The following is a 121,896-nucleotide window of genomic DNA, read 5'->3' as shown; positions in this document are numbered from 1 at the left end:
TGGAGGGATAGATCATGGGCTGTGGGCTGGGGCTGAAGAGGAGGAGGAAGGTGGGGGTAAAAAAGTGGGAACAAGTGGCCCTTCCTGGCCCTCTGCCAGGGCCAGGGGGTTGGATAACAACAGCAGGGACCACCCACTGACCACCTGCCGAGTGCTGGGCATTCTGTGCCCGGAACGCCCGAGGAGGCAGGCATCATTTCCCCATTTGCATGCGGAATGCCAGGCTCAGAGCGGTTAACTTGTACACAGGCTGGAAAGCAATGAAGCGGAGGTTCAGACTTTGCCTGCCCGACCCCGAGGCTCAGATGTTTACTATGCAGCGCGTGTATCCTGAGAGTCTAGCTGGTCTGAAAACTGTCTAGCCAGCCATCGTCAGGGTTAAAGACCCCCTGAGCCCGCACATCTCAAACCACAATGTGCACACGATTCACCTGGCGACCGGCAGGTCTGGGGTAGGGCGGGGACATGCACTTCTAACAGACTCCCGGGACCTGATGCTGATGGTCACGGCCCGCAGGCACGGGATCTGGCCCAGCGCTGAGCCACCTCTGCAGACAGAGGCATGGCCCCCACGCAGTCTGGTAGGGTGTGCAAGGGAGATGGTTAACTGCACCCTGAGTGGGACCAGGAGGGCCTCAGCCCCCTCCCAGGAGCCCTCCACCCTCGCTCTCCACACCCACCAGTTACACTCAGCGGTGACGCCTCCTGGAGAAAACTCCTGAAGCCGGCGACTAGGCCTCCAGGTTGGAGGCCCGCAGTGGGCAGTGGGGTGCTGACTCAGTGCAACCCACTGGAGCTCAGAAGGCTCCCCGGAGGACCTGGAGCCTCCTGGTTTTAGCCAAGAGCTGGTCCAAGGCCTCGGGGGACCTGGTTCCATCCAGTCCAGCTCTCCAAGCCCGCATCAGTTCGTGGGGGTCCCAGGCGGACGCGGACGCAGCTCGGGCTCTGTGCGATTGATGCTGAAGAAGTTGACTGCCGTAGTGGCCCTGGCAGGCGGGGGGGCATCCCGGGCGGCCTCGCCAGGCAGCAGCAGCTGGGCCGCGAGCCGCGGGCCAGAGAAGCCCCCAGAGCCCGAGTCGGAGTCCGAGTCTGGCGGCAGGGGAAGGGGCAGCACGTGCTGCAGGCTTAGGCCGGGCCGTGGGCCGCTGTGCGAGGTCCGCACGGAGGGCGAGGCGAGGCCCGGCTGGTGCTCCCGGGGGCTGCGGGGACACGGCAGGAGCCTGCCCAGGGCCCGCTTGAAGTCCCGCATGAAGAGTGGGTAGATGATGGGGTTCATGGTGCTATTGCAGTAGCCCAGCCACGTGAGGACGTCGAAGAGCCCCGGGGAGATGCAGTCGCACACGGCCTGGAGGAGTGGCGGGGGGACATCCTGGAGCCGGGACGCAGAGTACCCCTCCCTCCCTCCCTCCCTCCCCATCTCGGGGGATTCGGGGCCTCCCCAGCAGGGCGGGGACTCACCCACCCCCAGCGGTGGCATTACCTGGACTATGTTGGCCACAAAGAAAGGCAGCCAGGTCACAAGGAACATGCCCAGCAGGACGCCCAGGGTCAGGCTGGCCTTCAAGGCCTTCCTGCTATGCTTGCTGGCTGGACGCCTGCTGCCAGCTGACTCCACCCCGGGGCCTGGGGTCCTGGGCACCTGCAGAGAGGAAGGCCAGGTGATCTGGTCTGAGCCTATTCCTGGCCCAGACTGAGCCTTAATCCTAATTCTAGACCGAGCCCTTAATACACTGAGCCGTGACCCTTGAATGGGCTCCAGTTGTAGTCCTAGGCTGGGCTCTGACCCCGACTCCAGGCTGAACCTTGACCTTGGCTTCAGATTGAGCTCTTCAGCAATAAACTAAGCTCTGCTCATGGCCCTGACCCCTGATACCTACCATAGATTGAGCCCTACATACCCACAGTCCAAAACTGACCCTCTGCCCTGGACCAGACTGAGCCTTGATCCCAGAAATAGACTGAGCCCTTGTCCTGGCCCTGCACCAAGGCCTGAGCCTGACTTGGCATGCACAAGGGGCTCTAGGAAGTGCGGCGAGGCTTCCTAGGGGCCCATGATCGTGGGTGTGGGCGGTGTCACGTGTTGCCCTTTGCAGGGAGCGGGGTCTTCCGAGCTGCCGGGTTTGTGTCTGGGTGCAGCGTTGTCCTGCAGTGACCTTGGGCACCTCAGGAATTAGCTGCAGTCGAACAGTGCTTGACGAGCGAGGACAGCTGCTGTCCGAGGCTTGACAGTCTCTGTGCCTGTGAATTGATTCTCTTCATGTTTTGGAGTGACAGTTTTGCACCACTGTTTTCATGACCCACAAAATAAAGTTTATTTTGAAACATGTGCCCCAAACAAATGAGTGCAATTAAATATCTTATAAATCACTAGGAATGGGAGTGGGGGAAAAGGCATGAGGGGCCCAAATGTGACTTTTATAGGCTGGAGACCAGGCGTCCCAAAACATTAAAAGGCTCTCTGTACCAGATGACCCGCTAGCCCAGCGGTTCTCTTAACTTTTTCAACTTTGTGAGCCCACTGAAATTCGAATGAAATCTACACAACTCACTCTCCAGAAAACAAAAAGCTTGTAAATGTTTACAAACACACAACACACACACTTATATACACACACAGAAGAAAAAATTTGCCACATAGCCAGAGAATTCAGAGACCACTGTGAAGTCCATCCCTGAAACCTCCAGGAATCCACAAAAGCTGCAACGTGAAGCCCTCCTCTAAACCATGTGTTGTAATCAACTTGGATTTTCATATATCCGCTTTACACAAAGTGAAACCCACCTATGTTGACAGCTGATGTAAATACTGGGATGAGCATAATTCACTGGACTATGAAAGGATATGTGTGCTGCCTGGGAATACACCTGGGCTTTAAAGGCCAGAGACTTCCCCCCCAACACTTCCTAAACTGTGTGAGAGCCCCGCTTAGCTCTTGAGTCAACCAGAGACAGGTTGGGTACGGGAGGATGAAAGTCAGGAGGAGGCAGGAAGAAAGGAGCCAGGTTCCCAGGCAACCTTCGCAGATGGAAAGGGGGCGGAGGAGGCAAAGCCAATATGCGTGAGCCCCGGGGTGCATTAGAGCCACCCCCCCACCCCACCCCACCCCCCCACCCCCCCCACGGGCAGGAACTCCCCCTCCCAGCCTTGTTCTCACGCCCTCTCAGGCGACCCAGGCTTGGTTCCTGTCCATGGTGCTGAAGCCCCAGCTGCACCCTGTCCTATAGGCTCTGCATTGGCGGTGGGCAGGAGAGGGGAGACAGGTACCCTCTAACTCCCGCTTTTCGATGTATTTGTCCAGGTGAAACCTGGTTAGGCAAATACAAGGCTCACACAGGGGAGCCTAAAAGAGGCCCTTGATTCTTCCCGCCTTCTTGGCGGGGCACAGAGGCGAGAGCTGGGCTTTTAAAACAAGTGATCTGGCTTCAAATCGTGCCTCTACCACTCACTCAGTGATCTTGAGAGAATCAGTTTCCACATTTGTCAAGTGGGAGAAAACGCTCAGCTTACGGAGTTGCCGTGAGGCTGCGGATAATACACATATGCCCTGTGCTGGACACGGAGTTAATGCAAGCACACGGCAGCCCTGATGTTGCTCAGTGGTGTGTGGATGAGGCTGGGGAAGTTTGTAGCACCCTTGGGAGCCTTGTCCTTCCACCAAGAGCTCAGGCTTTCCAAAGCAGCGTGGATCTCAGGACAAATGCTCTGACTCAGTACGCGGCAGCCTGGGAGAAAAGAGGGTCTGCCCTTCTCGCCCCTTCTCATCTCTTCTCCAGCATGGACTCTCTGTGGCTTCTGTGGCCCCACCTGGTCAGCCTGGAGGGAGACACACCTGCTTCCCCAAAAGAATCTCCTAAGAGCTGCTCTGACTTTAAATTGCTGCCGTCAATGGGGACAGACACAAGGGGAGGAGGGAGACACCATCTCCCGCGGGCCCCAGCCACACAGTAGCCCCTCACCCCTGGGAGCCTGGTGCGGAGACGAGAGACAGCCATGGTCTTGCCAGGGCTCTTGGGCACTGGGGAACCAAGGCACTCTGGAAGATAAGACAGGGGTCGTCATCAGCGGAGGGCAACCCAGAGGGGTCAACCATGATCTGAGAGTCCCTCTCCAGTCTTCCTGGGAAGAAACCTTCATTTTTCTGCCTCTTCTTCTCCCCCAAAGAATTGACTCAAGAAAACAGGCAAGAGGGAAGAAATTGAGGCTCAGAGAGAGTAGGGGACCTTCCCAAGGTCACACTGTGCTCAAACCAAAGCACCACAGACCCCTACATTGTTATCCCCACTTACTGAGTGCTTACAATGCATCTGCACCTGATATGCATTCTGTCACTCGGTCTTTCTGGGAGGAAGGTATAACCTTCATCTTGCCCATGAGGCTCAGAGAGACAAAATAACTAGCCAGGAGTCACACAGCAGACAAGAGTTGAGTCAGGGAACTCTTTAACAAGAGTTAAAGTCACCTCCGGCTCCAGACGCTGAGCCTTTTCCACTTTACCACGCTGCTTCCATTCTGGAGAGGATGACGGCCCCAAGCGAAACCCCACCACTCTCACCGAGAGGCCCTCATGGAACAGAAGCCAAGGGCCACCACCAGCCCACATGCTGGGGTCTGGGTGATGCCACCCTTCCCACTTCTCTCTGCCCTAAAGCCACCTCATGATCGCTCGTGGCAGGTCCTGTCGTCTGCATGCCCCTTGTATCAGAACACGTCTGTGGCATCTGCCACCGTCAGAGGGCAGCCATCGGCGGACAGTTTGGCAGCACCCTTCCAGGAGGGAAGTCTGCTTGCGGGTTCCGATGTCCATAAACTCCTGTCACTGTCTGTTCACTCAGCACAAAGATGTACACCCCAGCTCCATTCATGACAGAAAAGAACTGGAAACAGCTCACAAGTCCATCAGAGGAGAGTGGTTAAATAATCCCTGGTTTAGAATGCTATAGTGAAAGTCGCTCAGTCGTGTCTGACTCTCTGTGACCCCATGGACTGTACACAGTCCATGGAATTCTCCAGGCCAGAATACTGGAGTGGGTAGCCCTTCCCTTCTCCAGGGGATCCTCCCAACCCAGGGATGGAACCCAGGTCTCCCACATTGCAGGCGGACTCTTTACCAGCAGAGCCACCAGGGAAGCCCTAGAATATTAACAGATGTTTAAAAGGATAAATACATTCCCACTATAAGATACTATACAGATGTTTAAAAGAATGAATCAATCACACACAGAAAGATCTGCATGACACATGATCAAGTGCTAACAACAAGTTGCAAAACAAGAGAGACAGCATGAAGGGGAAAAAAAAGAGAGAGAGAGAGAGAGCATGATCACCTCTGCTTAAAAAAGACACAAAGCGAGGCACTAAGTTTCTTTAAGCAAAAAAATCCACAAACATAAACACACAACTTAAACACACAAACATAAACAAATCCACAACATACAAATACACAACATAAATCCACAAACATAAACACACCCCCAAACATAAACACACAAACATAAACAAATCCACAAGCACAGAGAAAGAACTGGAGAGACCTGGAGAGACAGGAGTGGGAGGTGACTGGATGAGGTCAGTGGGTCTTTTACTTTACCGCTACTGATGAATTTTCATTTTAAGGTGTACTGACAGATCCCCTCGTGTAATCTCCAACCTGTATGACCATCTAACCACACGTGTGCTCAGTCACCCTGTTTGTGTCCAGCTCTTTGAGACCCCACGGAGTGTAGCCCACCAGGCTCCTGTCCATGGGATTTTCCAGGCAAGAATACTGGAGCAGATTGCAATTTTCTACTCCAGGGGATCTTCCTGACCCAGAGTTCCAACCCGCATCTCTTGCATCTCCTGCATCGGCAAGCGGAATCTTTATCACCGCGCCCCTGGGAAGCCCAGCCATCTAATCACCGTGTGAGGGTGATGAGACAGGCCTTGGGGCCAGACTGCCCAGTTCAAACTGTGGCTGTTAGTAACTGAGCACCCCTGAGCAGCGCCCTTCACCTCTCCGGGCCTCAGCTTTCTCGTCTGTAAAGCGGCCGTTCTCATGACAGCCACCTCGCAGGACTGTAGTAAGGATTAGAAAAGATAATAGAAAGTTACCTGAACAGTGCCTGGTACATAGTAAGTACTGTATGAGTTAGTTACTAAGTGATCGTGGTCGGTGTTTATTGTTATTTGTATTCACCTCAGCTCCTTGATAATGGTGATGAGGCTGCTAATGGCAGCCATGGCTATTATTCCCCCTAGGAAGACTCAAAGGGGTGAACTTCCCAGCACCCTGCATTTTACCATCAAGAAGAAAGGACAGAGTTAATATTTGTCAAACAACAAGAAACTACTATGCACCAGGTATATATATATCATCTCACTGATGCTTCAAACAGCCTCAGATGATAAACAGCATTACTTCTGGGATAGAGGGAGGCGAGCAACTCACCCAGAGTCGTCCAGCTGAAGTGAGAAAGAGGCAGGGTTTGAACCTGGGCCCAGACAGATGGACAAGCCCCGCACCCCGTCCCGGCTGCAGCAGGCTGCCTCGTTCTGAGCGGCGGCCCAGCCTGTCACGCTCAGCTCTGCTCCTGCTCACCCCCTCCTCCCCCTCTGAGATATTTCTGGGATCACAGCCTCCTCTCAGGAGGAGGAGGCAGAGATGGAAGGGAAGACGGATCGCTGGGACAGAATGATGCATAGCTGGGTGATGGAGGGTGAAGAAAGCTGGGGGAGGAGGACTAGGAGGAGAAACGGGGGGAGGGAAGGAAGAGGAAGATACGGGGGTGCAGAGGAGGCGGGGAGACTGAGCCGAGGGGGAGAGGGAAGGGGGACGGTGGGGCAGAGAGGAAGGTGGTGGGGAGAGCGTATGACGCAGAGACGCACGAATCCTGGCAGAGAGAAAGGGTGCAGGACACAGGGACGCCCAGCCGGGCCGCCTGCTGCTCCCCAGGAGGCTGAGCGCCCACAGCGGCCCCTCTGGAACCCCCCAAGGCTGAGCACCATCACCACAGGGGCGCCCACCTTTCACACACACACACACACACGCGTGCGTGCACACACTTGCCCAGGCTGCATCTCACGGGCACCATCACCACCTCTCACGCCCTGCTCTGCACCCCCAGCCCACAGCCCCCGCCTGACCTCTAAGCAGGACTCCTCTCTCACAGCCCATGGGACTGGGAGGACCTGGCTGAAACTGCTGAGCCAACCAGTGGCTTTCTAAAAGCTCATTCGCATCAACAGGCAGATAGAGGCAGAGAAAGCCTCCAGCCAGCTCAGCAACCACGTCTGAAACTCCCAAAGAGCCAGGACTTCAGGGACTGGGAGCCAGCCCCCTCCCTCTGCAGGGAAGCGAGAGACTGGATCAAGGAAGCAGCCAAGGGTTCAGTGGGGCCGGGAAGGGGAGGAAGGGGGCCTAACAGCCCCCCCCCCCCAAGTTCTGTTCCTTCTCATCAGTTCCGCTGGGTCCAGACAATGAAAACGCCTCCACCCCAGGCCAGATGCGTCACCTCAGATGACGAAAGACAGTCACAACCCAGGAGGCCAGAGTAAGGCGGCCTCCCAGAAGCCAAGTCCCCAAACACAGGCAGTTCTCCAGGCAGTATGGAAACTAGCCGGCAGAAAGCTTGCTTAGCATCTGGGTGGTTTGGGAAGCAAGCTGAGTGACTTTAAGCTAGGTACTTGCTGGATGGTGGAGTCTGACACTTCCTTATTCAAACCAAGAGAAAAGGCATTCCAGAAAGCGGGAGATATTCACACAGACACATGTCAGGCTTGAGAGGCCGAGAGTCATTCTGCCTCAGAGGCTGTGCATGTGTGTGCTAAGTCACTCAGTTGTGTCCGACTCTTTGTGACCCCATGCACTGTAGCCCGCCAGACGCCTCTGTCCTTGGGATTCTCCAGGCAAGAATTCTGGAGGGGGTTTCCATGCCCTCTTCCAGGGGATCTTCCCAACCCAGGGATCTTATGTCTCCTGCACTGGCAAGGAGATTCTTTACCGCTAGCACTGCCTGGGAAGCCCAGAGGCTAAAGGACCCGTGACGATGCCTCTCAGCCTTTGGTTTTGTGACTTCCTTGATTTTGCAAACATACCCACAGGGAGTGATAGATTTTTGATGTTTACTAGAAGAGACACCCTTCTTATAAGCTCCAGAACCCTCATCGTGATAGGGTGTCGTGACTACCATCTCTCTTTCCAACTAGAACATAGATTCCAAGAGGGCAGGACCTTCTCAGACCCACTCATGCCTGCACTCGCAGCCTAGGACAGCTCCTGCACAACAGAGGTCCTCAACGGAGCTCCCTGGCGGTCCCGTGGCTAAGACCCTGTGATCACAATGTAGGGGGCCCAGGTTCCATCCCTGGCCGGGGAATTATACCCCACATGCCGCAATGAAGACTGAAGATCCCATATGCTGCAACTAAGGCCCAGGGCTTCCCTGGTGGCTGAGCTGGTAAAGAATCCGCCTGCAATGTGGGAGACCTGGGTTCGACCCCTGGGTTGGGAAGATTCCCTGGAGAAGGGACAGGCTACCCACTCCAGTATTCTGGGCTGGAGAATTCCACGGGCAGTCCATGGGTTTGCAAAGAGTCAGACACGACTAAGCGACTTTCGCTTTAAATAAAGAAAAAGAAAAGTACTCAGCACAGCACTGAGGAAGTGAATGAATGAATGTACTAAAAAGTGCAGGGTCCATCAGCTATGAGAACTGCTTCTAAAAGGGGAAAAGAAGGGAGAAACCTGAGCTGGGGTTAAATCCTGGGCTCTGTGAAGCGCTGTGTCCATTTACTTCCTTTCATCACTGAGCAATGAACACTCACGACCCTCCTTTAGATGCTGAGAACACAGCAGTCAAGACAGGTCCTCACCCTCACAGAACGTACCGTCTAGTAGGAGGAAGCAAACATGCCAACAATAAATGGAAAGCGTGCAATGTGTCAGGTGGTGCTATTTTCTGCTGAGAACAACTTAGGGAATGAGGGCTGGAGGGGATCTGTGCAAGTGTCATCTTGTTACTAACCAAGCGGCTAGTAAGACAGCCAAGCAGAGGCCAGAGGAAAGGGACGGAAGTTAGGGGGAGATCTGTGTGGTGACGTGAGGTTCTCCAGGCAGAGGCAACAGCAGGTGCAAAGGTCCTGAGGCAGGAGTGTCCTTGGTGCTCAAGGAACAACAAGGAGCCCAGTGCGGCTGAAACAGAAAGAGTGAGGGGATGGTGGAGGAAAGGAGACCAGACGAGGGGCAAGGACTCTCACGACAGGGCCTGCACTTCTCTTTTTTTGGCTGCACCTCATGTCTTGTGGGATCTTAATTCCCTGACCAGGGATCAAACTCGGGCTCATGCTGCGTCCTAGCCACTGGCCGCCAGGGAACTCCCAGGGATCACCATGGCTGCAGTGTGAGATCAAAAGGAAGCAAGAATGGGCTCTGGAAGCCGGAGGAAGGTCAGTGCCATAGCCTGGGCATCAGATGAAGGGCTCAGCCATTGGAGTGGGGGCAGCCACTGACACGGGAGAAGCGGTCAGGCCCTACGTGTGTTTTGAACACAGAAAGCACACAGGGTGTGCAGCGAGAGGGAAAGAGAGGCGTCAGGCTGCCGCCAAGGTTCCTGGCCTGAGCAATGCACATCAAGGAGTCGATACAAGGAAGTCAAGTTAAGGACTACGTCCGGAGCCTGGAAAAAAAAAAATCCCCAATTCTGCTGGGGGCGAAGTAAGTGAGTGGTCCAGGCTGGAAGTCATCAGCGTATATGTGGTACTTCCAGTCACGGGATGAGACGAGCTCACTAAGGAAGTGAACGTGGGAAAAAGCAAGGAGGTCTGAGGAGGACAGAGGCTGGGGAGTGCCTCAGATGGCGGCAGAGCAGGAGGACCCATCAGAGGAGACCGAGGGGGAGAGCCAGTGGAGCGGTCACCCAGGGCGGTGACCGGGGAGCCGGGTTTTAAGGGCACGTCACCGCCGGCTCGGCAGCGCAAGGCTCAGACCCAGGCTCTGCGCTTGAACCTCCCAGACCAGATGTGCAACCGTGGGCAAGTCGCCTCCCCTCATCGACCCCCAGCCCTCCAGTTGTCAAACAGCAACGGGGGTTACCGGCCCCTTTGGGCATCCGGGGATTCGCTTAGCTCACTGCCCGGCACATTGTGGGTGCTCAAAGGCTGGACACCTGCCCAGGTGCTAAGGCCACAGTCTCAGGTTCAATCCTGGTGCCAGGGGACTACCCCAGTAGCTCAGGGGTAAAGAATCCGCCTGCCAACGCAGGAGACATGGGTTCGATCCCTGACCCGGGAAGATCCCACACGCCATGGAGCAACTAACCCCGTGAGCCACAAGGAGAGAAAAGCTCACACAGCAACAAAGACCCAGCACAGCCAAAAATAAATAAATAAAAGTATTATTTTTTAAACCCAAGTGCCAGCTGGTTAGCTTCACAGAAAGAAAGTCTGTGTGTCAGAGGCACTGCTGTAACCAAGAATCTAGACCTCTCCACTCCAACCCCACCGAGACCAGCCAGCTCCACCTCCTCAGTCATTAGGGCAGAGTGGGACGGGCAGATGACCCTGGATGGTGGGTGAACACCCGACAAAATAACTGAGTCACAGAGTAAGAACAGGGGCCTTTAGAGCGCCCTCCCAGTCCTCTGGTTCTGTCCAGAGAAAGGCTCATGCTGGTGCTGCTGCATCTTTAACGTCCCTCCAGCGTCTAACAAGGAGAAAGCAGGCCTTGGGCTCAGCGTCTCCAGCCATCCAAGCTGGACTTCAGCAACACTGCTGGGGCTGCTGCAGCCTCACTGAAGTTGCGGTTCTGACCCCCTTCTATTTCTGGCAAGGATACTGATGTTTCCGTTAGTGAAAGAGATAAGAAGTTTTCTTTCTAAATAAATTCATGGAAGTAAAAAGATGAGATGACTCCAAGAAAATGCTAAGTACATATGGCTGCAGAGACTCACAGACTGTGTGAGGCTGGGTGGCAGGATAGCAAGGCAGATGCCACGAGGCAGTTCCCAAAAGCCTGAAGTCTGGGAAATGCTGCTTTACAAGAACCCAGGGAGAGGGTGTGGATAGCCCATGGCAGCCATCCTGAAGCTTGAGAACCAAGTCAGGGTCACAGCCACCTGCAGAGACTGGAGAAGGTTCTCTAGTGAGTATAGATCAGTGGAGAGAGCGGGCTGCAGCCAAGGTCTCCTGTCCACCCAGGACGCCATCATCCTAGCTGATGGGCCTCACTGCAGGGGAGACATGGATGAGCCACTTGGGGGCTGCCAGCCAGGATGTCAGCCTCTCAGCCCCGTCTACCCAGTAAGCACCACTCAAGGGACCTCCCACCCTGAGACACCTCCCACACCTGAGGCCACACCTGGAGGACACTAGAGAGCCCAGCTGGGACCTTCTTGGGGGTCTGTGGTCTAGTTCTCTGGGGCTCAGGCCTGGGCAGTCTGAATGCCCATCCCTGGGCAGCAGGGTGCCAGGACTCAGGTGCTGCGGAACCTGCTCCACTCTAGACGCTGCAGGGCCTGCAGCTAAGAGCACCCACCCCATTCACAAGGAGTCAGGGGACACCTACCAGGTGCAGTGGAGATGGAAACCCACCCAGGTAAGCCCAGCCCCTGTGGGAGCTTACACGCCGGTGAGGGAGCAGACAATGAACAAACCAAGAAATTAACTGGGGGTTGAGATGGAGGTAGCAGACGGCGGGGAGGTCTGCAGACAGGTGGTCAGGGTGGGCCTCTGGGAAGGAGTAACCTGTGAACTAAAGAGTCAGGAAAGGACAGCCCCAGAGGAAGAACATTCCAGAGGGCACAGCCAGTGCAAAGACCTGGGCACACAGCCTGGCACCTTCCAGCAGCGTCAGAAGGACACAGGGCTGGTGCAGAGAAGCAGGAAGTGGGTAAGGGAGGAGGTGCAGCTGGAGAGGCCGGCAGGACCGGGTCCCAGGCCAGATCCTGGCCCGGGTCTCCTCTCCATCTTAAGAGCCATGGAAGCCGCTGAAGGGTTTGGAGCAAAGAAGTGAGGGGATCGCCCTTTTGTTTCTCTTTGTGCAGAAAATGGATAGGAGTGGGTTGGGGGTGGAGGTAGCGGGAGGCAGCGGGAGGCAGCGGGAGACGATCAAAGGCTCCCAGGTAAGGGACTTCCCTGGTGGTCCGGTGGTTAAGAATCCCTCTTCCAATGCAGAGGACACAGGTTCAGTCCCTGGTTGGGGAAAGAAGAGTTCATGTACTGTGGGGCAGCTTCCTGGGCACCTCATTGAAGACCCAGCACAGGAAGAAAAGAAAAAGGCTCCAAAGGAAGAAGCAATAGTGGCTTGGATCAGGATATCAGGAAGGTGTCCTTGGAGATGACCCAGGTATAGAGGGGCTTGTGAATGAATCCCCTGAGCACGAGAGAGAAATTATTCCTAAGTTTCTGGGCCACGATGCCATGATGGTGCCATTGGCCGTGATGGGGAAGATGGGTGAGGAGCAAGTGGAGAGAGCTGGGACCCCCTGAATGCCCTGTTGCACATGTTACCCTTGGGAAACCTGCCCACATCCTGGAGGGTCCTGTGGACGGTTGGGCATTGAGTCTGGAGTTCAGAAGGAAGATGGGCGCTGGGAATGACCACTTGAAAGTGCCAGCAATTGTATACTGAGCCGTGGATGCCCAGTGGGCACCCAACGACTGCTCATTCCTCTCCGTCCCCCACGCCCGGGTCTCCCTGCGAGCCCCCGCCTCCATACCTGCAGCGTCTCCAAGGCCTGGCCGGCAGTACCAGTGGTGAGAGAGGCCACCTGGACGGCCTGCTTGCGGGCGGCCAGCAAGATCCTGCTGTAGGTGAAGCAGATGGCGCCCGAGGGCAGGAAGAAGGTGAGGCCCGACGCCACGAGGACGAAGGGCAGGCTGGCCAGCAAGCGGCACTGACCCGGCGCGGGTGCCCGCGCGCGGCCCGGCTCGTGCCAGCCCAGCAGCAGGGGCAGGAAGGAGGCGAGCGCGGCCAGGCTCCAGGCGCCGAGGACCAGCGCCAGGGCGCGCGCCGGCGTCATGCGCAGCTTGTAGCGCAGCGGCGAGAGGATGAGCAGGTAGCGGTCCAGGCTGATCAGGCAGAGGTTAAGGATGGAGGCGCTGCAGCACATCACGTCGAAGGCGGCCCAGAGCAGGCAGAGGCGCCGCGCCAGCACCCAGCGGCCGTACAGCACGTTCAGCATGGCGGGCGGCATCACCACCAGCCCCACCATCAGGTCCGACGTGAAGAGCGACACCAGGAAGAAGTTGGAGGTGTTGCGCAGCGCGGGCTGCGCGCAGATGAGCGCGATGAGCAGCGAGTTGGCCGCCGCCGTCAGCGCGATGACCACACACAGCGCGGCGGCCACCCAGCCGCTGCCCCCGGGTGCCCACGGCGGCCCCGATCCCCAGTCCGGGGTGCTGTGGTTGGCGGGGACTTGCTCTGGGACCATGGGGGCGGAGGGCGAGGACGTGAGGCCCCAGGGGGGTCGGGTCGGGTGGGCGTGGAGGCTGGCTGGTGGGAAGGCGGGGAAGGTGGGGATGGGGGGGGGGGCGCCTCTGGGTCAGGGTCAGCACCCCGAGGGGGATGGAGAGGGGGTCTGGGGGCGTCCTCGGGTGTGATGTAGAAACACCTGGAGCGAACACCTGGGTAGGGAGTTTGGGAGGGGGCACCTGAGGAGCGGAGTCCTCCAGCAGGAGCGAGAGGCAAGTCAGGAGGACGGGAAGGGGGACTCGGGGCGTTTGGCCGGGTGGGCGCAGAGCTCCTGGAAGGGGCGGGCGGTGAGATGGGTCGAGGGCAGGGCCCTGGGTAGGTGAGAGCCCAGGGCCACTGGGCGCTCTCCAGGCCGGGGCAAGCCCCTCTCGGCGAGTGGACACAGAGGTGCCAAGGAGCACCCGAGGTGCTGGGGGTCGCAGGCTGGGGGCCCCACGGGCCAGAGCCAAGCCCCTGGAGGGGGAGGGCAGGTCTCGGACCCAGCGCAGAGGCACCCCGGGCTCTGGCAGACGCGGTCCCCGCGGCGAGCTGGAGGATGCCGGCCGGGAGAGAAGGACCCCCTCCCCACCCGGCCGCGGGTCTCCGGCCCCGCTCCCGCCCGGGCTCGGTACCTGGAGCGCTGCTCCGCCGCCGGCGACTGCGGCAGGAGCCGCGGGCCCGGGAGAGGCAGCGGCGGCCGCGGGCCGGGCCGGCGCCCAGGGACCCGGGAGACGCCGCGAGGGCCCGGCGCGCGGAGGCGCGGTGGCTGCTTCCAGGAGCGCGCGGTCCCCGCGCCGCGGAGCCTGCGTCCCGCCCCGCGGTGGGCGGGCAGAGCCGAGCCCTGGCCCCGCAGGCGGGCGGGGTCCCCAGCACCCCTGGGCCTGCGGAGAGATGATCTGAGAGCCCGGCCGTACCAGGTCGCCTCCCAGCTCTAGCGGCCTCTACCCCCACGCCTGCCCCTCCCCACTCACACTTGGCGCAGGAGGAACTCGGAGAAGGGGGCTGTGGGCCATCTTCATCCAGGACTGCTTCCAATAGGGGGCTGCCCACCCGCTACCAGGGCGAGCCGGTTGGGAGACATTGGGTAGATCGCTTGACATATATGTTCATATATGTTACACATATGTTGTTGTTGTTGTTTAGTCGCTAAGTCCTGTCCTGACTCTTGCAACCCCATGGACTCTATCCTACGATTTCCTAGGCAAGAATACTGGAGTGGGTTGTCATTTCCTTCTCCAAGGGGTCTTCCCCACCCAGGGGTGGAAGCTGCATCTCCTGCATTGATAGGCAAATTCTTTACAGCTGAGCGACCTGGGGAGCCCTATATAACATATTATTTGTTGCGCTTCCTTCAAACCTTTAAATAGATGGCAACCTCCTCCTGGAAGTCCTTCCCAGCAGAAACCATCCTGTCCCCCAACAGCACCAGGCATACTAAGGATGAGGGATCAAGCTGTGGGCACTCTCACTCTACCAAGGAGTGGGAGCCGGGGACCCCCAGGCCCCGAGGGGTGGAGGCACTGCGGGTAGACAGGCCTGGCACACCTTGTCTAAGGCTGCTGTGTGTATCCTTGCCTCCTCCTCTGCCCCTCGCAACCCGAACTAAGAGTCTCTACTGGACATGTTACAGGTTAACATCATGGAATCAACAAACATTGATAACGAGCACCTACTAGGTGTCAGACACTGTTCTGTCCAATTGGGACACTACAGAAACCAAAGCAAAGATCCAACTTCATAGTGTTTACTAAGCAAAAAAAAACATTTAAAGTGGTCATAGGGTGATAACGAGGGTGATAATCGTGTGCGTGGTCAGTCGTGTCCGACTCTTTGTGACCCTAGGGACGGTAGCCTGCTAGGCTCCTCTGTCCATGGGATTCTCCAGGGAAGAATATTGGACTGGGTTGCCATTTCCTCCTCCAGGGGATCTTCTGAACGCAGACTGAACACACGTCTCCTGCATCTCCCACATTATAAGCTGGATTCTTTACCACTGAGCCACCTGGGAAACCCAGAATGATCATCGCTATAGAAAAAAAGGAAATGGGGACGAATGTAAAGAAAATCTCAGGTGGCTGGGGTCTTTTTCCTTCCACGGAAACAGGAAAATAAGGCCTCCTGCTATGTTCCAGGGCCTTTATTATTCCAACCCACACAACAATGCTGAGAGGTAACTGTTAAACTGGGCTAGGAGAGGCCAAAGGCCTCTCTCAAGGTCACCAGCCGCAAGAGATCAAGTAGAACTGAAACTCAGCTCTGCCCAACACCCAGAGAAACTTCAAGACCCTGCATACCCTGTCCTGGGTTGCTGTGGGGCACCCAGAGTCCCATCCCTGCCCACAGCCGGGTCTATGGAGCAAGGAAAGGCTTGCCTTCCCTCCCAACATCACCTGCACCATCACGACACTTTCTGTCCTGCCTCAGGGAACAGGATACGAAGCTCTGGGCAGAGAGCCAGAAAGAGCAGACTTGGAATCCCAGCTCCGCTGCTAACCAGCCCTGTGGACTCCATCTCCTTGGGCCACTGTTTGCTCCTCGGCAGTAACTAGCAGAACAACACAGCACCCACCTCTCGGGGTTGCTGGTACCATCAGCAAGCCTTATGGTGCTGTGTCAGTGATAGCCGCTAGCCTCAGTGTTCCCATCTGTAAAATGGGAATGCATGCAGCTCTGCAGTAACTCTTCAGCCCAGGGATTTTTTTAATTTTTTATTTTATATTGGAATATAGCCAGTTGACAAGGTTGTGATAGTTTCTCATGGACAGCAAAGGGACTCGGGGGCATGCACACACATGTATCCATTCTCCCCCTAACTCCCATCCAGGCTGCCACATAACACTGAGCGGAGCTCCCCAGCCCAGGGACTCCCGACTGAGCAACGGCGAAGCTGAGAGGCGCTGTGTGGGACACACTTCGGGGCCCAGTGTTGCTGGCATCCTTCAGTCACTCAGTCCTGTCTGACTGTGGCCCAATGGGCTGCATCACGGCAGGCTTCTCCGTCCTCCACTGTCTCCAAGAGTTTGTCTGTGATGCTTCCTGGGTTCACAATCCCGAGTCTGTTACTTGCTCTGTGACCTTGGCCAAGCTTTTTCATGTCTCTGCAGCTATGAAACTGGGGTAGTGGACATACGCCTGGGTTGAGCCTTGAAACCATGTGGTATGGAGAATGTGCTTGGTCCATTTTAGCTTTGTGAAAATTAAAAGTATAGAGTGAAGACTTCCCTGGTGGTCCAGTGGTTAGGAATCTGCCTGCCAGTGTAGGGGACACGGGTTCCATCCCTGGTCCAGGAGGGTTCCACATGCGGGGCAAGTAAGCCCGTCCCCACAACTACTGAGCCAGTGACTACTGAGCCCACATGCCAACTGCTGAAGCCCGCGAACTCTAAAAGCCGTGCTCCGCGGCAAGAGAGGCCACCGCAGTGAGAAGCCTGTTCTCTGCAACAAAGAGGAGCCCCAGGCTGCCACAGAGAGAAAGGCCACGGGCAGCAATGAAGACCCAATGCCGCCAAAACTGAGTCAAGTAAATACTTTTTAAGATGTTTAAGTATTTAGTGACATTGAATATTATTCCCTATGCTTTTCCTTCCCAGGTGGCACTAGTGGTGAAGACCCTGCCTGCCAGTGGAGGAGACATAGAGCCTCCGGTTCGATCCCTGGGTGGGGAAGACCCCCTGGAGGAGGAAATGGCAACCCACTCCAGTACTCTTGCCTGGAGAATCCCATGGACAGAGGAGCCTGGCGGGCTACAGTCTGTTGGATTTTGCAGAGTCAGACACAACTGTAGCGATTTAGCATGCAGGCACCCTCTGCTTTATCTCTTTCAGTTTGATTCCTTTATGTAAAAAAAAAAAATTAGGGGAAAAAGAGAGGGATGGACTCGAAGTTTGGGTTTGGTAGATGCAAACTATAACATTTAGGATGGATAAGCAACCAGGTCCTAATGTATAGCACAGGGAACTATCTTCAATATTCTGTAATGCCATAAAGGAAAATATTTTTTAAAAAAGAATATGTATGTGTATAAACTGAGCCACTTTGCTGTACAGAAGAGGTTGGCACAACATTGTAAGTCAACTATACTTCCTTTAAAAAATAAAATATTTTTTAAATCTAGGGAATTCCCTGGCGGTCCAGTGGTTAGAACTTGAGATTTCACTTCTCGGGCTGAGTTCCATCCCTGGTTGAGATGGAAAATTCCAGCAAGTCTCACGGTGTGGCTGGAAAAAAAAATACTATGAAAACGTGACCAAAAATGTTAGCATTTGTTTGTTCTGGATGATAGGATCACAGATGCTTGTTCCGTTGTAAACGGTCCTTTGCTGTAATAAAAAAATTAAAAAAAAAAAAAAAATTCTTCAAGACTGAGCCTGGGTACTGGCGCCACCTTGTGGCCACAGGTATTATCTAGAATTTAGGACCTTTACAAAGTTTGTGCACCTAAATTTGTCGTTTAGGTCATGGAGTAACACAGTCTTAGACATCCTTTGGGGCTTCCCTGGTGGCTCAGAGGTTAAAGTGTCTGCCTGCAATGCAGGAGACCTGGGTTCAGTCCCTAGGTGGGGAAGATCCCCTGGAGAAGGAAATGGCAACCCACTCCAGTACTCTTGCCTGGAGAATCCCATGGACGGAGGAGCCTGGTGGGCTGCGGTCCACGGGGTGGCAAAGAGTCGGACATGACTGAGCGACTTCACTTTCAGATGCCCTTAACATTTCAGGGTAGAGAGGGGCCTTTAAGGACGCTCAGTTTTTTCTTGATTACTTCTAGCCATGGGGTGCTCCCTCCCCCGAGAGAGAAAGCTTGTGCCACAATGGGACAGCTGAGTCTTAGGAAGTCTTCTATCCCAAGCCTCCATGCCTGTCAGCACACAGGGGACCACGAAGAACATTTCAGGACAGAGGTGGGGAACCCAGGGTTCAGGGGGGCTGGGAGGCCTGCTCAGAGCTGCGCTCACGGGAGCCATTAACCATCGGGTTAACTGAGGGTGGGGCGTTGTCTCTTTCGTTCACTGTTGTATCCTCAGCATAGATCGTTGTTGCTGTTGAATCGCTAAGTCGTGTCCGACTTTTTGTGACCCTGTGGACTGCAGCCCGCCAGGCTCCTCTGTCCATGGGATTTCCCAGGCAAGAATACTGGAGTGGGTTGCCATGGACAGTGCTGCCTTAGGGTTTGTCCCTTGTCGAGATTTTCAATTCCTCCACCTTTGCAGGGTTTGGGGGTGAATGGTGGTGGGGGGACCTGCAATTTTTCTTCTGGGTCCTCTTGGTGGTTCAGTTTGAGGTTGGCCAAGGGAAAAATCAGCGGGCAGTAATTCGCATCTCACTCCCATGGGCGAACAGGCACAACCAGCGCCGCGTCTCTGTCCTCTAAGTCTGGCTCTCTGGCTGGCTGCGCGCACGTCCCATCAGCAGCACGTCTCCCCTGCGGCCCCGCTTCCCTAGCCCTCCCCCATCCCCACCCAGTCCTGACCTCCATCACCTCCTGCTTGGACTCCTGCAGTTCCCAGCTGGTCACCAGCGCCAGCCCCCGCCCCGGCCGAACCTCATCCTCCCACGAGGCTGTTTTTCATCTCGCTGAAACCCGGTTCTGTGCCGACACCTCCACGGCTCTGACTGCAAAGAGCGAGAAGTCTGAACTCCCGCCGCTGCTCCAGGCCTGCCACCTGCACCACTCTCTGCCAGCAGGCAGAAAACACTCCCAGAGCAAAAAGGCGCTCTCTTCTCATTTGCAAAATGAAGATCCTCCATGGATGAGAAATGATACAGCTTCCCGGGTGGCGCTAGTGGTAAAGAACCTGCCTGCCAGTGCAGGAGACATAAGAACCACAGATTCGATCCCTGCGTTGGGAAGATCCCCTGGAGAAGGAAATGGCAAGCCACTCCAGTGTTCTTGCCTAGAGATTCCCATGGATGGCGGAGTCTGGTGGGCTACAGTCCATTGAGCCGCAAAGAGTCGGCCATGACTGAAGCAACTTAGCAGGCATCTACAAACTGCCTGGTGTGGTGGTTACAGCAATGCGTGTGAGGAAGAAAGGATCAGAGAGCTCTCCCGCCACTTGCCTGGCCTCAGTGGAGAGGCAGGGAGCCCCAACTTCCAGAGCTGGGGAAGCCACATGCAGGTAATGATACCAAATCCATAGGGTCATTTTGAGGGGAAAAGGACCCCAAGCATTGTCAAGCACCCAGTCCAGCACATAGTAGGTGATCAACAAACAGAAAGATTGAAGGTGGGAGGAGAGGGGGACAACAGAGGATAAGATGGCTGGATGGCATCACAGATTCGATGGACATGAGTTTGGGTAAACTCCGGGAGTTGGTGATGGACAGCGAGGCCTGGCGTTCTGCAGTCCACGGGGTCGCAGAGTTGGACACGACTGAGTGACTGAACTGAACTGAACCAATGGCAGTTCCTAAGATTATACTGAGAAAAGTGATTCAGCCAGACTGCCTGGGTTCAAGTCCTGTTGGAGACCTTTCTCAACCCCTAGGCAAGTTACTTAATTCCTCTGTACTTCTGATGCCTCTTCTATAAAATGAGGGCAGTAATTGCATCGCAAGCAAGTGGTGAGGGTGAAGTGAGTCAATTTACAAAAAGTACTTAGCAAAGCATCCCACTTTGCATATCAGTCTGTAACCACTGCTTTTGTCTGTTTCCCCTTCTCCTGAGGCCAAGCCAGGCTGGGGCGCCGGGAAGGGCTGAGGCTGGCTCACTCTGAGGGTAGGAGATGTCACAGGCCCAGGGGGTCAAAGGCCAAAGTCAGAAGCGGGTTCTCAAGGCCTACCCAAGGTACATGTGAGGCCAGCAACAGCCTCCACAGGAAGGAGGTGGGGAGCCAGGAGCCAGGAAGGGCTGCAGGGAAGTGGGGAACCCTAGGATGTGGGGGGGCTGCAGACCAAGCTCTGCCTTGGGGGTCCTCCCAGGGCTCGATGCGCGGCCTGAGGCCCTCCCCTCGGGGCACCCTGGGTCAGCACAGAACACGGGCGTTGAAAGAATTTATTCACGAGAAAACTCGGGGTCCCTCGGGGAGACAGTCTACTGGTTACAAGCTCCAGAAGCTCTTGTCGGGTCAGCCGTGAGGGCCGGGGCTCCCCCTGGCAGGGGGCTGGGGGGCCGGCAGGGGCCCTGGGGCAGAAGAGCGGATGCAGGCAGCTGTGGGTGCTGAGGGGGGCTCCTCCCTTCCCGCCTGCCAGCCCCCACCCCAGGACCCCCGCCACCCTGGGGCTAAAGTGCAGCTGGGAGGCGGGGGCGGGGCTGGCCGCTGGAGCACCTCGGGGGGCCCGGGGCCCCCCACCAGCCCTCGCACTTCCTCTCCTTCCTTTCTTGAGGCTCACCCCGAGTCCACGCCCCACCACGTCTGTCCTGGGAACCCTCTGGGTAAGGGAGACCCCTCCCCACCATCGGATGTGCAGAGAGAGTTCCCCAAGAGGGGGAGGCTGGCTCCATCAACTTTGAGGGGCCTGGAACAGGGATTGGGGCACTAAGATCTGGGTGGGAGGGAGGGGGGAGGGATGGGTGCTGTCTGACGGACGGGGTCATCCCCTCCCCCCGGCCCAGAAGGCTTCTCTACCCCTGCCTCCCGCCACCCCCAGGGAAGCCGAGGAAGCCAGCAAGCCTGGCTCCCCGCCCCAGGGCCAGGAGTCAGCGGGGGCCTGCCCAGGCCTGACTCCCAAGGACAGGAGGGCCACCTCAGTGCCACCAGGAGATGCTGCTCTGGGGGTGGGGTGGGGGGGTGGGCCTTGGCACAGTTTGGATGGCCTCGCCAACTCAGCAGCCTAGCCCGTGACCCCTCTCCCCGCCAACCAAGGGCACATATCTCAGAGGCGGTCAGGAAAAGAGCTCCCTCTGCCCCGAAAAAGAGCCCTGAAGATCTCCACCCCTGCCCCCCACTCTGGAATATATTAAATTGTGCAGCTTGGCCCCAGCCCCACCCCCTTCAGATCTCCATGGCAACCGGGAAGCGTTCCAAGTCCAAGTCTGAATCCAAGTCCGACCAGTGCCAAAGGTGGGGCTTCAGCCTCTCCCCCCAGCTCTTCCCCGGGAGGGCGAGACCCCCACATTCCACAGGGAGCGGGAGAGGAGGAAGACTCGGGGGACCTCAGTCCTCGGCCCCCTCTTCCTCGGCGTGGGGGGCCCCGGGGGGGTCCTCGGGCTCGGGGGCCTGCCCGCCGGGATGGGGGTGGGCGTGGGCGCCGGGCTGGGGGCCCTGCGTGTCCTCGGCCTGCACGTAGACGCTCAGCCCCTCGTGGCTGGGCTCCTTGCCGCACGCCTGGCAGCTGCAGTGCAGGATCTTCTCCACCAGCTTGTCCACCCGGGGCACCTCCTCGTGGCCAGGGCACTCCAAGGTCACCTGGGCAGGGCGGGCGGAAGAGGAGCGGCGTTTCCAAGGGCCTGGGCAGGCAGGGAGGCCCCAGGGGCGACCCGCATCACGGGACCAAGCATCACCCCAGAGGCCCCGGAAGCCTGAGCAGCACCCCCCAGGGCACCTGGGCACAGTTGACGGGAGGAGACAAGGGGGTGAGTCCCTGCAGGAGCCTGCTGGCCTGTCTCCCCACGTCCTGCCACCTTCCTCCCTAGCCCCAGGCAGCCAGGAGACCCCTCCTGGGGACCCGAATGGCCCGCCCCTGCCTGAAACCGGCCTCCAGGGCTCCCACTGCCTGACTCCTCACAGGCCTCCTGCCATAGACCCCCCAGCCTCGACCTTGCCCCCTTCCCGCCAGCTCCCTGCTGCCTCATCTGCCCAAGATTTTGCACATGCAGTTCCCTCTGCCTGGGAGGGCCTGGCCCACCCACCCCACTCCCCGCTGCCCCAGACTTTGCCCACTTAACTTCCCCTGAACCTCTGGGTCTAAGCCCAGACACTGCTTCCTGGATGCGCCCCTCCAGCCCCCCACCCCACCCTCACCGCACCTCCACGCGTGCGCTCGCACACACACACACAGCCCAAGGCTCGCCCCAGATGAGCCTGCTTAGCGTTCGTTAGCCACCATTCCTTTTTCCTTTCCTCGTCTCTCCCTCCTTCCTCCAAACACCTTCTCCATGCCAGCTCTGCAGACGTGCCAGCTCTGAAGGCCAGGCCTGGTTCTTTAAGGAACTCAGAGTCTAACGGAGGATGCAGACGTGAGAAGTAAAACTCTGTGTGTGTGAAAGATGCTCAAAGCGGGGGTACACAGTGCTTACGGGATCCGGAACGGGGCCTGAGAAAAGGCTCCCGGGCCAAGAACAGAGGAGCGACTGGAAGTTAACCAGGTGGGGGGAGGTGGGGAGAAAGGGATGCTGAACAGGGCGAAGGGCAGGCGCAAAGGCCCTGCGGTGATCGCCAGCCAAGTAGGTACAGGGGACCGAGAGGAGGCGGGTTGGTGTCAGGGGTCAAGCCGGTACAGAAGGTGGGCGAGCAGGATGACGCTCAGAAGCCTGCTGAGCCAGAGCACGGCTTGTGGCTGGGCCTCAAGGGGCACGGCGGAGACCTGGGTCTCATTCTGTAACAGCAGGACGCCCCCGAAAGGATTTCAACAAGTGACTGATGTACCCCCAGCGCCAGCCCCGAGCCCTGCCCCCGCGGGGCCCAGGCCCGGGGGAGCCCAGGCCGCGGCGGGCGGCACTCACAATCTCCCACATGGACTGGGCCGGCATGCAGGAGTCGCAGTGCACCAGGGACTCCGTGGACTGCGGGAAGGTGTTGGGGACGCTGTAGCTGAAGCACTGTCCCAGGCAGGCCCTGCGAGAGGAGAGACCGCTGTCCGTGCCGCTGCGGGCAGCCCGTCCCCTTCCTCCCCTCTGGGCCCCTGTGCGGACCCCGCCCAGCTGCCGCCCCCCCGGGGTCCCACCTGTTCTGGATGGACTTCGCTTCACAGCCGCTGTGGCCCACGATCTGGGTGATGTTCTTCGCCTCACACCAGGCGCTCTTATCTGGGAACAGGGCCAGCTTGTTGATGGGCGGAGGTGCAGCCAGCACCACGACGGGCAGGACAGCCCCCACCAGGACCCGCAGCATCGTGCCCGCGGCCTCTGGAGCCCTAGGACTGAGCACAGACCACAGGTGAGGCCGGCAGGGCCCGGGGGCTGGGCAGAGGGCGGGCACAGTGGCGTCACAGGTGTGCCCACCAACCCCTGACTCCCTGGGTTCAAGCCCTATCTCTACAGCTTCCCAGCCAAGCACGACCTTGGACAAGTTATTTCTCCTGTAGGAACCTCAGACCTGGGGCTGCTGGTACTAGGAGCACCAGATGGGTATCGTGGAGATTAAATAAGGTATTTCATGAAAAGCTCTGAGCAGAGAGACTAGCAGCTAATACACACTCCATGTGTGTTAGCTGTCTTTATAACTTATTTTGTAGCTTTGAAGTAAGTTACTTTTCAGTCATTTCAGTTCAATCCTGTCTCTTTGCAACCTCATGGACTGCAGCACATCAGACCTCATCCTATGTCGTCCCCTTCTCCTCCTGCCCTCAATCTTTCCCAGCATCAGGGTCTTTTCCAATGAATCAAATTTTCACATCAGGTGGCCAAAGTATTAGAGTTTCAGCTTCAGCATCAGTCCTTCCAATGAACACCCGAGACTGAGCTCCTTTAGGATGGACTGGCTGGACCTCCTTGCAGTCCATGGGACTCTCAGGAGTTACTTTTAACACTCATGTATTTATCTGGCTGCACTGGGTCTGAGTGGTGGCATGAAGGATCTTCAATCATTGCAGCAGCATGTGGGATCTAGTTCCCGACCGGGGACCAAACCCCGCCCACTGCATTAGGAGTGCAGAGGCCCAGCCACTGGGCCATCAGGGAAGTCCCAAGCAGATTACTGTTTATCTCGGGACCTCACTTTCTTCAACTAAAAAGGGGGGTGCTATAAAAGGGGCGGAGGTGATGCCCTGTGACAATGGACTGTGGCACGTCCTAAAGCCATTTCCAAGCACCCCGTTGAGTACTGAGCAGCCACTAGCCCCCTCCTCACTGCTCTGCTGAGGGTCCTCCAGGGCGACGTCTCCCGTCCCCGTGGCTGTCAGCACTCCGGCATCAGGAAAGCTAACCATCTCTGTGCCACTGTGAAATCTTGTGCCACTTCGGCTGGCTGAACGTCGGGTGGAAAAAAAAAAAAAAAAACCGACCCCGAACTAGACTGTATTTCTCTTCTGGATGCTCCAAGTCCAGAGTCGACACACACATCACTGTCTCCAGCTCCAATCTACCCCGAGTCAAATAAGAGACAATCCAAGCCACGGGCCTGACCCTGGAGCGAGGCACTGAGGCGATACTAGAATCTGCCAGCAGAGGGCGCTGCAGGGCAGCGTGTGTGTCCGAAGGGCGGGCTCAGAGAGGATTTTCCCAGCGTCCCCCAGCTTCATCCTCTGGGGGTTTCACCGACGCCCCCACTGCAAAAACTGTAGAGGAGGGAAGTTTCAGAGAGGTTCGGAAATGAGGGCAATGCTTACAAGGCGGCCCTCTGGGGGCAGGACACTGGGGAAAGGCACTGGACTGGGGATCAGGCATCCACATGGGCCGGGAGACCCTGGACACTCCAGCCTCAGGGTCCCCACCTATAAAATGAGTGAGGTGCCCTGGACTGCTGATTTTCAAACCTGGTAGACTCGTGGAGTGGAAGTTCTAGGGTGGGGTGCCTTTTTTTTTTTTTAACAAGCTTCCATGGTGGCTCTGATATGCAGGGCGGGCTTAAGAAGTGGTCTGGCTCAGTCAAACGGGTTCTGTGCCTCGGGGCAGTCCCCAGAGGGGCCTGGGTGGGGCTGAACTGGAAGCAAAGGCCAAGTACGGTCCCAACGGCCCCACGGATGCTAGTCAGGCTAGCCAAGGCCTGGACACCTCCTTCAGAACCACCCTGACCCTTGGCCCACTTTCTGCTGAAAGGGGCAGGTACTTGGTGAAAAGCTGGGAAGTGAGAAGTGCTCGGGGATCTTGCTGGCTCCTGCAGGCTGACCCGCTGGGCGGGCTCCGCGGGGCTTCCAGGGCGGGCCCGGGGGCTGGCCTGCAGGGCTGCGACCACCTCCACAGGGCTCCACTCCTCCCTCTAGAAGGTTCAGCTCAGATCCTGCCCCACCTCCCTGCATGCGGTCCCTGGAAGCAGAGACAAGTGTCATCTCACTGGATCCCAGAGCCCGGGGGATCCCTACTCCCAGCCCAGCGGGGAGGGGTGCAGCGGGCAGAGTGGTGGGAGGCGAGTCCAGACGGTCTGCCCCATCCCAGGGCAGTCTGCATCCTGACCCAGGCCCTCACCCACACATTTCCGGTCTCACTCCCAAGACCGACAGCTAAGCCCGTGTTTTCAGGACAGCCACAACCTAAGAAAAGAGAATGGACGTGTTCCTAACTGGCGACCTAATTTTCTGGCACCCTTAGCACCCAGGAGGCTCCGTCACCCCACCAACTCCCTTCCCATCCCCAGGCACTCAGGCGCTGAGTCAGGGTCTGAGCCCAGCGCTGGCGGAGGCCCACCTAAGAGGCTCCCTGGGGTGCCCCCGGCGAGACCTCCAAGAGTCCAGGGGCTTTTGTGCGATGCCTGACCCCTGCAGGGCACCTCACAAGGCCAGGTCAGGCGGGCAGGGAATGACGGTAGGCTCCCTTAGGACGGGAGTGAAGCCTGGGAGCAGAAGCCGTGAGGAGGTGAGCGCGGGGCTGGTTTGGGGCTGGGATGGGGAGATGCTGGAACTGGGGCCCGGGACCCCACTAAGGGACTGAGATGGGCATGAGGTTCACAACAAGGCTCAGCGGAGGTGGGATGACGATGCTTCAGGAGACCCGCCGCCCTGGAGGGTGAGGACTGGTCCCATGGGTCAAGTTGTAGCAGATGCCGAGGCGGAACGAGAGACGCTGAGGAAGAAGCCGCCTCCCTCAGCTCCGCATACCCCCTCCCCGTCTTGGGCACAGCTAAGGGCCAGCTGGGCCCACAATGGGGTGCTCCAACCCACTCCGCCAGGCCCGGCCTCTCCCCACGCCCCGGCCCGGCCACGCTCGGCCTCCCCCAGCCTCCCGGAGCCAGCAGCCCTGAGCTCCAGCAGAAGCCCGGCCCGGGAGCCTCCTAAGTTCCGGCCCCAGCCCCCCACCTAGGAGCCGCACGGGTCCAGCAGTACAGGTCGCCTCTCTGTGCCCAGCGACCTCGGCCCCACGACAGGAGCGGAGCCCTGTCCTTGAAAACCACGGCCAGGATGTGATGGGAGCAGCCCGCAGGCACCCAACTCAGGACGGTGCCCTGCCCCCGGGGCGTGACGAGGAGGCTGGGCTGGCATCAGAGCCAAACCTAGGAGCTGGGCCAGGAGACAGGGAGCCCACCCTCCCACCCAGCCCCCAAGAACCCCTGCTGCCCCCCACACTGGGGCCAGCTCTTCGCTAGCAGGTTTTATGTTTTGTTGGCTTGTATTTTGTTTTTCTAAGCAGCAGCTCAGTTGTTTGGCTGTGTTTTTTTTTGATACAACAGTCGGACCTTCCTTCCTGAGACTTGAGAACCTCCCCCGGGTCTCACACAAGTCATGGGTCGTCCAGAATGCCAGAGGGGCAAGGGGGTCCCCCCAAGCTGACCCCCGTGTTTTGCAGAGGGGTGGTCCCAGGGCCCCCAGCGGTCAGGCCGAGCAGTGTCCTTCCTCTAGACAATGCGGTTCCCTGCAGTGGGACACTGGTCTCCCAAGCACCGTCTGGGGGGCAGAGAGGGGGCTGAGGTTGGGGGCCCCCAGGGGTTCAGAGCCTGCAGGGGAGGTTGAGGGAGGTGGGTAATGAGCAAGCAGCTGTTCAGAGCAGCAGTCAGACAGCTGGAGTCGGGGGGGCCGGCAGAGAGTCTCAATTCTGGACTGAACTCAGGAGTATAGTTAGTTACCAGCACAGTAAGACCAGGAGGGTGTTGTGGGTATTAGCCCAGCACACCCCCTCTTTGCTTCCCCGTAGTTAGAGCTGCTCCTGACTGTGGGCCAGGCGCTGTTCTAGGGCTTACAGTGAGTGAAGTCACTCAGTCGTGTCCGACTCTTTGTGACCCCACGGACTGTAGCCTACCAGGCTCCACCATCCATGGAATTTTCCAGACAAGAGTACCGGAGTGGGTTACCATCTCCTTCTCCAGGGGATCTTCCCGACCCAGAGATTGAACCCAGGTCTCCCTCATTGCAGGCAGACGCTGAGCCACAAGGGAAGCCCTCTAAGGCTTATATATACATATATATATATAATATATATATATTCATTTATTCAGTTGTAGGAAACAGATACTGTATTCTCCCCATTTTACAGATGAAGAAACGGAGGCACCGGGAGGTTAAGACATTTGCTCAAGCTGACTGACACAACTAGTGTTGACTAAAGCCGAGGTCTGACACAGACAGCAGCAGGATAACCTCGGAAAGGCTCACAGAAGCGGAAGCCAAGGAACGATCCGGAACACGCAAGAGGCCAGGGCTCCCCACCCCGGCCCAGCAGCGGAGGCTGTGTCTCTTAGGCCGAGCAGCTCTCTGGGGTTCAGCCACAGCCAGGGCTGGAAGCTTGGGCGCCCCATAGGGCAGAGTTCAAATCCCACTCCGGACCCCCTGCAGACGGGCGTGTGGCCACGGTAGACCCCTGCTCCCTGGAGCTTCCAGCCTTCCTTGGAGCTGTCGGGGGGGCCACAGTGAGGGTATCCCCAGCCTAGCATGGGAACCTTCTTACCACCCCACCATCCACTCCCAGACCCAAGCCCTCAGGATCCCCAGAGGCCTCATGCCAACCCCTGATACATCCGAGGCTGCCAGCACCACAGGGAGATGTTCCCCGGGGGAGGCGAGGGGACACAGGCCAGCCCAGCAGCGGGGAAACTGAGGCACAGAGCAAGAAGTGACAGCCTGTGTCTCCCACTCGGGGACGAGGGCAGGGAAAAGACACGGGACACCTGCCCTGGAAGCTTCCTGGGCAAAGGCGGGGTGGGAGCAGTAAGGACGCCAGCTTCCGAGTCAGGCCTGCTGGTCCCCACACCCTGCAGAACCCGGCATCTTCCCCAAGATGCTTGCCAACAACTCAGGCACCTGGCCCAGCCCTGAGTATACCGACTCCACAGTCAGGACCCATGCACGTGAGCCCGGTCCCATGTGGAGCTGAGGCCCGGTCAGGTCAGGAGCCCCCCAGCTCCCCAGGGAAGGGTCAGGAGCCCCCCAGCTCCCCAGGGAAGGGTCCCCAGAACAGCACGGCTGACAGCAGCCACTCACCCCCCTGCCCGAGCCTAGAGCCTGCCATCAAACCTTAAATTCACCAGAGGGACTTAGGTTTCAAGGAAGACCCCTGGCCCGCCCCTTCCCGCTGTAGAGCACCCAGTGCAGAGCAGAGTCAGCGTCACAAAACAAGTGAACCATCACCCTCTCCGTTTCCTCTCCTGGGTAAATCTGAGTGTTCAGGGTCCTTAAGGGCAGGTAATCCAGCACAGTCTTGGTACAATGGTGCACTCACCCCCAGACACACACACACACACACACACACACACACACACAGGGGCAGCACAGGCTTCCTTAGCAGAAGGCCAGCCTGTCCGCAGCTCCCACGTCCACCTTCCCGAGCCTCCTCTGCAAACCTCTCCACTCAAGGCTGGCGGGTCCTCCCCGTGGGCTCAGGTGACACCTGGATTCGCACAGAGGGCAGTGGGGTTTGTGGGGACTTGTTTCCCAAATGGATCAAACCGGATGCCCCCAGTCTCTAGCCCTCCCCGTTTTCCTCCTCCCCCCGCCCCCCCAACATACACAAAGGCCAGGGTCTGGGTCTCCTCCATTCACAGCTGAGGCTGTGACAGACCCTGGTTCAAACCCTAGCTCACCCGCTTGAACCTTTTTATTTTTCTTCTGTTGGCCACTGTGCAGCTTGCGGGACCTCGGTTCCCCGAACTGGGACGGAACCCAGGCCCCTGGCTGTCAAAGCACCAAGCCCTAACCAATGGGCCGCCAGGGGATTCCCTCACCTGGACGTTTCTGTGTCTCAGTTTCCTCGTCTGCAGGATGGGGGCACCTCTCAGGGCAGCTGTGAGTTAAACTGCAGAGTGCGTGGAAATTTCGGGAGAGGGCGCCCGGCACAGGCGGTGCTCAGCAGATGTCCCGGGAGCACCCGCTTGGAGTCACTCAGGGCTACTCACCCTCTCTGAACCCTGCCCACGCCCTTCTGCCTCCACACCCCCCTCCCCTTCTGCCTCCCTCCCGCCAGATCCCCAGCGGGTCCCAGAGTATCTAAACCCAGGGCTGCGTCTGCCTTGAAGGAACTGAATTTAGGGGGAAAAACTCAGGCAAACGAGACGACGGCTGGGTGAGGGTTTTCTGCTTGCCAGGGTGGGCGCAGAGGGGAAGACCCCGCTCAGACGCTAATCCTTGGGCCCCTGGCTGAAAGGCCGGGGTCCCCGAGAGACCAGCAACTTAGTGAAAACAGGCGGGGCCCGGCGGCCAGGCCGCGCACGCTGCCGGTGCGGAGGGCGTGGCGTTCCCGGCCGCGGCCCTGGGCTGGGTGACCAGCAAGGGCGAGGCAACCACCTCAGGTCCTGGAAGGAGTGTCTGCCGGGACTTCCTCGAATGGGGCCACTGGGGGCGGGGGGCGGCAGCCTCAGACCCCCGGCCCCGATCTGCTCCGCAGGCCCTCTCTGGGGTCGGGGGACAGATTCGGGCCCAAGCTCATCCTCTGCCTTGCTGTGTGTGCCTGGGGGCAGGACAGGACCTCGGTTAGGGACCAGGCCACTGACCGCTGGTTTCACCTGCCCCAGCCTCCCATTTGGTCCCGTGAAATAGGAAGCAGGGCCTGGCAAAGCCTATCTTAGCAGATGGTCTCAAGAGAAGTCCAGCTCCAGCACGCTGCTTAGAGCCACTGTGACTCCATGACCCCTGTCAGCGCAGCGTGGCTTCCTTCCTACCGTCAGCGCTGGCAGAGCACATCTGAACCCCCGGGGGTGGGGGGGACACACGAAGGGCCAGGCCCAGGCCCAGAAGGCCGGCCTGCCTGCCTGCCTGGCCGGGTGGCTCCACCTCCCTGGCTACGCCCCCGCCCCAACCCAGACCACGGGCCCTCCTGCCCGCAGACCCTCCTGGCCACAAACTGTCTCCAAAACAAATCGATGCTAATGAGCGGCTGCAGGGCCCGCCTAGACAGACATCTGCTCGGCAGAAGTCCCAATGCTGCGGGTACCCACGTCCCTGCCCGCCCCACCGCCTGCGACCCCAGGGGCTGGGGGTGGGGAGAAGGCGCTAACTCACTTGGAAATTTCACTTTAAAGGATGAAGATAGCTCTGGGGGCAAACGCACATCTTCCCGGGCCCACCCTCCAGCACAGGCCCAGGAGAAGGAGGTCCAGTTTAGGGGATGCGGGGGGTCGAGGGGGGGGTCACCGATGCTCCAGCCTCGCCTTTTCTTTGGCCCCAACTAGGGGCAAACCACACCCAAGCAGCAGCCCCAGCATCTGGAGGAGTTTCAGGAGGCCGGTGGTTGCCACAGTAACAAAGGGTGAGGGGCTCCTTGTTGACAAATTGCTTCCCCACCCCCACCCCCACCCTCCCCCGGCCCGCAGCCCAGCCTTTGGCCTCCGGCCCTGACCTCTGTTTTCCTGGGGTTCCCGGAGTTACAGGCTGCTGTCCTCCAGCTGGGCGAGGACCTCGGAAACGCTGAAAATGTGCCCTTGTCCCCGGGTGCCGGCCACCCCCCCCGCCCCGCGCCCCGCGCCCCCGGCCACTCCGAGGCGGCCAGCTGCCCCCTCTGCTGCGTCTTGTAAAAGATCCGAACCGCCCCGCCCAGGCAGCGGGGCGGGCAGGTGGCCGGCAGCACGGCCCAGTTGTCCAGGCCGCCTCGCGGGGGTGGAACTCAAGGAAGCTGAGCCCCCGGAAAGGCCGACTCCCCTGCCCCTGACTAAGTTCCAGGGAGACGACCCCCCCCCCCCCTCCACCCAGCCCGGCCCCGGGGGGCAGGCGGAAGGCAGGGGGAGGCTTTCGCTCCTTTCCCCGGGTCTAGGGAACTGTTCCCGGACTCCGCTGGGGGGCCCCGGGCCTCCGATCCGGTGGGGAGACGCACAGACACCGGGAGACTGAGAGAGAGAGAGCCAGAGGCTCCCAGCGCGGGGCGGGCGGAGGGCGGAGGGCAAACAGAAAGGCAGGCACCAGCCCAGGGAAACGGGAAACGGGCAGGAGGGAGAAACAGAAAGAAAGCGGCAGACCCAGAGGACGAGGGGAAGGGAAATCGAGAGACGGAGACAGCCAGATGGGAAGACAGACGCCTGGAGACGGAAAGGAGGCAGCAACGTCCCGGAGAGAAGAGGCTCGCGGCGCGGCGAGGCCCCCGGGGCAGAGCCGGGGGAGACGCGCGGGCCCCGGCGGCCGAGCTCCCGGCGCTGCCCCGGCGCCCGCGCGGCCCGACCCGGCCCTCCACCCGCCGCCCTGCTTCCTCTCGGCCGCGCACCCCCTTGCTCGGCCGCGGATCTCCGACCGAGCGATGGAAAACCCGGGTGAGTCGTGGGGACCGGCTCGGGGCGGCCGGGGCGCTCCATGGCCACCCCGCGCCGCGCCCGCGTTCCCCCCGGCCCCGGCGTCTCAGAGCCGCCCGAGGCTCCCAGGGCTCCGCAGCGGCGCCTCCGCACGGTGCCCGGGGGCGCGCGACGCTACGCCCGCGGCCGAAGCCTCTGGAAGCCGGGCGCCCGCGCGCCGGCCCGGGCGGGACTTACCGCGCGCGGCGAAGGGGAGCGCGGCGCGCCCTCCGGTTCCTGCGGGGCTGTCTGCGGGCCGCGGCGGGTGGGCGCGGCGCCCCCGGGAGGCTCGGGGAGGCTGCCGGCAGGGCTGGCGGCGGCCCCGCGAGGCTCGGCTGGGCTGCGCTAGCGCCGTCTGCGGCCCCGGGCGGGCGCGCGGTGCGGGGGAGCTGCGAGCCGAGCGGCTCCGACGTCAGGGGTGTCTCCGCTCCAAATAGGGAGCGAGGGCGGGCGCCGCGGAGGGAGGGACGCGAGAAAGAAAGAGCGGGCGGGCGCCGGGGCCGCGCCCCTCCCGGCGCGCAGGAGGGGGCGCTTCGGCCGCCCGGCCCCGGCCCCCTCTCCCCCCTCCGCCCTCGAGCCCCGGGCCGGGGTCGGACAGGGTCCGACGGCGCGGAGGAGCTACCGGGGGGTGCCCCAGAGGCGGGGCCGAGAACCCGGCGCACCCCCCCCCCCCCCGATCGTTCCTTTAAAGCACCCTCCGCCGGATTTCTCCGCGCTCGGACTGCTCTCCGCCTCCCGTTCCCCGAGCCCGGGGCTACCGGGCCGCGCCGGGCCGCCGGGTGACAAAGATGGAGGGGCGCTCCTTTTTCTGGGAACTGGGCGCTGCTGCCTTGCTCCGAGGGCGTGGCGCCCCAGCCCCGCGAGCCGCGGGCCAAACCCGACCAGCTCCCGGCTCACGACCGAGGCCGGTCTGAGCTCTTTAGATTCCGGTGGCACCCGACCTCCGCCGGGCCTCGCCTCCGCTCTGGACACTTGGCTTACGCGTGCAGAGAAGGGTCTGAGAGTCCCGAGGAGGACCGTTCCGAGTGCCAGAAACTGGACTCGCTTCTCCGGCTCCGGGGATGAGCACAGCGCCCAGCGCAGGCGGCCGGCCTCAGCTCCTGGGGGAGGAGGGGTACCGGATGAATCAGGCTGCACTTGGGCACTCAGGCGCGTTTCGGTCGTGCCCTCTCTGTTAGGTTCGCCAATGAAGTGAAAAAAAAAAAATAGCTTTGTTGCTGAAAAGTAGTAGCTCAGGACACGGACCCACTTGCAGAACTTGGCGTTCTTTTGCAGTGGTTGGTGTTCGTGCGTTTCACCCTACCCCGGCTGCAAGCTCCCAGATGGAAGCCGCCCAGCTCATTCGATGTCACAGGTTGCTCAGCATTCTGGTGGCTTCTAGCGGGCTGCTGCTAACTCCATGGTGTAGGCTGGCCTGTCCGCCTCTCCAAACCCGGCAGTGTCTCTCCATGCCTCCAAGCTCTTGCTTATGCTGTTCCCTCTGCCTGGGCTTCCCTTCCCCTCCTTTCATCTCCTAGTAAAGACACTCTTCAAGCCCCAGATTGGAAAGCCTTCCCAAGACTCAAGGAGCATAAACCCCTCACTCCTCTAGTGTGATCCTGGAAGCACTGGATACACACCTCTGTTCCTGGTAATTTCCCTCTAGACCAGCTGAGTAGATCTTTTTCCTCTACTTGACCATGGGCTCCTTGAAGGCAGTGATCACCTCTGTTAGTGCACTTCCCCAGGGCTTGGCAAACAGGAGTACAATATATTTTGCTGAATTAAGGAACTGTTATCCCCCGTAAGTGTTCCCACGAGGATCACTGTAATAGCACTCATCACAGCTCAGGCATATTGAGCACCTTCCTATACTAAGTGCCTGGTCCCATTCTAAGCACTTTCCACCCGCACAATAAATCTATGAAATAAACAGTTGTCTCCACTTCATCAGTGAAAGAACCAAAACCAAGAGAGAGGCCAAGTCACTGGCTTACAGTCACTCGGTAACAGGAAGGCCAGTGACCATCTGTTGGAGGGACACGTCTCACAGGTTCTAGCCTGACTGCCTGGTACATAGTAGGCACTCAGGAAATGCTGGCCTTTGTGCCCAACACTTCCCCTCTCAATGTGGACCCCTGGTGGGGCTGGGACTGGACGTCTACACTTCGTAAGTCAAAGTGTTGGTCGCTTAGTCATGTCTGACTCTGTGACCCCATGGACTGTAGCCCGCCAGGCTCCCCTGTCCATGGATTTCTCCAGGCAAGAATACTGGAGTGGGTTGCCATTCCCTTCTCCAGGGGATCTTCCCGACCCAAGGATCGAACCTGGGTCTCCTGCATTGCAGGTAGACTCTTTACCATCTGAGCCACCAGGAAAGCACACTTTGTAAGAACCCACTGCAGGAAGCAAACTGGGAAGCCTCATGAGTTTGTCAAATCATACAGAGAGCCCTTGACAGTTCAGCCACCCAACCATCGAGTCAAGGACATGGGTTTGGGATTAGGTCACATCTGTCTGGTGAAGACTGGTAACTACAAGAAGGCTACCATGTGAACACAGAGTCTAGAAGGTGACTTGCTAATACTGTCAACAGCTATCACTACGTGCAGGCACTATGCTAAGCACCATGCTTGCTTTACTGTATGGAATCCTGACCACAATCCTACCATTATTCCCATTTTACAGATGAGAAAAATCAAGGCATCAAAAGCTTAGTTACAAAAAAGAAAGAAAGAAAGCCTAGTTACCCTCCCAAAATCACACCACTAGTGATGGACAAAGTCCAGACTTGAACCCAGACCCATTAAGACCCCAAAGCCCATGCTCCTCGGTCCACCGCCCCCTCCTGACTGCCTCGGGCACTGCTAGGACCCAGGGTGGTGGGCCCCAGTGGGAAAGGCAGAACCTGTCACGTCAGAGTCTCCAAGTGCGCAGAGATGCACCTGGTTGGCAGGCGCGCGCCAGTTGCCCCAACAGGCCTGGCTGGCACCGGGCACAGGCCTGCAGCCAGAGCCTGCTGGCCCCGGGCCAGCCTCTTGGGGCCGAGGCAATGCGGGGCCCAGCTCTGGGGTAGAGGGCTGAAAGCCTCTCTCCCCAGCTCATTAGCAGACATCTGGGCTCAGGAAAATGACCGACCTGGAATGTGACTGGGCCACGGGGAGCTGCTCCCCTCCCGGAGTCCCGGGAATGTGAGCTCCCTCCCGCAGGGCACAGGCTTGGGCCAGCTGTTTCCTCTAATCCCGTCAGCCTGGCCTCGACAGGGGTCCAAAGCTCTGCGCTCTCCCGGAGAGAGAGGGAGAGCAAGCCAGGGCCCTCCTTGCCAGGCTGGTCCGCTGACTCAGAAGGTGGGTACCGGGGCCCGGGAGAGCCATAGTCCCTCCGTCTCCTGCAAGATAAAGACCAAGGGTGTCTGCGTGTCCAAGTGTGTGGGTGGGAGAGGCTGTGGAGAAATCATCACGGAAGGTTCTGGAGGCTTCCTGCTTGGGTTTGCATCCTTGCTCCATCACCTAGCGACTCTGCAAGTTGTTTCCTGTCTGGGCCTCGATTTCCTTCCCTGCAACATGCAGCTGGCAACGGCGTGTCCTCTAGAGTCGTTGGGACTCACTGATTTATTAGCAAATACTTATGGTGCCGACTGTGTGCCAAAGAGGTACAGAGGTGTCAGGGCCACAACAACGGGCCAGACCAACAAGGTCCCAGGCCTCAGGAAGCTTCAGTTCTGCCACAGGGAGCCAGAGCAGGGATGCACACGCAGAAGAATGGGTTTCTCATCGTCCGAGTGTCACGGAGGAGCTGAGCAAGCCAGGGCGAGGGCTGAGCCTCAGAAGACACGGCAAAGAGGCGACGTTTGAGGTAGATGATGATGAGAAGGAGCCGGGACTCAAGGAGATAAATGGATGCAAAGTACTCGGCACGGTTCCTGGAAAATAGCACACGCCCCAGAAAATGAAAGCTATTTTAGGGAGGTTTGTGCAGGGAGTCAGAGTCCCTGGATCAAATCCAGGCTGCAGCGCCAAGCGTTCTCTCACCTCACCCACGGAATGCGTGCCCTGAGCCTCAGTTTCCTCATCTGCAAAACAGGAGTTTTAACAGTGCCCAGGCGCACGCTAACAGGGAGAGTTCGCTGAGGGACGTGTACGTGGAGCCCAGAGCCTGGCCCCAGCTGGCCCATAGGAAGGGAAGGCTGCTAGAGTCCCATTATCCCTTCCCACAGACGCAGAGGATGTGCCGAGTTTCCCTGGGCGAGTCGGCAAGCAGATCTGAGAGCAGAATCAGGTCGCCTGACTCCGGGTTCACCCCCAAGGCTGGCTCTGGCCTGCTCCTCCTCATCCCTGGGGGTTCGGGAGGACTCCGGGCCCCGCCGTGGGCTCACAGAAAGCGGAAGGAGGTGATGAAGTGACGCCCTCTGGGGTCTGCCCTGCGGAAGGCTGTTGTGGGAGGTGTGGACACCGCCCCGGATGAGCGCAGAAATGAGGGGAGCTGGGCGCCGTGGGAGGATGTCAGACGCCCTTTGTAGGTAAGGCGGGAAACTGAAACTCAACGAGAGGGACCGAGGGCTAAGAAGGGGGAGACGAGAAAAGAGGAGGGTCAGAGAGGAGACCCCAGTTCTGTAAAGCGGACATGTGAACTCACGTCGGTCTGACTCCAGGGAAGCTCCCGTTTCCACTGCAGTGGTGGTCACGGCTGTTTGCTCGTCTCGAGTAATGAGGACACTGATGCCTCCAGGAGTGTGGCCTACATGCCAGCACTGGGGTGTCGGGGGGGGACCCCCAGCCTCTTAACTTTGCTCCTTGTTTGCTTCCTCCCCCATCAGACCCCCAGGTTCCCTCAGCTGGGGTTCCCGGACCCCCGGGGAACAGCACCCCCCCACCTCCACCTGCCAGCCCCAGAGCTGGGCTCTCCAGAAAGGGCCTCGTGCCTGGGATCCTCCGCCCTGCCACGTGGTCACCCGGGCTGCGGTGCTGGGCAGTGTGAGGCAAGTCCCTTCTTTTATAAAGTTCCTTCTCCATTCTTCCATTTCTCAGCTCCCAGCTGCCCACACATATACACAGAGAGTAGGAGAAGAAACTTTCTCTCTCCTCAAGAGTTGGTCCTTCTGTGAGTATTTAACATCCCACAGAACAGTTGTTTGGTTTCTTTTTCTCCCTCAAGGTTTTTGTGCTCCAGATAAATTCATTGAAGAATCCTCCTGCTTAGGAACATGGATATTGGAGAAAAAGAAGGCACGGAAGAACATCATGTGGGTATCTGTGCGGCCCCTCTGCCAGGGAGGCGGCTTCCGAGCACACCCTCCAACCAGCACAAGGCGGTCAGCAGCCAGGGGCGTCCCCACGAGCCTGCCCTCCTGGCCAGAGCGTGGCCCGGAAAGACAGCCGACCCAGGCCGGGCCAGTCGAGTCCTGCCTCTCAGGAGTCTGGGCTGAGAGGCCGGGGACTGGGCTGGTGAGCTCAATTGCATTAGGGCCAGGATTCTAGAGAACACTGGCTGCTGAAGGAGCTGATGAGGCTTTGGTTCTCATCAACCCCTCAATATTCACCTTTCCTTGGACTCTCTGAACTTCTCCAGTGTCTTACAATCTTAAGCTGATCTGAAGGAGTTTGTTATTTACTTCCCTAAAAGTCTTGATTAAAACAATATATAAAAGGCGCTTGCTCTTTGGAAGAAAAACTATGACCAACCTAAACAGCATATTAAGAAGCAGACAGTATTTTTGCCAATAAAGGTCCGCTTACTCAAAGCTATGGTTTTTCCAGTAGTCACTTATGGATGTGAGAGTTGAACCATAAAGAAAGCTGAACGTTGAAGAATTGATGCTTTTGAACTGTGGTGTTGGAGAAGACTCTTGAGAGTCCCTTGGACTGCAAGGAGATCCAACCTGTCCATCCTAAAGGAAATCAAGTCCTGAATATTCATTGGAAGGGCTGACACTGAAGCTGAAACTCCAATACTTTGGCCACCTGATGCGAAGAGCTGACTCATTGGAAAAGACCCTGATGCCTGGAAAGATTGAGGGCAGGAGGAGAAGGGCATGACAGAGGATGAGATGGTTGGATGGCATCACCGAGTCGATGGACATGAGTTTGAGCAAGCTCTGGGAGTTGGTGATGGACAGGGAGGCCTGGCGTGCTGCAGTCCATGGGGCCACAAAGAGTCGGACACGACTGAGAGACTGAATTGACACATGTTATTACACATATATATATATTTGACCGCGTACTGAGTGTCTAGCACAGCACCAGGACCTGGAGACAGAGGAAAGCACAAGGCCTGCCCTGGAAGGAAGAAGCCTTGAGGCATGGGCAGGACTTGGGCCAGTTGGGAAAGCAGTCCACACTCAGAAAGGAAGCGCCTGGAAAAACGGGGTTTGCTCTGGACAAGCACGCAACCCTCAGACCTCAGAGCACCGCAGCAGAGACCACTAACGTACACCTTCTGGACTGGCCCAGAAACGGCCTCAGGGCACTTTTTCTTTTCTTTAAATATTTGTGTATTTGGCCATGTCAGGCCTTAGCTGCAGCACCCGGGATCTTCAGCTGTGGCATGCGGGATCCCGTTCCCTGACCAGGGATTGAACCTGGGCCCCCTGCATGGAAAGTGCGGAGTCTCAGCCGCTGGACCACCAGAGAAGTCCCAGCCTCAGAATCCGTCTTAACATAGTTCTAGGAAACCACCAAAAGGGATACCGATGGCTTGTGAAACAATTGTAGTTTGTTTGAATGTATTTGTCACTCCTAGGAAAAATGTGTTTCAGGAATAGATAACTACTAGCTCGACTGAAATAGAGGTAAGAGACTAACATTCAGTTTTTCAGTGAGTATTGGTTGAGTGCCTACTATGCACCAGGCTCTATTCAGGTCCTAAGGATGTGGCAGTTAGAAAAAAAGAAAAAAACACCCTCCAAGCAAACAAGCAAAACAAAATCTCTCCAAAATGGTAAAGATATCTGCCCTCAGAGAGCTTGCATTTTAGCGGGAGGAGACAGATCACCAACAAAATACGTAGGTCCAGATACAAGCTGTGGGGTTGTGATAAAGGCCAAAGAGGAAAAGCAGAGAGGTGGGGCGGGGCGTGGGGCGGGGCGTGGGGAGGGAGGGTCACAAAAGCCAGAGCAGTCTGAGGGGACTCCCCCGAGAAGGAGCCGCTGAATAAGGCCAGGAAGGAGACGAGGGGCGAGTTGTGGGGACCCCGGGGGAAGCGCGGGAACAGCCCGTGTGCTCAGACACAGCGGGGACAGGAAGGCTGCACGGAAAAACAGGGAGCTGGTGGACGGGCAGGTGGAGGGCGGCATCAGGAAGGGTGCCGGAGTCCGTTTTGCTGACTTTGGCTTTTTCTCCCAGTGGGATGGAAAGGCGCCGGAAGGCTGAGTGGAGGGCCGACATAGCCCAGTTTAACACTCCCTGGCTGCCAGGTGGAGAACAGATTCAAAGGGGGCAACAATAACAATGCAGTCTCAAATGACTGAATACCAAGCAATGTGCAAAAGGAGTTTTGTATGTTCCCATGATAACTTTTGTTTTTCCATGGTAACTTTTGAGATGGGCATCATTGCTCCCATTTACAGATGAGGAGACTGAGGCACATGCGTGCTAAGTCGCTGCAGTTGTGTCTGACTCTGTGCGACCCCATGGACTGTAGCCCGCCAGGCTCCTCTGTCCGTGGGATTCTCCAGGCAAGAACACTGGAGTGGGTTGCCGTGCCCTCCTCCAGAGGACCTTCCCGACCCAGGGATCGAACCGCGCCTCTTATGTCTTCTGCGTTGGCAGGTGGATTCTTTACCGTGGGCACCACATGGGAGGCGTGGACAGAGCAAAGAACTTCCAAAGCCCGTTAGCACTGAGTTAAGTGTCAGAATAGGACTCAAACCCCAACAGCATGGCTCAAGCTCCTGCTCTTGGCCTCTGTCTTACTCCAGGGAAGGGGTCGGAGGCATACAAAAGGAGGAAGAGATAGGGTCTACATGGTGAAGGACCTTCAATGCTAGGCTAAGAAATGTGGACCAACATTTTGCTCATTATTGGGGAACCACTGAAAATTTATGAACAGGAAACAACATGCATTAAACTGAGTTAGGACTGACGGGAGGGGGAGAGGCTGAAGGCCGGGAGGCCCCGGGAAGATTGGGCAGAGATTCTGGCAGGGTGAGAACAATCCCCCGAGGGTCCCCTTCCTCAGCTGAATCGAGGCTTTACAGATCACAGGTCCCAGCCAAAAAGAAGCACGGCTGCTTTCTGGGGCCAAGGGGGAGGAATCAAGAAACCTTCTTAGACGTGGACACTGATGGACATCTTCTGTGTCTCACCTCCTGTGGCTCCACCTCCTGGTCTTCAAGAAGGTATCTATATAGGTTAAGGGAAGATGTATAATTACCTTGCTACTCCTTGATAAGAGGACTGTTCCTGGTTAAAAAACAAAAAGCAGAACTTGGGTTTTATCCATAAGGCCCACTATGGAGAGAAAAGTGAAAGTCACTCAGTCGTGTCCAACTCTTTGTGACCCCATGGACTATATAGTCCATGTGATTCTCCAGGCCAGAATACTGGAGTGGGTAGCCTTTCCCTTCTCCAGGGGATCTTCCCGACCCAGGTCTCCCACATTGCAGGCAGATTCTTCACCATCTGAGCCACCAGGGAAGCCCATGAATAGTGGAGTGGGTAGCCTGTCCCTTCTCCAGCGGATCTTCCTGACCCAGGAATCGAACCAGGGTGTCCCGCATTGCAGGCGGATTCTTTCCCAGCTGACCCACAGGGTGCCCTCCGTGGAGAAGAGGGGGTCAGGTCTGGACCAGCGGCGGGCCTTCCGTTTTGTCTCTGTGAGTCTGTCAGGCGATATCACAACGGCCCAACCTCCAGGTTAAAGGCAGGGTGATCCTTTGGATCATAACTTGCTGCACAGTTGATTATGTAAGAGAATCTTGTTTCGCTGTTTCACTCTTCTCCTCGGTAACAGGATGCCTGACCTCACATGTGCGCTGTGACAGGCAGGGGCCGTGACAGCTCTCACAGGAGGCCCAGGGCGGCCACGTGACTTGCCTGTGGTCACACAGCGACCCAGGGAGGCGGCTGGGATGAAAGCTGTGGTCAGAATTTGGGGAGGCCGTTCTTCCAGTTGCAAGTCCCTGACCCGTGGAGATGCCCACTGGGCCACCCACTTAAAGAGCCAGTTAATTCAGGGGTTTTGAGAATATGGGAAACATTGAACGCAACTTCCTAAGGACGAAACTATCCCACAAATACAATGATGCTGAAAACGCACTCTCGGTCTTGACGGACGAGCAACAGACAAGATATGGACTCAAGCGAAGCATGACAGACACCGGAAGATGTGCAGAGACCGAAGGCGGCAGGAGGCCACACACACACACACACACCTATTCCGCAGCCACACCTGCTGCGAGGCTGGGAAGCAGTGACGCCGACGGCAGTGGGCACCCTTACTGATCCTGGTTTCTAACCACCATTCTCCCCCAAAAGGAACTAGGGCTGCTTGGAGAAGTGGCTGACTTCTAGGCTGGGGTAAAGCCAATAAAAGAAGAGTCTGGGCTATCTCCTACTTAAAGAATGGACTAGATGTCAAAAGATACAGGCTCTAGATGGAAAGAGCTCCTACTAGACAGATCTGGACAACCTGAATAACAAATATTGACAGTAATGGATTTATAATAATCAATTTAACGAGGACTCACAAGTCCACACTGATACAAATTGACGATCAAATACATGTGGGAGAAGGGGAAGTTCTTTCCTCAGAGAATGTCAAATAATAAGGAACAGTGAACTGAGAAAACCATCAATGGATGCTGAAACTCTGATCGTGTGATAAGGAAGAGCCTCAAAAGTTATCTCCTCACAACTTATTTATAAATTACAAAGAGAAAGATAATAGATTTACAGGGAAGAAGCCAGGCCAACACCACTTTAACCAAGTGCCCAAAGCTCACCTCACTCACGTTGAGACACACAGATGCCGGGTGCCTCCTGGTGTGACGAACTGAAAAGGACTCAAGAGCATCTCTGCCAAAACCGCAAAACCTGAATCTAATCACAAGGAAGCACGGGACAAACCCAGACTGAGAAACACTTCACAAAATAACTGGCTCGCACTCTTCAAAAATGTCAAGATCACGAACAAAAGCCGATGAACTGTCCTGGATTAAAGAAAGAGACCTGACAGCTACGTACAATGCACGAAGCCGGACTGGCTCCTAGACTGGGGGAGACAGACAGACAACTTATTGTTTTGACAACTGACCAGATTTGAACATGTATTATGGATTAGATACTGCTGCATTGATGTTAACCACCTGATTTTGATAACTGTGCCATGGTTATATGAGAACATCCTTATTCTTAGAAAACATACACTGAAGTATTTAGGGGTAAATGGGCATATCTCCAACTTCCTCTCAAATGGCTCAAAAAAATACTCTGCATACACATCAAGAATGATAAACGAGAAGCAAGGTGAGCAACTGGTAAACAAGGGTCAAGGGTACAAAGGAATTCCTTGCATTATCTTCCCAACTTTTCTCTAAGTATAAAACAGAATCAAAATCAAAAGTTATAAAAAAAAATTTTAACCCCTTAGAAGTAAACCATAAAGGTAGTGAATATGATCACTATACATTATAAAAAGGGTTCCCATCACCTAGTGATGGGGATGCATTTTACTGTCTATGAATAATGTCTTTTTAAAAAAATGAACTGAGGACTTCCTTGATGGTCCTGTGGTTAAGAATCAATGCAGGAGACGTGGGTTTGATCCCTAGTCCAGGAAGATGCCACATGCCTTGGGGCAACTGCGCCACAACTACGGAGCCTGTGCCCTAGAGCCCACGAGCCGGAACTACGGGGCCTGCGTGCCCAGAGCCGGCACTCTGCAACGCGAAGCCCGCATAACGCAACCACAGCAAGCCCATGCGTAGCAACGGAGACCCAGCACAGACAAGAATGCATAAGTAAGACAATTCAAACGCGTTTCTAGTTTTTAAGACATATCAGTCAATAGTCATGATGCTTTATTACACTTGCAAGGATTTAGCAGAACTCATCAATAATGCTGACCTGAATCTCTGATTAACAATTATATTGTTTTTATTCTAAGACCACCTCCTTTATTGACAATTGTATTTCTGACTAATAAACATAGGAATTATTTTTAACAAATATAGATAATTTCAAATTGGACCAACTTGTTTTTATCAATTTAAACTCAGTGACACTGACTCTGATTACTAATTCCATCAGGTTTGTATCAAATCCTGTTTATGTATGTCTGACCCTTTCCAGTTTTAAACAGCTTCCAACCAGCACAGCAGAGCAGTTTAAGTGTCTGGGTCCTGGAACCAGGTAAATGCTGCCTGTATCACCTCTTAGCTGTTTATCCTTGAACAAGTGAACTTATCCTTTCAAAACCTGTTTCTTCATCTATAAAATTAGTATAATAGATTGTTGTAAAAAGTAAGCATCACAATGTACATAAAGCCTTAGAATAATGACTAGCACAGAGCTGGTGCCCAATAAATACAAACTATTATTATATATTCATTTGAAGTGATCAAATTACGTTCTGCCAGGCTCAAACTGGCTAGACCAGGAATAAAGATGACTGACAGTTGATAATGAGCTCCTTTTTCTAGCCCCAGTTTCTTCCCTATTAAAGACTCAGCTTCTGCCCACTCCTGAATTCCTCCAGGATTCTTGACATCGTCTTCCTCCACTTACGTCTCCTGGCTCTGAGCGCCCCAAGTGAGGATCACACAGCTGGAGCCAGGTACCTGGAGTGCGGACGTTCGGTCCTGTCCGTTTCCTGCCCCACCAGAAGCTCCTGGGGCTCTCGGGCTCCCAGAGAATTGCTTCAGTGCCCTTTCCCCTCCTCCGCCTCTTGGTCTAGCACCGAGGCCCCGCGCACAGTGACTCTGGTCTGAGAAGCTCGGCTGGAGTTTCAGGAGGCTTTTCTCGTTCGGGTGTGTCTCGGTGGAGTCGAGCGCTGATGACACCGATACTGCTTCATGAAGACACATTGTGTTTTCCAACCATTTTCAGCCTCTTTATTACCAAGAATTCATTGGAGATACCCGTTCCCTCCCTCAGATTCACTAACTTGGACTCTAAGAACCAACTCCCTGAGCCCAAGGTTATTCCCTTTTCATTCTAGAACCGGAGAAGGCAGTGGCTCCCCACTCCAGTCCTCTCGCCTGGAAAATCCCAGGGACGGCGGAGCCTGGTGGGCTGCAGTCCATGGGGTCTCGAAGAGTCGGACACGACTGAGCGACTTCACTCTCACGCATTGGAGAAGGAAATGGCAGCCCTCTCCAGTGTTCCTGCCTGGAGAATCCCAGGGACGGCGGAGCCTGGTGGGCTGCCGTCTGTGGGGTCGCACAGAGCCGGACACGACTGAGGCGACTTAGCAGCAGCAGCGGCAGCATTCTAGAACAGCCCCAACCACCAACCAGTAACGCCATGCATTCTGCACTGATTCAAATAGCAGCATCCCCTTTTGGATACCTGTGTTCGAGTATATACTTGACCCCCAGTGTCTGCAAGGTAGAGATGAACTTTCCCTGTTTATTGAAGAGGAAACGGAAGTTTGAAGAGACTGAGGAAGCCCCCCTCCCCCAGTCACATCCAGCTGAGTGGTGGAGCAGGAACTTGGACCCCAGTCGTCGCCTGGGAACCCCACGGCTCTTCTCGTGTCAGCCCCGCCTCTTCCTCACCCCTGCCCCCACTCTGTGGCTCCTCACCGCTTTAGCAGTCACCCCGACCCTCACGCTCACCTTGCATGAGGCTGCCCAGCGAGCCCGGGGACGCCTGCCCCTCTCCGGCCCAGGGCTGTTAAGCTTGACATCACCCCTGGTGGTGTCCGAGGGGAAATGGTGCTTGTGGCACACTTAGAGAGTGGTGATGGCTTCCAGATGAGCTGGTGATTCTAAATTTAACACGCCTTTTGGTACTGAGAATTTCCACTTTCTCCCTTCCACCCCTTGGCATTTATGTAATTAGAAAGCATGCAACAGGAGATGGTTTGTCTCAGCACCACTCGGGATGAAGGCTGTTCCAGCCCCGTGAAGTACATCCTTGTGGAAAGACTGCAGAGTTTATTTGGACACGTTCAAAAATAGTCCTTCAACAATACAATCAGATTGAACCACGACAAGTAAAATGTAATTATGGCTTGGTTACATTAAAAAAAAAAAAAAGTAAACAGTGAGGTCTGGGAAAGGGAAAAGCAAAAGTTCATAGATATTACCTTTATTCTCAATTTCTACATCTCCTGCAGGCAGAATTTCAAGACCGCATCCGCGGATCTTTTGAAACACACGAGAGGATGACAATCCAGGAGACAGCTCAAGAGGGTGTGTTCCAAGGCCACTTCTCAGAACAAAGACAAACCTCTGCACAAGGCCAATGCAGCCTGATAAAGGTTCCCCCAGTGGGTCCCCAAACGCCAAAGTCATTCACGTGAGTGAGTTCAAAATACATATTGTTCTGGGCCAAATCACACAGTATCACATTCAGACCACACGTATTTATGTGTGTTGGCAGGGCAGGCCGCTTCTGGGGCGCCGCAGCTTCATCCTGGTGTCCTGGGCCCAGCAGGGTCCCCACCGCTCTCTCCCCAAACCCCCGGGTTCCCTGCTGTTTGGTTCCAGGAGGGCCGGCAGGAAACAAAGCCTCACAAGCCCACAAGGGAACAGGGCCCTAGAGGATGTGAATTTCTAATGAAACTTCAAGTAGAACAGAACGTGAGCCTCTGCCAGCGCACTGGGACTTTCTGAATGCTGATTTGAGACGGGGGCCGGGAGACGGGACAAGATGGAGCACTGCGTGTGGGACCCATCTCTGCTTGGAGTACAAGGCGGGAATACAAAGTGCTCTGCGGGGAAAGCAAACAGCCAGTGCTTCCCTTGGCTGGCCTTTGCCCAGAACTACTCCCCCACAGAGCTCAGTGGGGTTTCTCAAAACACACCAGTGGGGTTTCCAAGATGCCAGGCAAAGGGATCCCTGCAAATAAATGCCTAAAACCTAACAATTAATCAGACCAACAAAGTCGGACTCCAGTGTCCATTTCCACTCTGTTTTCTGCTGACATATCTGAAGAATTAGAGGGCAGTTGTGTTTTGGTTTTGTCTTTTTTGGAAAAGGGACCTGCTAGTCTCTCTGCCTGAATAAAGATGGGAAAATTGGGGAGATGGGGGAAATAGTAACTTTTAAAGCAAGTATGGAGTTGACAAGTGTTAAGAGATGAAAGAATCTGCCTGCAATGCAGGAGACACAAGTTCGATCCCTGGGCCAGGAGGATCCCCTGGAGGAGGACACCCCACTCCAGTATTCTTGCCAGGAAGATCCCAGGGACAGAGGAGCCTGGTGGGCTACGGTCCAGGGGATCGCAGAGAGTCAGACATGACTGAAGCGGCTGAGCAAGCACGTATGATCATGGAATGAAGAGGGGAAGTGAGAAACAGCATAACGGCTGTGGTAGGTGGGAGCCATGACCTTACAGTCCTGGGGGACAGCCCATCTGTGGGTGTCAAGTGATCCACAGAAATGAAAAACCCCTGAGAGCAGAGGAGCCTGGACGCTTTGTGGGGCCCAAACTGCCTGTTGTGGTCTAGAGCGCGGCACACCTTTCTGGGAAGGGAGCCGGGGTGAAGGCTGAGGAAGGAAGAGAGAAGGTTGTTCTTTCTTGAATCTGCTCACTGCGATACTTGCAACAACTGTCTAATCAACATTCCCCATTGGTAGAGACCCCAACTCTATCCTGAGGCTCACTCCGCTCCCCCACTTCTCTGTGGCCCCTGCACACTCTGGCGAAACGACTTCCTAGTGGCTCCCCAACAAAAAAACACCCTGCCGTGATTCTGAGCCTGTGCAAAAACTACCTCCCCTCTCTTCCTGCCTGGAAGGTCCAATCAGCTTCAAGCCTGCGCTCATATCCCCTCCTCCTCTGCCAGGCCATCCTAAGGATCCCCTTCGCTCTGGCTGCCCTCTGTCCACACCCCTCCTCAGCCAACGTCAAAAGAGTTTGTCTGTCTTTGCAGCAGGCTCTCAGCTCCTCAAAGGGCATCTTGTCTTTCATCCATTTATCTCCACTGCCTGTAACAGTACTGAGCTCACTGTAGATGGTGAGTAAACATTTAAAGGGACGAGTGGGATCAAGTCCTGCCCATCTTAATTTCATTAATAGAGAGAGAGAAATAAGATACGGAAGTCTGACTTCTGAGGCTCTGCGAGTTCTCAGAATAATCTGCTACAACACCCGATTTGTGTCTAGCCCCCCTGATTCAGGTGAAACCAAAGGGACAGACTCAGAGAGGCAGCGTCAGGGGCCCTCCTGTTCTCGGACTTCTGGTGCCACACGAAGATGAAATCAACCCCAAACACGGCCTCCCGGCCAGCCGTGTAAGCCAAGACCCCTCCCCAGTCCCCGGGCCAAAGCCCCCAGTGCTGAGGCCTGGTCGGTGGGCGCCAAGCTCCCTGAAGTTAAGAGGAACCGGGACATCGATGGGGTGAGCCACCACCACAGTGAGGCTCCTACCTGCCAAGACAGCCGGCTGCCTGACTCAGCACAGCAGACGCGGCTCAGACGGGCTGGCCGGGTCCAGTGGTCAGGACGACACACGGGCTTTAAAGAACTAACTGCCAGAGCAAGCGGGGCTCCTCTGGATGTTCGTCGTCTTCCTCGGACAACACACCACACTCTCCAAGCTCCGATTTATGAGGTGGAAGCAGTTCTGAAAACTACACACCACGGGGCGAGCGGGGAGGAGCGCACCACGGCTGTGCTTCCGGAAAGGCTCTGAGAGGCTGGGACCGGGCGGTTATAGCCGCGGGCAGCTCAGACAGACCCCTCCTGCTCACAGACCCAAGGCAAAGAAACGCAGGCCACGCGCTGGGCTGCCGATTTTAGTTTAATTTATTTCTTTTAAGACCACCTCCTTGCAATTTCCAGAGAGAAAATACAAAACAAGAAACAGACTTGGTTTCAAAGACGTACACAGTGTGCTGAGCTGAAAGCATTACTGGTGACGGGTTACGGAGAGTGCCGGCTCACTCCGGGGCACTTCAGTATTCCTGAGGGATGAACGTGGTTTCTCCTGCCCTCCCAGGGGGTGCTCTCAGGCGTAAGTCACTGCTCCTGCTCCTGGAAAGGAAGGGCACGCCGTTAGAAGGTGCGCACGGCCTTCTGACGAGCCTCTCTAACCCGCCGCTGCGGGGCAGACGCAGAGGGCCCTACCAACGTTTGCCTGAAACCTGTCTCACTCACAAGAGGACCGTCTGCATCCCACCAGCTTCTTCAGAGTGAGTGGCTCCTCAGTCTCTGAAGGCGGGACAGGAAAGGAACACGAGAGGACTGACAGGCGGTCCCTGGATAACTCAACTCCTAAAACCCATCAAAGGGACGGGTCCCAGGTGGGTGGAGAGAGCACGGCCCTGCAATCAAACAGCCTACTAGTGCTTGGAGCTTTGGCAAGTTCCTAACCTCGGTAAAGTTCAGTTTTCTCATCTGCTGAACGAGGGTCATAAAACCTCTGTCGCATATCTCCTGGGAGAGAGGTCTAGAGAAGAACACAAAGATAAAGCACCCAGGGGGCCCACGGGGCCTGGCAGGCGCTCAGCAGTCGTCACCCCGTGTCATGACCACGCTGAAGAAGCCCCAGCCGGGCTTCCGCTCCTCTCCAGACTAGAGGGTGACAGCATCGGGGCACAGACTCCAGTCCAGATGGAGTTACAAGGCCGTGCTGGAGCAGCACGCACGAGGAGGCTGTGCAATCTCTAACGGCATTTTCCACAGTAACTCCCAGCCATTAAACATATACACACGTAATCACCCCTGAGCCATTTATCCACGACAACTCAGTTGGAACAATGAAAACATTTCACACAATTAAAAGACCTAAAGCTCCCCTCCCTGTTCCTTTCTGTTCTCCTCCAGACTCAGCTGCAGGGCAAGACGGGAGAAGCCGGGAGCAGGGAAACTGCCCACCATCAGCGCTGGTGCCACGCAGCTGCACTCCGCACGCGGGCCCCTGGGTACCCACCCTGGCCTGGGCGCAGGGGCGGGTCATGACGACTGAGGGCGGGCCTGCTCGAGGCTCTCCCACCTCCCCTGCTCCCAGTCCTCTCCCCAGGCCCGCAGGCTGGCCAGTGGGCAGCCGGCAGTCTAAGCACCTTCTCAGATAGAGGCTACTGAGCTGGGACATTCATTTGTACCCCATTCTCTGCCCTGCTTGTTATCACGGTGGAACAATGGATGAGTCAGTCACCCTTTCTTGGCTGGCCTCCACTGTAATAACCAATATTTCTATTTATATAGCACCTCAGAGCTTGAAGATATTTTCACATTTAATCTGCACAGCAATCCCGTAGGCAGAAATTACCACCCTCATAAGTGAGAAAAGAAGGAAAGAACTCCGAGCACCCAGAAAGCACACACGGGGGCTGTCCTGGCTTCTGGGCTCTCTCCCCTGGTCCCCGCTGCGGCCCAGACCAGTGATTCTAGCTCGAGGTTAACCAAGAAGGCAGATGACTGCACACCCTGAGAACGGGTTCTTCATGAAGGTGGTGTTGTGTAACGGTGATGCCTTAGTAAGCCGGAGGCCCCGAGGCCATGAGCACATCTAGTAAGATATACAACTTACTTCATTCATTTATTTTACATTTATTTGAGCACCTACTTTGTTCTAAACCCCGAGGATACAAAAATAAACAGCATCTCTGTCCGGAGGCTGCTATGCACAGAAACTTTTAGGAAACATGATACGTCCCTTCACTTACGGCATGCGTTAAACTTTTGCATCTTGTTTGCATCCTTAGAAACTCATCTGTAGACAAGCCTGCAGCAGAATCAGGCAGGACTCACAGTCAAGAACGTGCCCTCTTCAGCAGAAAGCAGAAGCATGACTGAGTTCAGATGTCTTTAGGTTTAGCCTGAACGTGTGTGAGATGTTTACTGCGCACTCTGAGATCCTGAACAAAAGTGCTGCCTACAGAAAGGAGATATTTGATATGAATCTGCTTTACTGTGACGATTCAAGTTGAGGCAGGCTCCTGAGCACTTAGGAGCTCAGAGGTGCCACAAAGACCTACGTTTATTTATCAGTTATCTGCGCTCTAAAGAATTCTTTGGGGAGTCAGGAGGAAGAAAGAGAAGTATCAATTCTGTACATACTTTGACATATTTTCCATGTAGAAGGTACGGAGCCTGGAAATCATGCTGACAATTGGAGTAGGCCATTCCCAATCCCATTCCAGAGCCAAAGGCTAATGGCCACATTCTTCCTGGTGAGCAGAAAAGGAAAACCCCAAGAGGGAACCGTGAAGAGAAAATAAAGCTTTCCTCTGGCTTCAGTACATTTGTTTAGGGTTCAGTAAACATTCAACATGCATCCCGCTGATGACTGTTATATGCCAAACATTTCTGTCAATGTCTCATCACCAGTCCAAAAAAGGGAGAGGGGGATGAACTAAGTACCCATGCTACGAGACTTGAAGTCTTAATAAGTGGTACAACATGAAAACAGCAGACACAGGTGAACCTTTTAACTTTTCTATGCCAGTTCTAATCATCTGCTCATTTTAACTAATTCTTAAAACTTACCATAAATAATACCAGTAAGGTCTTTGAATTTTTAAGGTATGTAAGAACTTCACCAGTATTTACATATTTTGATTCTACTAAGCCATGAGGTTTATTTAAGCTGATGCCACGGATGATTACTTCACATGAGCACTGGGTTCACTGGGATTCTCCGGTTGTGTATTCTCCACCAGTTCCTCATGGAAAGAGGTCAAAGTGACCCCTATGGCTTCTATTCAACAGTCAAACTTCAGAAGTTCTCCCACCGAATGAAAGGGACACTGCCTGCCCTTTGCTCAGGAGAATTTCTGGCCAAAAAGCATATTTATTTCTGGTTCACTTCTTTTTATTACCAGCAGGACTTTTGTTTTCAGGCTGCTTTAGAAAAAATTGTAACTAATTAGAATTATTTGACAGTGTAGATTTGGCCAAACGACTCACTGGCATAAAGTACAGATTTTTTTTAAATGACATCATATTTAAGATTTGAGGCTCCCCGACTTAGTGCCCAGGGGGAACTCTGGAGATGCCCACCCCGTTCTGACCTTTTTTGAGCCCACTGTATTCGTCTAGCTCATTTTACAGTGGCCTACCTAACCGCATACACGGATGGACTGGCAGCCAGTACGTATACACTAGGACGATATGCGCACAGGTAGTAAGGCACACTTACTTTTAAATAGGGTAAGTGAGAAAACAAGTCCTAATCCAAAGCCAGTACCTACAAAAGAGGGAGGAAAAACATGTTAAACACCTTCATAGTAACTTGACAAAAATAAAATGAACATTTCATAAATGTGAACATCTACAAGACAGATTTTTTAACTTGGCAGAGAGAAGAGTTTCTCATTTCTAACTTTCCTTCTTGTCGTCAGAGGCTCTGTCTATGCCTGTGGTCCCCTTTGCCTCACCAGGGGATAAGAACTTTCTCCCCCGTTCTGTCTAGACGAGTCTCAGGGGTGGGGGAACAAGCCAGGAGACAGTTCTGAAAAGACTGTCTTTGCATGGCTTGCAGACAGCCTCCAGCACCTCAGGCTCCCGCTCCACCTTCCCCGGGCACTCCACAGCCTGCACGTCAGGTAAACAGCCTCAGCGGGAAGCTCCCCTGGCTGTTTCAGCGTTTTGAGTGATGGCGACGTTTTGAGGAAGATGGAAAGGAGCGATCCAGAAGAGCTGCCAAAGGCTGTCACAGTCAGAGTGTCCAAACAGGGGGAAAGCACGTCTTCAAACATGGACATCGATCCCCTCTCCTCGCTGACTCACGGGGCACTCTTAACCACCATCTTTCAAGATGAAAAAACAAGTGCAACCCTGTTTTAATGATCTGGTAGGAAAAAAAAACTTTAAATACCTAATTTTAAATCAAACTTCACAGGAACCTTAAGCTTGGGGCCAAAAAAAAAAAAAGCTAAATCTTCATTTTGACCAATCTTTCTCAACCTTAGTCATTCTATTGCTTTGGTCATTATTTTCTTTAAAAAAGAAAAAAACCATTAATGAGTATTTAATTATATAAATTCAACTTCAACTTAAATCTGTGATTTATAATCACAGATTTGAGTGCTAGCTATACTTTTTCAATAAGGCACGTTTTAAACAAATGCAGAACGATTAAAGTAAAAACATTTACCTGTGGTACCACTGTAAAAATCATCTCACATACTGTAGAGACACATGTCCCAAACTTTGAGATAAACTTATTTTTCCATTATCAAGAAAGTAAAGTTATACATGCCAAGAAAGAGAGCCAAGACCTGTTTATTCCTCAGACTTGACAGATAATTGTTTTCAGACTTTTCAGAGGATCCTGATGTTCTTTACTGAGTGTCTGCCCCGTGGCCCAACAGAGCCCTGACCAACTTCTCCACAACGAAGCGCCATATAGGGCCCCAGCTCTCACTGGCCTTGATGGCTCTCCAACATGTGCTGCTGAAACCCCGTCTAACCACGAATGTAGGCTAGGCAGTGTGAACACTCAAAGCACTCCTCAGCTAGCAAACCTGACCTTTCTGCCCCAAACGCAGAGAGCTTCATCTTAAGCACGTAAGCTAACCCGCACCTTTTGTGCTTCAGCTGTGCAACAATCTAGTTGATGCTGGCCTGATGAAAGTGTTTATGCTGTTACCCAGAATTGAGTTCTGATCATTCTCTCTTACCCTCTACATGTGGCCATGATGCGTTTCCTTCCTATGACTGTATCCTATAAAAATATGAATTTTAGTAAAAAATCATTACTTTGTACTGTCTGACAGGCCCTGCACTAGGTACTGTTGCTCAGCTTTAAAATGCAACATCGAAAAAAAAATAAATAAATAAAATAAAATGCAACATCGAAGATCTCTCATGTCATCCCAATTTCCATGCAATTTAATGAAGTGATGGAAAACCAGTCAGTTTACAGACCACAATGGTTAACCTCTTTCAGGCTGACATAAGGAGAAGGAAAAGGAACAAACATCAGTCTCTCCCATGGGTACCCAACATTCCCTCCCTACTCCACCAAAAATTATCTTTTAAACCAAACAACACCCTGACATGGTATTATCCCCCAGTTTCCAGATGCAGAAAATAACTTGCTCAAGGGCATGTTTAGTTGGTGGAAGAGCAGTGAACGGGGCCCACGTCTGCCAGACTCCGAAGCCACTAGATCCCCCTACAGCCTCAACCCCTGAACAACTGATACCTCCCAAGGGAAACTGGAGTATCGAGATTCCTAATGCCAGGGAAGCAGGATTCAGCCAAAACCAAAGCGTGCCTCCCATGTGACGGCCCAGGCCGCGAGGCAGCCATGGCTGCAGCAAGCCCACACAAGGCCGGCCGGGCCTGCTCAGACCCGTCCCCGGGGTGCGCCTGCAGCACACGCCACAGACACAGGTCTGCCGGGAAGGGGTGCCGCCAGGGCTGCAGAGACGCAGCCATCGCCACGGACACTCCCCAGCAGGAGTCTGCTGTTGCTTGGTTTTCTAAAATGGCATGGGCTTCCATTTCAAAGTAACTCGCCTCACCCCCTTGCAGCTGGGAGATGAGTAAGACAGTAAATTGGTCCTAGAAAATGAGGTAAAGAATTTGGACTGGCCCACAGATTTCAAACCAGGCAGTGGGATGGGGAGGGAGGCCAGCACAAACACAATGGCTCACAATCAGAGCGCTCGGGCTTCTCCGTCTGGAAGGCAATTTCTTGGCAAACAAATCAAAGGCCCAAAAGGAAAATACTTCAGCACTTTCCTTGTCCCTCTGATTCCAGGCCTGCCTCTGTTTTCCCCCAAGGAAAGAAAGCTCTCTGATGCTCAGCTTTTCCTAACAGGAGATCAAGAGCGATGCTAAAGCCACTGCTACCGGCTATCACAAAGAGGAGAAAGGCTTCAACATCAACCAGGACAAAGCAGAAAATCTTTCCTCTCTAGACTTCATTTAAGTTCAGGTATATGCCCGACCACTTCAACTTTGCTACTATTAAAGGCGCGTGCGTGTGTGTGTGAATGAGAGTCACTCAGTTGTGTCCGACTCTTTGCGACCCCAAGCTCCTCTGTCCATGGAATTATCCAGGCAAGAGTACTGGGGTGGGTGGCCATGCCTTTCTCCAGGGGATCCTCCCAACCCAGAGATTGAACACAGGTCTCCTGCATTTCCGGCAGATTCTTTACTATCTGAGCCACCAGGGAAGCCCTATTAAAGGCATTTACCTGCAGGTATAAACTGGGATCAAAATCAACAGTTCAGACTAGCCTGAAGCAGAAGTATACTCTATGCTCTTAAGTTGAGCTGCTACATCTTTAATTCTTATGAGTGATTTTTTTCCCCCTCCATTTCTATATTTTTAAGACACAAAATACCAACTCTGCTCCCTTCAGAAAAAATACCACAGATGATGTTTAAATGCCAACGTTTTAAGTTAGGTATCTCGGTTATTTAAGAGATAAATAATGGTGGAACTGCTGATGAGTTTCACAGGTTCAAGTTCTCACATGCTCAATTTTCTTTTAAAAGGCAACATGTTGCTTCAAAGAAAGTCCCACCTGATCAGGGGACACCAACTGCGCAGCTGTTTCCACTAAAGACTGGCACCTCTAGGCCAGGTTTAAACTTCGTAACAATAAAACATGAAAGGTCTGTCTTACAATAAAAACAAACCAACATGGAAAAAGAGAAGAGTTCTCTCAGCCTTTGGCCACTTCTTTTTTGTTGTTGCATTTCAAGTTCTCTTAGAAGAAAAAAGCCAGAGGAAAAAGTACAAAGCATTTTTCACCTTCCCTGGAAGCAAATATTTAACTATGAATAAAATTTATATAACTCTGCCTCCCCTTTTAAGACTGTTCTTTTGGCCCATGCTGTCTGGAATGACAAATAACTCCAAAGTAAAGAAATGCCTGATTGTAGGTACACATCTTCCTAATGGCAAAGTCCACCAAGGGGAAGGTGGGGAACAAGGCAAAAAAAAAAAAAAAAAAACCCACCCCACAACAGAGAAGCCTTATGGAATTGACATTAGGCAAGAAGCCCATGCTCTGAAACCATTTTTTTTGGAGAGGAAAAAGAATTGGCACAAATTCTTTCAAAAAGAAATTATTCTGAATCAATCTAACCCAGCACTTTAATGCATGCTTAATGCCCAGAAGGACATCATAAAACGGGCCAGTAGATAAACACACATTTTTAGAAAGAAGCAATTCCTTAACAGTTCATCTGATACTATCTTAGTAACAAACAACAGAGAACTCACCCCACTAACCACATAAAAAACACTGCCTCATCCTATGCCCAAGTGGATTTTATAACAAATTTAAAAGAATAACAACTAACAGCAGCATACCAGTGTACACCCCGAGCCACATCTGTGTGTGCGTGTGGGGTGGGGAAATCTATGTTGACGGCCGTTACTGTGACATACGGACAATTTCTAGTCAGTCAATGCAACTTTTTAAGAAAAATCTTTGCTCTTACCATGCCACATATCACGAAGCTTGACTTTACTGAAATATTGAGAAAGCAAACATAACCAGCAAGAATGAAGCAGCAGGCCACATAATCTGACTGCAGTCCTGAGGTACAAATGTTTTGTTTTTTGGGGGCTATCCTACAAGGCATGCAGGACCTTAATTCCCTGACCAGGGACTGAACCCGGGCTCCCTGCAGGGGAAGCAGGGAATCTAAACCACTGGACCACCAGAAGTCCCAGAAACGTACTTTGGATGTTAGTCCCTAAGCAGAACAAGTTGGACAAACAAAGGTTCCTATGGAATCAACTTTGTAGAAGTCGTAATTGTCAATGAACATTCAACTGAGGAATAACTCGTTGGGGGAAGCATTAAAAAAAAATCCTCAGAAAGTCACTTAAAAAACATGTCCATGAAAAACTGATCATAGGGGAAAGACGACCACAGACCTTTTATTTATCAATAATTGATTATATAACTAAGATCTCACTCCAACTTATTAACATTTTAACAAAGCTCCTAAATTCCTAAGTCCAAAGTGTAGTTATCAATGCAAAATTTTTGATCTACATCTAAAAATAAAAACTGCAAAGCAAAACTCCATTTTACTTTGTATGATAACATATCAAGATGTAACAGCAAACACTTAAGTACCATATTCAACTGGCAGTTTACAAATATGAGAAACTACAGCAATTATAAGCAAGTTTTTAACGGTGTAGGAGTCATATGCCAAACAACTTTATTCTTAAATGACAGAAGAAAAAGATACAGCTTCCAAAGTAGGAGAGATTTACTTTCCCACTGCGCGTGATGGCAAGAGCACTGATGCTGCTGGGAGACTGGTCCCGTTCAGAGCCCTGGGCCGTCCTCAGCGGCCAGCCCTCTGACCTCCGGTTCGGGCTTTAGCCTCACCCTCAGCGTGCTTGTCCACAAGCACCGCTGCGCTAGGAAAACGTAAGGTGTCTGCAGTCTGACACGGACTTCAATAAACGGTCATAAGGTCTGCCACCTCTCTAAAAACACACTCAAAGGACGTCAAAAGTGTAACGTAAGAGTTAATCCTCTATTAAAACACAACTCCGCAGGAGGATCGCACTTTGGGTGAACCACAGCTGAAAACTGGAATCCTTTTTACCCACTCTTTGCATAGCTGACTTTTTTTTCACATTAGCAACTGTTTACAGAAATACATTTTTTTTCTTAAACAAAACAGGGGATTCCTTCAGACTCATTGCTGAACTAGAACATGTTGCTTTAAAATACAACATTTTCCTAGAGCTGTCTTGTGTTTAATAAAGCTATATTTATGCTTTGCACATGGATTAATATCAAACTGACCTATTTATAATGGGTGTTCTTTCCTGTTCAATCATGTTTCTATCAACACTATTACAATCAGCAAATGCATTTGTTATGACAGAACAAACAAGAATGTGCTTTTATAGAAAAGTACCCTTGGGACTAAGTTTAGTGAGAATTACATTTCCAAGAAACATTCCTGATTTATGAAAGATGCTCAGGGCCCAATTTATGAGAGGAAAAAAAATAGTTTTAAGTCAACTCCAAACTGTGTTACTTAATCCTTTGAGGCAAAGACAGATTGTCCCAGGTGTCCATGTGTAAATGCCAAGTCATGTGAATTAACCCAGAAAGTGTGCCAGACTCATGGCCCAGAGACGGTAAATGTGGTCTGTGTTAATCAGCTTCTCACAGGTCAACACTGCCGCAGGGTGTGCAGGAAACAGGCTAAGAAGGTGGCTATTTCACAAGACCTTAACCTCCCTGTGCCTCTCAGAGGCCGAGACATCTGCAGGAATCTCCAGGGTGGACATCAATTACCAGGATTCTGATCAGAACAAGTAAAGCAGTCGGTCAAAAGGAGTAGACAGGGAAGGTAAATGTGGAAGCCATTACCGTACTGGTGTGCTGCTTCCAGAAAAATCAACTCGCGACAAGGGTCCTTTAAAATGAGAGCATAGAGCACACGATCCGGCTTTCAGAATTCGACAGCTGTGTGGCTTTTCAAGAACGCACAAAAGAAACATGGCTGTACACGTTTTACTGAAATATAGTTTATTCACATGTGGGCAGGGGATGCCGGAAAATAAGCAGCTCTGATCACTAATTATTAAAGGGACATTGAAGAAAATGCAGAATTACTAAGTTTCAAAAAACACAATCAAAGATGCCACTGCTGCTGTTTAGTCACTAAGTCGTGTCTGACTCTTTTGTGACCCCATGGACTGTAGATGCCATGTATTTGGGGGAAGGGGTGCTTTGGGGTTCCCTGGTGGCTCAGACGGTAAAGAACCTGCCTACAATGCAGGAGACCCAAGTTCAATCCCTGGGCTGGGAAGTTCCCCTGGAGAAGGGCATGGCAACTCACTCCAGCATTCCTGCCTGGAGAACTGCATGGACAGAGGAGCCTGGGGGGCTCCAGTCCACGGGGTTGCAGAGAGTGGGACACAACTGAGCGACAAACACTTCTGAGGTACTGACATTTACAGAGTGGCAGGCACTGGCGTTGGAGAAGGAAATGGCACCCCACTCCAGTACTCGTGCCTAGAGAATCCTGTGGACGGGGGAGCCTGGTGGGCTGCTGTCCATAGGGTCGCACAGAGTCAGACACGACTGAAGTGACTTATCACGCATGCATGCATTGGAGAAGGAAATGGCAACCCACTCCAGTGTTCTTGCCTGGAGAATCCCAGGGACGGAGGAGCCTGGTGGGCTGCCATCTATGGGGTCGCACAGAGTCGGACACGACTGAAGCGACTTAGCAGCAGCAGCAGCAGGCACCAACGTACCAGCGTTCCCATGTATTATTTCATCTGACCCACAGAGCCACCTATGAGGTGCATCATGATCCTGACTTACAGAAGGGAAACATGTACAGAAGAGGGTGAAGTGAGCTGCCCGAGAAAACACAACTGAGACAGAGAACAAACCAGGCTGCCCCACTCCAGGGCCACGGCGCTTTTCCACCCGCGGAGAAAACCTCAGGGAGAGGTCAGTCAGAAGGGCTGCAGGGAAACTCGTCTATTGTGACACAGGACAACAAAGGATTGTAGCGCTTTGCATGGGTAATTTATGACTTTGTGAGTCTTCAATCCCTCAAGAAAACAGAAACCGCAGATGTCCGATTTATCAAGAGTGATAACAACCCCCCCAAATTACTCAGAATCAAGGAGAAACAGGCCACAAGTCAAGCTGGGAAGGGCTTCCTTCTGGGCACTGGCTGGAGAGGAAAGTGCCTTCCCTCCCTACACCCCCAGCAACTCCTCCTCAACCTCAGTAACTGGCGTCTCATCCTTGAGAAAGTAAATAGAAAACCAAGGCTTCATCACACCCTGTGTATACATCACCATAGCTGTTCTGTGGTTTCCTTCTTGACTCAAATGAAAAATCAACAGAGAAACAAGAACCAAGTTTCTTTTCCTTATACATTTACTTAACCTATATTTATTAGCATTTTTTTTTTAGTTTTTTAAATTAATTTATTTTTTATTGAAGGATAATTGCTTTACAGAATTTTGTTGTTTTCTGTCAAACCTCAACAGGAATCAGCCATACGAACACATACATCCCCTCCCTTCTGAACCTCTCTCCCGTCTCCCTCCCCATCCCACCCCTCTAGGTTCTTTCCTTGTGTTTAGTCTTTGTTAGTTTGATGAGTATGTATCTTGGCTTGTTTCTCCTTGGTTTTATCCTGTATGGGACTCTTTGCACCTCTTGGACTTGATCAACTGTTTCCTTTTCCACATTGGGGAAATTTTCAAATATAATCTCTTCAAAAATTTTCTCATACCCTTTCTTTTTCTCTTCTTCTTCTGGGACCCCTACAATTCACATATGGTGCATTTGATATTGTCCCAAAGGCCTCTGAGACTATCCTCAGTTCTAGGGATAAATTTCTTTTTTCTTGGAGTATGTAGTGCTTATTTTTCAAAAAGTGGGAAGTGGATACACAGTGGTTACATTTTAGCTATAGTGTTATGTAGATTTGCGGGTAAGACAGGTTAAACAGGATTGAGAATATGGTTAGTGGTGTCTCCCTTCCTTGGACAAATTAAATACCCTCTCTAGGCAACAGCTTCTTTGTACTGAAAATAGAAATACTACCAGTGCCTATCTCTAACTGGGGAAGAAAGAACAAGGATGAAACAACATAAAATGTGTAAAAAGCTTGGAAGAACAGTGCATTGCACATAGTAATTATAAATGTGTTCTTCTCCCACAAAAAGCATTTCAAGAACAAATACTTACTGAGCAATGAAGGGCAAGAACCCTGGGTTCTCAATCAAAAAATGGGCCAAAGAACTAAACAGACATTTCTCCAAAGAAGACATACAGATGGCTAACAAACACATGAAAAGATGCTCAACATCACTCATTATCAGAGAAATGCAAATCAAAACCACAATGAGGTACCATCTCACACCGGTCAGAATGGCTGCTATCCAAAAGTCTACAAACAATAAATGCTGGAGAGGGTGCGGAGAAAAGGGAACCCTCTTACACTGTTGGTGGGAATGCAAACTAGTACAGCCGCTATGGAAAACAGTGTGGAGATTCCTTAAAGAAACTGGAAACAGAACTGCCATATGACCCAGCAATACCACTGCTGGGCATACACACTGAGGAAACCAGAATTGAAAAAGACACATGTACCCCAATGTTCATCGCAGCACTGTTTACAATAGCCAGGACATGGAAGCAACCTAGATGTCCTTTGGCAGACGAATGGATAAGAAAGCTGTGGTACATATACACCATGGAATATTACTCAGCTATTAAAAATAATGCATTTGAGTCAGTTCTAACAAGGTGGGTGAAACTGGAGTCTATTACACAGCGCGAAGGAAGTCAGAAAGAAAAACACCAATACAGTATACTAACACATATATATGGAATTTAGAAAGATGGTAACGATAACCCTAGATGTGAGACAGCAAAAGAGACACAGATATAAAGAACAGACTTTTGGACTCTGTGGGAGAAGGCGAGGGAGGGATGATTTGAGAGAAGAGCATGGAAACATGTATATTACCATATGTGAAACAGATCGCCAGTCCAGGTTCAATGCATGAGACGGGGCGCTCAGGGCTGGTGCAGTGGGAAGACCCCGAGCGATGGGGTGGGGAGGGAGGTTCAGGATGGGGAACACATGTACACCCGTGGCGGATACATGTCAACGTACGGCAAAACCACTATAATATTGTAAAGTAATTAGCCTCCAATTAAAATAAATAAATAAAAGAATACTGGGTTCAACAAGAGCAAGAAATAAGACAGTCTCTTCCCTGGCGAGCTTGGGCTCGGGAACGAGTGACAAGTGAGGCATCCGGAAAACCGAACAAAAGCGAATCTTGTCTTTCAGAAAGGGACAGTGCCACCAGTGGACAGGAAGGTGGGAGCATGTGTAGCTGAGAAGTTGTTGTTTTTACTCTTCAAGAAAGAGGTGGCATTTCAGTTGCCTTACATGGTAGACTTTCAACAGCCAGAGCTGAGGCGGGGGGACACCCCCCGATCCAGTGGCTGCAGAAAAGCAGGGCTCTAGTGAGGGAAATGGGGGTGGGGCCGTCACTCCGAAGCACAAGGCGCGTCCCTGGGAGCAGGAGATAAGGCTGGAGAGGAGCGGAGCCTCTGAAGCACCAGGAGGTGGGCCGAGGAGTCTGCACTGCACTTAATTCAATAGGCTGGGGCTTCCCTGAAGAGTTTTTAAAAAGGCAAAACATGACTGACGCTATGCTTTAGGAAGAGTCATCCGACTAAGGTGTGCAGGATTACTTGGAAAGGAAGAGACATTTTGTTGGCAAAATTTACATGATTTAACAACTGATTAAGTGTGTGTATGTGCATCTGGGGTTTTGGGGGGTGCAGTGGGGAAGGCTGTCAAAGAAAATGCAGAGAACTTCTACCTGGATAATTATAAAAACACTGGTGCTATTTAAAAGTCATCAAATAACCTTTTAATACAAAATTCCCTTAATAAAGCTAGAATATAACTTGATTTATACAAATGCAACAATAAAGTGAAGAGTATTTGCTAAGCACTTAGACTTCAGGATTCAATTATCGCATTTAACCTTCACATTTAATAAGCTTCTCTTATTAGCCCCATTTTACAGACTGGGAAACTGAGACACAGAAAGGTGAAGTAACGTCTCGGGTCACATGTCTGGGATTGGAACCCAGGCCATTTGACTCCAGAGACCTGGCCTTCAGTTGCCACATTCCTCTGCCACCAGTGTGGCCTCCTCAGAGACATGAAAACCATTATAATCATCATGACTTACCAAAGGAAATGAAACAACTTTCCAAAATTCATCCGAGCCAACATTCCGCGTGGGCTTGTCTTTCATTACACAAACTGAGCACCCACCGTGTGCCAGGCACTACGCGAGGCCCCAGGAAACAGGCTTTCACACTAAGTTCACAGTCTAGTGTCGGAATCAACTGACAATTAGAAACTCAAAGTACAAGGTACAATAAGGAAACAGCAGGTGCTGTTTCTGCTCAGTGTGGAATACACAAAGGGGAGCCGGGTGCTGAGGAGAGACCGAAGTACGCAGGGTCATATTTTCCATGCAGATGGCAGAGAAGAGAGGATCTGAGGTCTGGACCCAGCCAGAGGCACTGAGAAGGGTACCCAACCACCCGGAGGGTTAGAGAAGGGAGTGGGAGAGGTGACAAAAGAAGACGACTTGGAGGAGCTCCTGGCTGCCAAATTACCACATGTGAGGCAGGAGATACAAAGACAGTCTTTGATGGGAAACTAAGGATCTTGACTATAAAGAAAGCTGAGCGCCGAAGAATTGATGTTTTTTTTTTTTTTTCCAGCTTTTCACTCTTTATCATAAAGACATATTTACACTGAACAATCTTTACAAACACAGTGAACACAACTAGGGAAAGGGGATGCTTTCTTAATGAAAAGGGCCTTAATAACTTTGTATAAATTAGTCTAAGAATCATACACAACCACTTTAAATAAGACAGCCCCTCAGCACCCCTACTGCTTGTGTCCCCAGACTTTCCCAGCCATTCCTTTCAGTCTCGTTCCCCACAGGGCTGGGCAACTGACGCGACCGGAGAAACAGAGAGGAACAGGGGGAAATGGCCCAGTCCCTGGTGGGGGCGTCCATGGCAGAAGAGGCTTTCTGGACACTGGTCAGCCGCCACTCCAGGCTGAGAGGCAGTGGGGGGGTCAGCGGGTGCCCAGCCTGGCTCCCCAGGGTGGGCCTTGAAGCAGCAGCGGAAGCAGCAGTAGCATTAGCAGCAGTGGAGGGAACGGGAAGGGTTCGGGTATAGGTGAAAGGGATTTGCTGCGGGACTCGGGGGGCCCTGACTCCCCCTTCTCCCACATATACAAGAGTGGCCATCAGGCTCCTGTCTTCCCTCTTCTCCTTCCCAGGCCTCTCAGAAGAAAGCCTGCTGAGATCCACACTTCCTCCCATCTTTCCTTCCTTCCTCCCCCTCTTTCTTTCCTCTCCCCTTTCTGTCTCCCCCCTCCCCAAGGAAAGGCCACTGGAAGATAAAGTCCTGTTAACATGAAGGGAAGGCTATTGAGTCCAATTGGTTAAGGCTACCTCCTGGCTCCTGGGAGTCTCAGTGCCTGAGCTGCTGCTATGAAAATACCTGGGGTCTGCAAGTGTCACAGGAATGGGAGTAGCTGACCAGCCACAGAACTTTCCAGGCCAGGTTGGGGAATGGACCCGAGGCCAGGGAGGCCGGGACAGCTCCGTCCCACCATGGGGCAGCTCACAGCCAGCTCCCTCTCTCTTCCTAGGCACCCCGAGCCCCAACCCAGAGAGAAAGGCACTTCATGGCTTTGGAAAGCCTCATCAAGAAGGAAGAGGACGTCCTCACATGGGAGCGGGAGACCCGAGCCCTCATTCCGGCTCTGGTGACACTGAGCAGGTCACCATCCCCCCTCCAGGCCTCTGCTTTTTTGCAGGAGTTTGCATAAGGAGGTGGAGCTGAGTGATCTCCAAGGTGCCTTTTGGCTCTGATAGTCTGTGATTCTTGGCAAAACCAAGTGTCCTGCTTGGCTTTCATTCCTGCGAGGGTACAGAGCCACCTCAGGCCCATCTCCTCCCCTCCAGGGCTGGAGCTGAAACTAGCTGGGGTAGGGGGAGAGCGACAGTCAGGCAGCGCAGCAAGGTGGTGAGAGAAGTGACAAAGTATCCATAACCGCTTTATGGAAAGCCCGAAGGAACTTCTTGGTCAACCCCGTACAGCATGGCCCCTCTCCTTCACCTCTTCCTTAACTGGGCCAAACGCGGGGAGGAGGAAGACACCATAGTAGCTATTCCTCTCTTCTCTGGTGCTTCACCTCCTCCCTGACCAGAGCGCCAAGCCCCCATTCCCATGCCCCCCAAGGCACCCTGTCTGCATGCCAACACCCCATCCCTCCCCCCTCCCACTAGAGTCTCTCATTGCTCGGCTCCCTGGGCCCCTCTGGCAGCCAGGGGAAGGCTGATGCCCTAGTTGAAGAAGGGAGCCCAGCCCACAGGGCATACCTGAGGCAGGAAGGGCCAGAAAAGGGTTAGACATTAGGGTATCAGACAGAAGAGGTAGGGCTTAGAGCAGGGGGAGGACTGGCATTCCAGCGCAAAGTCTCCCAAGTCAGGAGTCAGGGGCTGAATGGATCCTTGATGGGAAGGCAGGTGGGGGAGGAGAGCCAGCTGGTGAGCAGCTAGAAGAGGGGCCAGGTGAGGCGAACGGCTGTGAGGGCTCCAGAGAAGCAGGCCGATCTACAGAGGAGTAGAAAGAAATCGCAGGGGATGGGCACGTGGTGGCCCCTTCGGTCCTGCTTCAGAAAGGCATGGGGCCCTTGTGGGGGAGGCGTGGCCGCGGGCGCCCGAACTTCCTCCGACCTAACCCTGCCAGGGCCCTGGGCCGCTCCTCGGCCCCCTGGGCTGCACCAGGTAGCGGATGGTGCCTTCTTCCATTTCCTTCCCGTCAGAAGTCTGCAGCAGGGGTCCTCCGCACGCCGCGCTCAGGCAGAGCCAGAGCAGCAGGAGCGCCTGCACGCAGAGCCGCAGATTCATGCTGCTCCGCCGGCCGCCGCCGCGCGGCCCGGGCCAGACTGATGCTTCTGATCTGTGGTGTTGGAGAAGACTCTTGAGAGTCCCTTGGACTGCAAGGAGATCCAACCAGTCCATCCTAAAGGAGATCAGTCCTGGGTGTTCATAGGAAGGACTGATGAAGCTGAAACTCCAATACTTTGGCCACCTGATGTGAAGAGCTGACTCATTGGAAAAGACCCTGATGCTGGGCAAGGTTGAAGGCAGGAGGAGAAGGGGACAACAGAGGGTGAGATGGTTGGATGCCGTCACCAACTCCACAGACATGAGTTTGGGTAAACTCGGGGAGTTGGTGATGGACAGGGAGGCCTGGTGTGCTGCAGTCCATGGGGTCGCAAAGAGTTGGACAAGACTGAGTGACTGAACTGAACTGAAGGATCTTAGTCTCTATTACAAGCCACAGAGAAGCAATGACAGAAACTGAGGAGGGAAACAACACATCAGATGTGTACTTTACAACAGACCACACACAGCAATGAGGACAGGTTTGAAGAAAGCCCCATCAAAGACAGAGAAACAGTTAGGAGAAAGCCACTGCAATAACCCAGGTGGGAGCTAGGTCCAGACTTCAGATTCTCTCTTCTCTGCCTGAAAAATATGACCTTGCACACCCTGGTCTCTCTTCATCACCCCTCTCTCCTTTGTGTATTCCAGGCTGAGCAGAAATGAGAGAGACGGTACCAAGGGTAAGCAGGACAGGTTAAAGCAGGACTCTGACCGGGGCTTAGGAGTTTCTGAGAAGTGGGAGTGACCACACTTAATGATGATTCTTAGCTAAGGAATCCTTAGGTAAAGACACAGTCATGCACAGAGATACACAGAGATGGAAACGGGGGTCAAATATTTTTTAAACCAATGGTTTTGCATTTAACATATTGTTGGTGCCAATGGTGACTACTATCCCAGATTAACACTCACAAGAGTGTGGGAATGACTTGCCTGAATTCCGGGGCCTTCCATGCGCAAACCACTTTTTCTTAGCTGTTCAATTTGGTTCTCACAGGGTGCCCAAGACTATGAGGCTTAGGAAACAGCACCCAGCTGACTTTCTATTACAGTAGTATTCTACACCTGATGCGACTCATTGGAAAAGACCTTGATGCTGGCAAAGACTAACAGGAGGAGAAGCAGACGACAGAGGACGAGATGGCTGGATGGCAACACTGACTCGATGGACATGAGTTTGTGCAAACTCCAGGAAATAGTGAAGGACAGGGAAGGCTGGCGTGCTACAGTCCATGGGGTCGCAGAGTCAGACGTGACTCAGTGACTGAACACCACCACCCATCTGTCTTAAAGACATCAGTGTTCTACAAAGCTCCATAAATAAACCTCTCCAAATCACTGGACTTGCATACATTAAGAAATGAAAATTTTAGCTTTCATATACTGAGTGAAGAAAAAAAGTCTTCCAAAAGATATGAGCTGAAATAAAATGAATTTCAAGTTGCAGCTGGAACAAGGGGGAAAACGCTGGGTTTTTTTTCAATGGCCAGAGCCAATCTCCTCTGGGAAAGCATATGATTAGTAGCATTTATTCTAATGTCAGGACAACATAAGAGTGGAGCGGTAACGTCCTGTGTTTTTACTTCTAATTAGAGGGATACTGTGAGCTCACACACAGGCTTAGGCTGAAATGGTTAAAACAAAAATTCCTACAACTCGTTAACTTCAATTTAGTCACCTGAAATGATGCCAAGAAACTAGCAGCTTTCTTAGGACTATCTTCCTAGTAAAAAGTGAATTATGCTGCTCAAATCATTTGCTTCAGTTAATCATTTAAAATCTATCTATCAAACAGGAATTTCAAGTACTTTATATGTGCAGGTTCTGACAAACAATCAGAAACATTTGTTGTGTAACTCATAAACATTTGCCAAAGTTAAAGTAGATCTACAAATCCATCAACAATTATGTCAGTGTTACAATAATTACAAATTATCCAAAGCAATCTAATACAGGTTTAGGTTGGATAAAGAAAACTGAAGTAAAAAGTGATGAGATGCATTTCAATTCCTCCCATATACACTGCTAACTATTAAGCAGAGAGCTTTAAAATTCTACCTGAAGATACACAGTTGCAGGAACTCGGTGGTGGGCTCTCACTTTAAATAGGCGCCTGGGCCACACTGGAACCCCCGCCCCTGCCCTCGCTCCCGACACACCTCGCTCCCCGTCATCCGTTCAGACTGACCATATTCTCATATCCCATCTTCTTCTCCTTTTTTCCCCCTAATTTGTACCTCCCCCTCTTTTACAACATGGACCACGTCATGAATCTGTATGCCATCCTTACTCAGGGGTCATGCTAATCTCTTCATCATTACTGTATGCGCTGCCAAAACGAGCACACTCTTTCTTTATCCTGTGTTTCTTTATTTATCCTTTATTTCTTGTCTCTATCACGCTATCTAAAAAGCACTTCACTTTCTCAGGACCTCCCCGGTGGCCGAGAGGTTAAGAATCCGCCTCGTAATGCAGGGGGTGCGCGTTCACTTGACGGTCGGGGGAACTGAGATCCCACACGGCGCGGACGTGCACGACGAAGCCCGTGCGCCACCGCTGCCGAGCACGTGTCCTGGAGCCCGGAACGGCAACTGCGGAAGCCCTGGCGCCCCAGGACCCCTGCTCCACAGCAAGAGCAGCCCCCGCGATGAGCAGCCCGGGCAACACCACTAGGGAAAAAGCCCTCACAGCAACAAAGGTCCAGCACAGTCAAAAATAAATAAAAATTAAAAACAAAACAAAACACTAGACCAAAGGAACTCCTAAAGTTCCTACCAGCTCTAATGATCGATGGTTCTAGAAGTCTATGGATTTACGAAAGTTATTCAAGTGGGGCCAACCAAGGAAAGCAACAATGGGATATCACATCCACCAAGAGCAAAGCCCATTAACCTGTCAATCAAAGAGAAACATCATTGATAGGCATGGTTGAAGGGCATCACCGAGGGGATGGACGTGAGTCTGAGTAGGCTCTAGGAGTTGGTGATGGACAGGGAAGCCTGGCGTGCTGCAGTTCATGGGGTCACAAAGAGTCGGATACGACTGAGTGACTGGACTGGACTGAACTGAACGTAATTTCAAAGTTAGTGAGAAGCTTAGAGAGATTTTCACTTTAAACTACTCTATTAAATACAAAACTAGACTTAACATATTTATTTAAAGATTACTGAATATTCATTGGACAGACTGATGCTGAAGCTGAAACTCCAATACTCTGGGCACCTGATGTGAAGAGCTGACTCATTTGAAAAGACCCTGATGCTGGGAAAGACTGAAAGTGGGAGAAGAGGAAAACAGATAATGAGATAGTTGGATGGCATCACCGACTCAACGGACAGGAGTTTGTGCAAACTCTGGGAGACAGTAAAAGACTGGGAAGCCTGGCATGCTGTGGTTCATGGCGTCTCAAAGAGTCAGAGGCATGATTGAGCAACTGAACAACAAATTCATAATCCTCAACTACAGGAACCAACTCAGCTAAATAAATAATTTTTTGAACAGAAACTGTTCTCATTGTTTATTTGCTTACATTATGATCCCCTGGAGGAGGGGATGGCAACCCACTCCAGTATTCTTGCCTGCAGAATCCCAAGCACAGAAGCCTGGCAGGTTATGGTCCATAGGGTCAGAGAGAGAGACAACTGAAGCGACTTAGCATAAGTACAACAAAGTTAATGCTTCTCCCCACCAAGCATCATTATTATCCGCAAGAGGTAATCTGCATTAAGTTTACTGTTTATCATTCCATTTATATAAGTGGGATCATTTCTCACACAAGATGTGCTAAAATTTACGTTTCTCACTTTATGATTATCAGGACACCTTTCTGTGACAGTACATGTCTGTTTAAAACTTTTCATGAACTATATAACATATATATACAAAAAGCTGTACAATGAAGTGTACCACTCAATGAATTTTCATAGACTAAACACACCCATGTTACCAGCAACCAGAGCAAGAAACAAAAGATAACCAACACCCCCAGAAGTCTGCCTTGGGTTCTCCTAGTCAAAACTTTCCATCTGAGGATAACCAGATTCTGACTTCTCAAAGCACACTGTAGTTTTGCCTGGTTTTAAACTTACATAAGCAGAGTCTGAGAGCATGTACTTTGGCCCACCACTAGTTGTGAATAGCTACAGTTTGTTCATCATCACTGCGGTGTCACAGTTTACTAACCCATTCTGTGGATGGGCACTGGGTAGTCTCCAGAGGGTGCTATTATGAACAGTTACGCTCTATGAACGTTCTAGTGTAACTTACTTGGTGAGCACATGTACGCATGTCTGCTGGGCACACACCCAGGCCTGGAGCCGCTCTGTCCTAAGATGCACACAGTCAGCATCAGGAGATACTGCCAGTTTCCCAGTGTTCACACCGATTCACACTCCCACAAGCTGAGTCGGAAGGTTCTGGTTGCTTATATCTGCACAAACACTGAGTACATTTCTTTTTTTTGCTTTCATTTCACTTTTCTTTTCTTTTTTGGTTTTAAATAACTTTTTGGTGTATAATTTATGTAGAATAAACTGCACCCTTTTAAAGTGTAAAACTCAATGAGTTTGGAAGATGTATACACACACACACGGGGAGCTACCACCATAATCAAGAAGCAGAGTGCTGTTATCACCCCCGCTTCCTTGTGACCCTCTGCAGTCCATCCTTCTCTCTACCCTTCTCCACTTACCTACTCTGTCATTGCAGACTGCTTTGTATCTTCTAGAATTTTATATAGAGATGGAGTCATGCAATACCTACTCTTTTGTGTCTAGGTAATTTCACTCAACATAAAGATTTTGAAATGTATATATGTTGTTGTATACATGGTTTTGTATGCACGTTCCTTTTTATTAGTGACTAATCCATTCCATGGATGGTTCACGTTTGCTAATCCATTCACCTGTTGATGGACATCTGGGTTCTTTCCACTTGGGGGTTTGATGAATAAAGCTGCTATGAACATCCATATACAAGACTTTTTGTGAACATGTTTTCATTTCTCCTGAGTAAATAAATACCCAGGAGTAGAATGAGTGGATGGTATGTTTAACTTTATGAGAAACTCCCAGTTTTACAAAATGACTTTGCCATTACACCTTCCCATCAACAGTACACTAGAATTCCAGTTGCTCCATATCTTAGTCAACCCTTAATGTTATCAGTCTTCTAAACTATTTTAATCGGTGTATAGTGGTATCTCACTATGATTTTAATTTGCACATCCCATACCATTGATGTTAACATCTTTTCTTTTTTTTTTTTGCCATTAGTATAACTACTTTTGTGAAGAATCTTTTCAAATATTTTACCAATTTTCTTAAATGAACTGTCTTCTTACTGCTATGATGAAATTTAAGAATTCTTTATTTATTCTGGAAACAAGCAACTTCTTTATTCTCTTAATGGTGTCTTTCAAAGAGCAAGTTTAAAATTTTGATCAGTCAGCATATAATTTTTTTCTTTGTGATTTTGCTTTCTGTGACCTAAGAAAAGTTTTTTAAAGAAAATTTTTTGAGTTCAAGGTCACAAAGATTTTTCTCCTATGCTTTCTTTTAGAATTATCTAGTTTTAGCTTTGTGATCTTTGAGTTAATTTTTATGTATGATAATGAGGTACATTTTTTCCCTGATATATGGATGCACAGTTACTCTAGCACAATCTGTTGAAAAGATTTTACTTTTCCCATTAAACTGCCTTGGCATCTTTGTCAAGAATGAATTGACCAGGCTTCCCTGGTGGCTCAGGGGTGAAGAATCCGCCAGTCCAGGAAGATTCCACAAGCCTTGGAGCAACTAAGCCCGTGTGCCCCAACGAGAGAAAGCGCGCGTGCAGCCACACAGACCCAGCACAACCAAAACAAATACGAAATGAGCTGCCCACACACCTACGGCCTGCTCCTCGACACCAGTTGATCTCACTGATCACATGTGCACCCCTTTCTCCAACACCACACCATCTAGCTTACTGAAGATTTACAGTAAGTCTTGATATCAGGTAATGTTAGTCTTCCAACTGTTTCTCCTAAAAATCGCTTTGGGAACTTTCCCGGCTATCCAGTGGTTAAGACTCCGCATGTTCTCTGCAGGGGGCACAGGTTCTCATATGCCCTGATCTCATATGCCACCTGGCATGGCCAAAAATAAGACATCTCTCTGCTTTGTTTTGGGTTGTTTATATTTTCATATGGATTTCTGAATGAACCTCTCAATTTCTCCAAGTACCTTTGAGCATTATTTTTCTTACTGGAACAAGAGATAATATAAACTTCCTCACTGAATTGCTAGGAGAGTAAAAACAGGATAATATAATGGCAGGCCAAGTCTGGTGGCACATAACAGGTACTCAGTTAATGTCAGCTTCCTCTCTTCTCCCCTCTCCTGGCCTTTAAATAAACAGGATCCAATCTAGTAATGCCCTAACATTTCACTAGTGGGTCAATGGCCATGGTAAAATTATTACCACACCAAACGACTTTTGTAAGTAAATATTTGTATTTTTACTTGGATTCAATACTGAAATGCACTTGCCAGAAAAAGCAATTCAGCATATTTACTAATAAACTGTTTAGGCCACATTTTAGGAAAGCATAAAACCATAGCCAAAACAAAAATTCAAATCTGTTTTCGAGTTCCATATAGGACCTAATTACATTATTCTACAATACTAACAGAAAATTCTCCTCTAGCAAGATCACAACGTTCCATTGTTCACACTGCTGCCGCAGATGGAAAAAGGATTCCTGCTTCCAAACACTGTTTAGAAATACATATAACAAACAAAATGCAACTACTAATTCAACAATTAACATGTACTAATTTGAAACCCAAACCTATAAACAATCAAAAGCCTTTGAAGTATTTTAGTTTAGCCCAATTGATATCACTCCATGAAATGGAGAGGGATCAGTTTGCAAACATGGGCCACCAAAAGGCACTTTTGGTGAGCCACCAATACTTCGCGGTAACCCCCACATTTATCAGATGAACTGATACTTAAAGAAAAACAATAATCTGCTTTCTTTTTCCATGACTGTCCAATGGCCTCTTTCCGTATAATATTTTTTAACATTAAAACGGTCTTAAACAATCAACTTAACTACACTTTTACTTGATTATCAGATGAACACACAAAACTGCTGATTAATTCTAAGGCAGCTCAGCTGCTAACCCATTTACTGTCCTAAATACTTTCTTAGCAAGGAAGGAACAAGGCCAAAACCTTCCTTTTCATGAAGATGAACAATGACACGGCAGTAACTCCTGTCTCTGTTGACTGAGTTGCATGTAACCAGAGGCAAATCTAAGACATATCAGGAGTTAATTTACTGCAAAATGTTACTTGGGCTCGCTCCCCTCCTGCCTCTCCTAACTGTCAACCACAACTCCGTGCTCCACTTACGCAGGTCTGACGTCACCCCTGAGGACTCCGGCTCATGAAGCTCCACATCAAGTTCTGTAAACATTTCTGCTACACTGTCACCATTACATCCGCCCCATTCCACTCCTCCTGCCCTCATCTTAGACCTGAGCGCCTCCAACCTCTAACCACTCCACTTCTGACATGACTTTGCAATAGTATACTAACCCATCCCCTGCCCTCAGTCTGGCCCTTTCCAATTCATTCTCCTCGTGCTACAGCAGAGTTCTTTCTGAAAGTAAACATTCAACATTTTCTACAGAAACAGAAAACCCATCCTAAAATTCATATGGAATCTCAAGGGACCCTGAACAGCCAAAATAACCTTGAAAAAGAACAAACCAGGAGACATATTTTCTGATTTCAAAACTTACTACAAAGCTGTGTTGTGTTGTACTTAGACACTCAGTCGTGTCCGACTCTTGTGACCCGGTGGACTATAGCCCACCGGCCTCCTCTGTCCAGGCAAGAATACTGGAGTGGGTTGTCATGCCCTCCTCCAGCGGATCTTCCCAACCCAGGGATTGAACCCAGGTATCCTGAATTGCAGGCCGATTCTTTACCGTCTGAGCCATGAGGGAAGCCCAAGAATACTGGAGTGGGTAGCCTATCCCTTCTCCAGGGGAAATTCCTGAAGCCTAGAAATAAACCCCTGCACACATGGCCAGGGCTTCCCAGTGACCCAGTGGGAAAAGGGTCCAGCTGCCAAAGCAGGGGATGCAGGAGACGTGCGCTCAATCCCTGGGTCAGGAAGATCCCCTGAGTAGGAAATGGCAACCCACTCCAGTATACCTGCCTGGAAAATTCCATGGACAGAGAAGCCTGAAGGGCTATAGACCACAACAACAACATAAATGGTCAAAAGATTTTTGACAAGGGTCAAAATCATTCAGTGGGGAAAGACCTGTCTTTTCAACAAACAGTCCTAGGAAAACTGGATATCCACATGCAAAAAAATACATAGGACGAAAGTGTCACAACAATGGATGTGGCAATGATTTCCTGGATATGAAATCACAGGAAAAAAATAAATAAATATATTGGTCTGCGCCTCCAGTTTCTGGCAGAGAGCTCCTAGATTGTTTAGAACTTCCTGGGTTCTTCGGCTATATGAGGCAACTCTTGGTGGGCTCCTGAATGGCTTCAAGATGAGGGCTGACCACTAGAGAGACCAAGCCACCCTTGGAATTTTCAGCCCCATCCCCAACCTCCAAGGGAAGAGGGGTTGGAGACTGAGTTCATGATTAATCATGGCTTCGTGATGAAGCTTCTGAAAAACCCGAAAAGTATGGGGTTCTAAAAGCTTCCAGGATGGTGAATACATCTAGGAGGGAGGTACACCCAACTCGATAGAAACAGAAACTCCAAGGCTTGGGACACTTCAGGACCTCGCCAAATATATCTCTTCATCTGGCTGTTCATTCATACTCTTTAGTATACTTGGTAATAAACTGGTAATCTAGTGGTGGTGGTTCAGTCGCTAAGTTGTGTCCGACTCTTGCGACCCCACGGACTGTAGCCCACCAGGCTCCTCTGGCCATCTGATTTTCCAGACAAGAATACTGGAGTGGGTTGCCAATTCCTTCTCCAGGGGATCTTCCCAACCCAGGAATCGAACCCAGGTCTCCTGCATTGCAGGCAGATTCCTCACCACCTAAGCTATGAGGGAAGCCTAGTAAGTAAGCTGTTTTCCCGAGTTCTGTGAGCCACTATAACAAATTATTGACCACTAGGAGGGAAGCCGGAGATCCAACTAGTCCATCCTAAAGGAGATCAGTCCTGGGTGTTCATTGGAAGGAGTGATGCTGAAGCTGAAACTCCAGTACTTTGGCCACCTCATGCGAAGAGCTGACTCATTGGAAAAGACCCTGATGCTGGGAGGGATTGAGCGGAGGAGGAGGAGGGGACGACAGAGGATGAGATGGCTGGATGGCAGCACCGACTCGATGGGCATAGGTTTGGGTAGACTCTGGGAGTTGGTGATGGACAGGGAGGCCTGGTGTACTGCTATTCATGGGGTCGCAAAGAGTCAGACGCGACTGAGCGACTGAACTGAACTGAACTGAAGGAGGGAAGCACAGGAACCTCGGATTCACAGCCAGAAGCACCAGGAACAAGCTGGACTTGTGACTGGCATCTGAAGTGAGACTCTCGGGACTAAGCCCTGAGCCTGCAGGGTCTGTGCTGTCTTGTTAGTGTCAAAATTGAATTGTGTTACAGAACACCCAGTTAGTGTCAGAGAATAGCCTGGTGTGGAATACCCATACATCTGACATTAGAAGAACTGTGAGTGTGAGAGTGGAGGAGAAATAGAGGGGGTTTTTTGCTGCTCAGACACCAAAATCAGTCAACAAAAACTGACAAACTGGACGTCATAAAAATGTTTTAATTCTGTGTACCAAAAGATAATAGCAGAGGCAAAAGGCATCCCACATACACAGGAGAAAATACCTGCCAATCACAGATCTGATACGGGATTAATATAAGAACATACAGACAAATCCTATGTGCAACAAAAACAATTCAAAGATGGACAAAAGGCTCGAACAGACATTTCTCCAAAGATACACAAGTGGCCAACAACCATATGAAAAGATGCACTCAACATCACTAATTATTAATTAGATAAAGGCAAATCAAAGTTACAACAAGATACTACACTACACTGATTATGATGGCTACATTGCTGAGGATGTGAAGAAACTGGGACTCGTGCAGTGTTGCTGAGAAAATAAAATGGTACGGTCACTGTGGAAGATAGTGCGGCAGATCCTCAAACAAGTCAAAAGGAACTGCCGCTGTTGTTCAGTCACCAAGGCGTGCCCGACACTTTGAGACCCCATGGACACAGCACACCAGGCTTCCCTGTCCGTCACCATCTCAAGTTTGCTCAGATTCATCTTCATTGAGTTGGTGACGTTATCCAACCATCTCATCCTCTGCTGCCCCTTTCTCCTTTTGCCTTCCATCTTTCCCAGCATGAGGATCTTTTCCAACAGCTCTTTGCATCAGGTGACCAAAGTACTGGAGCTTCAGCTTCAGCATCAGTCCTTCTAATGAATATTCAGGGTTGATTTCCTTTAGGATTGACTGGTTGGATCTCCTTGCAGTCCAAATGACTCTCAATAGTCTTCTCCAACACCACAGTTCAAAAGCATCAATTCTTCAAGGCTCAGCTTTCTTTATAGTCCAACCATACATGACCACTGGAAAAACCACAGCCTTGACTAGACAGACCTTTTAGGCAAAGTGATATCTCTGCTTTTTAATACGTTGTCTAGGTTTGTCATTGCTTTCCTTCCAAGGAGCAAGGGTCTTTTAATTTCATGGCTGCAATCATCATCTGCAGTGATTCTGGAGCCCAAGAAAATAAAATCTACCACTGTTTCCATTTTTTTCCCTATCTATTTGCCATGAAGTGATGGAACTGAATTCCATGATCTTAGTTTTCTGAATGTTGAGCTTTAAGCCAACTTTCTCACTCTCTTCTTTCACCCTCTTTAAGAGGCTCTTTAGTTCCTCTTCACTTTCTGCCTTTAGAATGGTATCATCTGCATATGTGAGGTTATTGGTATTTTCCCCAGCAATCTTAATTCCAGCTTGTGATTCATCCAGCCTGGCATATCACATGATGTACTCTGTATAGAAGTTAAATAAGCAGGGTGACAATACACAGCCTTCTCATACTCTTTCCCCTAGAATCAGACAGTTGTTCCACGTCTGGTTCTAACTGTTGCTTCTTGACCCGCATACAGGTTTTTCAGGAGACAAGCAAGGTGGTCTGGTATTCCCATCTCTTTAAGAATTTTCCAGTTTGTTGTGATTCACATAGTCAAAGGCTTTAGCATAGTCAATGAAGTAGACATTTTTCTGGAACTCCCTTGCTTTCTCCATGATCCAACAAATGTTGGCAATTTGGTCTCTGGTTTCTCTGCCTCTTCAAAACCCACCTTGTACATGTGGACGTTCTTGGTCCATGTACCGCAGAGTGCTGTCTTGGAAGTGTTCTGAGCACACCCCTGCTGGCGTGTGAGACGAGCATGGCTGAGCAGCAGTGTGAACACCCTTTGGCGCCGCCCTTCTTTGGGACTGGAATGAAAACGGACCTTTCCAGCCCTGTGGCCACTGCTGAGCTTTCCAAATTGGCGGACATATTGGGCGCAGCACTTTAATGTGAAACGGTGAAAGTGTTGGTCGCTCAGGCATGTCCAACTCTTTTCGACCCCACGGACTGTAGCCTGCCAGGCTCCTCTCTTTCCGTGGAATTCTCCCGGCATGAATACTGGAGACGATAGAAGACATTCCCTTCTCCAGGGGATCTTCCCAACCCAGGGACTGAACCTGGGTCTCCCACATTGTAGGCAGTTTCTTTACCATCTGATCCACCAGGGAAGCCCTTAACACGAAGTAAGCCAATCTCTAAAAGACAAATACTGTCAGATTCTGGTTACATGAGGTAGTTAGGAGCAGTCAAAATCACAGAAACAGAAAAGAGAGTGGTTGCTCTCACTCTGGGCGTGAGAGCGGGCAGAGTTTCAGTCTCACAAGATGAAGCATTATGGAGACAGAAGGCGGTACTGACTGCACAATACTGCGAGCCTATTTAATACCATCTAACAGTGCACTGTAGATGCTTAAATGGTCAACTTCAAGTTTCTCATTTAAATTAAAATTGTTTAATCTTTTTATTGAAGGATAGTTGACTGACAATGTGTTAGTTTCAGGTACACAGCAAAGTGATTCAGTTTTACACATACGTGTGTGTGTTCAGGTTTTTTCCCATTACAGATTATTACAAGATAGTGAATATATTTCCCTGTGCCATACAGTAGAATCTTGTTGTTTATGCTACACATAGTAATGTGTATATATGTTAATCTCAAACTCCTAATTTACCTGTCCCATTAGATGGCTAATCTCATTACATGTATTTCATCACAATAAAAAAACTGGGGGAAAACACCTCACAACATTATGAAGATCAAATGAGATGACGTCACAGGCTTATCACAGTGCGTGGTCCACACTAAGTGCTCAATAACTGGTAGTCATCATCATCATTACCGGAAGGAGCCAGTCTCTCCCCTCTGGGCCTTTTCCTGGACAGTTTCTGAGGCCTGAAATACAGACCTCCACCCATGAGCCCACTGAACACCTACATACTCTCTAAGACTGGACTCCAGGGCCACCACCTGCTTTTCACATTCCTCAGGAAGCGTGGACTTTCCACAATGCCTGGTATTAAACTGTTTGGGGACATACACATTAATAATTACTATTATGTTTATAAACTGAAATACCGATTGTCAGACTTCCATTTTACCCGCAGTGTTCACACTCAGAGCAAATGTGTTCATTACCTTAGGATTGTTAGCCTTCATTCAAGGCCTGCAGCGAGTTACCAAGTGCAAGTAATGGACCAAGCGCTCTACAAAGATTATCTCACTCCATCCTGACTGTGACGACTACCACTTTATACCTGAGGAAACTAAGGCACAGGGAGGTCCCCAGTGATGCTTTTGTTTCTAACGAAAAAAATCAGGCAACAGAAAAGGAAATGTGAAGGCTATCACAGTCCATTAAAAGGAATACATTCTAGGGGCTGCTTATAAATGTTCATGGCTCACACTCTTCCTTATGCTCAACACACCCGGCCTCCAAGAGCAGCCTTTTTCAGGAAAGTCATGGTGTTGGGAAACCCCTTTGCCAACCATGACATCTCTTTCCTCTCTTTTGGATTTCCCAGCCCATATGTGGATCAGATACTAGATATTCCTTACTCTGGTCTCACAGGGGGGTGAAATGAGGCAGAGGAGGAACCACAGCCAACGCGACAGCTTTTCAAGGCAGGTTAAGGATTCTGCAGGCCTCCAAATGGGGTTCCCTGGTGCCTCAGATGGTAAAGAATCTGCCTGTAATGCAGAAGACCCAGGTTCAATCTCTGGGTCAGGAAGATCCCCTGGAGAAGGAAATGGCAACCCACTCCAGTATTCTTGCTTGGGAAATCCCACGGACAGAGGAGCCTGGCCTCCAAATTCATCACGAGTGCCAGAAGGAGACTTCCCTCAGAGCGTCTCCCAGCGAATGTGGGGCCCTGGCCTCTGTCACACGGACATCAACGTGGTCACGAGGTCACAGTCTGCCACTGCAGGCCTTCTGCACTCAAGAGTGAGCTGTAACAGGACTCTGCGGGCAGTGACAAGGCTTCCATGGCTTACACTTTCAGGGCTTAGAAATTCTCAACTTGCAAGGAAGGACCTCCGTAAGGCTCATAACCCTGATTTTTCTCATCTCCTAGAATCTCACTTTCCCTGGGAAAGAGGAAACAGAACTCCTGCCCAGTCCAGAGTGAGAAGCACAAGGTGAGGCGTCAGCCCCGCCCAGAACTGCCGAGACTCTGCTGCGGGCACTGCGCGTGCCTGCCAGTCTCACCAGCAACACGGGGTCTCATTCACGAGGGCGCACACAGACTGAACCACTCAGAATGTACAAGAAAAACAAATGCCACAGCCTGTGAGGCAAGTGCCGAAGAAAACCAGAGCATCCAATAAACCTGATAAAACTTAAAAATAAATCCGTAAAATTAGCAAAAACTATTAATGATGCATTCACATAAAGCTAACGGAACATGCTATTCATAAAATGTAATATTCTTCACTCCCTTTTCATTTCCTGCAATAAGGCTTTGGCACTACCACTTACACCAACACCACCCTCTCCTTGTTTAAATAAAAAAGTGCTCTCTGGTTTACATTTCTGCACTGACTAGTCCCAAATATTTCTAATACTACTTTATTATTAAGATCACTGACACTAATTTACATGCCCATGTGAAATTTTAAAAGTTGGTAAAAGTTCCAAGAGTACAAGCCACGTGATCAAGGTGTGAACTGGCAGAAATTCATATGAAATCGACTTTACTTGGACTTTTAAAATTTAAGAGCTAATTCATTCAGTTAATAAACATACTGGGTAGCAAGTATGGGCAGAGAATACAGCCTACAAAATTTTCAGCAATCCATCTCATTCATTTAACAATAATTATTATATGTCTCCTGTATGCCAGAGGCTGGGGGTCAACAGTGAACAAAACAGTCTCTGACTCTCATTCTACATTCTAGGGTCGGGGGACAATCAAGTAAAGAAACAGACTGCAAATTTCAGATGGTGATATGAGCTATTAACAAAAAATAGTGATGTGATGGAGAATAAATAGGATACCTAGGAACTTCATAAATACTAGCAAGCTTATTTAAAAAAAAAAATTAACCTCTAGGTATAGAAAAACTAGACAATGCTAATGGGTGGCAGTAGCGGGAATACGAATGGAGGCCAAAGGGAAAGGTAGAAATGTGGGAGGGAGCAAGGAAAAGGAAGGAGTGAGAAAGAAGACAAACAGTTGTGCAATGAGCGATGGCCTACTGTGCCTCTTACAGGGAGGTGTGTGTTTTGTTTCCTTGATTTAATAGGCTCAATACACCAGGTAAAACCGTATTAGAAAATTTCTACCCGACATACTACTGTTAAACAGAAATAAATAGGTATTTTAAATCCAGAATATGGGAGAAATAAAATTGTTTTCCCTATGATAGGTAAGGGAGGGGGTATTTATAAATAAATGTAGCTCTTCCTATAGGACAATTTACATGACAACATTACTCAAGCTTCAGAGTAAATCCTTGAAGAACAGTTTTAAAACCTGTGCCTAAAGTACACGCTTCCGAGAGCTCTTTATCAGCTGTACGGTATCCAGGCTACACGTGAGCAAGGGAAAGAGTCCTTTTTCACTCCACCCTGTGTAGAAGAGCCAGTGGGAACCCGCGGCACAGCGCACGGAGCTCTGGGGGCTCCGCGGGGACCCAGCGGGTGGGGCTGGGGGAGGGAGGGGATAGAAGTACTGTATAGCTGCATCGCTTCTCTGTAAAGCAGAAGGGAATACAGCATTGTCAAGTAATTATACTCCAATAAAAAAACAGATAAAACCAACAACAGTTCATGGCAAAAAAAAACAAACTCAATTTTTAAAAATAATAATAAAACATTCATTTTTCAGCAAACCAGCGGGGAAAGACTGAAAATACTTAGGTAGAAGGTGCCCAACAGCAGTGCTCACCAAGGGAGCTGTCCACTCACCTGGACTTCCCTTTTGTCTCTTTCAAGCCAGAAAATATGAAATTATCCACACGCAGCTGAAAGCCTGCCTTGGCCCTTCTTCCCTACCTACGTCTGCGACCAAACCTCTATCTTATGGCAGGCTGCCATTCCCTGAGTTTCCATCTCCATTTTGAAGCACCAGAAAAGCAGGCAGCCAGAGAGGTTTCAAGAGTTCTATAATCTCATTGCCTATAGGAATGAGAACTAAAACACTCACGACAGAAGAGCGTTCATCCCAGTCTCAATCCTCTTAGACGGAAGCCTCCCAGAATTACACTTCCGCACTGCATTTCTCATATCCTTCCTCAAAGTCCATTACTTAAGGGATATCTCCTCAAAATCTGAACTCAGCTTCTCCCGCAAAATTAAAAACCCCTCACGGGGCTTCCCTGGTGGCTCAGTGGTAGAGTCCGCCTGCCAGTGCAGGAGACGTCGGTTCGATCCCTGATCCAGGAGGACCCCCACCTGCCGCCGCAGAGCAACTCAGCGCGTGCGCCACAAATATTGCGCCTGCGCTCTAGAGCCGGAGCCTAGAACGACTGACGCCTGCACGCCCTAGAGCCCAGTTCCGCAGGAAAAACCACTCCAGGAGGAGACCCGCACACGGCAACTAGAGAGCAGCCCGCGTAGCAGTAAAGACCCCGCGCAGCCAAAAATACATAAGTAAAATCTTAAAAAAAAAAAAAAAAAAAACCTCTTCTCAACCTCATTACCATTCTCAAACAAATCCAACCATGAAAGCAGAAAAAACACCAAAATTACGAGCTTTTCTTCTCCCTACAGTCTCTCTCCTGCCACCTCACACGATCAGTTACTAAGTCCCAGATGTAACTGAGTGGAATGAGGTGCACATGCACCCCTCCTGCTTTACTTCCAATTTCTGATCAATGACATCACCGCTGAACCAAATTCTAACCTTGGAGTCATCTTTATTATAAGAAACGGAATGTGACAAAGTTAACCTAGTTGGAGAAAAGATAAAGAAAACAGCGTTTATTCACTTCCTGGTATGTGCCTGGCACTGTGCTGGCCTAGGAGGTGGGTGTTACTATCTCCATTCCATAAATGGGGGGGTAAAGTGTATGAAGTTTCTCAAATATACCCACTCCTTTGTAGTCTAACAGTTCAGACTTTTCACTTCACATTCGCAGCCTTCTCTACTCCTGATCTGTTCTGTATAAAACACTGCCAGAACAATCATACCAAAATTCCACTTACATCACATCAGTTCCCTGTTAAGGGCAGTAAAATGCCTTCTGCTTCTCTATTTGCCCACTGGCTAGCCCACAGCTCAGTATGTCTGTGTTAACCAGCTCATGATCCCCCACCAGCCTCCACTTGCTGAGCCCTGGGAGCAGAAAGTAACAGATTTTTAAGACAGAGGTGGTGAATATGCGGAATGCATGTGAAAACGCCAAAGGCAACTCAAAAAGCTTCAAGAAAAAGCAGAATCTCTCTAAGATATTTCACAATTCTGACTCCACTCAAGTTATCCTTCTTTAGGGAGGAGTGGGTGCTGAAATCGGAAGGCCTGAGCGCTAACCCCAGCTCCTCACTTCTAGCCACTTAACCTCTCCGCGCCTCAGTTTCCTCCTCCATAAAAGTTTAAACAGCCTTTGCGCAAGTTCTCCCTCTCTCCCTAACCATCCAGGTCATTATCCAAAGCTCTGCTAAAGGCTCATTTCTCCCAACCTACCACTGCAGTTACTTGATTTATAATAATAGCTCTATAGCAAAGAATTGGAATAACTCATTTTACTTTTCATCTGTAATTACATATCACCATGCTTCATTTGGGCTTCCCTTGTGGCTCAACTAGTAAAGACTCCGCCTGCTACGTGGGAGACATGGGTTCGATACCTGGGTTGGGAAGATCCCCTTGAGAAGGGAAAGGCTACTCACTCCAGAATTCTGGCCTGGAGAATTCCACGAACTGTACAGTGCATGGGGTCACAAAGACTCGGACACAGCTGAGTGTCACTTCATGCTTCATTTAATTATTCCACCTGTGTATGCCCCCACCCCCCCAACGTCCCACTCACAAATGACACACACCACTCACCACCTCAGGTGATCATCAGTGTGTGTGTATGCGCACGCTCAGCGCTCAGTCAGGTCGACTCTGCGACTCCATGGACTGCAGCCCGCCAGGCTCCTTTGTCCATCGGATTCTCCAGGCAAGAATACTGGAGTGGACTGCCATTTCCTCCTCCAGGGGATCTTCCCAACCCAGTGATCGAACCCATGTCTCCTGTGTCTCCTAAGTCGGCAGGCAAATTCTTTACCACTGAGCCACCTGAGAAGCCTGATCATCAGTGGCATGATACTAACATCAACAATTATTACTATCGCTGTTTACTGACTACCTAGTAAGTGCCGGGCATTGCACAAATATCTTGTACGCTTTTCTGTCCTTCAACATCCAGCATCCTTTTAGGTAAACCTGTCTCTCTCTTTTTTTTTTTTTTGTAAACCTGTCTCTTAATCCCCATTTCACAGTTAAGCCTCTACATAAACTCATGCATTTAATCCTCAAAACAAGTCTGTAAGATAGTAATATTATGGCCAATTTACTCAATAAAAATTAGGAAGCAGGCACAGAGAGGTTAAATAACTTGCCCCAAATCACACAGCTGTTAAGTGGTGAACTGAAAGCTGCAATAAATTCACTTACTGACTCATTCTCAACATTTTTTATTAAGCAGTCTTCTGTGGGCTGAAGCTACAACAGTGAATAAACCAGAAAACATCCCTGCTTACAGTTTTATTTCTTTTCCAATATTTTCATTCAAGAGCACAATCCTAAATCCTCTTAAATACTCTTCAAGACTTTCCTTTCATACTAAAATACCAAATTCAGGTAATAAGAGTATTGAAGAAAAGCATGGGACATGAAGCCAAAATACCTGGGTTAAATTCCCAACTTTGCCATTGATTAAGCCCTGATCAATGGGCTTCCCTCACAGCTCGGTCGGTAAAGAATCTGCCTGTAATGCAGAAGACCCGGGTTTGATCCCTGGGTCAGGAAAACCCCCTGGAGGAGGGCATGGCAACCCACTCCAGTGTTCGTGCCCGGGAAATCCCATGGACAGAGGAGCGTGGCGGGCCACAGTCCACGGGGTCACAGAGTCAGACACGACCGAGCAGCTAAACCCCCACCAGGCCCTGATCCAATCCCTTCACTTAACCTGCACGCTGGGCACAGTCTGGCCCTTAGCAAAACAGTTTCCCTCTCCCCTCGGAGCACTGACTTCACAGTCTGTGTCGTCACGGAGCACATGTTAAAAGGCTACAACGGGGGACACAACAGGCTGAACTGAGACCGATCGGCCTCTTAACTTTCCAAGTCAATTCTCCTTCCAGATGACCAGCACTAATGTCTCCGCTTTCAGGCCTCAAACTACTCCGAGGCTGATTAATCAGGTTCCAAGTCCCAACCAGTCCATCCTAAAGGAAATCGGTCCTGAATATTCATTGGAAGGACTGACACTGAAGCTGAAGCTGCAATACTTTGGCCACCTGATGCGAAAAACCAACTCACTGGAAAAGACCCTGATGCTGGGAAAGACTGAAGGCAGGAGGAGAAAGGGACGACAGAGGATGAGGTGGTTGGATGGCATCACTGACTGGATGAACAGGAGTTTGAGTAAACTCCAGGAGTTGGTGAAGGACAGGGAGGCCTGGCGTGCTGCAGTCCATGGGGTTGCAGAGAGTAGGACACGACTGAGCGCCTGAACTTAACTCCCCCTCCGAGCACTGACTTCAGTCTGTGTCGTCACGGAGCGCATGTTAAAAGGCTACACGCGGCACGACGGGCTCAAAGGGGACCAATCAGCCTCTTAACTTCCCAAGTCGATTCTCCTTCCAGATGAATAGCGCTAATGTCCCCGCGTTCAGGCCTCAAACTACTACGAGTCTGATAAATCGGGTTCCAAGTCGGGAATGGCAGCGACCCACGTGAGGCCTGGCAGAATCTATAAAAGGCTTGCAGATGACCTTCTCGGCAGGCACTTTTGATTCAGCAGGGGAGCAACGTGGCCTCAGAGGGCCGTGACCCCAGGGAGAACCCCCAGCCCCTGGCCCCTGTGCACGCCGCTTCCACTCGCAGAGCCCCGCAGCTGTCCGGCCGCCTGCCGACGCGACCCCCACTTCTCCGGGGCTGCCGCAGCTGCAGCCCTCCCACTTCGGGCAGCCCCCCAGGCTCCTGCGGCCCGTGTCCCCCAGCCCGCCCAAGTGACCTGGGCCCCCAGGGGTCGCGAGCCCCGGCCTGAGTGGCTGGAACAGGCCGGACGGCCTGACCTCTCACCCCCCGAGTGGACCTCTCACGGGGCTTCTCCTCCACCCTCCCAGTCAGCGGGCCCCCGTGCCGACGACTCGGCTCCCGGCGGCGACCGCCGGACACGACGAGGCGCCCCTCACCTATCTTCACGACGGCGTCCGCCAAACACCGGTCCCACTTCCGGCCGAGCTCTGACTCCGACATGTTCCCCCGCCAGCAGCAGCCGCTCCAGCTTTCCGGACCGTCGGGCCCCGCGCTCAGAGCCCCTCCCCCACCGCCCCCGCCCCCGCCCCCCTCCCAGGCAAGTCTCGCGATAGCCGGCCGCCTGTCCCAGGCCCGGAAGGCCGACGGCGCCGGCGCACCAGATATCGCGAGATGATCTGACTACTTCCGTTCTTTCCGGGTTTTTTTTATGTTTTTTTTTTTTCAATTGGTCGTCAAGGTGACGGGTGGCGGAGGCCTGAGGTGACCCTGACCTTGGAGCTGCGCCTACCTAAGGGTTGCGAGGCAGACAGGTTTCCTAGGCGGCATCCAGAGCCCTGTCTGGGAAGGTTCCTTTCGCCACACCAGCTCCCGACTCTAGCCTTGGAAATTCCCCAGGGCGAGTGAGGGCACCGCGCTAGGGTCTCTTCATTTGTCGCCTCACCTTGGCTTTTTCCTCCTCCCGCGTTCCCTCATTTATTGCCGTGGAGCTCCCGCCCTCACCTATTACCACAGAAATTGCCCCGACAAAGGTCACTTATCGCCAAACCAGGGGGACGCCTGTGACCTCTGTACGGCATTGAACGCAGCCGCTTTCTCGTTCTTGATCCTCCTTGTCGCTGCCTTCTCTTTATTCATTTGGCTCCCAGGACACCAGTCTCTGCTAAATCTCCTCTAACTCTTCTCTTCAGAGGGCCGTTGCCGGTTGCTTCCTCTCGTCGAGGTGCTTGGAGTGTTGGTTCATCTTTACCTCTTTACATATTCTCCCTAAGTAATCGCAGGCATTGCTAAATCCTGTCTCCTGATCAACCTTCCTATTCATAATTCAGCCTCTTTGCCGGTGTCCTTTAGTTTTGCCTTACCGTTTGCATCCACTAGCCTGCCAACAAATACAGATTTGACCCTTTTGTTCGTCTTACGGGGCTTCCCTGGTGGTTCAGGTGGTAAAGAATCCGCCTGGAGTGGGAGAGACCCAGGTTGGATCTCTGGGTAGGGAAGATCCCTTGGAGAAGGGAATGGCTACCTACTCCCAATATCCTTGCCCCGAGAATTCCATGGATACAGGATTCTGGCGGGCCACACAGTCCATGGGATTGCAAAGAGTCAGACACGACCCGGTGACTAACACTTTTCATTTTCATTCCTCTGATTAGAAGCTGTCAGTGACCCCTATTCATCTACTGGTTATGTTCAGGCTTCAGTGAGTTCATTTTAGAAAACCTGCACTAATAGAACCTAGAGACCCCCTTCATCCACGAATGCAGCCTGGAGCCTCCCTCCACCTCCTACAGTGGCAGGAACTCACCTGACCCGTGGGGTCTCTGCATTTTACTGAAACACCTGTTTATGGATACTTGTATCTGCAGTAAAACTAGAAGCTCCTTAAAGGCCTGAGCCGCCCCTTGCTAATCTGCACACTCCCAGTTCAGAGCACAAGGCCTTGGACAGTAGGATCTTCTAAGAAATATTTTTTGAACTGAATTGAATTCATTCACCCATTTACTTATCCATTCGTTCTTGGCATCCTTAATAGCAGAACTGTTTTAGTAGTCCTTGCTGTGACAGAGCCCACTCTTTCAGGAAGCCTTCTATGACCTCCCTCCATCTAGTCCTTATCTGAGCAGCACATCAGATTGTGTGGTAATTGTTTGTGTGACTCTTGGAAGTGACTGTGAGCTCCTTGAGAATGGGGCCTGTGCCATTTCTATATCCCTGATGACCAGCAGAGAGCCTAGTATATACTGATTTTCAATAATTGCTTTTTGAATGGATTAAGAATGAATATATAAATGATTGATTTGGTTAGAGAAAACAAAGTCTCTGTTCTGGGGGGATCTTTATAGTGCAGCATTTGTGTTAAAGAAAAAGAAAATTTACTTCACCACATCCCTATGACGCGTCACAGATAGCACCAGGCAACTCATATAATTTCATTTATCTTCACAGCAGGTGATTGTAGTATCTTCGTTTTCAAAAGTTTGGAAACTGAGTCTCAGAGATGTTAGGTGACGTGGAAGATGCACAAGGCTCTGCATTGTGTAGATGTAGAAACTGACAGATGCGTTTTTATTGGATTCAAGAGGGTTGTAAACTTTTGTAGAAGGCAGAGAGCAAATTACGAAAGCAATCAGAGGCAGATGGTAGAGCATGAATTCTGGAGCCAGGCTGTCTGGGTTCAGATCCCAGCTTTTTCCTAGTTTTTATCTGTTATTTTCTTTCCTCGGTTCCTCTCCCAACATGATGCTTTGCTCACTGCTGTATCCCCAGCCCTAGAACCTTATGTGACACATAGTGTTTGTTTGATGAATAGATGTTGGTTGAATGAATAAAATAAATGAAGACTCTGGAGTGTTTATAGTTTTTGGAGAAAAAAAGACCAAAACAAGTGGGAAAAAAATTTTTAGAAACATCACTACAAAAAAACCTCAGCAATACACTCAATATAAATTTAGTTATACTCAAAGTGATTAAAAATAGATTTCTCAATGCTGGAGCAGGGAGTTACAAACATGGAAAAAGCTTGAAAAGGTTTTTTTGCTGTTGGATTGGAACTGAGAGTATCAGTATGAATTCGTTGTATTTAATAGAGATAGAGTGGTCCAGTGGTTAAGAATCGTTCTTCCAGTGCAAGGATCCCTCGTTGGGGAACTAAGATCCCACTTGCCATGGGGCAACTAAGCCCTTGTGCCATGACTGAAGAACCCTCACACCACAACGAAGATCTCATGTGCCGCAGCTAAGACCAGACACATCAGAATAAATATGTTTTAAAAATAAAGATAGATATAAAAGTGTGTGTGTGTTTCCTGATCCTATGTGTTTCCCAATCCTGACTGCTGAGAGGGCCTAAAAACAATGATACACCAGTAGCAATAAGCAAGCCTAGATCTTGGCTTCTAGATACCATTCTCTATTTAAAGAAGCCAGGTCAGCTTGGAAAAATGACCAAGGCTTCAGGATTCAAGCTGGGAAAATTCCAGATGACCCTGAAATATGTTCTTGTATCACAAAATAAGGAAGTCATCAAAGGATGATAATGTCATGTCAAAATATTTTAGCAACTACAAATTGCCTAAAGAATTGCTTGGTTCCTAATTGGAACTCTTTGTACAAGCTATTATCACCATCATTAGAACTTCTCCCAGTTGTATGGAGCAAATTTCACAAAGATAGAAGTTTGCCTTTCAAATTGGTAAAGACAGACTTGTATTAGAGCAATTTCACAGTAAAAGAGCCAATACATTTTTACATTGAATAGAAAAAACGTGAAAAAAAAGTCAGTTAAGTAGAGTAAATTTTAACCTCAACTGCTTAATCAACTAAACATAAGCTCTTTGTTTGGTTTACTAGGCTGTAAATCCAGTTTTATTAACAACACAAACTAAAATATTTTATAGCACAGCACCTGCATAAATAAAAGTCTTTTATATTCCAGTATTTTTTTTTTTTCAGTTCCCCTTCAATTAAAGACTAATTCCTTTCTTAAAGGGCGATTTGCACTTTTTGTTTCATATATTCTTTCTCTAAGAAGGGTCTTCCTGGAGAAGAAAATGGCAAACAACTCCAGTATTCTTGCCTGGAAAATCCCATGGACCGAGGAGCCTGGCAGGCTATAGTCCATGGTGTGTAAAGAGTCCTACACCTTACTCAGCAACTAAACCACCACCACCAAGAGGGTCTTTATCCTTTTGCCCCTTCTGTAATACATTCAAAGTCAGAACAGCTACTAAGTAGCTTCCTCATTTGGTTCCAAAGCCCAGGTGCTGTCCTCCCCACTTTCTCTTTTAAAACATGTGTGTGTGTGAAATATAACAAGCATACAGAAAAGTGCTAACAGCATAAATACACGGTAACACATTATTGTAAAAACAACTCTACCAGCACCTCAGAAGCCCTTTCTCTGGTGTGTCTTTTGCCAGATCATATCCCCTCCTTCTCAGCCAGCATAACCACTATTCTGACGTCTGTTTTTTTTTTTTTTTCCTCCCAGGCCCCACCAAGCATGTGGGATCTTAGTTCCCCAACCAGGGATTGAACCCATGACCCCAGCACTGGGAGCACAAAGTCTTAACCACTGGACCACCAGGAAAGTCCCTCCTTGCTTTTAAGTGTTGTAGTCTGACTCAGTTCAGTTCAGTTCATTTCAGTCGCTCAGTCATGTCCGACTCTTTGCGACCCCATGAGCTGCAGCACGCCAGGCCTCCCTGACCATCACCAACTCCCAGAGTTTACTGAAACTCATGTCCATCGAGTAGGTGATGCCATACAGCCATCTTATCCTCTGTCGTCCCCTTCTCCTCCTGCCCTCAATCTTTCCCAACATCAGGGTCTTTTCAGCTCTTCGCATCAGGTGGCCAAAGTATTGGAGTTTCAGCTTCATCAGTCCTTCCAATGAACACTCAGGACTGATCTCCTTTAGGATGGACTGGTTGGAGCTCCTTGCAGTCCAAGGGACTCTCAAGAGTCTTCTCCAACAACACAGTTCAAAAGCATCAATTCTTCAATGCTCAGCTTTCTTTATAGTCCAACTCTCACATCCATACATGACCACTGGAAAAACCATACCATTGACTAGATGGACCTTTGTTGAAAAAGTAATGTTTCTGCTTTTTAATATGCTATCTAGGTTGGTCATAACTATCCTTCCAAGGAGTAAGCGTCTTTTATTTTATTTTAGTAAACGTCTTTTAATTTCATGGCTGAAATCACCATCTGCAGTGATTTTGGAGCCCAGAAAAATAAAGTCAGCCACTGTTTCCACTGTTTCCCCGTCTATTTGCCATGAAGTGATGTATAGTCCATTCTCAATTCATTGCCATTATAGTATATCCATAATTCATTTTTTGTTTTTTTTTAATTGAAGTATGTTGATTTACAAGTGTACAGCGAAGTGATCCCGGTATATTTATGTGCACATACACACACACATGATATACACACATATACGAATGCCTGCTCAGTTGCTTCGGTAATGTCCAGCTCTGCCACCCCATGGACCATTGCCTGCTAGGCTCCTCTGTCCATGGGGTTTCCCAGGCAAGAATATGGGAGTGGGTTGTCATGCCCTCCTCCAGGAGATCTTCCTGACCCACTGATTGAACCTGCATCTCCTGCATTGCAGGTGGATCCTTCACCACTGAGCCGTGGGGATGCATATATATGCTGATATATATATATATATATATATATATATATATATATATATATCAGTTCAGTTCAGTTCAGTCACTCAGTCATGTGTGACTCTTTGTGACCCCATGGACCGCAGCACGCCAGGCTTCCCTGTCCATCACCCACTACTGGAGCCTACTCAAACTTATATCCATGGTGTCGGTGATGCCATCCAACCATCTCGTCCTCTGTCGTCCCCTTCTCCTCCCGCCTTCAATCTTTCCCTGGAGTTATATGTATATAAACACCCTGGGGCTTCCCTCATAGCTCAGTCAGTAAAGAATCTGTCTGCAGTGCAGGAGACCTGGGTTCAATTCCTGGGTTGTGAACATCCCGTGGAGAAGGAAATGGCAACCCACTCCAGTCTTCTTGCCTGGAGAATCCCATGGATAGAGGAGCCTGGTGGGCAACAGTCCATGGGATTGCATGAGTCCAACACAATTTAGCGACTAAACTACCACCACCTAATACCCTGGAATTATATATATATAAATTATTTTCTGATTATTTTCCATTAAATGTTATTATAAGATGTTGAATATATTTCCCTATACTACACAGTAGGTCCTTGTTGTTTATCTGTTTATATATAGTAGTCTGTTTCTGTTAATCCCAAGTTCCCAGTTTATCCCTCTCCACTTTCCTCTTTGGTAACCATACATTTGTTTTCTATATCTGTGAGTCTGTTTATGTTTTGTAAACAAGTTCATTTGTATCATTTTTTAGAGTTCACATATGAGTAATATATGATATTTGTCTTTGTCTGGCTTATTTCACTTCGTATGATAATCTCTAGGTTCATTCATGTTGCTGCAAATGGCATTATTTTGTTTTCTTGTTGGCTGAATAATATTCCGTTGTACATGTGTACTAGATCTTCTTTATCCAGTCACCTGTTGATGGACATTTAGGTTGCTTCCACGTTTTGGCTGTTGTGAATAGTGCTGTTATGAACATAGGTGTGCATGTATCTTATTGAATTATAGTTTTGTTGGGATATGTGCCAAAGAGTGTGATTGCTGGGTTACATGGCACAAGAATTGACTTTTTAGATTGTACTCTAAGATACTTGCCAGCCTGGTAGATGTGCAGTGACATCTCATGGGGGTAATCCTTGCTCTTCGAAGCGACTAAGCTACCAGACCATATGTCTGAACATATAGCAGGAATGGGGGATTCAAATTAAATGAAAGGGTCCCTGAAGGAGAAGAGAAGATGACAGAGACACTTGGCAGATTTAACATTTTCTGCCTTTGAAGCAGGTGTACTGGGATGAATAGTCTCCCCCATCACATTCAGGTCCTTCCTAGAACCTCAGATTATGACCTTATCTGGAAACAGGATCATTGCAGATGTTGTTATTTAACATCAGATCATAATGGAATAAGGGGAACCCCAAATTTAAAATGACTAGTGTCCTTATAAGAAGAGGAAGAGATATATACAGCGACAGGCAGATACAGAAGGAAGATGGCTATGTGATGACGGAGGCCGAGATCAGAATTCTCTGGCTGCAGGCCAGGAAATGCCAAGGATTGCCAGCAACCACCAGAAGCTAGAAGAGAGGCGTGGAACAGAGTCTACCTCTGAGTCTCCAAGAAGAAACAAACCCCGCTGACATTTTGAGTGTTCTAGCCCTCAGACCTAGGGGAGAATAAATTCCTGTTGTTTTGGGCCAGCCAGCCTGTGATTCTTTGTTACAGCAGCCCTCGGAATCTAAACTAGCAGGGAGACACACTAGGTTGGAAATCGTGAGAGCTGGATCCCCGGCTCCTCTGCCGCTAACTGGAGACCATGCAGGCACAGCCGCTCCCAACACGTGTGCCTCCCTCCCCATTGGCTTCCCTCCCGCTCTTACCATTATGCTCAAGGCTAGCAGGGGCTCCCACTGCTGCTAACCCCAGGGTATCATACCATTCCTCTCGCTTAGTACAGAGTAACTCTATAAGCTCTCCTCCACTTCCCTGCTGGAGTGGACCACGTGTTTCCTGCCAGGACCCTGATCCTAAACTTCTGAGTGGTCCTTGCCCCGCCTCCATCCTCTACCTTACTCTGCCCACCTCCTTTGCTTCCTTCCGCGCATGTCACAATTTGCAATTATCTTCTTTATTTACCCCTCCCTTCTCCCCTTCCATCACCAACCCTGCTTCTCCCACCAGACAGTAAGTTCCATGAAAGCAGACCTTCACTTGTTTCATGATCGTTTATATTCCCAGTGCCTTTGCAGTATCTGGTACACTGTTGGTGGTGGCGGTGGTGGTGTTCAGTCGCTCAGTCGTGTCCGACTCTTTGCAACCCCGTGGACTGTAGCCTGCCAGGCTCCTCTGTCCGTGGGATTCTCTAGGCAAGAGGACTGGGGTGGGTCGCCATGCCCTTCTCCCGTCTCATACATTAGAGCCATCTGTGACTGTTTCCTAACTGAATGAAGGCAGGAGGAGCAGAATGATGCCTTTTCACGTTTATCTCTTCATCCACGCCGGGCACTCAGCGGTGCTCAACTGATGTTCCATGTTCCCACATGGTCCTGCCTTAAAGGACACAAGAAGAACAGCTGGAGTGGATTTAATCATAGCTTTGTGCTCATTATTTTTTTAAATTGACCTTAGAGCGAGTCTGAAGGAACATTTTAAAATGTGTGATTGAAGGCGCATTTTCTGCCATAACCTGCATTTAACATGAATGTGTAGGAGATTGCAAATTTTAGACAGATAGCATCACTGATTTCATTTGGATTTAAGCGTGTAACTGAGTGACTGTTGGCACAGGTGTAATCAACATAGCTTGAATATTAATATTTCAAGGACCAACCAAGATCATTCCAACATCTTTCCACAACAAAGCTCCCCTGACCAATTCATTGTCAAGCTATCTTTGATCTTGACCTGGATTATATGAACGCAGCCATTATTGTGTAACTGGATATCACTTGTCTGTTTTATGGGTTAATAAAAAAAAAATTAGGGAGTGCATAAAGGCTTTCTTGATCAATGCAATCTCTTTGGTAGAGAAAATATTTCCAAACAAGGGGAGAAAGGGACATTTTTGACAAAAGTAGACTGGGTAGCCTCTAAATTTCTCTCCTGTTTCACAGCCAGTGTCTCTCAGCCCTGAATTGGGTCTTAGGTTCAGGGCTTCCCAGGTGACGCAGTGGTAAAGAATTTGCCTGCCAGAGCAGGAGACAACAAGAGATGCAGGTTCGATCCCTGGGTCGGGAAGATCCCCTGGAGGAGGAAACGGCAACCCACTCCAGTATTCTTGCCTGGAGAATCTGATGGACAGCGCCTGGCAGGCTACAGTCCACGGGGTTGCAAAGAGTCGGACACGACTGAGCTCATAGCATGCACTCCCGCTGTGTCTGCTTCTAAAGTCACAGCTTTACCTGGGAGGTTGATGGATGTGTTTCTCCGAAAGGTCTTTCTATGAATCCCTGAAACTCCATGCAAATCTTTATGTACGAGTACATTTTTTTTTTCCTTTGAGTCTGTAGCTTTCTTCTGGTTCTCAAGGAAGGTTAACAACCATTGACATGGAGGCAAATACAGGTCAGTATTTGGAGATACGCTGCGGATGAGGCCAGTCCCTCCAGCAGAGGGCGGTGGCTCCCACATTCACTGACCTCCTTGACCTCACCACATGGGTTGTCAAGAGATGGGAGAGACTGAGCCAGGTAGGGCTGACCCAAGAGCACCAAAAGAGCATGCCAACTTTTCCCTGCTCTTCCTGTTGGGCTAGTTTTCAAATCCCATTTCCAGCCCCCCAGTTACCACATCATGGAGCACATAACTCTCAAGCAGAGACTCTGGGGAAGACCACCTTCTCTCATCAACTTCCTGAAAGGGCCTAGAAGATTCTTCTCAAGGACACACGTTTTTCTAAGCTTTTTCGCTCCTTTGTCACAATGGTGGTTTCTGGGACTTCCCTGGTGGTCCAGTGGCTAAGACACTGCGCTCCCAATGCTGGGGGCCTGGGTTTGATCCCTGGTCAGGGAAGTAGACCCTCTATGCCACAGCTAAGAGTTCGAAGCCTGCAACCAAGACCAACAAAGACAAAGAAATATTAAAAAAAAATTGCTGGTTTCTCTTGCTCCCATTGTGAACATACATAGACCACCTGGGCAAACGCTGATTCAGAGGTTCTGGTTGGAAGACATTTCTCAATGGAAACTTGAATGAACTGACTTTGATTCTCACTTGGACACCTTTGCCTATGGAATAAACACTTAGCTCCTTAACTTTGCATTCAAAGCCACTTGAGAATGGTTACAGTCCCCTTCAACTCTTTTCTCCTCTCCCACATAAGGCTGAAACAGAGCAGGACATTGTGCCCTCCTGCATACAAGTCCTTTCAGTGTCCCCCATTTCTTGTTTGTAAGAAATAGGTTTCATTCTGGCTTCTTGACCTTCCCTGAGTTCCAAAGGGCAGACTCAAACAGTTGCTAATCAAGGGTGATGGTGGTTTCATCGTTAAGTCGTGTCCAACTCTTGCGACCCCGTGGACTGTAGCCTGCTAAGCTCCTCTGTCCATGGAATTTTCTAGGCAAGAATACTGGAATGGGTTGCCATTTCCTTCTCCAGGGGAATCTTACCGACCCAGGGATCGAACCCAGGCCTCCTGCGTTGCAGTCAGATTCTTTACCAACTAAGCTACGAGTAAAGCCCGCAATCAAGGGAGGAGCAGTCAAGAAATGACCTGAGGCAAAGTTGAAGGACCAGAAACGCTCACCAAGAAGATGACCTGAGGCCAGAGGAGAGGAGGGCAGGCCCGGCACACCCCCCGATCCTGACCTGTTGCTTAAAGCTCCTCATCAAATCCTTGAGTTTGGCCACACAGTTTCTGGGGGCAGGAGCCTGCTGTGTCTCCCTTTGCCCCCCCCCCCCCACCAAAGCAACAAAGCTATTTCTTTTCTACTTCATCCAAAACTCTGTCTCTGAGATTCAATTTGGCACCGGTGCTGAGTCTCCAGCATCACTAAAGACTCTGAAAGGCTGAGGAATCAAACCACGAAGATAGTTGTGGGGAGGGTTTTACAGGCGCAGAGAGGTGCACGTTCAAAGGCCCTGGGGTGGGAGCCTGCTTGACCCTTTAAGAGGCCCAGTGTGGCTGGAACAGTGTGTGCAGACCGGAGATGACACCAGAGGGTGGTGGAAGCAGATGGCACGGAGCCTCGTAGGCTATGGCAAGGACTTTGGTTTACTCTGAGTGAGCTGGGAAGACATCAGAAGGTTTGAGGAGAGGAGTGACACCATCTCGTTTGTGTGTGACAAAGGCTACTCTGACCATCATGCTGAACACGGAACACTGGGGGACTAGAATCCCGCCAGAGGCATGGTGTGGCCAAAAAAAACAAATTTGTTTTTGTTTTTAAAATTAAGATCACCCAAGGAAAGAGTATGGACAGAGAGAAAGGAAGACCAAGGACTGAGCTTGTGGCACTCTTAACACTTTTTCAAAATTAGTTCTTATTGGAGCACATGTAATTTTTTATGGATTTACAGTGTCGTGAGAGTTTCTGCTGTCCAGCAAAGGGAATCAGCTCCACATGCACCTGTCTGTGCTCTTTTTTAGATTCTATCCCCATATAGATCATCACAGAGTATTCAATAGAGTTCCCTGTGCTACACAGTAGATTCTTATTAGTTATGTATTTTGTATATGGTAGTGTGTATGTCTCAATCCCAGTGGACCAATTTATCCCCCCCTCCCCACATTCTAACAGAGGCTGTGACATTGAGGATGAACCAGCAAAGAAGAATGAGAAGGAATAACTATCAGTGGGAGGAAAGCCAAAAGGAATGGTATTCTGGAAGCCAAAAAGAGGGAATATTTCAAGAAAAAGAACATGATTAACTGGGTCAAATGGAGATGGAGAACTGGCCGTTGGATTTAGCGTCAGGGAGTTGCTTAGATGACACTGACAAGGACAATCTCCTCGGAGGAGCCAGAGCCAGAGTGTGAAGATGGTGGATTTGAGAGAGAAAAGGAGGAGGATTGGAGACAGTAAGGGCACACTGTCTTTTCAAGGCATCTCTCTGCAAGGAGGGACAAAGGGAAGGAGCAACAGTTTGAGAAGGGGTGGAGGTGCTGGCGGGTTTCTTAGGATGGGAGAAGTTACTCATGTTTGTGTGTGGACAGAGATGATTCAGGAGAGCAGGTCAAACTGACGATCCAAGAGAGACGCGAGAGGAGACGGCTGCAGCCTGGGAGTATTCATTAGAAATGCTAAGATTTTTAGATTCCAGGGGGCTGGAAGTAGGAGGTTTGATTCTGAGAAGAGAGGGAGGTTGCGAGACATCTGGAATTTCCTTTCCATGGATGCCTGTGTCTCTAGGGCTCAACTTTTAAACTTGAACATTTCCTTTTTTGATGTGGTTAGAATCCCTGAGCCCACAATGTGTTCCCAAGAGTATTTAATTAAATAGGAATCTAGTGTGCATCTGTGACTAATTAATACTGATCAAAAACACTTAAATATTAAATGTCGGCGCTGTTACCTGGTTCCTAATGATTGCAATGGGCTGAATGCAGTGATCAAGTCCTAACCTCCATAGGAACCAAGTTCCTATGTTAAGATTATGAAAGACTAAAACTGAACTGATGAAAGAGCAGATTTTATGAGTTTTGAAACATATTTGAAGCAATGAAATGCTGAGCATCAAGACAAGGGAATTGCTTACAGTTCTTTTCCTTAATGTGTGGGTTTAGAAGAGCCCTCTGGCTAATAGAAATAATGGCAGTTCCACTTAGCAATGTAGTAAACATTTTTTCACAGTTCTTTTTAGAGCAAAATATGCTTTCATATGCTGATAACTTTTATATGATATATATATATGTGCTCAGTCAGTAAGTTCTGTCCGATTCTTTGCAACATCGTGGACTGTATAGCCCACCAGGTTCCTCCATCCATGAAATTTTTCCAGGCAAGAATGCTAGAGTGGGTTGCCATTTCCTTTTCCAGGGGAACTTCCCAGACCAGGGATCAAACCTGTGTCTCCTGTGGAAAGCCCGTGATTGATATCTATATAATGATGTAATTCATTCAACAAGTGTTTCGTGAGGACTTGATTTGGCCAGTCCTGTGCTAAGCTCCGGGAATAAACAGACGCACATGACAATCTCTCTGTCGTCAAGATCTAGCCTGAGGCTTCTCCGAGGGTGACCTGATGCCCACCGTGGTCAGAACCAGCTGGGGTGCTCTGCTTCTACTCCACCTCACGTGGTTGGGGTTGCTGTTGTCTCCTGGTTTTGTAAGAGCACTTTCGTTTCATTTCTTGTTGATTGATTTTTAGAGATGGGGTGGGGAGAAACGCCTCTATTCTGCCGTCTTGAACCTGGCCGGCCCCCACGGCCCTCATGGTCCTGGTGAAAGTGGGGCCCGTCCAGCATCCCACAGATGGAGTGCTTCTTACCCACGGGAGCAGGGCGGGAGAGGGAAGGGCCGAGAGCAAAAGCAACGGCTTGGACTGGTAAGGTTGCCGAGAGCCAGGAGAACGAGTCGAGCCTGGAGGGACATCGAGCAAAGAGGCGGGTGGAGGACAGGACACACAGTGAGGGGCCGAAACAAAGAGAGTCTGTGAACGAGGAGCAGCAGGGCGGAAGATACGAGCAGGTGGTCTGGAAGGATTCCCGAGGCAAACGGGGATGCTTGTGGTGACTTTAAGTCTCATCCCTGGGCCAGCTCGTATATACTGCCCAGGTCACTGAAAAGCATCATGGTGAGACAGACTTCTCTGGTGGTCCAGCGACCGAGACTCCACGCTCCCAATGCGGAGGGCCTGGGTTCAGTTCCTGGTCAGGGAACAATGTCCTGCATACTGGAACTAAAGATGCTGTGTGATGCAACTTATACCCAGTGCAGCCAAGTAAATACATTTTTTTTTTTCTTAAAAAAAAGAAAGGCGTCACAGTGGATGAGTCCCATTTCACATTTTTTCCCTCAATCCCCATCTGAAAAGTGAAAACTAACCTCCCTTCATGAGAGTCTGAGTTCTGAGCTGTTGTCAACTGTAAAGTGCTCATTTGATGCCCTCAGGGTGGTACTTGAAACTTCAGATTCTTAATTTGTAAAGAACTATGGACAGGAGGTTCATAACCCTGTATAGGAGGTGGTGATAAAAACCATCCCCAAGAAAAAGAAATGCAAAAAGGCAAAATGGCTGTCTGAGGAGACCTTACAAATAGCTGAGAAAGGAAGAGAAGCCAAAGGCAAAGGAGAAAAGGAAAGATATACCCATTTGAATACAGAGTTCCAAAGAATAGCCAGGAGAGATGAGAAAGCCTTCCTCAGCGATCAGTGCAAAGAAATAGAGGAAAACAATAGAATGGGAAAGACTAGAGATCTCTTCAAGAAAATTAGAGATAGCAAGGGAAAATGTCATGCAAAGATGGGCTCAATGAAGGACAGAAATGATATGGACCTAAGAGAAGCAGAAGATATTAAAAAGAGGTGGCAAGAATGCACAGAAGAACTATACAAAAAAGATCTTCACGCCAGATAATCACGATGGTGTGATCACTCACCTAGAGCCAGACATCCTGGAATGTGACGTCAAGTGAGCCTTAGGAAGCATCACTATGAGCAAAGCTAGTGGAGATGATGGAATTCCAGCTCTAATCTTTCAAATCCTAAAAGATGATGCTGTGAAAGTGCTGCCCTCAATATGCCAGCAAACTTGGAAAACTCAGCAGTGGCCACAGGACTGGAAAATGTCAGTTTTCAATCCAATCTCAAAGAAAGGCAATGCCAAAGAATGTTCCAACTACCACACAATTGCACTCATCTCACACGCTGGCAAAGTAGTGCTCAAAATTCTCCAAGCTAGGCTTCAACAGTATGTGAACTGAGAACTTCCAGATGTTCAAGCTGGATTTAGAAAAGCCAGAGGAACCAGAGATCAAATTGCCAGCATCTGTTGGATCATTGAAAAAGCAAGAGAGTTCCAGAAAAACATCTATTTCTGCTTCATTGACTGCACTAAAGCCTTTGACTGTGTGGATCACAATAAACTGGAAGATTCTTCAAGAGATGGGAATACCAGACCACCTGACCTGCCTCTTGAGAAATCTGTATGCAGGCCAAGAAGCAACAATTAGAACTGGGCATGGAACAATGGACCGGTTCCAAATTGGGAAAGGAGAACATCAAGGCTGTATATTGTCACCCTGCTTATTTAACTTCTATGCAGAGTACATCATGAGAAATGCCGGGCTGGATGAAGCACAAGCTGGAATCAAGATTGCTGGGAGAAATACCAATAACCTCAGATATGCAGATAACATCACCCTTATGGCAGAAAGCGGAGAGGAACTAAAGAGCCTCTTGATGAAGGGGAAAGAAGAGAGTGAAAAGACTGGCTTAAAACTCAGAACTCAAAAAACTAAGGTTATGGCATCTGCTCCCATCACTTCATGGCAAATAGATGGGGAATCAATAGAAACAGCGACAGACTTTATTTTCTTGGGCTCCAAAATCACTGTGGACAGTGGCTGCAGTCATGAAATTAAAAGACATTTTCCCCTTGGAAGAAAAGCTATGAGCAACCTAGACAGCATATTAAAAAGCAGAGACATTACTTTGCTGACAAGGATCTGTCTAGTCAAAACTATGGTTTTTCCAGTAGTCATGTGCAGATGTGAGAGTTGGACCATAAAGAAAACTGAATGCTGAATTGATTTTTTTTTTTTTAGAGTTGATGTTTTTGAACTGTGGTGTTGGAGAAGACTCTTGAGAGTGCCTTGGACCACAAGGAGATCAAGCCAGTCAATCCTAAAGAAAACCAATCCTGAATATTCAATGGAAGGACTGATGATAAAGCTGAAGCTCCAATACTTTGGCCACCTGATGTGAAGAACCGATTCATTAGAAAAGACCCTGATGTTGGGAAAGATTGAGGGCAGGAGGAGAAGGGGACAACAGAGGATGAGATGGTTGGATGGCATCATTGACTCAATGGACTTGAGTTTGAGCAAACTCCAGGAGATAGCGAAGGACAGGGAAGGCCAAGGTGCTACAGTTCATGTGGTCAGAAAGAGTTAGAATGTTGGACATGACCGAGCCACTGACCAACAACCCAAGGCAATCTACGGATTCGGTGCAAATCCTATCAAAGTACTGATGGCCCCCACTCGGCTACAGGAGCAGCCACTGCACTGAGACGCCTGTGCCCCCAACTAGAGAGGAGCCCCTGCTCACCACATCGAGTGAAAGCCCTCATGCAGCGAAGAAGACCCAGCACAGCCAAAAGATACGTAAAAAAATAAAAAAGATAGGAAGATGCGATCAACCAGGAGACAGCCACTCGTGTCCCAAAGAAGACAAGCTGCCTTGAGGTTGAGCTTTTCTCTGAGAGTTTATGTGACTCTGATCTTTTGAACCATGCATAAAAGCACCTAATTTTGACTTTTAATATGGGTAACCATGAGAGATCCTCTTACGCAGTGAATAAATACATGTTGAAGACCTAGTTTATGGAAGATACTGCGACAGAATGTTGAAGGATTTGGAAACATGTAAAATATAGGCAAATCACATAAAATTACTTTGACGTTTAAGATTAATTTGAATTCAGATAGATTAAGAAATGTCCAACCTTCGGTTTGAAATTTGTCACTGGCATTCACAAGAGAGGTCAGGGCTGGATTTGCCAGTAGGGGACTCACCCACTTGAAGGTATTAAAATCTTGAAAATGGATGAATTTCTCAAAGAACGTGGAATTACAAGGGATAAACATAAAGACCAGGATAGAGCCTTAAATTGCACAAATTGTTAGGAGCTGCAAGAGGAAGTTAAGTCAATGAAACCCTGGGGATGAAAGAAGCGGAAGAGACAAAGGAGGAAAAGATAAATAGTAAGTTACAAAGGGCACACACACGGAGCCGCAGAGGAGGAGGGGGTCCCAACTGCCTAGAGCTTCAGAGAGGGCCGGATGAATGGGAACTTTTTAACAACCGAGAAGTACAAATGGCAAGAGGTCAGTGATTCCCTGCAGATGTTGCCTCTTGAGACCACGGTGAGAGCTGAAACCGGAGAGCAGGGAGTTCAAGACGAGTGGGGAAAACTGTCACTGTACAGAAGGAACGGGAAGAAACCCAGATGCCGACACGCTACTTAACATGCACAGTGGGCTCTGGAAGGACAGAAGACCTAAATATTCAAGGTAAACATAAATTTAATGAAAAAGCAGAATGTAAGAGAATATCTTTTTAACCTAGGCAGTAGGGAGAAATCCTTAAGGAGGGCAATCTGTTAGCCTGGTTCTACCATAACTAAGGAATCCTGCTCAGCAAATGACCCTGAGACAGTGAGTAGATGACAGACTGAAAGGAGATAATTTTAAAATCTCAAACTAATAAGAGACTAGTATTTAAAATGTACGCGGCAGGAGGAGACAAATCAGGACTTTGAGACTAACATATACACACTACTCTGTGTGGGCTTCCCAGGTGGCGCTACTAGTAAAGAACCCCCCTTGTCAGCGCAGGAGACACAAGAGACAAGCCTTCAATCCCTGGGTCGGGAAGACGCCCTGGAGGAGGCCATGGCAACTCACACCAGTATTCTTGCCTGGAGAATCCCATGGACGGAGGAGCCTGGTGGGTTACAGTCCATGGGGTCACACAGAGTCAGACATGAATGAAGCAACTTAGCATGCATGCACCACTATATATAAAATAGGTAGGGACATCCCTGATGGTCCAGTAGCTAAGACTCCTTGCTCCCAATGCAGCGGTCAGGGGTTCAATTCCTGGTCAGGGAACTAGATCCCACAGGCTGCAAGCAAGTGTTCACACACTGCAACTAAAAGATCCCGCTTGCCACAATTAAGATCCAGTGCTGGATCTTACAGTCAAATGACAGAGAAGGAAATGGCAACCCACTCCAGTATTCTTGCCAGAAGGATTCCATGGACAGAGGAGCCTGGTGGGCTACAGTCTATGGGGTCGCAAAGAGTCAGACATGACTGAGCGACTAAGCAGAGAGAGCAGTCAAATAAATAAATAAAAGTAAATATTAAAAAAAATTTTAAATAGGTGAACAACAAGGACCCACTGTATAGCACAGGGAATGATACTCAATATCTTGTGATAACCTATAATGAAAAACCATCTGAAAAAGAATATATATATATATTCAGTTTTGTATAACTGAATCACTCTGTTGTACACTTGAAACTCAACACAACATTGTAAATGACCTATGCTTCAAATTGAAAAATAAATAAAAAGTAAAAAATAAGGTGTCCATAGAGCATGGGCACATGCATATGGAAATGCAGACTCTCCGCAGAGGATGAAGTGGTGTTGGCTCAAATGCCCCAGTTCAGGACCATGGCACATGAACAGACAGAGTGGTGCCTGGCCCAAGATCAAGCCTGCTTCCTAAAGGCATCTTGCATCCAATGACCGATCCAGGAAGCAGTATAAATCCTTGGGCTCCTCGCCTCAAGGCAGGACCAGACTGAAGACCCAGCTGCGCTCCGGAGCCCCCCGTGGCTCTGTCGGAATCCGCCAAGCAACTCCATCAGAGTGTAGCTTCTCCCTCTGCCCAGGGCCGCTCCTCTTACTCATGGGTTTTGCTCCCGAGAGCCCCTCACCTCTAAACTTCTTACATGCAAATGTCAGACTCAGAATCCGTTTCACAGAGAACCCAGCCTAGGTCCGTTGATCCTGGAAGGGGTCTCCGGAAGCAAACGAAAATGGGATTTTAGAGCTCGATCACCTACCAGTTGCCTGGCAATGAACACCCCGTCGTTGGAGGCTTGTGGAGCAGCAGGAGCCTCTGGCATGCAATTACAATGCGGTTTAAAATTTTCTCACTGGTAGTGAACTGGGATGGGATATGAGGAGAAGAAGATGAACTGCTGGGTGCAACCCATCAAGTACTGGGGAGTCTTAAAGACTTTGGGGTTGGATCGCTGTTGCCGAAAGCCAGCAACGCACTGGAGAAGGCCAAGGAAAAGGGGAGAGCATTTAATCACCGGTAATGGGTGAACTCACCGGTGTGCTCTCCACAAAACCCAGAGAGAGCCTGGGAGACGACTACGGACTCCTGTAGACTTCACCAAGGAGCAACGCCAAATTGCAGCTCTTCTGCCAGATGTGGTGTTGTGGCTGCAGCTGATAAACACAGCCTCGGATGCATAGTAGGGGGTCACGAGTCTGGTGAATGTATTCTTTTCCACCCCTCCCAGAAAGATAGGCCAGGGACTTCCCTGATGGCCCAGTGGTTAAGAACCCACCTTGCAATTCAGGGGATGCTAGTTTGACCCCTGGTTGGGGAACTAAGATTCCACACACCTCAGATCAACTCAGCCCATGAGCCACAGCTGAGCCTCAGTGCAACCAAATAAATAAATAAACATAAATAAAAGAAGAAGAAGGGCCACAAGCAGTTCACATTCACATAGAACAGACAAGAATCTATTGACAGTCTCATCCCAGGACTATGTCAACTGCCATTTGTCTGAAGGGATTTGGACTCCAGTTCATCTCATGAAAAAGAACCTATCCTTTTCTGTAGGGTGAAAGTGCAGGGGGAAAGATAGAAAGTGATAAGAGATGAGAAAACAATCTACTCAGAGATTGCTTGTTCTAGACAGAAGTCTTGATTGCAAGGGACAGAAACCCAGTTTTAGCTGGCTTAAACAAAAAATCCCAGGCTTGAATCTCATTGGTCAGGCTTGGGTTATGTCCATCTTGAACCAACTACTGCGGCTAAGGGAATGGAATACTCTGATTGGCTAGGCCTAATCATGTGCTCAGTCCTGGAATGAGGGGTGAGGGAGGGTTAAGATCAGCTCACTGGACTGAAAGCAAGGAGGGGATGACTCCTAAAACGACAGCTAAGACATTGGGGCTGATCAGGTAAAATGAGCAAATGTCCCCTGGAGGGCTCGAGTAGAGTAGGCATCTGCCATGGGGGAATCTAAGGAGGCTTTGTGGAGGAAGTGGGCTTATTTTTTAATGAAGTATAATTGATGTAGAATATTATATATATGTTACAAGTGCAGAATATAGTGATTCTCGATTTTTAAATCCTATCTTCCATTTATAGTTATTATAAAATATGGACTATATACCCTGTGTTGCATAATAGATCTTTATAGCTTATTTTATACCTAATCGTTGTCCTCCTTACTGATCTCCCCTCTCCCCTCCTCCCACTGGTAACCACTAGTCTGTCCTCTGTATCTGTGTCTGCTTCTTTGTTGTTATATTCACTAGTCTGTTGTATTTTTTAGATTCCATATATAAGTGATATACGGTATTCGTCAGAAGTGAACATTTGACTCAGGCCCCAGAGAACAAATAGGAGTTTGTCAGGTGGAAAGGGGCAAGTGTGTAAAAAGCACGGATCTGTGAATGGGCATTGCCTGTCAAGAGGAGAAAGTAGTTCTCAGGGCTGAGGGTGGGACTGGGGAGCTCCTGAGCCCACCTCTCAGAGCTCCTGAGAGATCCTGAGGATCTTCTGGAGGAAGGCAGCATAGACTTATGTTCAATGTACTGATGTGAAGTTATTACTGTCAAATATTAGTGTGATTCTCTCTAGATCAGTAAAGGGGTCATCCCTGTGGCTCAGGTGGGAAAGCGTCTGCCTGCAATGTGGGATACTGGGATTCGATCCCCGGGTCAGGAAGATCTTCTGGAGAAGGAAATGGCAGCCCACTCTGGCACTCTTGCCTGGAGAGTCACATGGACGGAGGAGCCTGGTGGGCTGCAGCCCGCGGGGTTGCAAAGAGTCAGACACGACTGAGCCACTTCACTTTTCTTTCAGATCAGTAAAGAGGACTTCATGTGAGGCAGCATGTCTGAACTCTAGAATTAGCTGCTATGGGTAAAGACATTTGACTCTTGTTCAGTGATGTGTCCATGTGCCTAGACACTTCTGGCACATGGTAATAGCTCAATAAATGTTTGCATAATAAATGTCTGAATTTAAACTTAATAAATAGATTGATTGTGTTAGACTTTCTACGAAATCCTTGAGTAAAGGAATGAGGCTAGGAAATCTTAACAAAGACAAGAGCAAGGAGTAGGGGAATTGATGAGGTTGAAAAGAAGTAGAAAATAGTAATAATAAATTAATGTGAGCACTTACTGAGGATTTATCTATTAGAGATTGCTTGTAGTGATCAGTGAATATCTAAATATCCTATATTCATTATTTCATTTAATCCTTATATCTGCCCTACGAGGCAAATAATATGATCCCCACTTACACAGTGAGGAAGTGAAGCTCAGAGAGGTTAAGTGAGTTGGCCAAGACCACACAGCTAGTTACGCTGATACTCAAACCCAATCTGTTTCTCTCTAGAGCCAGAGGTCTTAATAAAAGTAAATTGTCATAAAGCAAGCACCTTCCACATTCCAGGTACCCCTGGACATTTGCTACCCCACAGCATGTCTATGCGGATGGCATTGTTATCACCATCGTGCCTGATGTTAAAGACAGGGAAACGTAGGCAAGAGAGGTTAGGTATAATTCACCTGAAGTCACATGTCAAACAAGCATCACAGGCTGGATTTGAGCCCAGGAGACAAGCCCCGACCGCCAGGCTCTGAGCTAACGCCATGCTGCGGCTTGGCTGTGACACTGCGCTGATTCAGAGGGGTGTTTGGGCTGTAACCTATGACCCAGTTTGTTTTGATGAAATTAATAGACGTTAGAAATTGCCCTGAGTTTGAATGCCTGATTTCCCTCTGACCAACTGGGTGACTTTAACCTCTTTGAATCTCAATTTCTTCGACTTTAAAATGGGATGAATAAAAAAATAAATAAATAAATAAAATGGGATGAATAGCCACATGCTCCTTGCAACTGTAGGAACTAAGCTTGGTAATGTCCAACAAGTTCCTGGCACGGGTCCAGCATGGGTCAAGAAACTGTAATGACTTATGTATTTTTTTTTTTTTTTTTTGCTTCCTGTCTTGTCAGGGATATTCAACTTAGATCAGGGGCCTTAACTCTTTTGTGCCCTGAACCCCTTTAGCAGTTTAGGGCAGCTGATGCAGGCTTTCTCAGAATGATTTGAGATACAAACAATGAAATGCATAGGATGACAAAGGAAACTAAATATATTGAAATATCATTATTAAAGATGTTTAATTAGGGCGCACAGTCTTGTGGGCACAGCAGGGGAAGATGAGGGTGGGACGAACTGAAAGAGCAGCATTGACATATATGCATCACCACGTGTAGCTAATGGGAAGCTTCTGTACCACACAGGGAGCCCAGCTGAGCCCTCGGCGATGGCCTGGAGGGGTGGCATGGCGGGTAGGGTGGAGAGAGGCTCCAGGGGGAGGGGATGTAGATGTATGTACGCTGTGCTTAGTCACTCTGTCCATGTCCCACTCTTTGCGACTCCATGGACTGTAGCCCACCAGGCTCCTCTGTCCATGGGATTCTCCAGGCCAGAATACTGGAGGGGGTTTACATGCCCTCCTCCAGAGGAGCTTCCCTGGGATCAAACCCAGGTTTCCCGCATTGCAGGTGGATTGTCTACCGTCTAAGCCCCCAGGGAAGCTTATGTATATACACTTATATATAGCTGTTATATAGCTGATTCTCATCATTGTACAGCAGAACAAACACCACGTTGTAAAACAATTATCCTCCAATTAGAAAAAAAGATGTTTTAAATTTCCATGTGTATTATGGTAACATTGGAAGGACTGATGCTGAAGCTGAAGCTCCAATACTCTGGCCACCTGATACGGAGAGCTGACTCCTTGGAAAAGATCTTAATGCTGGGAAAGACTGAGGGCAGAAGGAGAAGGGGGCGACAGAGGATGAGATGGTTGGATGGCGTCACCAACATAATGGACATGCATTTGAGCAAACTCCCAGAGATAGCGAAGGACAGGAAGCCTAGCAGGCTACAGTCCATGGGGTCACAGAGAGTCAGACATGACTTAGCAACTGAGCAACAGCAACATATGTGCTTGTAACTGTAATAAATCACAAGGGCTAGCGGCAGGCTCCATGATGTGACTATTAGTTCAAAGTGAGGAGCGTAAAAGACATTTGGGGATAATCTACAACACCTGTTACGTGAAGTGACCGTATCTGTGATTCCTATTGGTGTCAGTTGCTGGTCATGCTAAGACTATGTGGTATGTTGCCTACACCCATAATTGAAGGAAGTGCTAAATTCGAGTAAGAGGTTAGTGGAAAAAAAAAAAAAAAAGATGTAATTTTTTTTCCCATCCAAGTTCACGGACCCTTGGGTTCAAAACAGCTGGTTGAGAGCAGGGCGGTTGTGGGGAAACTCCGGAATTGGCTGGCTTGTTTGGGAGCTCCTCATAAACGGACATCTCCGCTCACGCTTTTGGATCTTGTTTACTTGGCCCTGTATGGAGAGAAATCACACATCTCAAATTCGCTGTGGACTTCCTGCAGCTCCTCAAATGTGCTAGACAAGCTCTGGCCTTAGAGGGCCTTTGCACTGACCTGACTGATCCCTCTGACAGTAATAATCTTCCTTCAAACATCAGCCTCTTCTGTCTGACTCTCACATCTCTCTCTCTCTTTTTTTTTTTTTTTTTGGCTCGGCCATGCAGCTTGAGAGATCTTAATTCCCCAACCAGGGATCGAACCCTGGCTCCTGCTGTGGAAGCATGAAGTCCTAACCATTGGACAGTCAGGAAAGTCCCTCTCATATCTCTTCTAAGTCTTCAAACACCACTTCCTCCATGTGGCCCATCTTGATTGAGTGTGCTCAGTCGCTCAGTCATGTCCTCCTCTTTGCGACCCTGCAGACTGCAGCCCATCAGGCTCCTCTGCCCATGGAATTCTCCAGGCAAAAACACTGGAGTGGGTTGCTGTTTCCTCCTCCAAGCACTGGGCAGATGTTTCATAAATGCTAATTCCGTGCCCCTTTAGATCTGGAGGAAGCAACTCTGTCCTGTTGGCACAGTGTCCCGGGAACTCCCGTAAAAGGGCAGGGCTCTTGTCCCTCGCTTTCGTCGTGTTCCCAAAAAAAGGCTCAGAATAGAACCAAAGTCTCCTGGCTCCACTTGGAGTTGTAGCCAACAGACCACACGACCACTTTTTTCCTGTCCACGACTCCTCTTTTGAGGTGGAAAGTAGTCATTGGAATAACTCACCCAGGGGCAGGGAAAGGAAAAAACAGCAAAAATTGTTTTAAAAGGGAGTTATATAAGCATATGCAGGAAAACCCCATCGAGGGACATAAATGCTGATTCAAAGAAGGAGGAAATATGAAGTTTGACAGTTTTCCAGGCCTTCCCTGCTCCTAAATTTCCTCTCTCCCATCACAGTTTTTTTTTCCTCGCCCACAAAATGGGCATTAAGAAAGATGACAAGTCAAAAAACAGACCATGGAGAAAAGCAGAGGGAGTTGGAGGTTGTTGATCAGTGTGAGTATAAACGCTATTTGCTATTACCACCAAACTGTTCCCTAAGTCATAATGGGGAAAGGCAGGCGTGAGCAGAAGCCGATGTCCCCCAAGGGAAGGAGAATGAATTCTGGATCACTAGTGGAGACCGTTTTCCAGAGCTGCTTTGATCTCCTGCCCAAACCAGGGCTAGGGACCAGCAAGCTGGGCCTCCAAGGAAAACCGGACTTCGCAGCAGTCTCAAACAGCTGTCTGCCCACAAGGGCGTGTACCAGCCATGCATCGGGACTGGCTTGTGCCCTGTGCCCGGGCCCTTGTCCTTCGACCCCAAGGAGTCCTTTTCCTCCCCACCCAAGACAGAGCTGAGTTGGCATCTGAAAATGAGTAAGTGTGAAGCAAGGCTGCACATTGGTCTTTGTTGAGGATTTGTTTCTGCCAGGCAGCTTGGTGGAGAAGACTGTATTTCTCGGTTATTTTTAAACCCAGATTTCTAGAATTTGATTTGGAAAAACACAATAACAAAAACCAGGAACTCAAGTCCTGAGAGCCCAGTGGCTCTGGGCGTCCTCTTTAGGTGGCTTCCTACCTCCGAGAGTGGCCAGGGGCCCAAAGAGTGTTGGGCTGGCAGAGAACAGAGAGGCAGAGGGGTTTCAGCAGTTCCAGGAAGCATCCTGTTCTCCATCCCAGGTGGAGAAAATGCCACACCTACTTGATACTCCACTTCTGGCCCTTGCTGCATGCCAGGCTGTGTGCTGGGGAGGGATGGAAAGTCTTGGTCCCTGGTCTTCTTTTCGACGAAGAAATTGATGGTTGCAACGTACTTATGATACGAGCTTGATGGGGAAGTTACAGGGCTGGAGGTGGCACTGCTCATCTGGCCCAGAAAGATCCAGAAAGACTCCAGCTATGAAACTGGACTGAGAGTTAGCAAAGCCCAGCCAGAGAGGACGATGGGTAAGAGAGGGGTGTGGTGAGGGTGAGGACAAAAAGACAGAGGCTTTGAAGACAGACAGACGGGACTTCTATTCTACCTCTGACAAGCAGTGCCATTCAAGCAAATGTGTTTACCTTCTCTGTACCTCATTCTCCCCATCTTTCAAATGGGGATAATCTGAATCCTTTACTTGCAAAAGTTAACAGTTACTAAGCCTGTAGTGGGTGCCAGGCACTGTTTCAAACATCCAACACATATTAACTTAAAGATAATTTTCCCCCCAAAAGACAAAAATTTGACTATCATACAGATAGGAAATGAACCTGTACCAAAGATTGAATGGAATCTGTTAAGTAATGAGGGAACCAGGAAGATGTTATGATTCATTCAGAGGAGGAATCAAAGTACCCCGCAGTTGGGACTTCCCTGGTGGGGCACGGCTTTGATCCCTGGTAGGGGGTCTAAGATCCCACATGCCATGTGGCATGGTCAAATTAAAAAAAGTAGAAGAAAAGAAACTCCAAAGTACTCCACAAGTATAGTGAGATAAGGAACAATTAAATTAATTTACAAATAGATACAAAACTGGCAAAGTTGGTCAATATCCACAAAACAATAAATTATAAACTGCATTTCACAAGACAGTTTGTGTTTTTATAGACAAGAATCATTTGTTACTGTTGGTTTTCTCTAACTTACAGGGCTAGAAAGTAGTTCAAAGATAATGAAAGGTAGAAATAGCCTTTCCCTGACTGCTGAGCCAGTCAGGACACCCAGTACACTTTGGAATCTTTCCTATTTGTCTCTATGGTCTCTCCAAACCCCTTATGATCAGAGTCTCAAGAAAAATTATTCTTGATCGCAAAGTAAAGCTGGTCTTGTTAGATTTGTCCTAATCACTTACACAGGTGCAGTGAGAGTATTAATTTGTCATACAAGTCTTGTAAATGTTCTTCACAAAATTTAAAGCCATACAAACTTAAACAATTAAAAATTAGAATTTTTTACAAGGTATGTCCACTTGGCTTTTTTTTTTTTCTTTTTTTTTTTTTGAGGGATAGAGCCGCATGTCAGATCTTAGTTCCCTGACCAGGGGTCAAACCTGCTCCCCCTGCAGTGGAAGGGTAGCGTTTTAACCACTGGACTACCAGGGAAGTCCTTCCACTTGAGATTTCTAAAGGCTCTATTATTTGTTATTCATAGATTAAGAAAGCCAACCCAGGAAACTTTTTTTCAGCAGATTTCTCTCATCTGGTGTACCTATAAATTTTGATGAATTCCTCTTTTTGAGGTCCCCCAAATAGCCAAATACCATTCCTTGGGCTTCCCAGGTGGCGCTAGTGGTAAAGAGTCCACCTGCCAAGGCAGGAGACTCAGGAGACGTGGCTTCAAACCCTGGGTCAGGAAGATCCCCTGGGCTAGGAAATGGCAACCCACTCCAGGATTCTTGCCCAGAAAACCCCATGGACAGAGGAAGCTGGTGGGCTACAGTCCACGGGGCTGAGAAGAGTCAGACACGACTGAGCTACTTAGCCAACATTCCTTAGGATCTTTCAACCAGGTACCAGACCAATTTTCTTGGAGAGCCCTGTAAGGGTTAGTTCTGTAAGTACAGCCAAGTTTGCAAGTGCGTCCCTTAAAACCGAGTTACCCTGTGGAGTTTGTGAGTAACCTCTATATTGAAAACAGCATTCCCTTTCTTGTTCTGCCCTGTTTCGCTCAGGAGTGAAGAGTACCAAAGAAAAGGAGAGACTGGGGACGAGCGGGGCCCTGCAGAGCCCTTCCATGTCTGCTGTTTCTTGCTTGTCAAAACCGCTTTAGTCTCCCAGGTCTTCCAGAGAGCAGAGCCAAGCAGTTACTAATTAGAGAAGTGATGGGATGCAGAAACAAAGGAAAAGCAGTCCAGCAAGAAAAGTAACGATCCCTTGAACAATACTCTAGTGATAAAACAGAGTCCCAGGTCCGTCTCGAGGGATGTACTTAACAATCTTACCCGTAACTTTTGACGTGTTCTGCAGAAACTGAGACCCCCACCCAGGTCTGGGATGGTTACTCAATGCTGACCGCAAGCACGTAGACACCAGACTGATTGGAACCAGAAGGCTGATAATTAAGAATCCTGAAACATCACTCTGCTACCTCACCACCAACCAATTGCAAGGAAGTCCATGAGCTGATCACGCATCTCGCAGCCCTCACCCCTAATTTTGCTTTTAAAAATTCTTCCCTGAAAGTCGTTGGGGCATTTGCATCTTTTGAACATGAGCTGCCCATTCTCCTTGCCTGGCCCATCAATAATGCTGTACGGTCCTCCACCACAACCCAGTGTTAGTAGGTTGATTTGCTGCCCAAGGGCAAGCTGACCATGTTCAGTTCAGTATCAAATTTTATTCCCTGAAATATCTTGTTACATCTGACTTGAAGATTATCATTCTCACATATGACACTCCAGGCCTTGAAGTACGATCACTTTATCCTGGTAAGAAGGAGGGCGTATACTAGCTGAAACTATGCAAATAACTCTTGCCATGACAAGCAGGGGTATATCGAGTTTCTGAATTCTGCAAAGTCAGTGGATGTTTAGTTCTACTTACAAAAGCAGAATCTACTAAATTGTTATGGGTTACAGATGGCTTAAGAAGACAAAGGGCTTCTTATAAATCTGGAAAATAGAGCACTAAAACAAGATCAACAATATTCCAAACAAATATTCCGGCGGGCAGGGGTTACTCTGTGTTGTGAAATGCAGGCTTCTCGTGGTGGTGGCTTCTCTTGTGGTGCACAGGCTTCAGGGCTTGCAGGCTCAGCGGTTGTGGCTCACAGGCTTCCTTGCTCTGAGGTACGTGGAATCCTCCTGGACCAGGGACGGAACCCACGTCCCCTGCGTTGGCAGACAGATTCCCATCCACCACGCCACAAGGGATGTCCTCTGATGATTCTTGAGTTAGTGTCTTGAGAAGCCATCTGCTTGACTAGGTGGCGCTAGTGGTAAAGAACCTTCCTGCCAATACCAGAGACATAAGAGACACGGATTCGATCCCTGGGTCGGGACGATCCCCTGGAGGACGACATGGCAACCCACTCCAATACTCTTGCCTGGAGAATCCCATGGACAGAGGAGCCTGGCAGGCTACAGTCCACAGGGTTGCACAGAGTTAGACATGACTGAAGCAGCTTAGCAAGCATGCATACTTGACTATAGAGTCCTAGAAATCCTGACTCACTCCGCTGGTAGAGCCTAAAAGTTGTCTAAGCCAGGTCAGCTCAGCTTTGAATGTCAATAGTTTGAGGTATCTGGTACAATCCTTTTCTATGAAGCTCTGAAACTGTCCTTTGTTGAGAACACAAAATATGGTCTGTGGTTTATATAGCAGGGCAAGCCTCAGAGATCTCACAGACAGCAATGACCAAAATGGATGTGGCTAATTTATTACTGATAATCTTCCAGTGTGAGAGGTCTGATAAGAGTTCATACTAAGAATCATGAAACACAAGGAAATTTTGTTGTTTCTGGCAAGTAAAACAAAGACAACCAGACATTCCAAAAAGAAGAAAATTTAGGCAAAATATCTCTAAAGATAATGATTAAGTCTACTTTCAAAGAAGTCAGTAAATGTTGTATCTGATTCATAAAAATGGATAAACATAATTTATAGAGAGGAATAAATCTCAAGAAATAACATAGAGTAATCCTGAGACATATTGTTTTTTTTTGTACCAAGAGTATCGAGTAGAGATTCAGTAAGTCTGGGGTAGGATCTAGATATTTCACAGATGTCTACAGATCTCCGTTCCATTAAGTTTGATGCACATCTCGCTGGCCTAGACCGTGCTAGCTTCAAATTAAAGGCGCCCTCAGGACTTCCTGGTGGTCCAGTGGTTGGGACTTGGCCCTCTCACTGCCAGGGCATCGGATTCCATCTCTGGTTGGGAAACTAAGATCCTGCAAGTCATGTGGTGCAAAAAAAAAGGAAAGAAGGAAGACTTACCCAAGTATTGTAGCAACAAGTAAATATTTTAAATAATATCTGAGCTCAAGACTGATACACTATACTCTTGTGGCCGATCTCATCAGCAAAGCACTGACGGGACTCTCAGGAAAGGAGGAAAACTCAGCAAAGAGATTTCGTGATGGCTCTGGTTCTTACGAGAACTAGTTCATGAAAGCGCTTTCCTTGAGGGTAAATACCTACTAAGGAGAGCAAGGACATAGTCCCAGGGATTTCCCATAAAGGATACAATTTTAAAATATTTGGATAAATAACATTTTATCTAGATATATCTAACCTAGAGAAAGCTTAGCATTTCCTCCGATTTGATAACTCTTTACATGCAAATTTTCAAGTAAACTGATTATATGTAGCATTTTTTTTTTTTAAATAAAGTGAAAGAACAAATTTTTGTGATTTTCCAGAGACCCTATGGGAAAGCTCAAAGATAGTTTTAGATGTAGGAGATATCTTGGAATTTTTCTTTACTCTTTTCCATATTTAGGTTCCAGTCTGGGAAAGCTAAAATTCAAAAAAGTCATCAGAAGAGATTTGGATATTCGATTAAGAGGGGATCTTGAGTGTCTGTATGTGATAATAAAGCATTTAAAAATAAACATACAAGGTAACAAGATAGTAAAGAAAATTAGCTTTTTCATAAGTGAGAAATGATGGCTCTTTCCCCTACCCTTAAATAATCAAGGATATAATAAAATAAAAATAAATCACAGAAAATTATTAAGATATGGAAAGTTTGCTATCTAGGCAATTATACAGAAAGTAAAGAAAAGCCTTACAAAAAAAAAAAAAGAAAGAAAGAAAAGCCTTACATAAGCAGGTGAAAGCATTGATCAGTAAACCAAGGAAGCAAGTCTGTCAAAGTTGAGCAAACTTTGTTGTAATTTTGACATATTTCAAGCTTCCTTTCAGATTCAGGTATGGCAAACCGAAGAATGTAAAGTTTACTTGTATATAAATGCTCTTTTACATTCTGAATCAAACTGACGCTTAACCTTAGCACAGTGCTTCTATTTCAGTGAGCCCACAAGGCCAGAACAATTTTCACATTAATATTAATATTATGTTAGCAAGCAATGAGTACATCACTTTTTACCTTCAAAGGAATCAATAAATATTTTAAGATTAGTTAAAAAATTTTCCCAGTCTCAAATTCCAATATGGTAATCACTAAATTTAAATTTACATGAACAAAATAAGATAGCATATATCAAAATATAAAATCTCTGTATGGAAAAATAAATAAAATATATATATTTTTTTAAGTTGCATAACAAAAGTTGTTTGGGGTCCTTAATATGTGTCAAGAATATAAAAGGTGCTTCCTTGGTGGTCCAGTGGTTAAGAATTCGCCTGCCAATGCAGGTGACACAGATTTAATCCCTGATCAGGGAAGATCCACTTGCCTTGGGACAATCTGAAGCCCAAGTGCCTAGAGCCGGCCCTCTGCAGCAACAGAAGCCGCGGCAGTGAGACGCCTGCCCACCACAACCGGAGAGTAGCCCCCGGCTGCCACGGCTAGAAAAAGCCCGAGCGCAGAAATGAACGCCCAGCACAGCCAGAAATAAATACATATTAAAGAGAGAGAATATAAAGGGCCCAGAAGGCAGGGTTCCCACCAAAAGCCTGAGAATCTCTGCTCACCGACACATTATATTTCTCTGTTCTGCTGTTCCTAGTCCAACCTCAACCGTTCGTAGAAGTTTTACTTTTAACCAAAGTTTTACTTTTTACCAAAGGAACCAACTACTGATTCAAAGATAACAGTAAGATGTGCGGGGGTGGGGGGTAAGTTAATTTAAACCTGTCTGCCTTACCTGAGTATTTTAGCAGACAATCAAAGCTTGCAATGCAACTTTCTACAACCACAGGTATCTCTTTTACACATTTAAAAAATGCTTGTTAACAAAACCTGAAACATAACTTCTATACAGCACATATGCAGAATACGTAAACTTAAAGGTATGCTTCGTTAATAATGTTTCAGTATTCTACCTTAGAAATTATTTAGGGGTCAATGATTAAATAACTTGATTTAATATCATCTCAGGTGCTAACGGAAAAGAATCTGCCTGCCAGTGCAGGAGGCGTAAGAGACACAGGTTCTATCCCTGGGTTGGGAAGTTGCCCTGGAGGAGGAAATGGTAACCCCACTCCAGTATTCTTGCCTGGAAGATCCCACTGATGGAGGAGCCTGGCAGGCTATAGTCCATGAGGGTCACAAAGAGTAAAAAAACTGAGCGTCTGAGCACACACACAGACAAGGTCTCAGTCATCTGAAGATCTTGGATATTATCTATTGCTACCACACTGTCAGACATGATCACTGTAAAGATTTGTCAGAATAACGATTCAAGCCACTTGAATCATTTTCCAACATTTTTTCATTGTTACAGATGTTATACAGGAATAACGCTAGCTTGTGTGATCAATTAACCTGAATAAGTACAGGGTAAATAAACCCCACTACAATAAAATGAACACTGGTATTGTTGTTGTTCAGTCACTAAGTTGTGTCCGACTATTTGCAACCCTATGGACTGCAGCACACCAGGCTTCCTTGTCCTTCACTATCTCCCGGAGCTTGCTCAAACTCATGTCCATGGAGTCAGTGGTTTCATCCAATCATCTAGTCCTTCTGTCACCCCTTTCTCCTCCTGCCTTCAATCTTTCCCAACATCAGGGTCTTTCCAAATGAGTCAGTTCTTCACATCAGGTGGCCAAAGTATTGGAACTTCAACTTTAGAATCAGTCCTTCCAGTGAATAAATATTCAGGACTGATTTCCTTTAGGATGAACTGGTTTGATCGCCTAATCCCTTGAACCTATTTGTCACTTCCACTGTTTAATCAAAAAGGATTTGATTTAGGTCAACCTGAATGGTCAATACCAAAACCAGATTGATTATAGTCTTTGCAGACAAATGGAGAAGCTCTATACAGTCAGCAAGAACAAGACTGGGAGCTGACTGCGGCTCAGATCATGAACTCCTTATTGCCAAATTCAGACTTAAATTGAAGAAAGTAGGGAACACCACTAGACTATTTAGGTATGACTTAAATCAAATCCCTTACGATTATACAGTGGAAGTGACAAATAGATTCAAGGGATTAGATCTAATAGACACAGTGCCTAAAGAACTATGTATGGAGGTTCATGACATTGTCCAGGAGGCAGATATCAAGACCATCCCCAAGAAAAAGAAATGCAAAAAGGCAAAATGGCTGTCTGAGGAAGCCTTACAAATAGCTGAGAAAAGAACACAAGTGAAAGGCAGAGAAGAAAAGGAAAGATATACCTATCTGAATGCAGAGTTCCAAAGAATAGCCAGGAGAGCTAAGAAAACCTTCCTCAGTGATCAGTGCAAAGAAATAGAAGAAAACAATAGAATGGGAAAGACTAGAGATCTCTTCAAGAAAATTAGAGATACCAAGGGAACATTTCATGCAAAGATGGGCTCAATAAAGGACAGAAATGGTATGGACCAAACAGAAGCTGAAGATATTGAGAAGAGGTGGCAAGAATACATAGAACTATACAAAAAAGATCTTCATGACCAAGATAACCAAGATGGTGTGATTACTCACCTAGAGCCAGACATTCTAGAATGCCAAGTCAAGTGGGCCTTAGGAAGCATCACTGTGAACAAAGCTAAAGGAGGTGATGAAATTCCAGATGAGCTCTTTCAAATCCTGAAAGATGATGCTGTGAAAGTGCTGCACTCAATATGCCAGCAAATTTGGAAAACTTGGCAGTGGCCACAGGACAGGAAAACCTCAGTTTTCCAAAGCAACTGACAAAGAATTAATCTCAAAAATATACAAGCAATTCCTGCAGCTCAATTCCAGAAAGATAAATGACCCAATCAAAAAATGGGCCAAAGAACTAAACAGACATTTCTCCAAAGACATACAAATGGCTAACAAACACGTGAAAAGATGCTCAACATCACTCATTATCAGAGAAATGCAAATCAAAACCACAATGAAGTACAATTTCACGCCGGTCAGAATGGCTGCTATCCAAAAGTCTACAAGCAATAAATGCTGGAGAGGGTGTGAAGAAAAGGGAACCCTCTTACACTGTTGGTGGGAATGCAAACTAGTACAGTCACTATGGAGAACAGTGTGGAGATTCCTTAAAAAACTGGAAATAGAACTGCCATATGACCCAGCAATCCCACTTTTGGGCATACACACCGAGGAAACCAGAATTGAAAGAGACACATGCACCCCAATGTTCATCACAGCACTGTTTATAATAGCCAGGACATGGAAGCAACCTAGATGCCCATCAGCAGACAAATGGATAAGAAAGCTGTGGTACGTATACACAATGGAATATTACTCAGCCATTAAAAAGAATACATTTGAATCAGTTCTAATGAGGTGGATGAAACTGGAACCTATTGTACAGAGCAAAGTAAATCAGAAAGAAAAACACCAATACAGTATATTAACGCATATATATGAAATTTAGAAAGATGGAAACGATAATCCTATATGCAAAACAGAAAAAGAGACACAGATGTATAGAACAGCTTTTTGGACTCTGTGGGAGAGGGCAAGGGTAGGATGATTTGAGAGAATAGCACTGAAACATGTATATTAGCATATGTGAAACGGATTGCCAGTCCAGGTTCCATGCATGAGTCAGGGTGTTTGGGGCTGGTGCACTGAGATGACCCAGAGGGATGGAATGGGGAGGGAGGTGGGAGAGGGGTTCAGAATGGGGAACACATATACACCCGTGGCTGATTCACGGCACTGTATGGCAAACCACTACAAAATTGTAAAGTAATCAGCCTCCAATTAAAATGAATAAATTTATATAAAAAAAGAGAAAACCTCAGTTTTCATTCCAATCCCGAAGAAAGGCAGTGCCAAAGAATGTTCAAACCACCGCACAATTGCATTCATCTCACACGCTAGCAAAGTAATGCTCGAAATTCTCTAAGCGAGGCTTAAACAGTGCCTGAACCAAGAACTTCCAGATGTTCAAGCTGGATTCAGAAAAGTCAGAGGAACCAGGGATCAAATTGCTAACATCCGTTGGATCATTGAAAAAGCAAGAGAGTTCCAGAAAAACATCTACTTCTTCTTTATTGATTATGCCAAAGTCTCTGACTTTGTGGATCACAACAGACTGTGGAATATTATTAAAGAGATGGGAATACCAGACCACTTTACCTGCCTCCTGAGGAACCTGTATGTAGGTCAAGAAGCAACAGAACTGGACATGGAACAACAGACTGGTTCCAAATCAGAAAAGGAGTACATCAAGGCTGTATATTGTCACCATGCTTATTTAACATCTAGGCAGAGTACATCATGCGAAATGCCAGACTGGAAGAAGCACAAGTTGGAATCAAGATTGCCGGGAGAAATACCAGTAACCTCAGATACGCAGATGACACCACCCTTATGGCAGAAGGTGAAGCAGAACTAAAGAGCCTCTTGATGAAAGTGAGAGAGGAGACTGAAAATGTTGGCTTAAGACTCAACATTCAGAAAACTAAGATCATGGCATCTGGTCCCATCACTTCATGGCAAATAGATGGGGAAACAACGGAAACAGTGGCAGACTTTATTTCCTTGGGCTCCAAAATCATTGCAGATGGTGACTACAGCCATGAAATTAAAAGACTCTTGCTCCTTGGAAGAAAAACTATGTCAAACCTAGACAGCGTATTGAAAAGCAGAGACATTACTTTGCCTACAAAGGACGGTATAATCAAAGCTATGGTTTTTCCAGTAGTCATGTATGGATGTGAGAGTTGGACTTTATAAAGAAAGCTGAGCACCGAAGAACTGATGCTTTTGAACTGTGATGTTGAAGAAGATACTTGAGACTCCCTTGAACTGCAAAGATATCAAACCAGTTCGTCCTAAAGGAAATCAGTCCTGAATATTCATTGGAAGGACTGATGCTGAAGCTGAAACTCCAGTACTTTGTCCACCTGATGCGAAGAACTGGCTCATTGGAAAAGACCCTGATACTGGGAAAGATTGAGGGCAGGAGGAGAAGGGGACGACAGAGGATGAGATGGTTGGATGGCCTCACTGACTCAATGGACATGAGTTTGAGTAAACTCTGGGAGTTGGCGACAGACAGGGAAGCCTGGCGTGCTGCAGTCCATGGGGTCACAATAAGTTGGACACTACTGAACAACTGAATTGAACTGAGTGTTCTAGTAGTTTTCCCTACTTTCTTTAATTTAAGTCTGAATTTTGTAGTAAGAAGTTCATGATCTGAGCCAGTCAGCTCCTGGTCTTGTTTGTGCTGACTCTATAGAGCTTCTCCATCTTTCACATGCTGGCATTCAAACCCAACCAAAACCCTGCTTGGGGCTTGAACTCACGTGGCTGGGACTAGAACACAGCTAAAACCCATGGTATCTGGTTTCAGGACCTAACGAACCTCAGGCTTTTGATGTCACCTCACAGAAAGTGAGAGAAAAGTGATAGATAAGTGGATTTATTCAGGTTCAGAGAGAAGCACCCTCCATGACAGAGAGTGGGTCATCGCAGAGGGCGAGTGCGGTGGCCAAAGGTGGCCTGGTTAGTTTTTTAGGCCGGGTAATTTCATATGCCAATGAGTGAGAGGATTATTCCAAATTATTTTTGGGAGTGTGAGTGTGTTAGTCGCTCAGTCGTGTCTGAGTCTTTGGGATTCCATGGACTCTTTGGGAGCCTGCCAGGCTCCTCTGCCCATGGAATTTTCCAGGCAAGGATAGTAGAGTGTATTTCCATTTCCTTCTCCAAGAGATCTTCCTGACCCAGGGGTCAAACGTGGGTCTCCTGCATTGCAGGCAGATGCTTTACTGTCTGAGCGCAGGTGTGGAGATTTCCAGGAACTGGACCGCCACCCACTCCTTGGTCTTTTGACAGTGCCTGGGAAATATCGTGATGTCTCTGCATCCGCGGCCACGCTCAGTCATGTGCGACTCTGTGTGACCCTGTGGAACGTAACCCACCAGGCCCCTCTGTCCAAGCGGTTCTCCAGGCACAAATACTGGAGTGGGTTGCCATGCCCTCTTCCAGGGGATCTAATGATGCCTCTAGGTGTATCATTTAGCTTGCTGATTGAAGATCAGTTCAGTTCAGTTCAGTCACTCAGTCGTGTCCGACTCTTTGCAACCCCATGAACTGCAGCACGCCAGGCCTCCCTGTCCATCACCAACTCCCGGAGTCCACCCAAACCCATGTCCATCGTGTCAGTGATGCCATCCAACCATCTCATCCTCTGTCGTTCCCTTCTCCTCCCGCCCTCAATCTTTCCCAGCATCAGGGTCTTTTCCAGTGAGTCAGCTTTTCGTATCAGGTGGCCATAGTATTGGAGTTTCAGCTTCAGCATCAGTCCTTCCAATGAACACCCAGGACTGATCTTTAGGATGGACTGGTTGGAGCTCCTTGCAGTCCAAGGGACTCTCAAGAGTCTTCTCCAACACCACGGTTCAAAAGCATTAATGCTTCTGTGCTCAGCTTTCTTCACAGTTCAACTCTCACATCCATACATGACCACTGGAAAAACCATAGCATTGACTAGGCGGAACTTTGATGGCAAAGTAATGTCTCTGCTTTTTAATATGCTGTCTAGGTTGGTCATAACTTTCCTTCCAAGGAGTAAGCGTCTTTTAATTTCATGGCTGGAGTCACCATCTGCAGTGATTTTGGAGCCCCCCAAAATAAAGTCTGACACTGTTTCCACTGTTTCCCCATCTATTTGCCATGAAGTGATGGGACCAGATTCCATGATCTTTGTTTTATGAATGCTGAGCTTTAAGCCAACATTTTTCACTCTCCTCTTTCACTTTTATCAAGAGGATCTTTAGTTCTTCTTCACTTTCTGCCATAAGGGTGGTGTCATCTGCATATCTGAGGTTATTGATATTTCTCCCACAAATTGATTCCAGCTTGTGCTTCCTCCAGCCCAGCGTGTCTCATAATGTACTCTGCATATAAGTTAAATAAGCAGGATGACAATATACAGCCTTGACGTACTCCTTGTCCTATTTGGAACCAGTCTGTTGTTCCATGTCCAGTTCTAACTGTTGCTTCCTGACCTGCATACAGGTTTCTCAAGAGGCAGGTCAGGTGGTCTGGTATTCCCATCTCTTTCAGAATTTTCCACAGTTTATTGTGACCCACACAGTCAAAGATCAAGGTCTAATCAAAGTCAACTTGTCTGCCATCTTGGACCCATCTGATTCTAAGCAGTTTATGTTATCTCCTTGTCATTCTTTCCAAAGCTGTGTCCTGCCCCTGTCCCTCCTGTTACTATGAACCATAGCCACCCAGGTTCCTCTGTCTATGGGATTTTCCAGGGAAGAAAACTGGAGTGGGTAGCCATTCCTTCCTCTAGGGGATCTTCCTGACCCAGTGATTGATCTCAGGTCTCCTGCCTTGCAGGCAGATTCATTACTGAGTCATCAGGGAATTAAGTAGGTATTATTATCCATATTTTAGATAAAGAGAACTCAAGGCAGAGAGAGATTGAGTCCAAGGTCCCACACCTAATAAAAGACTGAGTTGTTGTGAGATGTACGTAAGATTTTATTTTAATCAGGTATGGAAAGATGACAGATGTGGAGATAACTGCCTTTATTAGAAGAATGTATTACTTACTTGGGCTTCCCTGGTAGCTCAGATGGTAAAGAATCCGCCTGCAATGCAAGAGACCTGGGTTCGATCCCTGGGTTGGGAAGGTCCCCTGGAGGAGGAAATGGCAACCCACTCCAGTATTCCTGTCTGGAGAATCTCCGTGGGCAGAGGAGCCTGGCGGGCTACAGCCCATTGAAAGAGTTGGACACGACTGAGCGACTAAGCACAGTATTACCTACAGTTCTCAGGAGGAGGGGGGCATGCAAGGCTACACAGGGTGGGGTGGGAAAACACCAGGGGCAGTTAGATGGGGGGAAAAGA

The 121,896-nt window shown here is 49.6% G+C and overlaps 3 protein-coding genes and 2 pseudogenes across 7 annotated transcripts; all 5 read right to left on the bottom strand.

Annotated features, from left to right (window-relative positions):
* Window positions 1-654: 654 nt before the first annotated feature.
* HTR6 (5-hydroxytryptamine receptor 6) lies at window positions 655-13,407 on the bottom strand. The gene is made up of 3 exons (XM_061148064.1): window positions 12,694-13,407; window positions 1,481-1,639; window positions 655-1,345 (listed from the first exon to the last, which is right to left on the bottom strand). Exons 1-3 carry the CDS (start codon window positions 13,405-13,407, stop codon window positions 902-904), a joined length of 1,317 nt encoding a protein of 438 aa, XP_061004047.1. The 3' UTR covers window positions 655-901.
* Window positions 13,408-20,404: 6,997 nt separating this feature from the next.
* NBL1 (NBL1, DAN family BMP antagonist) lies at window positions 20,405-84,558 on the bottom strand. Of its 4 annotated transcripts, none has more exons than XM_061148056.1 (4): window positions 84,444-84,558; window positions 23,250-23,444; window positions 23,029-23,140; window positions 20,405-21,772 (listed from the first exon to the last, which is right to left on the bottom strand). In XM_061148056.1, exons 2-4 carry the CDS (start codon window positions 23,414-23,416, stop codon window positions 21,521-21,523), a joined length of 531 nt encoding a protein of 176 aa, XP_061004039.1. In that variant the 5' UTR covers window positions 23,417-23,444; window positions 84,444-84,558; the 3' UTR covers window positions 20,405-21,520. The 4 variants fall into 4 exon arrangements, with proteins under 4 accessions (XP_061004039.1, XP_061004036.1, XP_061004038.1 ...); XM_061148053.1 differs by lacking the exon at window positions 84,444-84,558 and adding an exon at window positions 32,840-32,945; XM_061148055.1 differs by lacking the exon at window positions 84,444-84,558 and adding an exon at window positions 32,057-32,187.
* Window positions 47,735-84,572, bottom strand: MICOS10 (mitochondrial contact site and cristae organizing system subunit 10). Of its 2 annotated transcripts, none has more exons than XM_061148058.1 (4): window positions 84,444-84,572; window positions 51,090-51,137; window positions 50,009-50,118; window positions 47,735-47,980 (listed from the first exon to the last, which is right to left on the bottom strand). In XM_061148058.1, exons 1-4 carry the CDS (start codon window positions 84,505-84,507, stop codon window positions 47,966-47,968), a joined length of 237 nt encoding a protein of 78 aa, XP_061004041.1. In that variant the 5' UTR covers window positions 84,508-84,572; the 3' UTR covers window positions 47,735-47,965. The 2 variants fall into 2 exon arrangements, with proteins under 2 accessions (XP_061004041.1, XP_061004040.1); XM_061148057.1 differs by lacking the exon at window positions 47,735-47,980 and adding an exon at window positions 48,013-48,395.
* LOC133060329 (apelin-like) lies at window positions 63,803-64,409 on the bottom strand (annotated as a pseudogene).
* Window positions 66,701-66,796, bottom strand: LOC133061136 (U6 spliceosomal RNA; annotated as a pseudogene).
* Window positions 84,573-121,896: the final 37,324 nt, after the last annotated feature.

This window comes from Dama dama, chromosome 8 (assembly GCF_033118175.1).
Source record: "Dama dama isolate Ldn47 chromosome 8, ASM3311817v1, whole genome shotgun sequence".
Lineage (NCBI taxonomy): Eukaryota > Metazoa > Chordata > Mammalia > Artiodactyla > Cervidae > Dama > Dama dama.
This window is presented reverse-complemented; position numbering and strand designations above follow the sequence as displayed.

Excerpts from the sequence above, each read along its gene's own strand:
- HTR6 (XM_061148064.1), bottom strand. The coding sequence starts at position 13,407 with ATGGTCCCAGAGCAAGTCCCCGCCAACCACAGCACCCCGGACTGGGGA. Across the intron at positions 1,640-12,693 it reads AGGCCTTGGAGACGCTGCAG|GTGCCCAGGACCCCAGGCCC; the intron begins GTATGGAGGCGG and ends TCCTCTCTGCAG. Across the intron at positions 1,346-1,480 it reads TTGTGGCCAACATAGTCCAG|GCCGTGTGCGACTGCATCTC; the intron begins GTAATGCCACCG and ends CCACTCCTCCAG.
- NBL1 (XM_061148056.1), bottom strand. The coding sequence starts at position 23,416 with ATGCTGCGGGTCCTGGTGGGGGCTGTCCTGCCCGTCGTGGTGCTGGCT. Across the intron at positions 23,141-23,249 it reads GCGAAGTCCATCCAGAACAG|GGCCTGCCTGGGACAGTGCT; the intron begins GTGGGACCCCGG and ends CTCCTCTCGCAG. Across the intron at positions 21,773-23,028 it reads CCCAGTCCATGTGGGAGATT|GTGACCTTGGAGTGCCCTGG; the intron begins GTGAGTGCCGCC and ends CGCCCTGCCCAG.
- MICOS10 (XM_061148057.1), bottom strand. The coding sequence starts at position 84,507 with ATGTCGGAGTCAGAGCTCGGCCGGAAGTGGGACCGGTGTTTGGCGGAC. Across the intron at positions 50,119-51,089 it reads CTCACTTACCCTATTTAAAA|GAAGAATGTGGCCATTAGCC; the intron begins GTAAGTGTGCCT and ends TCTGCTCACCAG. Across the intron at positions 48,396-50,008 it reads TACATGGAAAATATGTCAAA|ACCTCTCTCCCAGGAGATAT; the intron begins GTATGTACAGAA and ends GTTCTTCTCTAG.